Consider the following 144179-nt stretch of genomic DNA (forward strand, 5'->3'; position numbering starts at 1 on the left):
TTGAAGCTAAGAGTTTGAGATCAGCCTGGGCAACATAGAGAGACCATGTCTTTACAAAATAATAATAATAATAATAATAATAATAATAATAATAATAATAATCTGGATGTGGTGACAGGTGCATGTAGTCCCAGCTACACGGAAGGCTGAGGAAGGGGGATAGCTGAAGCTCAGGAATTCAAAGCTGCAGTGAGTTATGTTAACACCACCGTGATCATAGCTGTTGCCCAGGTAGACGTTTAAGCTGTCTTAAACCTCAGCTTCCTCTAACCTGGGCTACAGAAGGAGACACTGTCTTAAAAAAAAAAAAAAAAAAAAAAAAAAAAAGGACAAAAAAAGGACAGCCTTGTAAACTGTAGTTGGGGCAGACAATTACTGAGTGATTGCTTCAGTCATCATAAGGGAAGCAAAAATGTTTGATTTGGATTGGGCTAAGAAAGAAAGAATTCTGTGCCTGTCTCTGTCTCTTTCACTTTGCTTAGGTAGCGTATATTTGTCCTCAAAGCCTCAGGAAGGGGAGACCACCTGTTTCTTGCTCCCAGCGGATGGTCATGGTCGACAAGGCTGTTGATCCTGGTGACGGCGGTGATGCTGCCCTGAGTGGTAGTCGGGTAGTGCTGGAAGGATTTTAAAACCCAAAGATTACTTTCACATACTTGTAGAACAGATTTGAGGCCAGTGTAGCCAGAGAGAAAGAAGTGGTTCCCACAAAACAATTCAGATGGTGTTCCATAGCCCTGAAAAGTCTTCCTCAGATTTACCCTCTATCAAAAGCAGAAGTTGAATTTGAAAATATCTGTTTCATTCTCTATGTATGTTTCTGTGCTAACTATATAATTTACTGGAGGTGAATTATTTTATTTTGGAACACATTTTTTCTTTCTTTCTTGTTTGGAATGAAACAAAATGTCATTTCTCAAACTGCCATGTTTTTCCTTTGGGATTTTTAGATTCCACACTTACTTGCTGTGGACACTAGGGGTCAGCAAAGAATAGATGTATTTTCCACTAGCGCTCAAACTTAAGCTGCTGCTGTCTTAGCCTGTGTAAAGATTCAAAAAAGGCCGGCGCGGTGGCTCACGCCTGTAATCCCAGCACTTTGGGAGGCCGAGGCGGGCGTGATCGCCTGAGGTCAGGAGTTCGAGACAAATCTGGTCAACATGGTGAAACCCCATCTCTACATACAAAAATTAGCTGGGCGTGTTGGCGTGTGCCTGTAATCTCAGCTACTCGGGAGGCTGAGGCAGGAGAATAGCTAGAACCTGGGAGGTGGAGGTTGCAGTGAGGCAGGAGAATAGCTAGAACCTAGGAGGTGGAGGTTGCAGTGAGCCGAGGTTGCATCATTGCTCTCCAGCCTGGGAGACAAGAGCGAAATTCCATCTCAAAAAAAAAAAAAAAAAAAAAAAAAAAAATCAAAAGACAAGCCTATTATGCACTATGGATATTTAGGTATCTGTTTTCGATGGAGTCTTTTGAATGATCATTTTTATTGCTTTAACCTACATTCACTCTTTGTTCACAATGAAACGTCTTTCCTAAAAGCTTAAAAATTAAAGTTTTGAATAACATACTTTTAATACTTTTTCCAAACGTTTTCCTGATAATATCACACAATACAAATAATCTTTTGAGGAAAGTTTAAATATAAAATTCACAATCAAATGAATGATAATTAGTAATCTGCATTCTTTTAGCCTAAATAGGCAATGCACCTTTTCTTATGCTTACTGTCCCAGTTCCTTTCTCATCCCTTCTTCTCTTTTCGTATTACTTAATAATAAAAATTGTAAGTACAAGAATAGCAATGATGACTTCCTACAGTCTCAGAAAACCCTTGAAAATCAAATAAAAATAAATTATAACATGGTAGAATTAACAAAATTCTTGCTGGATTTTAGTATCCAGGTTGTGGCACACTTATCAGGATGTATTTTATGAATTGCACGTTGTTAATAAGTTTGGCTTCCTTACTTATTCCAGTGTGCCATATGCATACACACACACAGGAATAAACAAACACGGTGTTAAATTCCTCATTGTTCCATTGCTAGCCAAGGTGAGTTAATCCATTGCCAGTTAAATTAACTACTTGGAAATAGCAGCAGGAAAAATATTCAAAATAAGTAAAAGTACAAAGAAGAACAACTTTTAAAAAATGAAACTAAAGTTGAAACTATTCCAAAGAACAAATGGGGAGGTTTCATATTCCTGTGACCCCCTGTAACCAATGAGGTTAACATGGGTCAAGTTCACATGAAAAGAATTTCTCTGCAGATAAAATGTACTTCTTACCTTATAAGAAAATAACTTCAAGACTGAATAAAAAAATTAAAAGCATCTTTTTCCTTTTAAAAAGTATGTATATTTTTTCTTCATTCAATTTTATTAGTTTATACGTTTCTAGAGAGCAGTCACTAAATTGTTTTATGTTTTGCTTAACATGACACTCCACACATATAGATCCTTAAGAAGACTGCACTCCTCTAAAAGAGAGGATTAATAAAGGAAATATTCTTGAATTTCCAATTACATCTATTGCCCAGTGTAGTCAATCATTTTCACATTACAGAGTCTTTGCTTGCGGAATCATTTGATAAAGAAGTGTCAAGTCACAGTGCAGAGGGAAGATGTCCTAATGAGGTTCCTGGCGTTGAGATAGTCTGAGCCCAGGGGAGTTCTCCCTGTCAGTCATCTCCAGCTTGCTCTGACCAGGCACTTTGTGGACTGCAGCCCAGCTCACCCATTGCGGAGAGGCCATATGCTCTCACCGCCAGACAGTTCGGATCAATTGACCTGTAATGGTTTTTATTGTTTATGCTGCCTTTTAAAGTAGCCATCATCTTTTTTTAAACCTCTAGTTCTGAGGATTTTTCCAGACCTAGACAGATAGAATGCTTCTTTGTCTAGGAAAGAAAGTGAAGACTCCTCTCAGGGTTTAAGAGGTGGGGATAAAAGTCCTGGGGTGGAGAAAATCTTGGGGCTAAGAACAGGGCACACATTTCTTCCTCTTTCTTTTACTTTTTTCTTTCTTTCCTTTTTTTTTTGGAGACAGGGTTTCACTTTGTCGCCCAGGCTGGAGTGCAGTGGTGGTGTGATTTTGGCTCACTCCAACCTCTACCTCCTTAGCCCAAGCAATCCTCCCACTTCAGCCTCCCGAATTAGCAGGCCACCATGCCTGGCTAATTTTATTTTGTTGTAGAGATAAGGTCTCACTATATTGTCCAGGCTGGTTTTGAACTCCTGGGCTCAAGTAATCCTCCCAACCTCAGCCTCCCAAGTTTTGGAATTATAGGCGTGAGCCACTACACCCAGCCTTCAACCCTCTTTCTGATGCTGCTGATAGGGAAGAAAAAAACTCTTCATAATTTTGCTTTTGGACAGACCTCTGTCTTTTTTTTTTATCCTAATGGCAAGGTCATAATTCTAAAGTAAAGGAAAAAAAAAGTACGTGTGTATATGTGTGTATGTGTATATGCCAGCCAGGAACATGTTTTTTTAGCACATTCTCCATCCATACTTGTTATCCTCCCTCCTCAATATGATAACAAGTGAGGAGCTTTTATTTTACCCTTGTCCCTCAGCAGTCCCTTTACCATGACCTCTGAGTCTTGAGGGCCATTCTCTTCTCTTTAAATCCATAGGGGCCTATGGCCACTGAGCTGCAGTAAAGAAGAACTCCAGCTTGCAGGGAGGCAGAAATCAGAACAAAGTGTTCTTCTTTGCACCTTCCATAGTTAATCTTTAGCAACCTAAAATACATCAAGTGGGAATGTTCACCTCAGTGCTTTCTTTATTTTATTAAATTTTTGAGACAGAGTCTCACTCTGTTGCCCAGGCTGGAGTGCAGTGGCACGATCTCGGCTCACTGCAGTCTCGAAGTGCTGGGATTACAGGCATGAGCCACTATGCCCTGCCAGTGCTGTCTTTAATATAAGTAAATATATGACAAGGGGGAACAGCAAGTGTCATAAATTCTGATCTCATTTCTGGTCTTAAACCTCAGCTTCCCTCAGAGAAAAATGAACTGGCCGGGCGCAGTGGCTCAAGTCTGTAATTCCAGCACTTTGTGAGGCCGAGGCAGGTGGATCACCTGAGGTCAGGAGTTCGAGACCAGCCTGCCCAACATGGCGAAAGCCCGTCTCTACTAAACATACAAAAAATTAGCTGGGTGTGGCAGTGGGCGTCTGTAATCCCAGCTACTACGGAGGCTGAGGCAGGAGAATTGCTGGAACCTGGGAGGGGGAGGTTGCAGTGAGCCGAGATGTGCCACTGCACTCCAGCCTGGGCGACAAGAGTGAAACTACATCTAAAAAAACAAAAAAAAAAAAAAAAAAAAAAAGGAAAAAGAAGAATGAACTAACTTTTTCTTCCTTCCTTCCCTCCCTCCCTCCCTCCATCTCTCTCTTTCTCTTCTTTCCCTCCCTTCCTTCCTTCCTTCCTTCCTTCCTTCCTTCCTTCCTTCCTTCCTTCCTTCCTTCCTTCCTTCCTTCCTTCCTTCCTTCCTTCCTTCCTCTTTCTTCTTGATGTCTTTGCAAAGTAAAGCTAATAGCACTCAGTGTATAGGTCTGAGTGTCCCAGTGTATGAATGTCTAACATATAATATCTTCTACTCATTTCATTCTGAGGGCATACTTCATTGAAAATCTCTTTCCTTCTGTCCACTCTCCCAAATTCCCTTTTCTATTGAGCACATTTTTCATTCTGCCCCTTAGCTTAATCCTCCCTCCCCCAATTACTACCTTTGTAAGTTCTTAGAGACCCCGAAGTTATCGTTGATGCTTATTTCACTGGCCTGTCAAGTGTGGAGACTGCACATAATAAACACACCCCAGTCAGGTAGGCACCTTCAATTAAAACTTCATCTTTCATGCTAGCCAGTCCCACTTCAATAGCATCTCTTAAACAACAATCACATATCACACCTTCCAGGGCTTTCTAAAACAGGTAACAAATGCTGCTAAGACCTGGCAGGCTCCCAGAGTGTAGCTGTCAGTGGCCAAAATTTAGTTGCAAAGGTCCCGATATTCTTGGGTTCAACAAAAATGTCCCTCCAGATGCTTAGATTTTAGAAAATAAATCCCCTCTGTTCTAAATCTTTAGGTTTCTTTGCTCTCTACTATGAGGTAAAAATATGGTGGAGGTAAGCAGGCTTGGCTATTGTAGTGGGTTGAGTAGTGGTCCCCAGAAAGATATATCTAAGCCCTAACCTGCCGTCTCTATGAATGTTATCTTATTTGGAAATAGGATCTTTGAAGACGTAATTAGGTTAAGAATCTCAAGATGAGATTATCTTGGATTCAAGGTGGACTCTAAATCCAATGGCATGTATTATTATAAGAAGAGGAGCAGAAAGAAGGACACACAGGAGAGACCATGTGAAGTCAGTGGCAGAGATTGGAGTGAGGAGTCTGTAAGTCACGCTACTCAAAGGCTCACCAGAAGAAGCCAGGAGAGTATGGAGGAGATCCTCCCTTAGAGCTTCCAGAAGGAACCAAACCTGCTAACATCTGATTTTTGAGTTTTGGCCTGCAGAACTATGAGATAATCAATTTTTGTCATTTTAAACCACTTAGTTTGTGATAATGTGTTGTGGCAGCCCTAGAAAAGTAATAAAGCTATTGTAATTTCAATTAATGAGGAGATTTTCCTTCTTTTGTACCAGTTATGACCCTGACAATGGGTATAGTTGTTTCTGCAGCCCAGAGTACTAAGATTGTTATTACTAAGATTGTTATTATTAAGATTGTTATGCATTACCAATGTCCTTTCCACGCCCAGTCTGGATGGGAAGGATTGCTTTTCTCTGGGACCACTCTTCTTGAGATAGTGGTGTGACTCTTAGTGGCACATGTGTAACCAAATTCATCAGTTAAATTTGGACATGGCAAATTTTACAAACTGATCCGTACTGTTATTTGTGTGCACATTTTATTAGTGTAAATTGATTTTAGCTCTTTGAACAACAATATTACATATTTTGTCCTCCCCTGCCCTGCTTATAGGCCCTGATGTGGTGTCTTTCAGAGAGAGCCAGGGCTCAGTGGGGTGTGAGATGCCAAATGACCAAACTCTCCAGGGTTCAGCAGCATGATTATAAAGAGAAGAATGCTTTCAAAGAATTCAAAAAGGCAGGGATAGAAAAGTAAGCAAGGAGGTTAAATTTACGTCCCATGTTAAATCCCCTAGTGATCCCTTTAGGAAGGTGGAATCGAAGTTGAAAGTGAGATGTAAAGATGAGCATTGTCACTTCTGCTTTGCTGCCCCTCCCTCTGCTTCCTCAGTTTCTCTGACTTGTCTTCAGTTATCATCTCAGGCCTGGCTCCATTTCTTAGCTAGTCCTGAGACCCATCTCTTTTATCTCACTTTCCTGTCCTTATACCTCTCTGCTTCCTCCTTCAAAATCCTTACCTCCAAATTAAGTTGAGATCTAAAGCCTGATCGAGGAGTAGTCTTTTCAAGAACATGGACTTGTTCTCTCTCTGCAACAGTCACATAAGTGGGTGCACCAGCATTTACTTATGTAGGCCCAGTCTCAGCCCCCACCCCATCCTTCCAATGGTACTCATTTAGAGAAGTGGCATCTGCACAGGCCTCTGACTGGTCTCGTTTAGAGGCTCATCTTGAGTTCTTATGCACTCATTTACTGCCTTAGTTCCTTGTTCAACCCTTCAGCAGTCCTCACTTCATCCTGTTCCTACGCTCCAACCAGACTTGGATACCTAGAACCTTAGGGCAATAACACCTGTTCACCTGGGTCCCTGTCTACTGGTAGCTACTTGGTTGGAAGTCCTAAAGCTGACAAACTCTAGAAATGGAACTGGGAATCTTGGGGCCCTTTGGACACCTAGAGACTTGATCTTGTCTGCACCAGGGCCAGCCTTTAAGGCCAAGTTAGCTCTCTTCAGACTATCTCCAACTCCAAAAATGGAAGATCTGTGGAGGCCTGGGTTCCTCTTCTCTATGATAGCACTGTGTGTTTGGGCACCCTTCTTATATGTTATCAAAGCATCCCCAAGTTATCATAAGCATTCAAATATTGAAAAGGGTAAAACAGAATGATAAGACAAAGATAAAAAGTGGTTCAGGTACTGACTTATTGGGCTGTGGAACTAAGCAGGTGGTGCTTACTGTGAACATTTTGAATAATAAATAGGAAAGGTTAATCGTTAGTTAATACCCCACTGAAAATAAAAAGAAGTAAGGCTTAATAGCTGTGGTCAAATACCACTATTCAATAAGAAATGCTAAAGACAATATGGAAGTGTGATTTTAGGACATAAAAGGGGGGTGTACATTATTCTTGGCTCACTCACCCTTTGTGTGGGTGGTGTTAAAAGAAAACAATGCCAAATGAAATCCAAAGGGAATTGGCGTTATAAAGCATCACCAGGTGCACTCTACTTATCCTCACAGAAACTCTAACCAACAAGTGTATGAGGAAAGCAAGTTTGCAATGGCCTTGCAAAATAAGAACTCAGTATTAAAGTCTTCAGAGAAAGGATGCTATGAAAAGATTTATATTAATAAATCCAAGAAGATCAGTAAAAAAGTGTAGAGAAGGAAAAGCCTTCTTCAGCTCCACTATTCTAAGTTTAGGAACCAAACACAGCTGTTTGAGAGGGTCTTTGGGCTAAGGTAGGGAATAATTTTGTTGGAAAGTGAGAAGCCTTTATAATGGGAATGTCTTAACAGGGCTTAGTACTGCTTAGCATATTTACAAGACTCAAAATTGTCTGGTTTACCTTTACCAACACTATCTTCAGATATTTATGAACCTCTTGTTAAAATCATGGTTCAGTAATGGGAATTGCTTGAGGGACTAAATCCCAATGGAAGGCTGTCATACTTAAGATGGAAAATTAGCATGGAAGGTATAGTCTTGGAGATCAAGAAGTTAAAGAGATGTGAGAGAAATTACTCTGAAGAAAATAAATAGAAAACAGAATGAGACAGATTGTCTTGCAAAATGCTGGAGGGAAGGGAAATTGGTAGAAAATTTTCTAGTCAGTTATTTTGTAAAATACATAGAATCTTAAAAAAAAACCCATTTCACCTAGTAATTCTATTTTTCCCAATTCTATTTTCCCTACTATATCTATTTTTCTTAATATCATATAATTTGAACCATTATTTAACTAAAAACAATACAGCTAAATATCATCTTTCACTGTACTGTTTTAATAAAAATCACCAAAAATAAGAGGTACTAGAGGGCATAATGCTTGCACAAATAAACATTCATGGTGTTACAATAATTATGTAGGAAACAAAACTTTGGAAATGTTTAGATATTGGTTGTTGTCCCTAAGTGGTGTGTCCTTAAGTGGAGATTTGAAACATTTAGATTTGGTTCATTTTAATACTGAACAAAATTAAATCAACCAGCTAGTAAAGGATGGCCAGGTCTTGTACATTTTCTAGCTCGCAGTATTTCCATTCACAATGTGAATGGTGCCTATATCAATTAGGGTTCAACCAGAGAAATAGAACCAGTGGGAGATATATATTAACAGATTTATTGCAAACGACTGGTTTACACAATTGTGGGGTTGGATGGACAAGTCTAAAGTCTGTAGGGTAAGCCCTCAGGAAGGGCAGGCTGGACCTCTTGGGCATGAATTGAATGGCTGTCCACTGGCAGAATTTCTTCTCCTTCTGGAAAGCCTCAACTCTGCCCTGAAGGCCTTTCAAACACATTTAGTCAGCCCAACCCAAGTTTTCTACACTTGATCTTAGCTAAAAGGCTGAGAAGCAATCTACCCTGGTTTTCTAAGTCAAGTTTGCTTGCGTAAAGTCAACTGACTATGGACTTTTATCACATCTACAAAATTCTTCAGTGACAGAAACACTCTAGATTAAGTTTGATTGAATAACTAGTGATTAACACAAAAACTGTCCATCACAGTTCACTATGGGTCAATTTGGCATTTAAACACATGTCCTTAGTTTATACATAATCTCCAAATACAGACAATAACACGAACATACTTCTGCCGTCTATGGCAAAACTATCCCATATACAACCAAAAACATGCTAACCCTTTCCCCAGAAAAGGATGCAAAGTCCTCGGGTGATGTTCACTCTTCTGTAATATAAAGTTAGTTATCATTCATATGTCTTATGTTAGATAACAAGTGAATAAGAGGAAAGAAAGCAAATATAATTTAGTTCACAACAACTAAACACATATTTAATTCAAAACAAACATCCACAAAAAAATAAGGAAAATACTCATAACTATTATAGTCTTCATTTATACAACTGATTATATGGTCCTAGCTGGTGTTGATAACTATGCTATATTTTCCCACACCCATTCAATACTCCCTTTGCCCTCAACAAGCATCTTAGCTGGTCATGGTTTTGTGCCAGAGGGGGTGACTCTACCTTCATTCCTAAAGGGTTTGGGAGATTAGAAATCTTACCTAAATTGACTTTTGTACTTTTCCGTGGACATTAACTACAAGACATTCTAGTACTATGAGATTCCCTAAGGAATCTCTTGTGTTCTATAGATATTCTTCATTACCCCCATTGTGTACTAGAAGCCTATTTTTTCCTTGGTTATCATGGCCAAACTGTGATAAATATAGTAACCTCATTCTTTTACTGTTCTTTCAGAGGCATGAAGAATCCAAACTGTTTGTGTGGCAGTCTCAACTTGTAGTTCAGTGGGATCATGTTTTGTCTCCTGGTAGAACCATTTATTCCTTAAAAACTGGAATCTCTAGACCAGCAAAACTGAAGGTCTTAGAGATGTTTTAGAAAATTGCTGGTAGTAAGTAGAACCACTCCCATTTCCCTGCCTTGAATTTTGGTTATTTGAATTATGACTACGGTATTAATAGCAGTATATATTGAACACTAATTTAGAGTACATACAGCATCCTGGAGGATGCCCCAGTCCCTGCCCTAGTTTTTCAATTTATTTCCACCCAACTATTACTGTAACTGAGTCTTCACCATGTTATTTCATCATTCTATCAAGCTAGCTGCTTCAGAATGGCAGGGAATATGATGGTGGACAAGTCATTCTGTAAGCTCATAGTTTTGGCAGAAACATTGCATTCAGGAAAGGCAAATTCATATCCAGACTAATTGCCTATTTCTTTAAAAAAAACCACCACCTATATCATGGTGGAAGTGGTCCAATGTAATTAAGTTGCTACTAGGTTACATGGATGATTACCTTAACAAATGGGTCCATATAAAGCACTCAGGATTGGTCTCTCCTGATGGTAGACTGGGCACTCCACAGTGGCCATAGCAAGGCTGGCCTTAGTGAGCAGACATATTGCTGAGCCCATGCATAGGTAAGCCCATGTATAACTGTCACCAATGGGTAATGAAAAGAATGGCTGGGAAATGAAGCTGACTGGTATTGACGAGATAGATCATTCTATTCACTTGATTAATAAAACCCTCCTGTAGTGAAGCAACCCGTGATGAGTCTTCACATAAGACATAGATATCTTCAGATTTGGTGCCCACTAGAGGGTCTCCATCCACATACTTCAGCAATTTCCCAACCATGTTTTTTCCAAGCCCCTGATCTTTCAGCCAACCCATTGGCTATTGCCTATGAATTAATGTAGTCTTAAACTTCTGGCTATTTCTCCTTCTAAGTAAATACACAACTGGGTACACTGGTCAAATTTCTGCCCACTGGGATGGTTTTCCTTTTCCATTGTCCTTCAGGAATGTCCCAGAATGGGCTATAGTGCTGCAGCCATCCACTTTTGGGTAGTGTCTGCATATTGTGCAGAACCATCTCTAAACCAAGCTCAAGTTTTGTCTTCCTCAGTCAACTAGTTGTAGGGAACTTGTTATGAGGCCATATGTGCAGACTGGGAGACAGAGTAAGTAATGCAGCAAGAATTGGGGTCGTGAACATTTGGTTCACTTTCTGATGAAACTTACTTGTGCCTCCAGGGCCTGCTGAAGCCCAATTTTATATATAGGACTTCCACATACGATAATGGAATATTTTTGTGCATGCCCAACTTTATGGCTTGTAGAACAGACAACATCCAATATGTGATAGAAAGCTCTGGTCATATGGTTACTTGGTTGGACATAGCTAAGTGTTCAGATTTTATTTAGGCTTAGGAGCAAGCCAAAAACTGTTTCTCAAAAGGAGAGCAGTAATACACAGAGGATTTCAGGGCTTTGTTCCAAAATATGAGGCATCCACTGTATTTCACCCATAAGTGTGTGCAAAAGTCTTCAAACAGCATCTCTTTCTGCTGCTGACACATCAAACACCATTGCATCTACTGAATCATATGATCCAAGTTGCAGAGCAGTTTGCACAGCTAACTGGACCTGTTTCAGAGCCTTTTCTTTTTCTACACCTCAGTTAAAACTAGCAGTTTTTCAAGTCACTCAGTAAATGCTGGTGTACCATACCCAAATAAAGAATATGTTGTCTCCAAAATTTAAAGAGGCCTTATAAGCACTGTGCTTCTTTGTAGCTTGTAGACTTGTGCTCATGCAGACTTGTAGGAGAAACCAGATGAAACAACTTATCCTTCACCTTAGAAGGGATATCCTGACATGCTCTACACCACTGGACCCCTAGAAATTTCACTGAGGTAGAAGGCTGTGGCATTTTTCTAGATTTATTTTTCATCCTTGGACGTGCAATTGTCTTACAAATATGCCTAGAGTAGTTGCTATTTCCTGCTTCGCAGGTCCAATCACCATAATTACTTGTCTGTAATAGGCCAATGTGATATCTTGTAGAAGGGAAAGGGAATCAAAGTCCCTGTGGACTACATTTTAGCTGAATTAATTTATATGGATGAAATATAAGTCTGGAGGGTTAATATACCCTAGAGGCAGAATAGTGCAGGTTTATTGGTGGACTTGCCAGCTAAACAAACTGCTTCTTCTTGTCTATATTATCAGATATCAAGAGAAAAGCATTTGACAGATCGATGACTGCACACCAGGTACCAAGGGATGTGTTAATTTGCTCAAGCAATTAAATCACATCTGAAACAGCAACTGCAATTTAAGTCTACTTGATTCTGTTTCTGGATAATCTACTGTTATTCTCCAAGATCCATCTGTTTTCCACATAGGCAAATAGGCAGGTTGAGTGAGGGTGCGGTGGGAATTATTACCTCTGCATCTTGATGATGGCATTAATGTTTGCAGTCCATCCAGAAATATGGTATTGGTTTTAATTTGCTATTTTTCAAAGTAGAGGCAGTTCTATTGGCTTCCTCTTGGTATTTTCTTACTATAATAGCTCTCACTTTAGAGGTCAGTAAACCAATGTGGGAATTCTGCCAGTTGCTGACTATTTCTATTCAGTTATTTGAGAAGTAACTGCAGGATGAGTTTGCTGACCCACTGGGTCACTATAAGATGGATCTAAGCTAAAACTCCATTGATCACCTGACCTCCATAAGTTCTTACACTGACTGGTGGACAAACCCATGTTTTGTTTCCAGAAATTAGTATTAATTCACAGCTGGTGTTCAGCAACTCTCCAAAAGTTTCATCATTTTCTTTTCCTCATTGCACAGTCATCTTGATAACAGGTCATGAGTTCCTTTGTGGAAGACTGAGAGAGAAAGATTAACAATAGAAAGTTTTAACTGTGTAGCGGGCGTTCTCCTCAGAAGGACCCAGCCTCCCTTTCATTCAAGGAGTTCTGGGTCTATAAACTGGCTCAAGTTGGGAAACTTGTTGAGGAACTTAGTCTGTCTGTTTTGGTGATTCATGCTAGACTTCTGTTCACTAGATACAGATCTCTTCTGCTAATATAGATACTAATTTACAGACTGCCCATGTATTCCTTTTCTTTTCCTTTTTTTTTTTTTTTTTTTTTGGTGAGATGAAGTCCAGGCTGTAGTGCAGTGATGCTGCCCTGGATCACTGCAACTGTCACCTTCCAGGTTCAAGCTATTCTCCTGCCTCAGTCTCCTGAGTAACTGGAATTACAGGTGCCCACCACTATGCCTGGAAAATTTTTATATTTTTAGTAGAGATGGGGTTTCGCCATGTTGGCCAGGCTGGTCTCAAACTCCTGACCTCAAGTGATCTGCCCACCTCACCTCCCAAAGTGCTGATATTACATGTGTGAACCACTGCGCCAGCCTGAGATCCCATTTTGATGATGTCAATTCCCACTGTACTTTCTGACCTGAAGAGAGACAAGAGAGGTCTTCAAGGAGGCTGGGACATCCTTCAAAAATCTATTTCTCAAAGTTGTGGTGAAAATTGTGTCTTATGGACCCTATCAAGTTAGTTGAGCAGATCTTTCTTACATGATCTTTCAAACATTTCCACTTTTCTTAAGTCTTTGGATACCTTATTATATAGTGTTACAAGACAGTTCTAACATTCAGCATTATTTGGCATAGGCCACCTTCAGGTTCATGTTTCTGTCAACCCACCAACCAAACCAAGCCTTTTCTAACCACTCAAGCTAACCCAAATATTTGATTAGTGGTTCATATCAAGGAATTTGGCCAGATTCAACCTTATATTTCTTCCACTACAGTCTTACATTCTTACAATGCATTCCCACATGAATTCCCCGGTTTTCTGTCTGTATATATTGGAAACATCGTGCAGTTCTTTGCTCATATGGCACACCTCACAGATGACACTTTCTACCTCACCCTTGGGGACCTGTTGGGGTTGAGTCTAATTATAGGTCTAGAAGCAAAGAGGAGTACTGGCAGCCGGTCCTAAGGAGAATCAGCAGTATCTTTCAAGGTAGTTACCTCAGGGGAAGCCATTACAGTTTCTTCAGGCTAATCTCCTCAGGCAGGGGTAGAAAGGCTGCTTCTACTGACAAAGAAGACTCAGCTCCATTGTGATCTACCCATATGTCCCCCTTCAAACTTTCAGGGTCCCCTTCCTTCCCAATCGAAGCTCTCTGCTTAACAAAAGACACCCTGCAATGTTGAGAATCTAATTTGCATTTTAATTTAGCCACTCACAGGGTTAGACTCTGAATTTGGTTTTCAGAAATTCTTGCCCCTGGGCTACAGATGATAAAGGTTTCTTTCAGGGCAGACAAAGAAGCTTTCAGATTATTTATGTAGAGATTGAACTGAGAATTTGAAACTCTGAGCTTATCTTATTCTTTCCCCACGTTCTTTAGTACAATTAGGAATAACCAGCCAAACACATTGTACTCTTTGGTTTTACTAAATGTTCTAAGGTAGAAACTACATGGTAACCCACATCTCACCTTTCATAGGTATTTGATTAAGAGTATCCAGTGGCTATATTTTGTATATCTCTATTGTTACACTGTGACATGAACTACCAATGCCCTTTTTACCACTGGAATAGATCCATAGGTCTCTTTAAATCTAATTATATTAGGGAACCAATTTCAGAAACCCCTGAACCAATGCAGAAAATTCACCCATAAGGTTATAGTCCTCTAGAACCTCTTCCAGTATCAAAATCTGTATCAGTTAGGATTCTCCAGAGAAACATACATGGTAGGAGATGTATATTAACATATTCATTACCAGTAATTGGCTTATATGATTGTGGGGGCTGGCTGGTCAAGCCAATTGCATTTGTCCATTCTCATGCTGCTATCAGGACATACCCAAGATTGGGTAATTTATCAAGGAAAGTGGTTTAATTGACTCACAGTTCCCCGGGGCTGGAGAGGCCTTAGGAAACTTACAGTCATGGCAGAAGTGGAAGCAAACACTTCCTTCTTCACAAGGTGGCAGGAGAGAGAAGAATGAGAACTGAGCAAAGGGGAAAGCCCCTTATAAAACCATCAGATCTTGCGAGAACTCACTATCACGAGAACAGGATGGGGAAAACCTCCCCCATGATTCAGTTATTTTCACCTGGTCCCTCCCATGACATGTGGGGATTATTGGAACTGCAATTCAAGATGAGATTTGGGTGGGAACACAGCCAAACCATATTACCAATGTCCTCTAAAATCTGTAGGGAAAGCCACCGGGAAAGGCAGACTGGAACTGCTGGGCATTAGTTGAGCCTGTTGTCTACAGGCAGAATTTCTTGTCTGTCTGAAAGTCTCAGCACTGTTCTTAGGGCCTTTTAACACAATGAATCAGGCTACCCAGGTTTTCTAAGTCAAGCTCACTTACAGAAAGGCAAATTATTATGAACTTTCATCATGTCTATTAATTGCCTTTACAGAACATCCAGATGGGTGTTTGATTGAATAGCTGAGGTTTTAGCCTAATCAAGTTGACAAGTAAAACTTACCATAGTAGTGCTCATTAGAAATGGTGCTGCCTGAACTCATGAAAGGTGTCTGACCATCCTTCTGTCATATCCTGATAATACTGATGAGAAAACTGGGAATCTAAGAGAATGTAAGGACAGTGATGGTGACATATTGAACCTAAGGTGATACTACATGATCCCTGTTTCTGGCATTGTACTCTTATTGCACCCTCCTCTTCAGTGTATGTAGGACCTGTGACTTGTATCTAACCAATAGAATATGACAAAGGTAATAGGATTATATGATGTCATAGAAGACTCCATATTACCAGCTGACTCAGTCTAGAATCTTGGTGTGCTCACAGGCTTTGAAGAACAAGCTGCCACAAATCCTACAGCTATAAGGAAATGAACTCTACTAACCTGAGTGAGCTTAAAACTAGATCCTTCCCCAGTCAAGCCTGCAGGTGAGAATTCAATCCTGGCTGGCACCTGGATTGCAGCTTACAGAGGACCCAGCTAAGGCCATGTCTGGACTTTAAATCCACAGGAACTGTGAGGTAACCAGTGTGTGCTATTTTAAGCTATTAAGTTGTGGTGATTTGTTACACAGCAGTAGAAAGCTAATACCATGGAGTTTGAATCCTGTCCTGCCTAGTCCCATGCCTTGTCCTTTCTCTGTTAAGCTATATGGTTCCAAGTAGAGTCCAACTATACTGTACTGCTTTAGATGAAGGGACTCAGGGTCAGATGCAGGCAACCAAGGACACAGGGTTTGTTATCCGCAGAGTGCTGAACTGGAAATTATCTTCCACTGAAAATTTAAGGAAACTAACTGAGGGGTTTATGAAAAACTTGAAAGCAGGAGTTAAAGTGGTTCTGCAGAAGCAGTTGCTGTTAATGGTGTTAAAAATGACCACAAGGCAGAGAAGGCAGAGAAAGATCGAGATAAATGATCTTGTTTCACAGCATAGAGACCTTTGGAAAATGAGAAAAGGATAGTTTCTATGGCCTAAAGGGAGATAAGTTAGATTATATCAGGGAGAAAATGATGAGGTGTTCAGTTTAATGTTTATAAAAATGCAGACATTTGAAATCTTAGGAAACTGTTATTGGAGACTTAATATGGCTTTTACTTGTAAATCATATCTTTTTATAAAACAGTATATTAGAAAATATGATGGCAATTACGACTACATAAATTCTTTTCGTTTAACTGAAGCCCATGGGGATATCACACAATTGTGAAAAAGAAAGTGACCTGTTCTTCATAAGAAATCCCTAATAGACCAGAGCAAAACTTACTCTTCCTCACGTGTAAATTTCCAGGATTAGATAGGAAACAGAAGCAGCAGAGATATGGGGTTAGGGATCTGGGAACACCTGTCAGATGGGCACTGGGTCCCACAGGGGTTCTTGTCATTTAGTGCAGACACACTATCATTATTTCAGCAGTGTGGGAAGACCTGTTCTAATGTGGAGCATCCGGGAGGGGGGTGTGGAAACCACCACTCTTAGGACCAGAAAAACCAGTATCAGACTCCAAGTGAACCACTGGTACAAACTCGGAAAGTAGCCATTGAAAAAAATTGTTATCTTGATGTCAATGGCAAAATAGTGAGGGTATTTACCTTTTAAACTTTCTTCAAATAGGTAACTTTCATGTTCTTCTTGACATGGGCTAAAACTTACCCAGTGGACATTTTATTAAAAACTAACGGCAATGACCTAGGCTGGGCGTGGTGGCTCACGCCTGTAATCCCAGCACTTTGGGAGGCAGAGGAGGGTGGATCGCCTGAGGTCAGGAGTTCAAGACCCACCTGGCCAACATAGTGAAACCCCATCTCTACTAAAAAATATTAAAAAATTAGCTGGGTGTGGTGGTGGGAACCTGTAATCCCAGCTACTAGGGAGGCTGAGGCAGGAAAATCGCTTGAACTCAGGAGGTCGAGGTTGCACTGAGCCAAGATCATGTCATTGCACTCCAGCCTGGGCAACAACAGTAAAACTCCATCTAAAAATCAAACAAACAAAGAAAAAACTAACGGCCTAATCCTAATGTTTTCAAAATGGGCAGAGTTGTCTCATCAATAGAAATGGTTTATAGGATTTAAAAGTAAATGGAAAAATATTAGGTGTCAATGTGTCCAAGAATAAGAAAGGAAGGTTAATTGTACATTCAGGGGGAATCTAGTAGAAGAGAACCTAGAAAGTTTAATTGAAGCAGCCTTTTTTTTTTTTTTTTTTTTTTAAAAAAAAAAAAAAAGAAATGATAGCTTAGCCAAAGTGATGATAAACATTTAGATTTTTCTTTTGTTTTAGTTTCAGGGGTACTTGTGCAAATTTGCTATACTGAAGCAACTTTTATCCTCTAGTAACCTATGGCTATGAGTCTAGTTTTGTGAATTATTTTAAGTGCTGCATCACTGATACTGTTAATGGCACAGTGTGTGGAAAAGCACAGACATTGATAACTTTGTGTTGAAATAGGATTCTCAATAGTTGGATAGGAAATACAAAGAAGTCTTTGAAATACTTTAAACAACTTATTTCACTTATGTTTTTCTTTTTAATATATGCATAAAAGTACTATATGATAAAAGTCTATGTCTAGTTAAACTTAAATGATACATTTCAATAAATATAATTAAAGTTTCAAAATAATAAGGAAATGTTATTGTTAAATTCATAACTATTTTTCTTCTTAGTAGTACAGAATATAATGTTACCCCTGTAAATAGGTTACGTCTTCAATTTGATGATCAAATAAGTTTAGTACTTAGGATTTTTCTTAACATTAAGCAACAGAAATCTTTTTGTAGGAAGCAAACTAAGGTCCAGGAGATTTGCTTGTGTCTTCTTACAGAGAACTGTTTGATATAGGCAACCAGGACCATATGAGAGGCTGGAAAAGTATCTATCAGTACTACTTATCTATAGTAAAGACTTTTTAAAGCTCATTTTTGATTGCACAACCTAAATAACCATACATGGCTAGGCCTGGGAAAGGCAGAAAGGCAGATGAGTGAGTATTTGCCTGAACTGAGTGATATAGGGCACAGTGCACTTGTAGGAGGAGGAGGGGGATTGAATGAAAACCAGAGGGCAGTTGTTAAGGCAAGTAGAATGCTGAGGTTTATTCAGCAGCATCTCTCATAAGGTCATGATCAAATTTTATCCAACTCACTGGTCAATATCCTACTATTATAACAGGGATTCTATGGACACTTTGGGTGGTGACATCTTCATGGAATTGCTGACGTCTCACTCTAATTTTTGCAACTGGGTCACCTGGCGCTCACTTGCAGTTCCTTCCAAATGTAGACTCTAGTTCTTACCTGGTTCAGAATGCATAGGACAATGACTAGGGCTCAGAGAAAATGTCTTGCTGTCAATCCCATATAGACCTTGGTGCAATTTTATTGTTTTTGCCTGGTATTCTATTTCTTGCTTCTTAAATCTCAAGTAGATCCCTTAAGTGGGTTCCTAAGACCAAAAGACAGTGTTTTTCACCTACTACATAGATGCTGCAAATATTTTCTCCCAGTTTGCCATCACTTACATATTTCTGATATGCAAAATATATATTTAAATATCATTTAATTTTTAACATAATTATACGTAACATAGAATACATATAAGATATAAAAACCACATATTTATGTAATTAAATATATTGTTATTATCTTTTATCACATCTAGATTTGATAAATGAATAGAGCCTTTCCTTATCCCTGCTGGATTATGGAAGAACGCTTCCATGTGTTCTTCTAGTACTTACATGGTTTCATTTTTAACATTTATTTCTCAGGTCAGTTGGAATTTCTTATTTTGTATGGTGCAAGTTAAGGATCCAATTTTATCTTTTTATCAAATGTCTTTGTTTTTGCTTGTTTTAGAGTCAGGCTCTCTCTCACCCGGGCTGGTGTGCAGTAACATAATCATAGCTCACTGCAGCCTTGAACTCTGGGGGCTCAACTGACCCTCCTACCTCAGCCTCCTGAACTGTTAGGACTATAGTTGTATACCACCATGCCCAACTAACTTTTTTGTTTGTTTGTTTTTTGTAGAGATGGGGAAGGCTGTTGGCAGGGAAAGGTCTTGTTATATTGCCCAGGCTGGTCTCGAACTCCTGGGCTCAAGGGATCCTCCTGTCTAAGGCTCCCAAAATGCTGAGATTATAGACATGAAATAGTGCCCCTGTCCTCGAATGGCTGTTTTTGAATTTTTTGCCCCAGTAATGTGAGACACCATCATCATCATACATTACATTTTCATTTTGTCTTGGATCAATTCTTAGACTCTGTATTCAATTCCACTGACCTGTCAGTCTATTGAGGTGCTAGCACCACATCACCACATTGCTTTAGTTATAGAGGCTTCAAAGTCTATTTTCATATCTGGTAGGATTTCATTTCCTTATAGTTTTTCTTCTTCAATGTTGTCATAACTATTCTAGCATTTTATTTTTTTCTATTGATTTTAGTATTGACTGGTCTAGCTCCATAAAAATGCCTGTCATTTATTTATTTTTGATCATGTTAAGTTTCCAAATCAACTGAGGGAGAACTGATATTCTAACGATGGGTTGAATCATCCTATCTCAAAGAGCAAAGGATGTCTTTGTGTTTATTCAAGTCTTCTTCAGGAGTATTTTCAAGTTTTCCTTACAGAGGTTTTGCAAATTTCTTGTTAAGCTTATTCTTAAGTATTATATATTTTATTTTCTTGCCGGAAATGGGACTCTCTCCTACATCATATCTTCTGATTATTTTTTGTATTGAAGGCTACTGCTTCCTGTATGTTAATTTGACAATCTGCTTTATTACTTAAGTTTTGTTTAGTCTACTTTAATTTTGTTTGCAAATGTACTATCTTTCTATACTATTTTGAGTTAAATGAACTTTTGGAAGATAGTCTGACCTCAGAAAACACCATTGTTCTTCAGGAAAAATACATTGTGACTTCCAAACAGCCAAGCTACAAGGAAACTTTTAGAACACAACCCACACATAAAAATAATTGCTTCAATATTTTACTTATGAATATAAAGAAATTTAAAAACACCATATGTTATTTATTTATTTATTTATTTACTGGAGACAGGGTCTCGCTCTGTTGCCCAAGATGAAGTGCAATGGCACTGTCATAACTCACTACAGCCTCCCCGTCCTGGGCTCAAGTGATTCTCCCAACTCAGCCTCCTGAGTAACTGAGACCACAGGCACGCACCACCATACCTGGCTAATATTTTTGGATTTTAAAAATAGAGATGAGATCTTGCTATGTTACCCAGGCTCGTCTCAAACTCCTGACCTCATGTGATCTACGTGCCCCAGCCTCCCAAAGTGCTGGGATTATAGGTGTGAGCCACTGTGTCCAGCCTAAAAACACTATATGTCATTTTAAAAAACTATATGACATGATATGTGCCACTTAATTTATGTATTAATATTCTTTTACAGTTTGGATTTAGTGCTATTCCTTTGAATTTTTTTTTTTTTTAACGACAGTCTTGTTGTTAAATAAGAATGTGATTAGAGAAATTTGATATTTCCTTTAAGGAAAGACTTTCTTCATTTTTTTCCACATTAAATGATATATTAAATATTCTGTATATTTAAAGATTTTTCCAAGTTTGTTGCATTTTTGCAATCTGGGTAATTCCCTTTTCTAAGGCAGCAACACTTATTTAGTGCACGATAAATGCTTACCTAAAATATTTTGGGTTCGCTTTCTTCACCAACTGCTGACGTATAATCTTTTTCAACTCAGCATATTGATTTTATGGCCCCTATCATAGCATCCCAGGTTTGGGAAACACCCCAAGAAGTAACTATTCAGAATCCCTGGCTCCATAGAGAACCAAGGAACTTGACAAGAAGATATCCTGCAATTTTTTTCAGAAGCACATTTTAGTGTTTAATAACCCATAATATTCTCAGAATTTTTTTCTGTTATCTGTATTAAATAACCGAGGGTGCACAGATTTTGAATTTTAGTTCTAAATGACTGGAAAAAATGATCTTTTCTAGGAAAACAGACCTCCACATAGGATCTGAAGAAGTGTTGTAAAATAAATGGAAAATATGACCTCTCTGGTTGGAGTACGAGATTTTCAGTTAAGTGCCCATTTCCACAAAGTGTTTGTGCTGTAGTAAGCTGGGCGATTATCATCAATTGTCTTGGACTCAACCTTCTTGGACTGTCATGAGTAATATTAGCACCGGCATCCAAACTGACAGCACAAGACAGACTATGACATGGAGTCCGAAGATTGTAGTTGTGCTGTCAGGGCAATGGGCTATGCACAGAAACAGGCACTCCAGGCATGTCTCAGTAAGCACACTGGGTCTGAGCGGACAAGGACAGGCTGACTTGTGGCGTCTGTTGTGCTTGTGCTGCTTGAGCAGAAACTCCCTCCCTCCCTCAGTAGCATTGTGAGTCTCTTCCGGGGCAGGGTCCCCTGTTCTTTTGCTTATCCTCTAAATGCTGGTTTGTCTGATGTTTGACCTTGACATGTCTGATGCTATCTGATTGCAGATAGTCATGTGTTCACAGGAATAGGCAGAAACTCTAGTGACTGAATAGCATGGTGTTTAAGGGAGCAGCGCCATTCACCACCTGATTCCAACCCAACAGGAAGAATCATGGGCAACGCATGTGGACAGTGTCTGGGAGAACCTCCTGAACATGCAGCAGTCTTCCTTTTTCTTTTTAAAAATAAATATTATTGTGTATATTTGAGGTTTACAACATGAGGTTATGGGATTCATGTAGATAGTACAATGGTTACTATAGTGAAGCCATTGAACATACCTGTCATGTCATATGGTTACTTGGCATGTATGTGTGCAATAAACAAAGGCTTATTGTGCTATGCTGCTGGGATTTTTTTGGTTCTTTTTTTTTTTTTTTTTTTAAACTTTTAAGTTCAGGGGTTTAAGTGCAGGTTTGCTAGATAGGTGAACTTGTGTCATGGGGATTTGTTGTACAGATTATTTTATCACCCAGGTATAAAACCTAGTACCCATTAGTTATTTTTCCTGATCCTCTCCCTCCTCACACTATACACCTGCAAAAGGCCCCAGTGTGTGTTTTATCCATTTATGTAACCATATTGTTTCTTACCGTGGTGTGACTTTGGCTCTCCTGACCAATGTAATTTTGAATCACAACTCGAAGGTGTTGCATCTTCCGCTTTTTAAATTTAACATTATGTCAAAAGCATATGGCAATATTTTAAACTAATCACCCTTTTAAAATGAGGTAAGAGTCCCTCAAGTTGATGCATCATCATTTACTCAACTAATTCCTTATGGTCAATTATTTAGATTTCCTCCCCTTTCCCAATTCATAGAACTTCTTCAGATTAATTTTCAAGAATGAGTTACTGATTTTAATTAAATTATAAATTAACATATTTCTTCCTAATCTCAAAACAAGTAAAAATTTGAACATTTGTAGTGGGTCACGCCGAGTGGAGCCCATACACTGTGCCTAACAGATGAACTTCGCGAGGGTTGTAAATGTGCCATTGAACACAGCACAGGAGATAGGCCTATGCCAAACACCATGCTGGAGTCAGTCGTTTCACCCTCCAGGGCTGCGGCGCTAGTCTCGCTTTTTGGCCAGAGAGGCCTGCGCAGTGAGTCGTGCAGGGTCACTGGCTTCACCGCTAGGAGAGACTTCCGTAGGGCTGCAAAGACTGGAAGCTCTGAAGGATCTGATTGGCACGGGAGGAAGAGGAGGCCTTGCCGCTCCCTAGGAGAGCTCGAGGGTTCGCCCTCCCTCCTTCCCGGCCTTTCTGCATTTTCCCTTCACTCTTGCTTGCCTGGGATTGAGCTCTTCTCAAATATCTTGGCTTATGAAGTTTTGCTCAGGCTTTGTCTTCTAGGAAAGCTGGCCATACAAATTACTATAACCTTTCAGGAGAGGGAAAGAAAAGGCAGATATGTTGGATGATGATTAGGTGCTAGGGGAGACTACCTTGTATCTACTACATTTTTTCTTTTTTAACTGTAGCTCTAACAAGATATGCAATTATAAGTAGAAAGTAGAAGTAGTATATCTTACATAAACTAATGAAGAAAATATATTAAATATAAAAAACACAAATGTAATGCATTTTGCCAGTGGCTTTTAGGTTCCTTGAACAAATTGTTTGTTTATTTAAAGTTTATGGCTGAAAAGTATATCTAGGAAGAAATGAAAATCCTCTATAATGTTTGTCCTGAAAACTTAAGTCTTTTAAATCATGTGTACAATTACAGCAGGCAAAACAATTTTTGTGTTATGCCCTTGAATAGTTCTTGCTCACCAATCATTTAAATTGTGTAGCTTTAACTTCAGTCCTTGTCATGACACATTAGGATGAGGATGTGTGATGTACCTACCCAAGCGAGGCACTATAGAACATGTCTCACTGTTTTGCCACTGAGCAGATGAGAAGCTGGGTATTCGTCCACCACTGTCCGTCTGTCATTGACTGAGTGCTGTTTCCAGAATCACTCAGTCTCTTGTTTTGCATGTGAGCACAGAGTGTTCCCACATCAATATCAAGTTGGGCAATGGATTCCTATATTTCTCAAACCCTGTCATCCTATCATTTTGGTGGGTGTGCTCTGTATTTCTAAAAAAGCCCTTTCTTTCCAAGGGCCTTTTTGGGATCCTCTGGGAGCTCAGCTTCTTAGGCTGGAAGTGCCAGGGAAATACATCACCAAATTCCCCCTTCTACTTCTACTGGGGCTTCTGGTAAGTACCCTACCTCCTCCTGTAAGATACTGTAAAATTTGCAGGCAGTTGTTTATTCTAATGCTACTTAAAATATGCTTTGTTTTCTGGTGCAAACACTTCATAGTCTTGTTAAATTAAGTTTAGCCTGAAGCTGTGTCCTCATGGATTTTAAGTTCAGCCTTAACGTTACTCTGTATACAGTGAACTGTAACTTCACTAGATATGGAAACAGTCTGTAACCTACTCTTGTACCAATCAACTAGTTTCAGCCAATGAAATATGGCCAACTGTTCCAACTAGGTTCAAATAAGGCAAACACTGAGCTGTAACCAATCCAGTTGTTTTTGTACCTCACTTCTGCTTTCTGTACATCACTTTCCTTTTTCCCTTCCAAGCATGTGGCAGCACAGAGTCTCTCTGAATCTATTCCGATTCTGGGGGCTGCCCAATTTGCAAATCATTCCCCAACAGATGGTATCAGAAGTGGGACCAGAAGTGGGGCATCTAGCAACCCCCAGGAGCACTGAGTGACCAGGCATGGGACCCACCGCGGGTCCAGGGTGTCCATTGTTCTCTCGAAGCAACTGGGAATTGTGGGTAAGTTTTCTCTTAGATTCTGAAGCTCCATGTAGTTCAGTTTTGAGTTCTTCCTTTATAGGCATCCTTGGGAATAGACATGGCTATTTGCTATCCAGGATGACTGGGGAAGACAGGAAAGGTACCTGTAGTTGTAGTTTCAAAATTATTTTCAGTAATTCAAAATCTTAAAGTCATCTTACGTTAAATTAAGTAATAGATAATCATAAAATGGCTGAGTCATTTTAAATAAGTTAAAATACTGAAACATTAATTATTAAACATAAATACAGGTTAACATATGTTGTTATCTTATTTTCACATGACATAGAACAGCTACATATTAGATCTGTTAAACAAAAAATTGATAAGCATAGCTTTCAAAAAATTATAAAGTGATTTTCATCTTCAAATCGTTTTATAAAATAATTCAAAATTACTTCCTAGGGTTCCCTCAATTCTTTAAACGCCCTCGATTTTGCTGTAGAAGGTTATTTCTTGTCATTAAGAGTTTCAAAGCCAAACGTAATTTTACAAAGGGAAGCAGAGGCTGCTGTGTCATTCATTTGCTCTGTAACAAGAACCCAGTGGGAGCCCAGCTACTATGGCATCTAAAAGTAAAAGCTCTTGGCATCCTGAGCTGTGGCCAAATCCTGCCATCCCTTTGGCTTTTCAGCCATGGAAATTGATTTTAGATCCTCAGGGTTGGAATTACTCACCCCGTTCACAGTATTATAATTCTTTAAAAAATATTTTGTGTGGTTGCACTGGAGTTTGCAATGTACATTTATAACAAAGTACACTTAATACTAAAATGCTTCATAGGTAGTGCTGGTGACTTGGGCAATCCCCAGGACCCTGGGCTGTGTGCTCTGTCTGGGGAGGGTGAGGGGCAAGGCTTGTGCTGAGTTTTCCCAGTTCATCTCTTCCTTATAAAACTGCTGTCATTAATTACACATATTCATATAATATAATCATGCAATATGTTGTTTTTGTCAGCTTAAAAGAAAGAAGCCTACGCATAAAATGTAATTTGAAGAGTATACTTGAGCCACAGTGAGGACAGCTGCCTGGGACCCACTTCTAAGCGGCCTCAGGGAATGCTGTGTCACCTTTGTTACAAGCATGTTTTTAAATGCAAAAGGGAACAAGTAATGGGCTGATACAAAGTTGTTTGACAGGAAGTCTCATAAGAGAATTTATTTTTACCTTTACATATTATTTATCTTTTCTTGCTGCTTTCTTTATGTAGACTGAGTTTCTGAATATATCATTTTATGTTTCCCTGAAGAAATTTTTTTAAAGATATTTTTTAAAAGCAGTTTTAGGTTCAGAGCAAAATCAGACAACAAGGACAGAGAATTATCATATACCCTTCACTCCCACACATACACAGCCTCCCCACTACCAATATCCTGGTCCAAAGTGGTGTATTTATTACTGTCAATAAACTTTTGTTGACTTTCACTTGTCAATATCACCAAAAGTCCATAGTTTACATTAAATATCATTCTGGGGTTATATATGTTATGGGTTCTGACAAATCTGTAATGACATGTATCCACTATTATATTGTCATGGAAAATAGTTTCACTCCCCTAAATATACTCTGTCCTCTGCCTATTATCTCTCCCTTTCCCCCAGCCCCTTGCAATCACTTATATTTTTACTGTTTGCCACAGTTTTGCCTTTTCCAGAATGTCATACAGTTGAGGCCATATAGTATGTAGCATTTGTAGATTGATTTCTTTCACTTAGTAATATGCATTACCATTTCTTCTATGTCTGTTCATGGCTTAATACTCATTTCTTTTTAGCACTAAATAATATTTCATTGTCTCAATGTACCAGAGTTAACTAATTCATTCCCCTGCTAAAGGACGTTGTAGGAGCCAAAGAAAGCTTCCCCTCCACTCTCCGAAGGTTCACTGAAAAGTCAACTCACAAAAGGAGATTATTAGAAAAAATGGAATCAAATTTATTAACATGCACATAAGGGAGAACCATAGAGTGATTACCCCAAGCCCCAGTGTGGTTCAGAAACTTGTATACCATCTTGAGGTTATGGAAAGAATGGGGGCTTGGAGCATCGTGAAACAGGTTATGGTGGCAAAATAGGTTATGGGAAGGGGTGAAAAGAAGGCCTGGCTAGCAAAGGTGGACTCATTATGGAAACACAACCTCACAGGTGGCAGTCCTCAGAAAGAATAAATGGTAAATATTTCTTTCAGATGCTTAAAGATGTCAGACTCTCAGTTTATGATTCTTAGATCCAGACAAGGGAAGGCCTCAGAGAAAGCCAGGCTGCATCAATGCTGATCTCTACAAAGCAAATCTCCCGTACAAAAGAGAGCTTTTCGTCTCTTCTTGTACCTTCAACCCTTCTGAATATCTATCTTCAAGGAAATATATTTTAGGGTGAAATATTTGAATTTTCTTCAACATCTGGGTTGCTTCCCAGTTTTGGCAATTATGAATAAAATTGCTATAAACATCTATGTGCTGGTTTGGAGTTGGACATACATTTTCAGCTCCTTTGGGATCAAAATCCAAAAGCATGATTGCTTTATCTAGTACTAAAAGTAAGTTTAATTTTGTAAGAAACTGTTGAACTGCTGTTACAGTATGTTCCTAGCCAACAGGCAGAATGGACTCCCTGTGGCTAACTGAGGTGATCAAAGTTAAAACAGAATGAGGTGGCCATGTCTGGGTGAGGAAGCTGTTATGTATTCTGTGCTCATAGAAAAATGTTGTAAACATGTCACAGGACCTCCCTTTCTACAATTAAGCCAAACCAGTTCTTGTTGGCAGTGCTGAGATAGACTACAGCTGGAAATTCCCCAACTGACTTCAAACAAACCACCTGGTCCCAACTGACTGACCATCTGGAGTCAGCCAATTAAGAGAGACTGGTGAATTGGGACTTAAAGGTCCTCCAATCGAGATTCTGTTCTCACCCCCCTTACTCCTCTCTCCTACCCTGCAAGTTTTGCCTTTATCATCACTCATTCTCTAACCTCACCCCCTGGGGAAGGCTTTCATTTTTACAGTGGAGGCTGTATCTCCCCAATCCACAGATTTTTTCTTTTTTTAAAGAAAATAAAACTCTCCTTTTCTCCTCTGCAGATCCCATGGTCTTTTGTTAACACTCTCTTTCAAAGTGGCTGCACCATTTTGCATTCCCACCAGCAATGAATGAGAATCCTTATTGCTCCAAATCCTTGCCAGCATGTGGTATTCTCAGTGTCCTGGATTTTTGCCATTCTAATGGATATGTAGTACTACTTCATTGTTGCATTACCTCTCTACTTACATTACCCATTTGTCCTTGCATTTTGTCTACTTCTTCCATTAGAGTCCTTAGCATAATAATTATAATTACAGTTATCTTACATTCCCTGTTTGATAAATCCAAAATCTGGGTCCTGTCTGACTCTGGTTCTGATGCTTGCTTTGTCTCTTCAGATTTTTTTTTTTAATGCCCTTGATATGTCTTGCAACTTTTTTCTTGAAAGCCAGACATGACATATGAGGTAATGGGAACTGAGGTGAATAGGCCTTTCCTGTGAGGTTTTATGTTAATCTGTTAGGGGATGGGATGCATTTAATACTTCCTGTTGCTGCAGGTGTCAGAGATTTCAATTTTCTATAGTGTCCTTGTTTTCTGTCTCCTTTGTTTTCTTGGATTTTCCCTAAAATCTCTTTCTAAATAGTGTGTTGATGGAAACAAAAATGTTTAACCTCAAGATATACTTCTTTGACGTATTTTGAGATGACTGTTCATATGGCCTGCAAACAGACGTAGCCCTGAAAAGCTGTCTTTTATGGGGGAGATTTGCATCTGTAGAGAATCAGCATTGATGCAGCCAGGCTTTCTTTGAGGCCCTTGTTTGTCTGGCTCTAGGAAAGATTAACTGAGAGTCTGACACCTTTAAAGTTATGAAAGAAACATTTCCCATCTATTCTCTCTGAGGGCTGCTGCCTGTGAGATTTCATCAATATAAAAAGACTGCCTTTGCCAGCCAGGCCTGCTTTTTCCACTTCATAACCTGTGTGGCCACTGTATCCTAATTTACCACCGTCACCTGTTTATGGCCATGCGCTAAGCCCCCATTTCTTCTGTAATTTCAAGATGGTAAACAAGCTTCTGTACCCCATTGGGGCAATGGGATAATCACTCTGTGGTTCTCCCCATGCATGTTAATGCATTTGTATGCCATTTCTCCTATAAATCTGCCTTTTGTATGTTGATTTTTCAGTGATCCTTCCGAGGGTTAAACCCCTATAGTGTGCATCCTGTAACTTTTAAAGCTGAAATCCCCTGATATTATACTGAGGTCTTATTGATGTGGTGGTAGGGTGCAAGGGGAGGGTAAGTGTTTTACAATTCTGTGAGTAAATTCAGCCTTTCAGTGTGCCTATGTCCCTGGGCTGTATACCTTGAGAAATAAAAGTATAATTCTAAGCCCCCAGTCAAGCGAATGTGCCATCTCTTGGCCAAGGGGACCTGAAAGTAATCTTGAAAACAATTCTTGGCCATGACAGGATGGGAGGGGTCAGGCACACCTTGTTACACCTCCTCCCTAGCTAAACATGATTAGGATCAGGCTTTCTTCCCTAAGGACCTAACAGAAACCAGCTCTTTCCAAAGACTCCACCTCTGATATCAACCAACCACCTGATGATGGCCCTCCTTTTTTGCCTGATAAGAAACCATTGACCACAGAGTCATTCTGGCCATACTACAGAGATTGCACAATGAGGATTTTCACGTCCCCTGCTTCACTTTTTGATGTCAGATTCCTGAAGACACCCTTGAATCATACGAATGCCACTAGCTTTTGTAAATGGGACCCATGAAGGAGCATCAAGCTCAGCCTCACGTGTGTATGTTTCCCCTTTTATAAGTCTTCATGACTCCTACAACTTATCAAATATGTGTATTTGGAAACCTCACTCAGCATAAATTCTGTTCCCTTTGCCCCTCCCTAGAAGTATAGAGGCTATGCTTCCCAACCTGTCAGAATGGCCAAACTGCAGGCCGCAACCCTTTATGAGAAATATAGCTCCCCTTTTCAAGTTTATGAACCTTGTCATTCTTCAGTTGATAACTTCTGAAGTCTTAGTTTCTCTCCTCCTTAAGTGAGATAGAAAGGCAGGAATGTACGGGAATTGAGTTATTTCCCTTCTCTCCTCTCAGATGAGGATTTAGTAAAGTTTTTCTGTATGATTGGTCTTTGCTGTGGAGAAGGCTCTAGAAATATTCCAAAATGGTTATTTCCTTACCCTCTTCCTGCCAGAAACATTAAGGTTTTTTTCTTGGCTCTTCAGCATGAGAACACCGTGGGGTTCCTGGAGGTAAAACCCTTGAAAAAGGGGACCCCTAAGGCTCTAGATATCAGGAATCTCTCCCTCTCATACTAGTATACATTTTACTTCTAGCACTTCCTCAAGGTTATTTAAGTGTTCCTACTAGCTTGTGGCTCTGTTGACATTTGAACCAGGTAAGCTGATCTTGACTGCACTTCCCTATATGCAGCTGTCACTTTAGATTTTGGGCTGGCAGCTTTCCCTGTGACCTGAAGGAAAAAAGGAACTTCTATTTGAGGAATGCAAGTCCCTTTAATGATCAGGCCCAGGGAGAGATTAAAATGAGACAGCAATCATACCTTACTTCCCCACTTGAGTTATGTATTCATCTCTTGAAACTGCTTGTGATTGCCCCAAGTAGGTATAAATTAACCTAGTAGGCTGGGCGCAGTGGCTCACGCCTGTAATCCCAGCACTTTGGGAGGCCAAGGTGGGCGGATGACCTGAGGTGAGGAGTTTGAGACCAGCCTGACCAACATGGTGAAACCACGTCTTTAATAAAAATACAAATATTAGCCAGGTGTGGTGGTGTGCACCTGTAATCCCAGCTACTTGGGAGGTTGAGGCAGGGGAATTGCTTGAACCTGGGAGGCGGTGATTGCAGTGATCCAAGATTGTACCACTGTACTCCAGCCTGGGTGACAGAGAGAGACTCCATCTTAAAAAAAAAAAAAAAAAAAAAGAAAATAAGTTAACCTAATGCCATATAGGACACTATACACCACACCTTATTGAGAATGTATAGCCAATTACTAATCAATGTTATCTCTATAAACCAATGAGAATTCCTGGCACACAATCTTGTATTAGCCCACTCATTCTCCCTCTTTTTTCTTTTTTTTTTTTTTTGCCTTTAAAAATCCACTTGTAACTGCTGCTAATAGGAGTGTGTATTCAGGGAAACTTAAATCTATGTTCTTTGGTTGTAATTGTCAAGCTTTGCCCAAATTTCTTCTTATATTAATTTTGCCCTCAGCCTCTTCCTTTGTAAACCAAAAATGAAATTAAAAGCCCCTAACCAACTGAATGGCTCCTTCCTCTTGGCCAAATATATTCCAGTAAACCTGGAAAACTAGTTCAGGCCACGATGGCATGGACAGGTTGGACATGCCTCATTACACTCTCCTCCCTTTGGAATTCAGGCACAATTAACCAGCATTAACAGTAAAACAGAGATCTTAAACATGACAAAACAGACTCTTTGTAGCACAAAATACCAAATTCCAACCTGGCTCTAATATAGCATCATATGATAGATAGCAGGCTCTGAAAGAAATTGAAGTATTTTGCTGTAAAATATATTCCTTTGACATATTTTGAAATAGCACTGCAAAGCTGTCTCTTGTGGGGAACGTCTACATCCTATTGAGAATCCCCCTTTGTTTTCAGATCCTTTCTTGATGCAAGAGAGATTTAACTAAGAGTCTGACACCTTTTTAGGTCTGATAAGAGACATTTATCATCTATTCTCTCTGAAGCCTGCTAAGAGGAGGTTTCATTGACATAATAAAAACCATGGTCTCCACAACCCCTTATCTCAACCCAGACACTCCTTTCTATTGATTCTAGGTCTTTGGATAGTATCTTAACTCTTTCAATCAATTGCCAATCAGAAAAATCTTTGAATCCACCTATGACCTGGAGGCATGCCCCTACCCCACTTCAAGTTTTCCTGCCTTTCCTTACCAAACCGATGTACATCTTACATGAATAGATTGATACCTGCCGGTAACTTCTGCCCCCTGAAATGTGTAAAATCAAGCTGTAACCCAACCATTTTACTTCTAGCACTTCCTCAAGGAAGTACAACCTTGGGTACATGTTCTCAGGACCTCTTGAGACTGTGCCTTAGGCTTTGGTCACTCATAGTTGGGTCAGAGTAAATCCCTCCAAATATTTTACAGAGTTTTGCTCTTTTTCATCAATACTTTTTAGGTTGACATATCTGGCATAAGTCAGCAGGATTCAGAGTGACCTCCCCAATACTCCGAACGTGGCGTTTGGTACCAGCATGACCATTTGTCTTCAGAAGTGCGATCGGGTGTTGCTGGTCAGTTCTCCTGAATTTTGACCTCTCACCTTTTGGTCTTATTTGGGCTTATTTGGTCCCATTTGGACCTCTTATTTGGGCTGTTTTTCAAACTCCCTCTTTAAAACTGAGGGGTTCTGCCTCTGTCTTTAGACAGTTGATTTGAGTTAAGAGCTCTGCAGAGAGCTGCTCTTTCTCTGCCTCTGACATAGAATGAGGGTTCAGGTCAAAGTTTTTTCACTCCTGTCTCACAGCAGAGGCATGGGTAAATAAATCGCAGTTAGCTACTGGTGGTCTTGTTTTACATAGCATGCTTTTAAAAACTGCAGTGCTTTTCTATTGAAATTTGGGCTTGATTTTTCATTTGTTACCAACTCCTATTAGTTAAACACCAGTTGGTTTTGTGTACAACAGTTATGGGGCACCCTCTTTTAGATATCTAGGAAAGTGACCCATCTTTCCCAGAATGATAATAAAAAAACAATGACCAAAAGTGGGGATCTTTTGAAATACCTAAAATAATGTATTTGTGTGCACAATTGGAAAAGGTTGGTTTTAGAACAAGATCAATTTAATAGGAAACTTACTTCCAGTGGCACCTAAAAAGCTTCCAAAAGAGATTCTGAGAATATTGCTTAAATTCTCAAAGTAAACAAAAGATATGCATCACCACCACTTGAGGAAATTTACTAGGTCTTTGACCCTTTCCCTGAAACTCCCTATTGGGGCAGACTCAGAGTTGCTGTTGAAGCAGCTACATTGTCTGGTGTGTATATCTTGGGGTTAGTCATCTCATGCCAGGAAAATTTAGGATATGGAAACACAGGAGGCGTTTAGGAGTGGAGGTTTGATAGGCAGAAGAGAAGAGAAAGAGAAACAGCTCTCTCTCTCTAGAGAGAGGGGTTTCCTAGTGGAAAGGACTGGCTGGTGGCAAATTCACCGGATTTTATAGTCCCCCTTGAGGAGGTGCTCAGTTCTTGAAGAAGTGCTCAGTCTGATTTACCTAGGGCTCACAGGTTGGTTTGATTAAGTGCAATGTTTACATAATGCTTGGGGAAGGCTGGTCTCCCCACCCTGATCTTATTATACAAATGAATTCTCCTTTGCCAGTGCCATATTGTCTACTCCTTACAGTACACGTGGCTGGCAGAGAGGAGAAGATGGAGCCGCCATCTTGAGCATGTCTAGTCCCTAGTTCCTGCTGGCATTCATCAGTGCAAACTCCCAGCTTGCTTGTCTATGTCTGCTGCTCGACTTTATAGGCTGCTCTTTGTTAGAAAATTATTTGGGGCTGCTTTTCATTAAAAAGAAAAGCCTTACTGATGACTTCCCTACCCTTACTATTTGCCTAAGTAATATCTTCTTAACTCCTGTATCACTATGAACCCCTTCTGGTTCTGGGGACTGCCTGATTCTCAAACTATTCTTTGCCCAAATAAAAAGGTTACTCAAAGGACAATATGGGTCTCTACTATACAAAGGGTCTCCTTTGTTGCCTAGTTTACAATTGCTTAGGGCAATAAAACGGTAATTAAAAGATTAATAGTCTAAAAGGAGAAAATAAACAAAATTAAAACTGTTTATAAAAATGCAGATGCAACAATATTTTTTCTAAAATAGGACTAATGACTGACACTGATGTTGAAATGCTAACTTCCAGGGAATTAGCTAAGCAGCCTTCCTCCTGAGATCTGATCTAAAACAAGTCAAAATCCTTGTAAGCTCAAGCTACCTGATTTAGTTCCCTTGCAAGATTAACAGTAAAGGCTGCCCTCTCCTCATAGTCTAGTAGTAAGAATTGTATGCTTTCACCACTGTGGCCTGGGTTTGATTTCTGGTCAGGCAGTCAGTCCCTCTTGATTTGATATTTGTGTGACTTTTTACTTTTTGCGGTACCCATTTGTTACTGATCCTTTTAACTTCTATGGACAGCTTCAGGTTTCTTGTCTTCTGTCTATGAGGGAGACATGAGGCTTTTGGACCTTTGTGTGTTGATGGTAAGCTGAGACGCTGACACCTTAGAAAATATGGCCAGATAGAAATGTGGATTGTAATCCATTTGTGACTAGTGATCTTTCCTTTCTTGGAGTTGTATTTTGGGGTGATTCTGGGTCTTGTGAAGACTGCTTTAGACCTCTTTGGAAGTGTCTCATGCATTCTCAGTTAAGTCAAAACCTTGGTTAAAGCTTATTCATTTTACTTGGGAGGGTACTTTTGGTAAAAATAAAACAAAGCAAAAGCCATAAATGTAGGCTATTCAAGCTAAAATCTGATAAGAGTTTTAAAAAGATTTTTTAAGAGAGCTCTATAGTCAAAAATTGACTTAGAACTGAATTTTAGGCTATGTATATATACACATACAAACATATATGTGTGTGTGTCTGTGTGTAAAACTATATATATATATAAAACTATATGTGTGTGTGTGTGTGTGTGTATATATATATATATGCCTCTTTTCACTCTCTCTAAAACTTTTCAGTCTACTGAATTTCTGTCTTCCTAACTCCCTGTTAAACATATGCCCACATGCACTCCCTTTGTCTGTTTCTTCATTTACTTCTGTTGGTCTTTCCTTCCTCTTGCCACCCTTGATACCACATGAGGAGACCATAAACATTTCTAACAGCCTGGGAACCCTTAAGGAAGACAGAAAAGGCACCAAAGACTCTATTCTTTTTTTGAAGAAACTTCTGTTTTACCTAATGAGTTCCCAATAATTTCAAATGGACAGATTCTTTTCAAGTCTAAAGCTGTACCCACGTTTGCATTAAACTCCTTGATCTTTTTAGCTTTTAGATACATATATGTGTACATGTGTATGTTATATTTTGTGTCTACATATATATATGTATATGTGTGTGTCTACACATATACATATATATGTGTCTATACATATACTTATATATTGTCTATGCATGGTGCAGAAGTAACTTAAATTTAAATGAGTACTCATAAATTAAAAAGCCAGCCCAATACTTTATGAGTTCATGTGACTTTAGTAATTTTCGGTAAATAAAAATAAGTTTAAAATTGTTCATAAAATAAAACAAAAACATATTCAAAATGTAATTTAGATATTTTTGCTAGAGCCTATTGGTCAGACAGGTTTAGGCTGTTTCTATTTTATGTGTTAAGGTCATAAAACTATTGCTTCTGTCATACTTTTGGTACTTGCTTAATTTGTCTGAAAGTTAAAGCTGTAAGGGCTGACTCCTGGGTTCTTTGAAAGCCTTACGCACATCTTACTGTGAGCTTGTCTTTAATTTTAAACCTCCAAATTCTGGGATGTAGACAAATGACCCTGGTGAGGCCTGGGATCAACACCAAGGCCCCGTTTTCCCTGGCCCAGCTGTGTCTTGGCCATGCTCAGAGGGATTAGATGCCCCAGTATTGTCTCCACAGCTCTGTTTTTTGTCCTGGACACTGCATCTGGTATTTAACAAAAGTTTATTTCCTAGGTTTTTCACTAAAATAAAAAGTTACTAAGACTTAACATTGTATTTAATATCTAATTAAAACTGCTAGATATAAGAGAAACAAGCCTATATACAGAATGTATAAAGAAAGTAAAATGTAAAGACAGTTGAAAAGAGAGTGTAAATTTTCTTTTACATGTCAGAGAACTTTCTGTGGTCAAAATAGTAAGGGGGAAAGGAAAGGAAATTTTTGTCCTAACAGTAAAATGACAGGACAAAACTAAAGGTTTAAGGAAGTTGTGGAAGGTTTGTGGAAGATTGATTTTTGTCAAAGGAATTTTTTGTGTAATCAAGTTGGTGAAAAAAGGGAATTATTTAGTTTTCCTAAAAATTGAACATTAATATCAAAAGCACACTGACGTAGGGCCAGAGTCTGGACCCCTGTGCTGGAATAACAGAGTTTTCTTGGGGCATTAACCTGATATTTAATAGAAAAATTGTAAGATATTATAAAAGGTTTATGGAAATCTTATCTTGTGTGGTCAAAGCTGATTGAGATTGGATGAATTGATTTATAAAGTTTTATTAAATTTACCTTTAGCATTAAACATATACTTCTAGAAATAATTTTTCTCTTTTGATTAAGATTTTTATATAATACTATTAAGATAAGATTTTTGTTTACTTTTTGAGTAAACTACAAAACATAGAAGAGAGACAGATTTTGTTTGTTTTATGGTGTCTTTATTAGGTCTTATGATTCTTAGGGAAACTGTGCCTCCTCTCTATCGAAGAGGAAAATTTTTGCTTTTTAAAATCTTTAAATTATTATTTTGGCTAAATGAATCACTGTTATTTTACACTGACCTGTGATGCTGTTTTGAACTTGTGTTTTAAATGTTTGATATTTGACAAAGTTTCATATAAAAATTTTTAGTATTTTTAGTATTTTCAATCTCAAACTAACTTTTTGGATACTAGGCTTCCTGTCCAAGAGAGACATATTAGGCTTATTTGGTATGTAAACATTATACAGAAAGAATTGTCACATATGAAATGGTGTTTAACTTTTTTGGCTTATATTTGTGTACATATGTTATTAACGTATAAAATGTTATGAGTTATATAAAATTTTGGTATTTCTGAGTTTGTGTTAGAAATAATAATTATGATTATTATGTTAAGTTGTATGGCACAGAAATAATCATTTTCTTGTCAATTGTGTCTTTAACCAGGGCTATTCTATGACTTTTGTCTCTCACAGGCAATTATTTTTATACTCTGATTCTTCTCAACAAATGATTTATAATCAACTGCAGTCCAAAATTTGCTACTACCTTAAGGAAATTCATGAGAAGGACTCTGACAAGTACTGCTGAATATAGGTTTCAAATAACTTTGGAAATCATATAATTCATCCAGGAAAAAAATTCTTCTAGGCCTCTGATTAAAAAGCTGTTGTGTTCATGAGGTTTGCTCACCCAACATTAAATGTAACAAGAATTAACGGCATGAGAATAAACTAATAGTGAACTGAAATATTTTTGGGGAACTGGTTTTCTTTGAAAAATCGGTGATTTTTTTCACTTTTGTTTTCCAGAATCATTTTTTTTTTTTTTTCTTTTTGAGTCATTAATGGCTTATAGCAGTTGGGTAAAGTATACTTTTGTGAGTAAAACTAACACATTTGCCTTTCTCACTACCAGATTTCTCCACAGTTTGCAAACTGTTCATGAGTAGTCGTGTTTTATGGTGATATAGTTGTTTGCATAAGTTTAATAAGAATCTGTTTTCTTTTGTAACGGAACATAGTTAGATACACTTGTAATTTTACTGAGGCTTTAACTGGAATGGCATATTTTCAAATATGACCAGAGTGTTTTGGGGAATGCAGGTTGACTTTACAGAGCCAATAAACAACCTGTACCTTGTCTACATGGTTCCTTTACAAAATTTCTATCCTTGCAGTAGGTAAAGAATGTTATCTTCTGACAGGCCCAGGATCCTAAAGTTATTTTGGCACCTCAAGAAGATAGGAATTCACCCAATTCACACAAGTATTGCAGACAGTCTGATGAAAAGTCTTTTACTTGGTTAGCCTAAAGGGTTTTAAAAGTCTCATCTGAAATTTCTTATGAAAGACGTCCCAGCAAAGCCAACTTTAAAAGAACCTGTATGGCCATTCTGTACTCTTGTTGCACTTTATGCAAATAAGCAGGCCAAATATAATAAGAGTGAAACTTGTTTTGCAGATAAATTGGTCCTGCTAAGATTATCTTTGATGAAAATGGAGAATTGGAAAAAGAAAAAAGGTATGTTTCAGAAGAAAATTATAGTACATCTATTATTAGCTTATAGCCTTGTTATTTTTGCATTTTATTATTTGCGTACAATTTGGAGTAGATGCTGAATCACTTCTTGGCAACAACAAATCTCTATAAAAGAACCCAGTTTAATTTTCTTTATAAAATAACCCAGTTTTAGTTGACGCCCTGACTAAATAGATTTTGTTGATGTTGTTGTGGCACACAAATCCTCTTTTGATTGTGCATTATGTTTCTACTATTTAATTTTTAAATGTTATTTCTCGTTATTTTACTTCTGAAAAAGCTAAATTCATACTACTCTAATGACTAGGTATAATTCAACAACTGACAGCAGCCATAGATCAATGACTTTGACAGCACTACTCAGCAATGAATCTTCCCAGCGATGACAGACATTTTGACACTCAACTTTTCATCATCAGTTCTTTCAAGAATAAAGATTTTAGATCAAAAAAGGGAAATGAGAAAAGAAAAGAGCTTTTATCTGAGGAAGGCAAGTTCTATTAGTTATCAGGACCAGACAATAAGATGAGACAGCAATCCCATCCTACTCTCCACTTTGAGTTACCTATTCCTCTCTTCAAACTGCTTGCTATTGTTACAAGTAGCTATAGATTAACCTAATAATGCCACACAGGACACTATAACCTGTACCCTGTAGCTTAAGACTGTATAGCCAATCACTAATAAGTGTTATTTCTATAAACCAATGAGATTTCCTGACAAACAACTTTCTATCAGCCCACTCACTGTCCCCCATTTTTTTGCCTTTAAAAATCTGCTTGTAACTGCTGCTAATAGCAGTGTGTATTCAGGGCAACTTGAATCTATTCTCCCTGGTTGCATTTCTCAAGTTTGGCCCAAATAAACTCTCTACTTATATTAATTTTGCGTCAGCTTCTCTGTTTTAGGTCAACAGGCCAATTTTCTGAAGGGCCTTGGGAAATTGATTTTTCAGTGTCTTTAGCTTTTTTTTCCTTGTTGCAAGATGGGATTAATGACTTCCAAGCCTTTTATGTGTTACAACTGAAACCAGAAGCCTAACATTTTAAATATATGCAGTATTATGCAGAATATTTATTCACCTGGATTCTACATCAAACCAAAATTGAAAAGTGAACTATAATTTTTATTTTCTGTCAATCTATTTTTCTTGTATTTTCTACTGACTGAATAAAACAAAGTGTGTTTCTCCAATGAGAGTTTTCTACATAGACTGGTCTGTACAATACCATCTTTATATTTTGGCAATATTCACAAATTATTTGGATAGGCTTTTTATTTTGGAAGATTGTCTCCACTCATTCTCTACTACTGTTCCCAAGTTTGGAGTTATAGATAAAATTATTCTCTTTGGGCTTCCCATGAATGCAATGGATATCTTTATTTTGTGGAATTGGGGAACAGATAGATAGCGCCTCTATATTTCTTTTTTAAAGCACGTACTTTTCATTTAAGATGTTCAGAAATTACCACAATTAGTTCCATTGTAATGTAATTGCTTATTAAAGATTATAAGTAAGAATATGGGATATACTCATGGAAAGATATTTAGATAAAGGAAAACTAGAAAAAGAGATTGTAAGTTTATACAATAAATAATATGCAAAATAGTTTGAGAATAGTTTAATAATTTATATATAGTGTCACAGTGTTAGTCATTTCCATTCACTTAACTATTCATATGTACATTGTTGCAGATATTCTTTATTATTCCATCATCATCTCAATTAAACCTCTTGGGTATAGTGTTTGAATGCTACTGTGACCATAAATTCCAATAAAACCTAGGAAAAAATGAAACTACTAATAACTGAAAGGGTAAGCAATAAGAATAATATTTTCTAACTTCCTTGAATAAGAAGAATCTTGGTGATGATTTTTATTTATTAATTCCGGAGAGAAAGGAACAAGCTAGTGAGTCAGGAGAAAGAATTAAAGCTTATTAAGTTCACTTATTTCAATTATGAGGAATAGAAAGTTAATGAGACTGAATAGGTGAGTGGCTAATTCTTATGGAGAACAAATATTGAAATCTTTTAAATATGATTTTTTCAAAGTTAAATGGCATAAAATTTGAGAATATCAATACCTTATATGAGTACCAGCATTAATGAGTCCAGTTTACTTCCTTAAGCTTTAGCAAGTTCAGGTCATATATTTTTCAGACAGAAAGGATGTTATAAGCCCTTCCTTCTGCTGTGTTCTCATAAATCTCTCTAATGCTAGACCTAGGCCTGTATTGAGTGGAAGGCTCAATGTAGATTTCGGAGTTTCCTAAAGAGAAAAGTTCAGGACTTGGCAACCAAACCTCTAAGTTGCATTTGAGCAGGATAGTGTCAAATGCAGAAGGTGATCTTTTTCCAATCCTGAGAACAAAGGTGCTAAGTAGCCCCAGGTTCTACATTCCTAGAAGTGTCAGCTTTGGGATCAGTTACCTTCAGTTGCTGTGAGGTGACATCTCCCCCACCAAAAATAGTAACATGACTCAGAAGAAGAGGAAGTCTCATTCTTCAAGAGGCCAAGGTTCTTGGAACTGGGGAAGAGAACACTTCCCCAGACTTAAGAATGAGATGCTTTAGGGCATCCATGTGCCTACAAGAAAAAATTCCTTAGATGACTAGCTGCTTTGCTATCAGAATTGCTGATGTCTCCCCATATTGCTGAATTAGGGAAGACAACATTGGAGAAAACTTGTATAGTGGATTCTGCTCAGAAGGGAATAGTCCTCAACCACTATGTTCATTATTTATCTTAACAACCCCTGACTTCTCGCTTCTTGGTTTTTGATAGGTCAGGTGGATCCCACATATACCTGCAGTCCATGCATTGATAGTGAATAATACATGAGAGTTGAAGCTCCAGTTATGTAAATCAAAAGAATGCGACAGGAGACAAACTTATGCTTCCAGGAAAACGGAGTAGACGTACTTCTCCCAATTCTTTCTACTAAGTACAGCTAAAAGCCTGGGCATTAAATATAAAATAAATGCAAAAATACCATGAATCTTGGAGAGAAGAAAGCAGACCAAGTAGGTACTTTGGAGCAAAAAGCAACACATTGGTGAGTTCCTTAGGTTTTAGTTTTTGTCTTATATATACCAGTCTAGATGCTGGAGAAGCCAGAATTCCAGAAGTACCAACATGTTTAGATGAAGGATGTCCTAACAAAAACTCTTTCTCTCTTATGTAAGGAGTACTAGAGGGACAGCCTAATAAGAGAGAATGTTTAGAAAATAGTGACTACTTCAACCAAAAACCATGGAAAGAATTATGGTCCCACCCCACCCTTGTCAGCAAACGTGAGTGGGGAGCCTAGATTCTACTTTTTCAAGGCTGTAGCAAAGCGTCCCAACCATCCTGTTAGGGTGGTGTCAGATAAGGCTGTCTCGGCCTGGCATTAATGAGCCCCTTCCCCCTTTCCCACAGGATCAGGGTATGTGAAAAGTTCTACCTTTTCACATAGGGGGACTTCTACCCCCACCTGGCAATAATGAGGTACCCTTTCACTTTCCCAATGAGGTAGTTTCAGAAGAGGCCTACTGGAAATATTTTTGCAACTTCCCAGCAGTAAGGAAGTCACATCTCTCCCATGATGTCAGTTGTGACAAAGTATGGAGCACTAAGGAAGCACTCCAGCCCATACCAGCCAGGAAGGTGTAAGTGAAGGCTCAGTAAGACATCAGAATTTCCACTTCTACTCAGCAATAACAAAGAGTTTCCACCATCAGGTGTTAGTGAAAGTTTATAGGGAACCTGGACTTCTCTACCCAATTGGCAGTAATGAGGTGGTACCTCCTCTTCTCACCCCAGATTGGTGTCAGAGGAAGACATGGTGTCAGAGGAAGACAACCAAACCAGCAAGTGTAAATAAGATCTAAAATGTAATAAAAATGTACAAAATGTTCAGGTTTTAATGAAAAATTTACTAATCATTATCAAGAACCAGGAAAGAAATTGAATGAAAAAAGATAATAAACAGATGTCAACATTGAAAGACAGAAATATTAGATTATCTGATAGTTTAAAGCAGCCATCATAAAAATGTTTCAATGAGCATTTGCAAGCACATTTGAAAAAATGAAAAATATAGAAAGTCTCAGAAAAAAATAGAAGAGATAATAACCAAATATTTTATTTTATTTTATCTTATTTATTTATTTATTTTTTTGGAGATGGAGTTTTGCTCTTGTTGCCCAGGCTGGAATGCAATGGTGTGATCTCAGCTCACTGCAACCTCTGCCTCCTGAGTTCAAGCAAATCTCCTGCCTCAGCCTCCCGAGTAGCTGGCATTACTGGCATGTGCCACCACTTCCAGCTAATTTTGTATTTGTAGTAGACAGTGGGTTTCACCATGTTGGTCAGGCTGGTCTCAAACTCCTGACCTCAGGAGATCCACCCACCTTGGCCTCCCAAAGTGCTGGGATTACAGGTGTGAGCCACCGTGCCTGGCCATATTTTATTTTATATTATTATTTTTGAGACAGAGTCTTGCTGTGTCACCCAGGCTAGAGTATAGTGGTGCGACCATGGCTTACTGCATCCTTGATTTCCCAGGCTCAAGTGATCCTCCTATCTCAGCCTTCCAAGTAGCTGGGATCACAGGCATGCACCACCACGCTGGCTCATTTTAAAATTTTTTTGTAGAGACAGGATCTCCCTATGTTGCTCAGACTAACCTCAAACTCCTGGACTCAAGTGACCCTTTCTCCTTGACCTTCCACATGTCAGGATTGCAGGTGTAAGCCACCATTCCCAGCCCCACATAATATTCTTCAACTGAAAATCTACAATAACAGAAGTAAAAACTAAATGGACGGGCTAAACAGCAGAATAGAGAGGACAGAGGAAAAAAAAATCAATGAAATTGAGGATAGAACAATAGACATTACACAATCTGAACAATAAGGAAATTAGACTGAAAAAAAAAAAAAAGAACAGAGCCTCAGAGACCTGTAAGACTAAAACAAAAGGTATAACTTATGTATCATTGAAGTTCTGGAAGGAGAGGAGCCAAAAAGTAGAGCTGATAAAATACTTGAAGAAATAATGGCTGAAAACTTCCAAAATCTGACAAAAGCAAAGTACTGTAGATTCCAGAAGCTGAGTGCATATCAAATAAGATAAACTCAAGGAATCCACACAAACACATTAGCTTCTGAAAAATAAAAACAGAAAAAATTTTGAAATCAGCAAGAGAGAAAAAATATGGGGGAAAATGACTCAAATGGCATGAGATTTCTTATTAGAAACTGTGAAGGTCAGGAGGCTGTGACACAATATTTTTCAAGTGCTGAAAGGAAAGAACTTTCAGTCCAGAATCCAACATTAAGTGGAGCTATCCTTCAAGAATGAAGGGGACACCAATACATTCTCAGATAAAGAAAAAATTAGAAAATTTGTCATCAGGAGACCTACCCTAAAAGAATGGTTAAAGAAAATTCTCTAAACAGAAAGAAAACAATAACAAATGAAATATAAAATCAAGGAGGAAAAAGGAAATGGCAACAAAAATGGCAAAATTTAATGCACTTTCCCTTCTAAATTATACTTGTTGGTTGAAGACAAATTATAATATTTTCTGATGTAGTTCTCAATATATGTATAGGAAATATTTAAAACAATTTTAAATGGGGAGGATAAATAATTTAAAGAGGGGTAAGTTTTTAATACTTCACTCATACACCAATATACATTTGACACTAGTTTTTTATAATGTAATACCTAGTGCAACTACTAAAAATTATGTAAAAAGAAATACACTTAAAAACACTGCAGTTAAATTAAAGTAAAATTCTAAAAAGGGTGATCAAACTAAACAACTAAACACACTTCTAGCATATAACCCAGCAGCCATACTCCTTGGTATTTACCCAAATGAAATAAAAACTTATGTCCACTCAAGAACCTGCACATGGATGTTTATTTATAATTGCCCAAACTTAGAAGCAACCAAGATGTTTTCTAGAAGGTGAATGGATAAACAGCAACAAATTCATACAATAAAATATTATTCAGCATTATAAGCCATCAAGCCGTGAAAAATATGGAGAACCTTATACAGTATATTACTAAGTAAAATAAGCTAAATTGAAAAAAGTAGGTACTGTATACCTTAACTATATAATGTCTGGAAAAGGAAAAACTATTTAAGAGTGAGAAAAAAATCATTGGTTGAGAGGGATTAAGGGAGAGTGTTGTTCAAGCGTCAACTATATATAAAAAGTTTTACAACATGTCCAAGTGGGATTACTCCAGGGATGTAAGGCTTGTTAAATATTTTAAAATTATTTAACAAAATACACGATATTAACAAGCTAAAGTAGAAATATTACATGATTATATCACAATCAATGCAAAAACATTGATGAAACTCAGTACTTAGTCATGATTTTACAAACTCTTTGAAAAATAGAAATAAATGGAACTTCCTCATCTTTATAAAGGGCATCTATAAAATACTTATGGGAAACATAGTACATAGTGGTGGAAACTCAATGCTTTTTTTCTAAAATTGAGGTTTAACACCATATGGTTACTCTCATCATTCTCATTCAACATGGTGCTAGAAGTTCTAGCCAGTGCAATAAGGCAAAATCTCAGTGCATCTACATAAAAGCTCCTAGAAATAATAGGTAAATTCAGCAAGGTGACAGGATACAAGACAAATATACAAAAATCAGTTATGTTTTTAAATACTACCAATAAACAAATAGACATTGAAATTAAATATTGATTTCATTTATGCTTGCTCTAAAAATCAAATACTTAGGTGAAATTGAATAGCTCATGTAAAAGATTTTATGCTCTACAAAACACTGGTTAAGGAAATCAAGAAAGACCTAAATAAATGAGACATACTATGTTCATGGATTGAAAGACTCAACTTAGTAAGGATCTCAATTATCCTCAAATTGACATACAGAGTTAGTGCAATTGCTATCAAATCTCAGCATGTTTTTTAGATATAGACAATTATTCTACAATTTATATGGAGATATATGGGTTCTAGAATAACAAAAATCATGATAAATAATATGGCAGGAAGAATCATTTCATTCAATTTGAAGAGTAATTATACAGCTGTCTTTCTCTATAAAATACAGTGTATATACAATACGTTGTATACAATAACCATGACTGTGTGATATTGGCAGATAAGACACATTGATTAGTGGAACAAAGTAAGGACCCAGAAATAAACACACACAAACATGCCCAACTGATTTTTGACAAGGTGGAAAAACACAAAGGTGTAGAAAAGATAGCCTTTCAACAAATATAGCTGGAGCAATTGGACATCCATAGGCAGAAATATAAACTTTCAGCTATATTTCATATCATATAGAAAAATCAAGTAATGAATATCAATGTATAAATAAATATATAGTTCATATACATCTTTAGTTTAAAAATATAAAAGTTTTACAGAAAAACTTCAGAGAAAATTTTCAAGATCTAGGGGTAGGCAAAGAGTTCTAAGACTTAACACGAAAAGCATGGTCTATTAATATAAATTGGTAAAGTGTAATTAGTCAAAATTAAAAATTCTTGCTCTGCAAATACCCTTCAACAGGATGAAAAACAAGCTACAGACTGGGAGAAAACATTTGCAAATGATATTTTGCAAAAAGAATTAATATCTAGAATATATAAGGAACTTAAAAATTCAACCATAGAAACAAAATAATCTGATTAGAAAATGGGTAAAAAAAAGGAGATATTTTATAAAACAGGATATAAAAATGGTGGATACACATGAAAAGATGTACAGTGTCATGAATGAGTTAAAAAATGTACATCAAAACCACAATGAGATAACATCACATATCAGAATCATTAAAAGTAAGTGACAAAACCAAGTGCTAGTGAGCAGAGGAACTAGATTATGCCTATACTGCTTGTGGCAATATAAAAATAGTACAGCTCCTCTGATAGTGATTTTGACAGTTTCTTAAGTAACCAAACATGGAGCTACCATATGACTCAGCAATTACACTTCTTAGCATTTATCCTGGAGAAATTAAATTTTGTAATCACAGAGAAACAAAAGCTTATAGCAGCTTTATTTGTAAGAGCCCAAAATAGAAATGACTCAGATGTCCTTCAGCTTGCGAATGGTTAATCAGAGGTTTGCATGGAGTACTATTCAGTAATAAAAAGAAATGAAGTATTGATACATGCAAAATTTGGATGTAGCTCTACAGAATTATTCTGAGTAAAAAGTTATTCCTGAATTGTTACATGATATGCAATTCAATTTATATAATATTATTTTAATTAACATCTTTATACAAAATCCATAAAACACAAAATTCACCCACCTGAAGTACAGAATTCAACAGTTTTAGTATAGCACAGAGTTGTGCAACCATCACCAAAATCTAAATTTAGATTATTTTCATACCTTCATAAAGAAACTGTGGAAGGCACCAAATTGAAATTCTTTTTCACAATTTCATGGGTAGAACATTTGTTCTTATCATAGACCTTAGCAACCTCAGCTTATGATTTATTTTCTTTCCTTATTAAGTGGAGAATTTTCACCTTTTTACTTGAAGGAAGCATGTGACAGCTTCGCTTGGGCATATCAGAATTGCCAGCATCACTACTCTTGCACTTTGGGGCCATTATTAAGTGAAATAAGGATTACTTGAACACAAGCACTGCGATACTGCTACAGTCAATGTGATAACGCAGCTGGTGACTAAGTGACCGAGGATGGGGAGCTTCTACAGCGGGGAGACTCTGGAAAAAGGGAGGATTCACATCCAGTGGCATTGGGACAGGACAGAGTGAGAGTTCATCATGCTACACAGAACAGCATACAATGTAAGTCTTGTGAGTGGATTATCTCTGGAATTTTCTATTGACTACATTTGTACTACAGTTGTATGTGGGTAACAAACTGGAAAGTGAAACCTGGGATAAGGGGGAGGCTACCGCAGATAGCCCAGTATTTCTCATTTTGTGGATTTGTTTATCTTTCTGCTCACATTCTTTTCCTTCTGCATTACCATTTTAGTAAAAATAGATAGCATCTATTTGGTGTTTAGTATGTTTCTGGCACAGTCAAACATTTTACAAACATTATATCATTTAATCTGCATAAAACGTATACAGTAGGTACAACTATTATCCAGTTTTTTAGACAAAGCAAACTGGATCACAGGGAGTTTAAAACACTTCTTCCCTTGGTCAAGTTGGGTCACGTAATTGTCAAAGTTAGCAAAGACTTGGAATCAACCCAAATGTCCATCAGTGACAGACTGGATTAAGAAAATGTGGCACATATACACCATGGAATACTATGCAGCCATAAAAAAGGATGAGTTTGTGTCCTTTGTAGGGACATGGATGAAGCTGGAAACCATCATTCTCAGCAAACTATCGCAAGAACAGAAAACCAAACACCACATGTTCTCATTCATAGGTGGGAACTGAACAATGAGATTACTTGGACTCGGGAAGGGGAACATCACACACCAGGGCCTATTATGGGGAGGGGGGAGGGGGGAGGGGGAAGGGATTGCATTGGGAGTTATACCTGATGTAAAGGACGAGTTCATGGGTGCTGACGAGTTGATGGGTGCAGCACACCAACATGGCACAAGTATACATATATAACAAACCTGCACGTTATGCACATGTACCCTAGAACTTAAAGTATAATAATAACAATAAAAAAAACCAACTTATTCATTAAAAAAAAAACAAAACAAAAAACATGCCACTTAGGGGATGATTTGAAATTCTCTAATTTTTTAGAAGAATCTTTAGTTTTCCCAGGATAGAACATTTATTGATATGGTAAATATGTGGAAAGACCCACAAGCCCCACTCCAATCCTACATTCTTGCCATTAAAAAATAAACACAAAGACTGTTCTCTGTATTTTTTTTTCTTTAAAAAGTATTCTAGGAGACACAATGACATGCATTCTAACAAATATGTAGAATAAATTGAATTTGAGATATTTTATAAAATTGTAAGATATGTAACAATATGCACCTTAGTCTAGGACACAAGCCCAAAAAGGTAAAAAATAATGAAGAAAGACTACTCAGAAGCTAATCCATTTTCTTATTTTAGGAGATAGATGAAAGGGGAAAATTTTAATGTGGGGTAATCTCTATTTGATAATCACAATGTGGTTTCTGAAGAGATGTGTTGGCCTTTAGTAATGCTAAAATTACAAATGCAGATTTAAAGGCCTCTGCATTTTATCCACTTTTAAATTTACATAAAAAAACAAGTGCAAGATTATTGGAAAAGCGTCTATGATTGTTATCACAACAGCAAGGGTAGTTGGAGTGTGATACAATGATAAGAAGGGAAGAGGTTAAATTGCCACTAGTAAAGTCTATGCCCATTATTGAAGCCAATCCAATATTAACTTTGTGTTTAACAAAATGAAAATTAAGATGCTACTCTCAGAGAAACCTTGGGGAATATCTACAACATGTTCACCTCTTTAAAAATTCACTTGTCTGTATAGCTTTCTCTTAAAATCTCATTTAATGTGCTTAGGTATACAACCAGTACAACATATTATAATGGTGTAGAATTTAGTAAGGAATGTATAGTGAGTATTTCCTTACAATTCACCTGCCTTGGAGCTCAAATAAGATTTAAAATTAGGTTCTGAAATAATGCCATGGAGAAAGCTAGAACCAAGGCCATCTAGATGAACCTACAACAATTTCCACTTCTACCTAGGAGGTAGAAGCAAAAGGCATCTACCCTTGGGGAAAGTTCAAGAAAATTGTTGAGGGCCAGCATCCTACACTAACACAAAGCAGAAGTCTGCTTCTGCTGGGGTTGAAACAGAAAACACACACTTCTGTCCAAAACTCCCCATAGATATAAGGCAGAGTTTATATTCAGAACAACAAAATTAAGAACACAGTAAATGTCTTTTCAGAAACTATGTAAAGCAGAAGACAACAAAGTAACATATTTAAGGGACTAAAAATAATCCTATCAACCCAGATCTCTGAACTCAGAAAAAAATCTTTTAAATATTGAGACAAGGAAATACTTTTCTGCCTCATCAAAGCTGATAAAATTCATTGCTAGCAGACTACACAAGATTATATATTAAAGAAAGTTATTAGGTGAAAAGTAAGATATTAATGGCAAAAACGATAATAAATATAAATGACAACTTTTCTACTTTTAATGTCTTTATAAGATAACTATGTAAAGCAAAAATTAGTAACAATGTATTATGGGGTTTACAGCATATGTAGAAGTAAATATATGCCAGAAATATCACAAGTGATGGAATTGAGGAAATATAAATATAATGTTGATATGTAAATAGCAAATAAGCCATGTTGAGATGCCCAAAAGCATTTATTATTAGAAAAATACTGATTAAAACCACAATAAGATACCACAGTACACCCAGTGGAAAGGTTAAAATTGAAAAGACTGACAATGGCAAGACTGGTGAGGATGCAGAGACAGTAAAATTCATATATTGCTGATGAGATGCCAGCAACTTTGCAAACCAGTTTGCCGACTCTTATAAAGTTAAACGTACACTTAGGATATAAACCAACAATTCTGTTTCTAGGTCTTTCCCCAAGAAGAAAAAAATTTCTATGCAGAGCTCTATGTGAATCTTTACAGCAGGTTTACTCATAATCAACAACCACTAAACACCACTCAAATGTCCTTCAATTGGTGAATGAAAACCCAATTATGGTACATCCATTCAATGGAACATTACTTGCCAATAAAAAGGAACAAATTACTGATGCATTCAGCAACATGAGTAGATTTCAAAGCATTTTGCTGACTAAAATATGTCAGACACACAGGCTATATATGGTGTCATCTTGTTTACATTACTGGGAAAAAGCAAAACTCTATTGTCGGAAATATAATCAGTGGTTATCACAGGCTGGGATGGGGCAGAGGTTGACTGCATGGAAGCCCTAGAGGCATAGAAATGCTGTATCTCTTTGTTGTGGTGGTGGTTACATGACTGTATGCATGTGTCAAAACTCATCTGTACTTAGAAAGGGTGACTTTTGTTGTATATAAGTTATACCTCAATGAACCAGACTGAGAAAAAAAATAAGCCTTCAATATAATTTGGCCTATGCTCTAAGGCAGTGCCTTTTGATCCCCTAATATATGCCAGTATCATAGGTCAAAAGTTGTTCTCGTATGACCAGCTTATTTCCTCAATGACTCAACTTGGCTTCCCCAGTCTTCACCAAGTCATCCTGAACAATATGCAGTTAAAAAATTCAAGGCGTAATGAGTCGAGAATGCGCCACTGCACTCCAGCCTGGGTGACAGAGCAAGATTTCGTCTCAAAAAAAACCAAAAACCAAAAAACAGAAAACAAAAAACAAGGCATTTCTCTCAATCAGATCTGCCACACTAATTCTACCTGAATTTCAATCCTGAAAACTGACACTGACCCACTTTGACTCCTTTCCTCAGATACGGATTTTCAACAACCCCTAGTAAGATCCTCATTGCATAAACTACCATGCATGGCTCCATGGCTCCACATGTTTTCATTCTGCAAATTTGTTATTCCGTATGTTACACCCATGCCTAAGTGAAGGGATGACTCCAGCACAAGAGAAAGAAAAAGAGGCCAATACTTTTGGCTTAAAACCCGATATCGACAAAAAAATGTGGAAAGATATGTGATGAATAAAGCCAGACTGTTTTTCTCAAAATGTTAATCCCAACTTCCTATTTCAAGACTAGATACAGGTTCTTTGGGTGAAGGGAAGGATGAACCAAGAAGAAAGTGAAGAAAGCTTACAAGCAACTTGCCTAAGAAGGGGCATCCTCCCTCCATCATTAGAATCTAAGACAGAGAGGAGATCTGCGTCGCCTTCCCCTGGCTAGCACTCTAATATCCAGCAAGGTCTCAAAGATTTCCCATAGCCACAAAGTTGTAGGAAGAAAAAATATTTACATAGTATGTTTAGGGAGATTGTCCCCAAATCAGTATAGGAGCAGGGGAATATCTTCCATGGGCCCCAGAGTGGCTCAAACTTGTCATGGTGAGTCAATAGTGGTGCAGAGAGGTAATAGTCAGGATAGAAAAGTCCCAGCATGATCGAATAGCCAAAGACCAGAAGGGAGAAGGGTGTGCTGGTGACTGTCAGCCCATAGATGACACAAAAACATCAATGGATTCCATGGTATTTCCCCCACTTCCAATCTGAGGTCTTGGCATCACATAAACCCACATAACATAGTATCATCCTAGAGAAAGTGATGGGGCAGGACCCTAATTTAAGGTTAAGCTTCAATCATTCAGTTAATAAGACCTCTCAAATGCAAATTGTGTTGCTGGAGGAATGTGAGAAAAAATTTCCTTTATAGCATACATGAGTATGTAGACTGAACTTTTTACTTATACTAAATTCTTAATTAAGAGTAAGAATCTGAACTACAATGTAAGCACATACTGATTTCTTTTAATTTCAAGAATTTTCAACAGAATGTCTGAAAATTTTTCATTTATATTGAGTCTTCTTACAGGCACCCTATTTAAAAAACTTTTATAGACAGATCTGCATGATTACCATCGAGACTCAAAGAAGTTATAAAACCTCTTAACTTTTTCAGGCCCTTAAAATTAGCTTAAGACAGTGAGTCATTTCCAGTGTCTTTACTAGATCTCGTTAAGTCATTTCTAGTTTCTTTACTAGATCTCATTTTTTGATAAGCACAGTTGCCATCTCATTTTATGTGCTTTAAAAATACAGTTTAAATAAAGAAAAATCATTTAGAAGTCATATGTGTAGTTTTCTTCTCTAAAGTTTATTTCATCAAAGTTATAATTAATTTTCTGAAAGTTTATAGTGTGGAAACATCATCAAAGTTTTATGCAGAGAGGCATTGAGAGATATATAAATAATCATTATATCACCTTATTTATTGTTTGTGTGCATGTGTGTGTGTATATATATATATACACACACCCAGGCTGGAGTGTAGTGGCACGATCATATACTGCAGCTTCCAACTCCTTAGCTCAAGCAATCCTCCCGCCTCAGCCTCTTAGCTGGGGTTACAGGCATGCAACATTATGCCTAACTAATTTATTCTTTATTTTGTTTGTTTCTTTTTTTCTTTTAGAGAGGGGACTCTTATTGTGTTGCCCAGGCTGGTCTTGAAGTCCTGACCTCAAGTGACCCTCCTACCTAAGCCTCCCAAAGCAATGGGATTAATGGTACAAGCCACCTCACCTGGCTATAATTATATTTTGATTCAAATTACCACTATGTTGAACTTGATTGATTTTTAATGTTGAAGAAAATGAAAATTACTGTCATAGAAGTTCACGTTATGAGCATGTATTCACAATGGAATGTCAGTTTTGTCCCTCTCCTGGTTTTGGATATGAGAAATTTCTCATGATCTCAAAGTGTTTCTAAGTTGTTTTTTTCCTAAAGAGAAAAGAAAAAAAAGGGCAATAGTCAACTCCATTAACAAACCACCATCTCGTGACAACACTAGGGAGGCGGTCTCTGTTGTTGGTAGGTGTTTCCTATTAAGAGTGGGTATTTATCTATTATCCATCACCACTGCCACATGCATCTGCTTACATTCATTGCTGGCTAAAAACGGACTCAGTAGCCAAGATCCCCTTCTTCCTGACCCCTCAAATCTACTCACCTACCTGCTTTATGAAACCCCTACAGTGCTGGCTGATGATCTCTTTTCAGCTGTTTTCCTGGGCATTGGAGTTTCTGACTGTTTGTCCTTGCCCACCACTCAATGGTCAGCAGAGCTTCCAAACTGGTTGAGAGATCTGAACCGGTGGATCACTCACTATAGCTTTCAGGGAGGTCTCCCTTCCTAGTGATATCTTCCCTGCTTCCTCAAAACTCACCTTAGCTTCTCTGGTCCTGACTCCAGTCCTCCATTGTTTACCACTATTATTAATCAGAATATTGACCTATTCATTAAATATAGTATAAGCAAGCATTTGTATGTTATGATGATATGATAATGTAAACTCTTAATTATTTTCCAAAATTCTCAATGTTTGAATTAATAGGGGGGAAATAACTAAAAAAGCATACCATTTTAGTCAAATAATTATAAGATATTTTGGGAATAAATAGTTGAATCACTATGCAGTTAACACTAGTAATGATTGTGAACATGTTGGAAATGACTGAGCTATAAAATATTCAGTTTAGTTATTTGGAAGATTTTAATAAATGACCTGAATCAACAGTGTACTAATCTAATGAGCTATTTGCTGATTGGTTATTATGGGTAGGTAGATCGAGTCTGGAAGAGACTGCTAATGATTTCTTATAAGCTATAAAGTATTGTCAAGTATTTGTTCTGTTCTAATTTTAATTGAGTGACCACTGTATAAAATCCACTCCACAATAAGTGAGCACACAGGAATTCTATATTCATAGGATTATAGTCAATTTGAAAGGTGGATGGACCCACTGCTTGTTTTTGTAAATAAAACTTTATTAGAAAACAGCCACACTCACTTATTAGTGTATAATCTGTGGCTGTTTTCATACTATGACAAAGATGTTGAGTAGTTGTGACAGAGACCAAACGACCTGTAAAGCCTAAAATATTTAGAGATATATCTCACCCTTTACAGACACAGTGTGCTGACCCCTTGCCTATTATAATATCAAAGCATAATGGCAATACCACAGGTATATCCTTAAAGGAACTGAGAAAAAAAAAGGAGACACTTCTGGTATTAAAAAATATGCCTGTTCTAGATTAGACACTTAACAAATGTCGTTGAAGATATTGAAGCTGTCATTTGATTTGCAACATTATGTATTTGAACTTGGAGGTGGGAATTTATATCTGGAAATCCAGTCAAGTGGAACAATGCAAACCAATTTTTAAAACGTCTTCTTCGGTGACCCCTCTACATCCCACAAGTCTGCACCCACTCCCTGTACTTCACCTATCAAGACCCCTGCCCTTCTCCCTAGCACTTCACTCCGCTGCTTTGCTCACTCTCATTGGTTTCATTGAATATCTTTACTCATTTCCTTATCATTATCCGCCTATGGAATCTTACCCATCCTTCAAGATTCACATGAAATACTATTTTATTCCCACAAAACCCCATCTTCTTGTCCTCACATTTTGAAGTGTTCTTTCAGACATTTGTCTTCTTTAAGCATTAGTCACATTTTTTCTTATGTGACATTTTACACTCATATGTTTTCCCTCTATACACACAGAAAACTGCTAGACTAGACTATAAGCTCCAGGAAGGCACAGTTAATGGTTCTGTTTAGTGTTCCACACAATAGTATTTACAGGCAGTCAGTAAAGATGTAAAACGTGACTGCTGCCACCTTGTCTCTCTCTGTTTTAACTCTCTGGAGAACGTTTTTTGTTATCTGATTTTTCCTTAATGATTATTCTGTTGAAGGACTGCATCCCACCACCAGAATGTAGACATCATTTGAATAGAGATCTTGTCTGTCTTTTTCATTGCTGTGTCCCACTACCTAGAACAACCTGGGTGCTCAATCAAAATGTGGTCACTGAATGAATGAAATTATAAACCTGTAGTTTCAGAAAATGATAGCTTATTCATACACTACCAAAATAACTTTATTTTGTGGTTAATAATAACTTCGATAAATAAGATTCTCTAATGATCTGTGAGCTAGTGTTCTTATATTTAGAGTTTACTATATAATTATACAGGAAATAGTATGCAAATTCAAAGCCATTAATTCTATAAATATAAAACTCAATTTATCTGTAGGAAGGTATAGCATTCTTCAAGATTATTTTGCAATGTGGCATTTTGAAGTTCAGGAGATTGGACAACTCACTAATTATCTTTTAATGCTTCCTATTGCCTGATAAATTTTAGGAGGTTAATTACTTTTCTTTTCTTTTCTTTTCTTTTTTTTTTGAGACGGAGTCTCGCTCTGCCGCCCAGGCTGGAGTGCAGTCGCCGGATCTCAGCTCACTGCAAGCTCCGTTTAGGAGGTTAATTACTAACATGTTCCATTATTATTCTTAAGGATAAGACATGATGGACAGAAATTTCAATGCAATTATTCCATTCTGGTGAGGTTAGAAGGTGCTAGGCAGATAAAGAAATCATCTTATCAAGCAGGAATACACCATTTACTGAAGAAGGTCTGCTAAACTTTTATCATGACTGAAAATATAAAAAGACACTTTAAATGGATAAATGCAGCTATTGTACAAAATTGACATGGCTGTAGAGATGACAGAGTGAAGAAGTATTTGATCAGTCATTTGTTATAAAAGCTCAGGGAAAACAAAAATTTCTACTTAAAAATTTCTCTTTATTGCTTTCTCATTTTCTTTGACTTGCTAAATTCACAGTTAAATCACATCCATATGTTCTCAGTTTTAACTACAATCATATCTCTAACATCACCCTTTTCTCGGCTAGAAAAATGACTCCATGTCACATTCAATGCCTCCTTTTATGTTCGTGTTTGACAGAGAGTGCACACATTTAGGGTCTGTGTAGTGGGGAAAGTTTAAAATGGCAAGGCATATTTCACAGTTACTTTCCACTGGCAGATGGTGAAAGACGGAGCTATCAAATTCTAATCTCAGACAGACCTGAACTTGAATTCTTACTCAGACAACACTATCTGTGTTCACTTAAACAATTTATTTAGATTCTGGTCTATAAATTAGGGGGTAACAATAGTACCAGTTTCACTTGACTGTGGTGGGGAGGATAGAAGACAATGCATAGAGGTATAACACATGTGCTGCAAAGTGTGCCAAGCATCCAGAATGTATTATTCCACTTACTGTTCACACCAGCCCTAGAAGATCAGTACTGTTACTACCACAGATCTCAGAGGAAGATACTGAGGCACTGACTGAGACACAATCAAATCTTGGTATACAAGGAGGATTTATATGTATTACTTGACTAAAATTATACTAATAATCAATGAGCATTACATTGACCCTGGAATTAGGTTGAACACATTGCATGGATTTCTAAATTAATCTTCACCTCATCCCTGTGCAATACTACTGTCGCTCCCATTTTGCAAATGAGAAAATTGAGATTTAAAGGGATTAAGCTATATATCTGAAGTACTAGAGCTAGAAAGCACAAAAATCCAACCTACAAACCCAGGAGGTCTGATTTCAAGGACTGTAAAAGTAACCTGTAGTACTATATACTCATTCTGGCCCCTTACTTTATACACAAATGACTAAATTAGTGAAAGGGGATGGATTTGACAGAGAAGTAGGTCATGAAATAAGAAGGCAAAGAGCATCCAGAGTGACTTTAACTCAATTGAGTACACACATATTAATCTTCAAATAACACTGCACCAGGCTTTTAAGACACACAAAGTAGTCCCACATGTAGTTGACCAGGACACCTTCATTTTGTAACCTGGATGATTATTTTACTTACAACTAAGAGAGTGTTCCATATAGGGGGTGTGGCAGGAAATCCCATACTAAGCTTAGGCAACTACTACATACTTGGTGTAAGGGCAAACAAGAAATAAACCTGACAAGCAGAAAAGGACAAGAGAAGTCACCTGTCTCAATCTTGGCACTGGATGAGGGAGGGAAAACAAACCTCATCTAAAAATTTAAAGTTAGTACTCACTCATCTTTGTGTTCTGAATATACACTGTAAGTTTAATTTAAAGCGGTTTCAAATTGATAGTTTCGGACCGAAGCAAACTCATATACTCTCTACAAGAACTCACTGCAATTCAAGCCTATAATAATTTTATACTGCCATTTATTGTAAAATGTATTCTGATTTCAGAGATGTTAAAATACAAAAAAAAAAAAAAAAACAAAACCACACATCAGAATGGATGAAAGATGATATGAGATGCAGTGCCTGCCCTAAAAGAGCTTAGAAGCATCTGAGTTCATGTGATCGACAAGATAAAACACAAACAACACAAGTTATTACATAAAAGTGTAAAATTAGTTTTGAGATGTGTAGGAAAATGAGAATTCAAAATTGGTAAACTTCCGGGAAGAACAGTGAAGTGGAAAGTCTTTATGGGAAGATAAGACTTGATCTGGGCTTTGATACCTGGATTGGGTTGCAACGCAGGAGGGAAAGAGGGGATACATATACCATGTAAGGTGTGGAGTCCGATTTAATGACAATATTTTTAGATTGGAGAAAGCGAGGAGACCACTCCAGCTGAAACAAAGAGCTTGTATTGGGTAGCAACGGCAGGCAAATTTAGAAAATCCTACTGAGAAGACATAATAGAATGCCCTTAAGGAAATGCCAAGCTAAGGAATTAGGAATGGAAATCATATTCATTCAATCACTCAGTTAGCTACCTGAGCAATCTTCAGCCAACCAACAAACATTAAGCAGCTGTAAATGCCAGATGTGCTGAGACCTAAGTGTAAAATGGTGAATAACACAGCATTTTGTCCTCTAAGTTACAGTATTTTAGTTGAACAGACAAAAAAATTGCGACAAAACCACAGTAAGACCTATTAATTTAATTGCAATTTATTGAGCAACTGTTATTTTTCCAGGTAATATATAGGAAATTTATATATTACATTTCAAAACAAAAGTTTATCCATTTTAGGGATGACAGATTTTTCTCCACTCCTTAGTATCTCAGTAAAGATGGATTCTATAACTTACAATAGGTCTTTGATTACCCAAATTATGGGATGTCACAATTATAAAATATTCAAAATCCTGGAAAAAGACTTTGCAACTTTTTGAAAATAACCAAGAAACTTGTTGTATTTTGATGTTAAGACAAATACATTGAATGATGAAGTTTCAAGTCAATTAGTATCCTCAACTCTATGTAATCTCTGAGGTAGAGTTTGCTCAGTTATTTTGGAAACTTAGCTGAGACATGGAAAAGCACTGATGTAACACATTATCTGTAGCAAATCATTAGTATGTATCACCAGTGTCATTAAGTTACAGCCACATAATTATAGATGGTGAGACAAATTTACATTAATTTAGTGAAAGCTGTGGTGTGGATTCAAATTCCTTCCAGTACCATTAGAGGCAGAAATGTTCTTTCCCTCATTGCTGATGGCACAGGACTAGCAGCTCTCAGATGCATCCCTCTGAGGCTGTCATCCCATGAAAAGAGTGGCCTCACCCAAGATTATGTCACCTTCCCAGGAGCAGCTCACCTCCAGTGACTAGTCCATGAGGGCTAAGAAGACCTATCACCCTGGTCCCAATTCAGGATGGCTCTGAAGGGTCATCTTCTCTGCAAGATAATGGAATTTACTTCCAATTCTCTGTGGTAGCCAGAATCATGGCCACCCAAAGATATCCATGTCCTAATCTCTTGAACCTATGAATATATGAAGTTAAATGGAAAAGGGGAATTAAGTTTGCACATAGAATTAGGGCTGTTAATCAGCTGACTTCAAGATAGGGATATTATCCTAGATTGTCTGTGTAAACCCAATGTAATCTTAAAAGTGAGTTCTTAAAAGTGAAAGGGAATCAGAAGGGGAGATAAGAGTGATAAAACCTGAGAGAGACTCAACCTGTCATCCCTGGATTTGAAGATGGAGGAAAGGCAGAGGAGCCAAGGCCAGAAACCTCTAGAAGCTGGAAAAGGCAAAGAAAGTGATTCTCCCCTAGTTTTCAGAAAGATATTCCCTATCTGACTAATTTGGCTTCCTTCCTTCTTTCAGGAGTGTTGATTCTGAATGTATTTCCTAATCAACTTAGTGCAGTAAATCTGTGTCTCAAAGTCTTGTTCATGTGGTACATAACCTATAACAGAAACACATATTAGGCTTACATTTTTCTACTTAAATTATAGATCTCATGTTAACCTAATAATTGATAACACTGCTGAAACAAAGGCACAGTTTAGTCGCAAATTTGCAGTCTGATCCCTCAAGCTATGAGATATCATAGTCAAGCTATGAGATATCATAGTCAAGAATGTGACTGGCAAATACTGCAAGTCAGGTGAATCAGAGGCTGCTATGGTTTGAATGTTTGTGTCTTCTTCAAAATTCACGTTGAAGCAAACCCCAATGTGATAGTATTATCAGGAGTGGCTTAAGGAGATGATTAAGTCATGAGGGTGGAGCCTTCATGAAGGGGATTGGTGACTTATAAGTGAGTTGGAAGGCACTGGCCAGGCCCCTTGTGCCATTCTGTCTCTTCTGCCATGTGCCAACATTCAAGGCACCATCTTGGAAGCAGGGGTTGGTTCCTCATCAGACACCAAACCTGCTGGCACCTTGACCTTGGACTTCCCAGCCTCCAGGACTGTGAGAAATAAATTTCTTATATTCATATATTTCCTGGTCTAAGATATTTTGTTATAAGAGCATAGAAAGACTAAGACATAGACCTAGGTCAGCTATGTCAGGGAGGCACAGGCCAGCACCATAGGCCATGTCAGCTAGGGGTCATTTTGGGGAAAATCTCTAGGGCATGTCTTAGGAACCCAGTCCAAGAGATTGTAAACAGAGGATTAAGAACCAAAGAAACTGGTCAGTATGTTTCCTGTGTGAAGATACTGAAACTGGTATGTAAGAGGCAATTAGTAAATGTTAGTTCCCTATTTTTCCCCTCATGCAGATATCAGAGAGACTTCTCTACTGCTTGGGACGCTTGTTCAGGGTACAATTTCCATAGCAGCAAGAAAAGGAGTTTTTGTTTCTGGATACTTTAAAGTAAATAAAGCTATTATAGAAGGCAAAATAAAAAAATGTCAAACAATTTCTCTTTTCATTTAAAAACAAAAACAGAATAACAAGCCCCAGATGCATGTTTGAATATAAGTACCCAACAAATGTGCTCAGCATTCCACCTGCCAATGCAATGTATGGTGTGCAGTAGAAATAGGGGGTAAAAGCTCCCATTAGTGTCACTGAATCTGCACCCTAGGACCTGTGAGATGTAGGAAATGCATTAGGCACAAAATGTGTTCATTTGAGCATTTTTCTTGAGATGTCCTGAGGCTTTTTCACATTATGTACAAAGCACATAGCCTTCTGCAGTATCTTGAACAGAATCATCCCAGTACCAAATGGACTATGGTGATGACCTAACTAACTTAATCCATGTTGTGAATTGATCTTATGTTCAAATTATCCCAGTCCCTAAGAGTGGGATAGTGGCTGTGACATTTGCTCAAAGAGGTTCAGAGAAAGAGATTTCTGATGCACACTGGGCTTTCCTTCTCTGTGCTCCCTAATTACAACATTTTTAACTCTTGGTTGTGTATTGTATTTGTGATGTATATATCCATTACCTAATAGACTTAAAGCACCTTACCATGAGGGTCTGAGTCTGATTGCTTTTCAACAAAGCAATTTCCTATGTCGTCTTGCACAGCAAATGCCTATTGAGTGAAGAGGAAGAGCAATTTGGGTTGAAAGTGGTCTAAGTAAAAAGCACAATTCTGATTGTGGTCTATATATGATGCTAGGTATATTTGATGAAGCTGAGATGATATGATCACCTGCTCCTATGGGGAACTTCCTACAGGTCACCATCACCTCCTGTATCACCATTGCCTAATGGTCCTGAAAGTATACCTCACAGCTTTCTATGGGTGAGGGAGGGGAAGTGATAGCTGTTAGCTCAGATTCACATCTGTTCTAGCCCAACAACGTTTCGGGACCTCTGACTTCAGTGTTTACTCCAGAGATGTTGTAGGCATCTGATTCACCACTGGTGGAAATGTTGTAAGCCTGGCTTCCTGCAATTGATTTTTCCTAGTGCCTACACAAACCAACCTATAATGCTTTGGGAATTTAAACAATAATTTGACTTTAGTATGATATAAAAGTGATCACTAGAATAAAGGAGTCAGCAAAAATGTTAGAGTTATGGTGTACGATAAAATTCAACTTTATAGTCATTAATATCTGTATTAGTGTGCTCGAGGTACTGTAACAAAACACTATAGATTACAGGATTTAAACAATAGAAATTTATTTTCTCACAGTTCTGGAGGCTGGAAAGTCCAAGATCAAGATTCTGGCAGGGTTCAGCTCTTCTTCGAAGGGCACTCTTCTTTGCTTGAAGACTGCTTCCTTCCTGCTGTGTTCTCACACGGCTGAAAGAGACTGAGCTCTGTGGCGACCCTTTTTAGAAGGCCACTAATCCTATGGAATAAGGATGTCACTCTCATGCCTTATTCAACCTTTATTACTTTCACAGAAGCCCTATCTCTAGCTACAGCAACAATGAGGGTTACAGTTTCAGCATATGCATTTTGAAGGGACATAACATTCATTTCATAACAATATCCATTAGGTTAATTTGGAAATAATGATTTATTTATACATAAAAAGAATGTTGAATTGTGAAATATTTTATAATTTACAGAATTTCAAGAAGATTAGTAGTTATGACTAGTTGGCTATTGCTACACATACTTAAAAAATCATTTCACGGACGGGCACGGTGGCTCAAGTCTGTAATCCCAGCACTTTGGGAGGCCGAGACGGGCGGATCACGAGGTCAGGAGATTGAGACCATCCTGGCTAACACGGAGAAACCCCATCTCTACTAAAAAATACAAAAAAAAAAAAAACTAGCCGGGCAAGGTGGCGGGTGCCTATAGTCCCAGCTACTCGGGAGACTGAGGCAGGAGAATGGCATAAACCCGGGAGGCGGAGCTTGCAGTGAGCTGAGATCCGGCCACTGCACCCCAGCCTGGGCGACAGAGTCAGACTCCGTCTCAAAAAAAAAAAAAAAAAAAAAATCATTTCACATTTTTACTGTGCTTTTCAGTTTACAACACTCTTCCTTATATATTGTTATTTGAGTTTCATTGTTTTTACTCTCCTGTCTTAAGAATATGGTATGTTTTGTTTTTCACTCTACACTATGTAACACAGAGACTTGCCCAATACAGACACAAAGGAAATATATACTATAATAAACTAACATCTTTCAATAAAAATCAACACAATTAAGAATTTTAATTTTCTCCATCTATCAAAACTTTGGCACTGCAATAGTTTTAGAAATAAAAGGAGAACAGAAAGTCCCTCTTAATATGTTCTCCTAGTCAATACATGTTGAAAAGGCATTGGTGTTCAATTCACAGCAACATGGTGTTGAATCCTATGTTTATTACTAATAAGATATTTGACCTTGAGCAAGTTGTATGACCTCTTTGAGCTTAAGTTTCCTTTACTCTAACTTAAGAATCATACTATTTGCCTCACGTATGTTTAAGGAAGATAATATAGGTCAAATGTTTGACACTTTGCCAGCTGTGGGCACTCAATCAATTAGTTTTAAGTCTCTTAATGAATTAAGAAGAAAATGTTAGTAAGAAAGTCTGCTTACATGGCACATAGGAGAAAAAATAAGATTCTGCCCAACTAGTTGGCTTTGATATATAATAGGCCAAAATATACAAATATATTTCAAATTGACAGAATTTCTATACCAAAAGATTCGATTGAAGAAGATATTTATTAAAAAATGAGTTATTCAGAAAAGAATACTAGTCACAAAACAGAGATAGAGTCACTGTGGCACATTTGAGCAGTGCCTACCTGAACATTGTTCTAGAAAGAAGGTGGCCAGGCTTAGAAGATACAGGAATTTTTCTCTGAAAGTTTGATGTCGCTAAATATCTAAATCATAAAACTGGTCATCCCGTCCCAGTTCCATGTGTACAAGGAAACCTTTGGATAATAATTTCGCTCTCTTTGTAGTTTGGTTTTATGGGGAGAATGTGTTTAGAGGATGCAAGTACTTGGCCCTCTTGGCCAATAACCTTTCAATTTAAAAAAAATCAATTGGATTTCTGAATAATACATTAATGTCATACCAACTCAGCGTGAGTCAGCATTTCTTGCTTCATCCAATAGCTCTGGGGCACACAAGATCAAAGTTCTGTAAGGGAAAGAAACTAGAACAAGCAAGGTCAACACCAGCTAATTTTGCTACATAATGCCCTAGTCTCAAGAGCATAACACATTCTACCTGACACTTTTTGGCCATGAGTGGAGGATAAAAGATATTTATAAATCAAGTTCTATAAAATGAAGAAGAGTTTAGAAGATATTCTGTAAGTGTTATAATACTGCTAAAAGAAGTGAAAAGAAGGGAAAAAAAGAATTTAAGAGAATATGTATTAAAATTTCAATCGTTATCATAAAGTAACTTCGTTGATCAGTTATCCTTATCAACTAAGTTAATTTGTTTTGCATTTCAGACTTTGAAAACTAGGATATTCTAAACTCAGGTAAGATATATTTACAAAAGTTGCTTAGCAAGGATGAAAAAGAAAGAGAAAGGTTGTGTTGAGTAATTCACGTTTCTGAATGTGATGATCTAGATATTGAGTAAAATTAACTAAAATATTCTGAAAATATTAAAAAACAGATCCTTACCATAATGAGCTTCTGCCGGTCTACCTCATCATGAGGCACATTTTTTGTTGGCTGGTATTATAAGCCCTGTTTACAAAGTGATGAATGGTGAAGATAAAGTTTACATGAAACTTTTAGATGTCATTATTATTCCCTTACAATAGCAATGTGATAGAGGATGACTGGATAATTATTGGTTGCCTATGAAACTGTCTTTCCTCCATTACCCTTTCCAACAGTCCTGATTTTCTTTTGAGGATTCATGTGCTTCTGCGGAAGCTGTGCCCATCTACCATTGCTGCGGGAGTGGAGCAAGTGTTGTAGGATTTTCCAAGAAGTAGATTTTATTGCTCTGGCTACAGTGTTTACTTCAGGGTTAGACATGTGATGTAATTCAATTGAATTGAAATTAACCTCCAAACTTTTGCTTAGAATTGTGGGACATAGGCACATTACCCTTATCCCAATGACATAGTGTATAGATGTGAGGGCTGGGAGTGGTGCATCAATTTTTAGTAATAGCAACACAAATAAAAAACCCAAGAGAATTAAACAGACTTACAGCAGGGGTGTCCAATCTTTTGGCTTCCCTGGTCCACAATGGAAGAAGAAGAGTTGTCTTAGGACACACATAAAATGTACTAACACTAACGATAGCTGATGAACTAAAAATAATTGCAAAAAAATCTATAATGTTGTAAGAAAGTTTACAAATTTGTGTTGTGGCATGTCCAAGTTGTCCTAGGCTGCATGTGGCCTATGGGCTGTGGGTTGGAGAAGCTTGACCTAAAGGCAAATAGCATCAAAATTCTAATAGTCAAGCCGTGTCTAACAATAGACTTACCTCTGTACATTTCACTTATATAAGCTATACATTCTTATTTATTGTTTAAGTAAGTTGATTTTATTGTTGTGTGTGATATAAAGTATCCATGCTAATACAGAAATATACTGAGTAGTTTTCAATATGAATAGATTTTCATCACTCAGAGATGAACAGAATGTTTTAAGCCCACATCAGCTTTTAGAGTTATCATTTCACTGAGCACATGTTTTTAGAAAATATTTTAACAATTTGGACAAACTTCTACTATTGCATGTGCTTATCAGTACTATCAAGTCAATAAAATCTTGGCACTAAAATTTTAGTTTTACACAGTTTAATCCTAAACCACTTTGCAGTGCACATAAGAAAATAACAGAATGTTCTTGGTCATAAATAAGTTTCTTAAAAGTACAAAGGATCTCACGCCCTGCCCCCACACCAAAATAAGAATAAAAACCTCAGTTCACCAAGATACGTGGGATATGAGGAAGCCTAATTGTATTTTGTCTTGTTTTGGTTGAGCCCCCTACATATTTACCACACATATTCAACATTTCAAATTTTTGAGAATGAAGGCAGCATACTAAAACAGTTTATATAAAAATGAAAGTGTCAAAGAAAACATGATTATATTTCTCAGATGCTGCACGAACTCTTATACTCTCTAACACCTGTCATACCACACCTTCATTATTCACAAACTTAACTGTGAATATTCATTTTTTGAAGACTGGGCCGAATACACATTCCACTAGGATTTTGGTTACCACCTTTTCCATAAGATTTGGAATCACAATTTAGTACCACTTAGGGTTCTTTGCCACAAAAACCAGAAATGAACTCGACTTGAGCAAGAGGGATTTGCTTGTGAGAAAGCATATTGGTGTGTGTTTGTAGGGGTGTGTGTGTGTGTGTGTGTGTGTGTGATCACATATGTGGAGATTCATAGAATTAATATGAAGTAACATACCAGGTTTGAATACAGGAAGAAGCCAATAGAGAAACAGAAGGAAACATACAAGCATATAACAAGAAACAGGAAACAAGAAGCACAATAACCGTCTCTAACCATTTACAACAGCCTGGGCAGGAATCCCCACTGCCTATAAGAATGATGAAATACCTCCAACCTCCCCCTCCCACCACCTAACTTGGTTAAGATGAAAATTCCCAGGAGGTAGGGATCATTTGGTCAAATAGTGGAAATGTGTAGGGAAAGAAAAGATCAGTTTTATTTGGCTTGTGCTTCTGCAGTGAAAAGCAGACACTTAGAGTCACTCTTCCCAAAGGAAATCAGGGTAATATTAGAAAGAACCATGCACTCTATCCAGACAAAATGGCACAACTGGCAACTATATTATCTATAGTACAAGGATTCACAGTAATTTGTTGCTCTTCATATAGACATATGTTGTTAAAGGACTAAGCAGCATGATTACTATTATTTTGTTTGTTTGTAAAGCAGGTCAAAAGATTAAAATGTTTCTATAAATATACAACTTAAGTGTAAAATGCCACTACTCTTCTAGGCACAATTTTGGGAAAGAAATTTCTTGGAGATAATATTTGTGATCCTGTGTAATTCTTTGAAATATAGTAGGAGGAAAAAGCTTGAGATTGCAAGCATGTGTGCCATATTCTGCCACTTAAAAAGACTGGCTCTCATCAGTCTCATGTGAATAACAAAGAACAGCCATCCTAAGAGCAAAAGATAGACTTCTTGAATCCACCTTTGACAAGGTGTATGAAGTTAGTTTATTTATTAAAAATGCTTTTATTGGAAATATCACAGTGAGAAAAAATGAGGCAGTGTATTTATTCCAAGTCTTCATAAGGCTAGTTTTCTAGTAAGGTATGGTGGTTTATTCTTCCCATCTGCAAAATATGGCATGATAAACTTGATTGCCAAGTACCTTGCCTTTGCTGTATTGATTGTTTGAAGTTAAGCAAAGAAGAAATATTTCATCCTTAGACTAAAAGCTCATGGACAAAAGCTTTCGGGTTTGCTTCAATGGTAGCTAAGAGGCACAAAAGAGATGATAGGTTGAGAAAAGGGAAAATGCATCATTGTTCTTTGACTATGAGTGCATATCCTTAACACCACAAAGAATAGTCATAGAAGAGAGCAATCACACTTTTCTATAATGCAGCCCTTTGTAAATATAATTCATTGGTGCAATATCTAAATACTCAGTGGGTTCTGACAGTTTCATCCATCACAATACAGGCCTCACCATGTCACTGCCTCAGACTGATAAATGCAAAATGACAGTCATTCATCCGGTGGGATAGAAAAAGCCAGAGAAAATATAACGTGAAGTCACTTATGCCATTTGATATAGCTTTGCAATGTCTATCTTTTCTCTCGCCTATCTTTCGTTGTGTGTGTGTACATGCCAGCATGATTTTACTCTTTGCATAAATATATATAAGACAACACATTTCCCTAAAATAAAAAAGTATGAATTAAGAAAGATTATAGCTACATTATAATGGATTCAGATTCTGCTATGACATAAATAGAATTAGTTAAAGATTAAAGTTAGAATGTAAATGCCACTTCTTAACTTTTTCTGTTTCTTGCTATTGAGGAGCACAGTCTAAAATTTGTAGGCAGATAGAGTATAAAAGTAATGTACAATTATGGCACTTATTCTAATTTTTTTCTTTTATACAACAATTCTACAAAAATAATGACTATATGTACACATTAAAGGAAACTTTTTGTAGATTTACTGAAAAATAGGTATTAATAATATGGGTATTGACAGCTGTGTACCATTAATTTAAAAATTAAAAAAAATAAAAATAACAGTAAACTGAAACTCTCCATTCTCTCATCTTCCTTTTCCTACGTTTATTTTTAAACAAATTGTACTGCATGCATCAATATCCATTAGGGTCATGTGTTGACTTAGCAATACATTTAATTATTGGTTTAGATCTCTTAAGATGTATGGAACCTCTAATATACATATTTTTGTTTAATATGTTACTGAGGAAGACAGCTCAAGTGATAGAAATAACGGGACAGGAAGTAAGAAGACAGTTCTGGTCTCAAGTTCTTCTCTGACAGCTCACAAACTAGTTAATATGTAAGTTTGAAATATGATTTCTGTATTTTATTGCAAATTTCAAATAGATATTTATTTCCAGCTTCATTGAGGTATAACTGACAAATAAAATTATATAAATTTCAGTTGTACAATATGATGTTTTAATACATATATTATTGTGAAATGATTGCAGAAATCAAAATAATAAATATATTCTTCAGCTCACATAGTTATAATTTTCTATTTGTGGTGAGAACATGTAAGATCTATTATACTAGCAAATTTCAAGCATATAATACAATATTATTAACTATAGTCTTATTGATCAGGTAGATCAAAAACTTTGCAGCTTTTAAGCCCCAGCTCCTAGTAATCACCATTTTAATGTCAACTTTTGTGAGTTTAACTTCTTAAGATGCCGCATGTAAATGAGGTCATGCAGTTGAAGGAAATAAAAATATTTCATGCCAAAATGTCTTTCTTTAGCATATTTTGAGGTGGCTATTCAGAGGGCTTGAAAATGGAATTAGCCCTGAAATGAGTCTTTTGTGGGGCATACATTTTAAGGAAAAATCCTCCCCTATGAAAGTAAATTCAAAAATAGGGAAAACTGACTATTACACCAGATGAACAGATATCAGTGTAAAGACACAGGAAGCACAAAAAAGCAAGAAAATATGATACCTCCAAAGGAATACAATAATTTTCTAGCAATAAATCTTAATCACAAAGAAATTTTCAAAATCTAAGATAAATAAGTCAAAATATTGATTTAAAAAAAGCTTGGCCAGGCATGGTGGCTCATTCCTGTAATCTCAGCACTTTGGGAGTCCGAGGTGGGCGGATCACCTGAGGTCAGGAGCTTGAGACCACCTGGGTCAACATGGCAAAAGCCCGATTCTACTAATAATACAAAAAATAGCTGGGTGTTTGAGATTTTTTAGCCATTATTTCTTTAAAAAAGATTTCTGCTCTTTTCTTGGAATTTCTGAATACATGCGTTGGTTCCTTTGATGGTATCCCACAAACCACATAGGTTTTTATTTATACACTCTTTGATTTTTTTTTTCCATCTGACTGATTTCAAGTAACCTGTCTTTGAGTTCATAGATTTTTTTCTTTTGTTTGATTAGGGAAAGACCTACTATTGAGATGTTTGAAAGCTTCCTTTGAAGCTCTCTGCTCCATTTTGGATTTTATTCACTGTAGTCGTCAGCTCCAGAATTACTGTTCATATCCTTTTTATGATTTGTATCTATTAGTTGAATGTCTCATTTCTTCGTGTATTGTTTTTGTGATAACATTGAGTTGTCTATCTGTGTTCTCTTGGAGCTTGCTGAGCTTCCTTAAAACCATTATTTTGAATTATTTGTCAGGTAATTTGTAGATATATATTTCTTTGGGGTCAGTTATTAAAACATTATTCCATTTCTTTGGTGGTGTCATGTTAAATTTTTTGTTGTTGTTTCTTGAAATCTTGAGTTGCCTTCTTTGCATTTCAAGAAGCAATCACTTCATTCAGTTTTTACTGACTGGCTTTGAGAGTGAAAAATCTTCATCAGTCATCCCACTTAGGCATTGTGGGGGTCTCTTAGATCTTTTCTATGGATGCCCCACTCCATTTTTCTTTATCCCTTTTGGGGAGAAAGTATTGGTATCATATGCCTTATCTCCATCCCACAAAGCCAGTTGTTTCCCACGCCCCCCCCCCCCAAGGAAGTGCCCTGAAGAGTTCAAGGTCAGGTGATTTTCCTGAATTTAGTAGAGTTTGATCTAGGTGTCTGTGTATTGTGTATGATTTTTGGAGACTCACATATACTGTCTTCAGGGGAGCACAAAGAGTTCTGCTTATGAAAAGGAGGGGCATGCAGAGTGCTAGGGGCACATGTAGACCACCTGGGGTCTGTAGTTAACCTGCGTTTTGAGGGTGGTGGTCTGGACTCTTGGTGGAGTTTGCGAAGTGGTTAGTAGAAACCACAACACTTTATTGAGTTCTGTGTTCCATTGCCCTGAGTGCCTATTCAGTTTTTCTTCTCCTAGCTGCCTGCAAACTATTGAGTAATCCCAATTCTCTCAGTTTTCTGGATGGGATAAGACAGATGTTGGCCTCCTCGGTAGTGTCCCAAATGGCTAGGGAGACAGGGTGCTCATTATACTTTCACTTTCGCCTGTGAGGTAAATTAAAGGCAAAGAGGGTCTCCTGGCACAGCACTGAGCTGTGCTGCTTTGGTGGAGGGGTGATGAGGATATAGTGAAACCGTTCTCTTACCCTCTTCAATGTGTCTATTCATAGATTAGAATAGACACCTATAAGGTGCTGGCATCTCTCTACCGGCCTCCTTTTCTCCCTCAAAAGTACTCTCATCCTTGTATAGTTGTCGAAATTGGTGTTTGTTGGGAAGGAGAGCTGCAGACTTCTATTTTGCCATCTTGCCAGTTATTCCACTAGGTTTTTATTTTAGAAATTATTAAAATTTACACTATAAAATATTTAAGGATATAATTTTGTTCATTCATTAATTATTTACTCAGGTTTGGCTGATTGCAAAATATTTGGGAACATACCAAGGAAAAAGACAAACACCATGACTTCTAGAAGTTTAATTTCTAGTGAAGGAGACAAAACTGAACAAAAAAAAGAGTGATATTATTTGTGATAGATATATGTGTGATGAAGAAAAATAAAACAATGTAAGGGGAGGGAAACCCTTGTGTAATTCTTGTCAGGGCAGACTTTCTTCAGGAAAGGAAATTTGCTAGAGGAAGACTGTAAGATAATGAGGGGGAAGAGAAGAGAATTTCAGGCAAAGGGGAAAAATTCTGGAAGTCATTTCTATCTTGAAAGAACATAATTTAACAGAACTTAGAAATGTCTGTGAACTACATAAATAAATGCCACTCAACCACAATAATTGTATCACCACCCCAACTTCCCCACAGACCAGCACCTTCTCTCATGCCATCTGCCACGAGAGGAAACGCGACTAAAAGGAAGTATGAATGCAATGAAACAGAGTTCTAAATCTAACATAGTTAAAATATTGGACTCTCGAAAATTTTACAAAAGCACATGGACCTTCCCAACACCTTGAAAAGGGTCTGTGCAGCGTGGTGACCTGAAGCTTAAGCTTCATTTATTTTTGGTGAATCCTCTTTTAATCAAAGGTCAGTTTGTTCTTTTCACCTTTTTCCCAGGTGAGGAAAAAATCAGCATTTAAGTACATTGTGTGAATTAAAGGATTTTAATTCTAACAATGGGAATTCTGACCAAGAATCTCCTAATACACCAAGAAAGAGCCAGTGGGAAAAAAATGACAAATTCTATTTTGAACATGTTCATTTCCAGCTGTCTTATTAGACACCTAAATAAGGATGCCCAACTCTAGAGCTCAGGGAATAGCTGAGCTTAGAGATGCATGCTTTGGAGTCAACAGCCTATAGACAGCATTCAAAACCAAATGCTGGATAAAATCACTTTTGGGCTTGAGGGTAGTAAGAGAAGGGCAAAGGACCCAGCACTGAATTCTGTGACACTCTGACATTAAGTCATTTATTTGTCTAAGATAGGAGCAACCGTGTTGCTTTTGCATGCTCACAGAAATGCAATAAAAAGAAACAAAAAAAAAGAGATAATTTATGAAGACAGACCATGATCGTAGAAGCAATGGGCTTGGACTCGGTAACAAAATGGTATCCATTAGCAAAGTTAGGGAGCTGGCCTGAGACAAGGACAAAGGAAGTTCATCCATTATAAAAGGAGGTAAAGTGGAGTGTGTAGGTATATAGTGTCAAATATAGGGTACATACAGTATAGTGAAGTGAAGGGAATTATCCAAATAATCAGAAACTCATTCTATTTCTACTAATTGCAATTCCCTTTAGGCACATGCATGTTGCTCCACATGACTATTAAAATTCTCATACCTTTGTCTTTATCTATTGATCTATCAGGGTATCAGTCTACTTACTTCTGGTTTTCATAGTTGAATATAGAAATTCTTTGAAGGCAAGAGTTATCCATTACTGAGCATTCCTCCAAACATACACATACACATGTTTTTCAGTGCTTGGCAGATTTTACAGAAATGTAGAGGATAATAACTTCCATTATTTTATCAATATAAATAAATCAGTGTTTGGTTATCTACTAGAAGACATGCTCTATGAAGGCAGGGGCTTTGAGTGATCTGTTAACTGCTCTATCTCCAGCATGAAGAAGAGCCCAGCCCATTAAATATTACCTGTGTGTGTATACTCTTCAATCTAAAGACCGGATATGTGGACTTTTAAGACTATTGTAAACCAGGTCCACCTGAAGGGTAGAAGGAAACGATGACTCTTGTGAGGAAAGTAGTAAAGAAAAAGAATTTTAAAGGGAAAGAGAATAAAAACAGTGAAAACAGGGATTATGTTACAACTAGTTTAGGAGTGGTTGGTGTGTCTAAAAGAAATACTTATTTCAAAGAAATAGAGAAAAATGTTGTAAAACTCAGCCCTGGCTAGGGAATGGGAAAGATGAAGTCTGGAAATGCTGAGAACACTGTGGGAAATTCTGAGAACCAAGGTACATTTTACCATCTCTCATTGTGTTTTCAGCCGGTAAGGCTGAGGACCAAGGTCATGATTTGTAGAAACCACAGTGAGTAAATATGGCAGCTCAGTATGTCTGGGTAAGGAGGGGACAGTGTTAAGTGCTCTTCACCTAGTCTGGACTCTTGTGTAGCATGGAAAGGATCAGAAGTTGTTGCTTCCTTTGAGCGAAGGGATGGTTTAAGCGCTGGGGAGCTTTTAGAGGGGCTCCTGTTGGCACAAGTAAAATGACCCTGAATAGAAGGGTTGATGGACAGGTCTCTCAAGGCTCACACAATTACGTTGGTGGGTGAAATATAGTGATGAGAGTTGGAGAGAGGCCTACTTAGCCATGAAAGGTGCTGGCCTCCCAGAAACATGGCCTGGCTGAGCAAACACATCTGGAGCTACAAAAGCCAGGATTTGAGCAAGAACACAGGCAGAATGCCTTCTTTAAGACTGGATAAACCAGATTTTAACATACATATTCAACAGACAGTAAGTATCAAAGACTTGGTACAGAAGAGATGAGCCCAAGACCTCCTATGAGACCTAAGATCCCTTTCTTCATCCTGATATCAGGAGGGTAAGAAGCTTTTCCTACTGCTAACAGCCATCTGGGCAATCAAGAGGGTAAAAGGGGAGGAACAGGTCTGTTAGAGTGAGACTCTACATCAGTAAACTATTTGAAATAACCTGGGAGACTGCTAAGTTTACATCTCCCTTACCCTCTTGGTCTCAGCCTAGGGAAGTCGTGGCTGGTGAGGAGGAACTGAATCAGCTAGAGAAAATAGCTTTTGCTTGTGTGGGAGTTTTGTTGTCTTCTTTATTTCTGAAGAAGACATTCAGTCTTTCAAATTCACAAATGGGTTCTTTTGCTTGATAAATTCTGCTGTTGATGCTCTCTATTGCTTTTTAAACTTTCTGTAGTGGGATGAATTCTGAAGAATTCTGTTCTAACATCTTGCTGATGTTTATCTGACCATCTTTTGCCATCAGATGTGCCTGTCACAGTCTCCACCAGAAGGTTTATCTTACTACAGAGTCCAGATGCATTAAGGCTGTGTTTGAGCCATGATCTTCCTCTGAAGAAGAAATGAAGAAGAAATTTATATCTTTTTGGATATAGGGTTCTTAGTTGGCGGTTTAATTACTATTTTTACTTCATCATTTTGTATATATCATCACAGTTTCTCCTGGCCTATAAGATCTCTTCTGAGAAACTTTACGTTCTTCTTACTGGAATTTCATTAAATATTATTTGCATCATTTTTCTCACTGCTTTCAGGATTTTCTCTTTGTCTTTGTTTTTTGATAGCTTGACTATAACATGTCTTTGTATAGTCTTGTTCGGATTGAATTTGATTGGAGGACTTTGACCTTTCTACACCTGTACTATTTATATTCCTCTCCAAAATTTGGAAAGTTTTCTGCTCTTATTTCTTTAAATAAGGTTTCTACATTGTCTTTCTTTTCTCTTTTATATAGTCTTATTATTCTAACACTTTCCCATTTGATACTGTCCTATACATCCCATAAGCTTTCTTCATATTTTTTCATTCTATTTTTCTCCTCTAACTGTATATTTTCAATCTTTCACTTTCGCAAATTCTTTCGTTTGATCAGTTCTGCTATTGATTCTCTCTATTGCATTTTAAAATTTCATTCATTGTATTTTCCAGCTTCAGAATGTCTGTTTAGTTTTAAAAAAAAATAATTTCAATCTCTCTGTTAAATATCTTATTTTGGTCATTTATTCTTTTTCTAATTTCAGTTAATTATTTCTCTGATTTTTTTCAGGTTATTAAGCTTTCTTAAAACAATTATTTTTAGTTATCTATCAGGCAATTTGTTTATCTTCATTTCTTTTGGAGTCAATTATTGTGAGATTATTGTTCTTTTGGTGGTGCTATGTCTCCTTGGATTTTCATATTTCTTGTTGCCTTACGTTAATGTCTGCACTTTTGGAAGAAGTAGGGACTTATTTCAGTGTTTGAAGTTGAAGAGCAGCTTTGTCTGGGAAAGCCCTTTGCTAGTCAGCCTGTCCAGAGATTCTGGACAGGTTGTCTGGTATAGTCCAAAGGTGAGTTTACTGCTGGAGTCCTCAGTCAGGCTGACCTCGAGCCTGGGTCAGCAGGTAGGTGGCCTGATGTCTGAGTCTGCAGAATTGAGGCTGAAGCCTGGATCCACTAAGGTGGACCTGTTAATTGAGTGTGTGGAGATGGACCTGGACCCTGGGTTCACAGGAACTAAACTGGTGCAGGGATGGCCTTAATTCTGAGTCTGCAGGGACTGACCAAGATCTGGGATGGGCCTAGTGCCTGGGATCACTGGAATGGACCTGGGCCCTGAGTCTACACGTGCTGGCTTGGAGTCTGCTTTCACATGGGGTGGTCTTGGAGCCTCAGTCCATAGGTCCAGCCTGGCACTGAATGTACTGGGTGGGCTTGGGTCCTGGATCTCCTGGAGCAGGCCTGGCCTCTGAATCCTCTCAAGTCAGGGGGCACAGGGACTGACCTGTGGCCTGGGCTGGTCTGGTGCTGGAGCTGGCATAGAATCTGGGTCCAAATGGGCTGGTCTGTAACCTAGGATTTTAGGTGCTTGCCTGGTGTCTGGAGTGACTGGGGTTGGCCTGTAGCATGGGGTTGCGGGGATTGGCCTGGAGCTTGTGTCCATTAGTGCTGGCCTGGAGACTGGATCTGCAAATGCTGGTCTGCAGGCTAGGTCCTTAAGGGTTGGCTTGGGTCCTGGATCCTTGGGGACCAGTCTGGAATTTGGGTATACAGGGGCAGTCCTGCAGCCTGGGTCTGTGGCGAGCAATCCAATCCTGGGGTCTGCTAAGACCATCCTGAACCCTGGGTCTGCTGATGTGTGAGGCTGCAGGGGCCAATGTGGACAGTGGGGCTGTGAGGACTGGCCTAGCACTGGTCAGGCCTGGAAGCCGTGTCTGCAGGTGCCCACCTGGTATTAGAGGCCAGCAGTGTTGACTTGCTGCTAGGGTATCCTTGAGTCCTGGGGCCACAGGGGCTGGTTTTGTGCTGAATTGGCCTATTTTCTGTTTCTGCAGGGTCTGGCCTGGTGTCTGGGTCCATAGGTGCCAGCCTGTTGACTAGGGCTGTGGAAGCTGGGATCATGAGGACTAGCCCAGGGCTTGGAGTTGCCTGGAGTCCAGGACTGCTGGGACCAGCCTGGTATTGCCTAGAATGGGCCTAGAACCTTATTATGTGAGAGCTGGCCTACGGTCAACATTAAGGAGATGGAGACTGAGTCTACTAGGCAGGCCTGAAGCTTGAGGCCATGGGATCCTGCTTGGCATAAGGGCAGGCTTGGATGCTCAGTCTACAGATACTAACCTAGAGCCTGGGGCTGTGGGCGCATGCCCAGTGCTGGGTTTTACTGAGGTGGCTCCAAGTGTTGGGGTCTGAAGCAAAGGTCGGTGATAACTTATCTCTCTTTCCTTCAAATGTTGGGTATTTTCTGTCTCTTCTTATTTTCATGCTATACCTAGGTGTGTAATCTCTCACCTCATTTCCCTAGCCCTTGTGAAAATATTTTTGTGCATGGATAGTTACTCAAATGGATGTTTCTGCAGTGGGATGAATTTTGGAGAATTCTATTCTAATATCTTGCTGATGTTTATCTAACCATCATTTGCCTTCAGATGTGCATGTTATAGTCTCCACTAGGAGCTTTATCTTATCTACAGAGTCCAGATGCATTAAGGCTGTGTTCAGGCCACGATCTTTGTTATTTTCAGTTTGCCAACTCTACTAATATTACCAAATAATTGGTCTTCATTTTCCTTAGAATGATAAAAGTCTAATTTTTAATTGTATAATTCAGATGTGGATACCTCTTCACTATTTATAGACTTAATTATAGATTATAAAACTAATTATGTACTCTGTGGTTTTTCCCTCTGAAGCTGCTCCAGATAGTCTACATTCATCTTCACTACATCTTTGTGATGTGGTCATAAGATCAATTGTTTCTTTCTAATAAAAAGAAAAGGAGGAAAGTGTTTTGCCCAAGGTCACTGATAAAATTAGCACTGGAACTTGGTGGCATGAAGCTCAAGTCCCATGATTCCCACTCCTATGCTCAATCCAGAAAACCCTGTTGCCTCCCAGAGCATGATGCTGTCTCAGGAGTGGCTCCATGTAAGCTAAACAGGCATACCTCCCTGTGATGTTCAGCTACACAGAGAGGATGCAACCTACTGCATGGTCAAATCTGTTCTCACCCTTCAACCAAACAATAGTATATGCTAAAGAGATTACACAATGACCAAGAAGCAGCCCTCATCTTTATCGAGTTCAATGAACCCTGCTGGAGCACCTCAGTCTTATAAATCCCTTGTTACAATGAAGAAAAAGTAGAGATGTTATGTACCTCTCAGTTACATAAATCTTTTTCTTTTTTTAAATAGAGAGTTTAATACATGGAAGGCCCTAAGGTATTTTTCATGGATTATCCCATTTAATCCTTATAAAATATAATGAGGTACATATAATCATGCTGACACACAACAGGTAAGTGCCAGAGCAAATATCTAAACCCAAACCTGTGTAACTCCAGCCTCCCTTTGTTATAACGGACAGGAAGTAGCATGAAGGCAAAGCCTCATAAAACAGATCATTACCACTCATGGGGATGGGAGAGACATTTAAGTAAATCAGTAGGAATGGGGAGGTTAAGTGGAATGAATGGCCCTCGTATTAACTCTTGGCTGTAGTACTAATTTAATTTTGTGATCTTGGCATAGTGAAGTCCATTGTCAAAGAGATTCCACACAGATTAAAATGATTTTTAAACACAACAGATGTGAGGGGTTGGAATAATGATGAATATCCTCATAGAGGGGGGAATAAATGGAAATTGGTCTTTCAAATAGATTTGGATTCTGAATTTTTATCTATCAAGGCATCATTGCTCTTTTCTAAAAACGTTGAAGAACCACAGACATGCTCCAGCATAAATATGCAGTATATCCTGGCACTTAAAAATATGCCCATTGAAACTGGGGCAGGTTCAAATTAAAGTGTTGCCAGTAAGCAGGAAGGAGAGGAGTGAGTGAGTAATGTGTCACTTTCTAAACTGTAGAATAAGTGGTTCATAAGCAAATTGTGTGTGGTGAGTTTATCAGTTAGCAATTTTTGTGCAACAAAGTACCCCCAAACAGTCATTTATTTAGCTTGTGACCCATGGGTCAGCAGATTGGTCTGGGCTCAACTGGGTGGTTCTTTAGCTGGCTTTCTCTGAAATCTCTGATTATGTATATGTCTTCAGTAGCTGCCTGTCAGCTAGATGGTGCAGCTTCTAGGGCTTCCTGGGGCTGACTGTTCAGCTGGGGCAAAGGCGGTGATTATATCACACATTTCTGATTAACCAGCAGGCTAGCTCAGACTTCTTCATACAGACTCAAAAGCAGCAAGAGAGGAATCCCCAATGCACCTGCACTATTTCCATTATTTGCTTGCATAATATTTACTTTTATTCCATTAGCCAAAACAAGTAATAAGACCAGACCAGACCCATGGAGGTAGAGGAAGATTCAACATTTGATGTCAGAGCTACAAAGCATTGTGGATATTTTTGCCATCTACCACAGTTTACTTTCTGGCCACAGTAACTTACCTTACTCTCACTTGTAAGAAATGCTCCCCAATTTAGATTCCCCAAAAGTCCATGCTCTCAGTATGCCCTCAGATATGCATCCTTTGTATCCAGATACTAATGAATTAAGACAAGGTATATGCTCCCTACCACACACACTCTCTGTATGCGTATAGATGCTCCATACAAATCACACTGTGCCATACTCTACCATATAGTTATAACATTCCGTAATAGACACTCTCAATCAAAAAAGGCATTCACTGGTTCACAAGAAATTTGAAATCCTGCAAGACAAATATGCCAAATTCCTTGCTCTATTGGTAGCAGATGTTCCTTAATTAGAGCTTGGTTCTGCTCCCTGGGAGTGGTCTTCCAATCTGTTGCTTCCTAATCTACTGCTAATTCAAGATTGATGGCTTCCTAATCTATTGCTAATTCATGGCTGTTGGCTCCATCTCTTGGGCTTATAGTATCTTTTGGGAAATGTCATTTTCTCCTTATTAAAAAAAATGGCCCATGTTTTTAATGGGCAGCTATCTAAATCTCTTTCTTCAAGTGGAATTTTGGGATCTCAGAGATCCTTTCTGAAATATGAATAATTTCAGTCCCTTTAGGTCAAATGTAGTAGTTCTTTTGCTTGGATACATTTCTCAGAAGTCCTTTCATTTGGTTGAAAGGTATTTCTAGTACTACTCTAAATCTTTTAGAGGTCTTACAATTGGCTTTTCAGCCACATTTTTATTTTTTTAAATTTATTTATTTGAGACAGTCTCACTCTGTCACCCAAGCTGGAATGCAGTAGCATGATCTCGGCTCACTGCAACCTCCACCTCCTGAGTTCAAGTGATTCTTATATCTCAGCCTCCCAAGTAGCTGGGACTACAGGTGCCTGCCACCACGCCCTGGTAATTTTTGTATTTTTAGTAAAGAAGCGGTTTCACCACATTAGCAAGGCTAGTCTTTAACTCCTGGCCTCAAGTAATCCACCTGCATCGGCCTCTCAAAGTGCTGGGATTAGAGTCAGCCACCACACCGGCCTGCAGACACACTTTTGATTTGATATTTACCATGAAGAATGTTTTACTAGCTGAAGAGGCAGAACATGAGATTTTATTTTCTAACCCAGTAAATGCTGAGCCTTCTATATTCTTTCTAAATTCTGCGTAAAAATGAAACAATTCTTTCTTTAACTCATCTCTTTCTTCCTGCCTCTTATCATAAGAGAATTGAAATAGCACTTTCAAGATTCTGGCTGGTGGTCTCCTTAGCAAATCTGAAAACATATTGGGTGCTTGCACTTTTCAGAGTTGCTGCAGGTATAAGTTTTGCCAATTGTTTTGCTCCTGTAGAACTCCACTCACCATTTTTCAAACTTTGCAAATAATGTCCTCACTGCTTTTTCAGCTTCTGTCTGTTGCCTGTTCTCAAAGTCAGTGACATATATTTTAAGTTTTCTTTTGATAGCAGGCCACATTGGTTTCCAATTTTATTATCAGTTAGCTCTTCTAGCATAAAAGCTACTGCCAAACTTGACTGCTTAAAACAACCAACACTATTACAATTTTGTGGGTCAGCAGTTTGAGCTGTGCTCAGCCAAGTGGTTTTTTGCTGGTCTTTTGTTGCATTCACTCATGTGTCTGAGTGCATTTCAGATAAAAACTTTGCCTTTGGAGTTAACTGGCTGGACAAGTTAATTGGGGCCATTACTGGGCCATGTGTTTTTCATTACCTGGCAGTCAAGCTCAGACTTTTCTACACAGTGAGAGGGCAGGGCTCCTACGAACAGTATGGATGAAGCTCTAGCATGCAAACCTTTCAAAACTTCCACTTGTGTTACTTTTGTCACCATTTCATTGTCCTAAGACAGTCACAGCCAGTCCAGATTCAAGAGGGGTGGAGAAATATCTTCCTTCTGTTTTTTTCTATATTCTGTTTTCTGAAGCCCATGAGTTTCTCTTTTCCTTTTCCTTTTCTACTTTATCTTTTTTTTTGGACCACAGCCTTTTAAGAAACGGTGGGACTTTTGTTTGTTTATTTTTGTTGTTGTTTTACCACTCTCTTGCTTGAGAATGTCCTGTCTCACCTGATTCATAGTTTGCCTGGGTATGTAATCTGAGTAAGGGATATTTTGCCTACCAAATTTTGAAAGTATCTTTCCACAGCTATCTTTTACATTAACTTTTGAAAAATCTGAAGATATTCTAAATTTTGATCCTTTGCATTTGACCTGAATTTCTTGTAATGAAATTGTGATTCAATTTTCATCTCCTAAAAAAAGGTACAATGGTCATCCCTCAATGTTCTAGGAAGAATAACATAAGAAAGTAATGTGTGTAAAGTGCTTAGTGGAGATGTGGCAAATAGGAATTGCTCACCAAATGGTAGTGCCATTCTCCACATTCACTCACTTCTATGGGGTAACTCCACACAAGGAATAAGGGCTTGGCACACACTGAGCCACTGCTCATTCTTCCAAATAGCCCACATCTTTTAAATGTTCTCAGATATATTTTGTAAATAGATAGACTGAAAAGGTAAAAAGATGGCTTTAGAGCTTTATTTTTGTCCTAATGTTTTTGGATGAGAAATTTTACTTATCCTTCTAAAAAGCTTTTATCACTCTTGGGCAGTAATGTTGGTTCTACATATGTCTGGCAGTGTCTTTGACAAAGTTACTGGATCAAAATTGAGAGGAGAGCTTTTGGATTACATGCTAGCCAAGCTAATGCTGACTTCTGTTCAGAGAACATTTGGGTATGTATTCTTAACACTGAAGATCCCAACTTCCATTACAAAGGTGATTCAACTTAAGAAAGAAAGAGAAAGAAAGAAAGAAAGAAAGAAAGAAAGAAAGAAAGAAAGAAAGAAAGAAAGAAAGAAAGAAAGAAAAGGAAGGAAGGAAGGAAGGAAGGAAGGAAGGAAGGAAGGAAGGGATGAGATGACATTATTGAGCTGAGATGAAAATCCGAAAATTGTCGTAAATACTCATTTCAAACCTTCTACAAGAAAGACAGTTATGTGCCACTACTAATTAGTGCTGAATATTAGAGGATTAGGGAAATTGAGCCAATATGAGATTTTAAAATCTGTTCTCAATTTTATTCCTTAGTTCTCTTTCTTCAGCATTTCAGATGATGAAGAGGTGTCTTAAAATGACATAGCATCTCTTTATCATGAAAATCTGAATATAAAATGTGAATAAAATTAAATCATAAGTTGTAAGTTGAAGAAAAATAAAAACATTAAAGTTGCTCTAAAAACCCCACTTTTCCCACAGGAAATTAACCTTGTAAATGCATTTCCTTTTCCTTTCAGAAAATAATTTATTTTTTTGCAGGTGCAGATGGGAAATCAGAAAATATATTCAAAAGAATTTTAAACATATGCACTTGATTGTTTACTATAGATATTCTCTGAGTTTGAGAAAGCATAAAGGCTCAACCAAGACACTGCAAAAATACCAAGCACAAAGGTACATGGTAAAGAAAAAATATTCACCAAAAGAATGTTTTAGTTATCACTGTTAGTTCGCACATCAATTCCATATCACATTATTATTTAATGTATTAAAAATATGCAAAGAGGACTGATATTTTGTTCCATATTGACCAAGTCTGTAAATAAAAAGTAAACTGATGCCGTATCTGAGATCGCACTTCCAGTAGCTAACTTGGAAATCAATATCTACCTGCCATATGCCAGCATTTAAGGAAATCTCCACTTAATTGCCTTGTGGCCATATACATGAGTTGATGCTCATTGAATTATCCTGTAGCCTCCAAAAAATTTACTATGTTTTAAACAAAACTGACAAATAAATATAAAGACACAAATACCAGTGCCATGGTTTGAATGTATCCCCAAAAGTTCTTGTGTAGAAAACTGATTAAGTTATAATGAAATAGTGCAATGCAAGAGTTTAATGCAATGCGATACTATTGAGAGTTGGGAACTTTAAAAGGTGCTTAGGTCATGAGGGCTCTGCCCTCTTGAATGGATTAATGCCATTATCTCGGGATTGATTTTGTTATAGAAGGGTTTTGTTGTAAATGTGTTTGGCCCTCTCTTGCTTTTCCTCCCTCTCTTTGTGCGCTTCCACCATGGAATGTTGCAGCAAGAAAGCCCTTGCCAGATAATGGCCTCTCAATCTTGGACTCCTCAGTCACCATAACTGTGAGCCAATAAGTTTATGCTCATTGTAAATTACTCAGTCTTAGGTATTCTGTTATAGCAGCACAAAATGATCTAAGATAGTCTACAACTAATTGTAATAAAACATTGGGTATCATACATGCTATAACAGAAGTAAAATCACTCTATAGGTATACGGTCAGTGCCTCTGCTTTAACAAGGCTCAGACATTTGATAACATTATACAATTATTAGTCTATTAGTAATGTGTATGATGATGCATAAAAACAGATAGTGACTGGAGGCACTGGAGGCACAACGACCAATTAGAACGTTGAAAATTTTGAAAATTTTGACCAAAATATAAGCCTCTTCAGCCATCAGAAGGACACTGTCTTCTGTGGAAACTGTAGATCTAGCACCTCCTCTGGGCTGCTCCTTGTCTAGGTGGGTCAGGAATCTCAAATGAACCTTTTGTATTTAATAAAAGTTACCTATGCAACTGGTACAAAATTAGATACTTGAAAAAAACACAAATTCAGATCAAACCTATTCGTTATGATTGAGTCCTTGCAACTTTTGAAAATTAATGGACATCTGCTGTGTTCTGGAGGTGCTTTGGCACCCAGGAAGAAGTAGCCCCAGCTGCCAGGTGAGGTCCAGACCAAAAGGCTCAAAGGTAACATGCAGTCTGCGTTGGTCATTTCTGCTTCTCTAATCATTGTCCTCCCCTCATAAGTAGATAAAACAACATTTTAAGGGTTGAAGAAAGAGAATAAAGCAGTAGTGAGAATCATCCCCACTTCCTTTTTTTTTTTTTCTTTAAGACGGAGTCTTGCTCTGTTGTCCAGGCTGGAGTGCAGTGGTGTGATCTCTGCTCACTGCAACCTCTGCCTCCTGGGTTCAAGCAATTCCCCTGCCTCAGCCTCCTGAGTAACTGAGATTACAGATGCCCATCACCACGCCTGGGTAATGTTTGTATTTTTAGTAGAGACAGGGTTTCACCATATTGGCTAGGCTAGTCTCAAACTCTTGACCTCATGATCTGCCAGCCTCGGCCTCCCAAAGCGCTGGGATTATAGGCGTGAGCCACCGTGCCTGGCCAGAATCACCTCAGCTTCTGCCAGTGCCACTCCACTGACACCATCCTCACTGAGGCCATGGCGTCTCTGTAACTAAATCCAGTGGTCACTTCTCTGCCTCTGTAGCAGTTGGGAGGAACAGAAAAGGCAGGATAATAGAAAAAAACAACTGAAACTGGTGTAATCAAAGAAAGGACATTCATTCATTGGCTTACAAAATTTCAAACTCCCAGGCTTCCAGCTCTGTACCAGTTGTTCCAGCAAAATCCCTAGCATGGAGTCCCATTGGCCTCACTGACTCACAAGCCTCTCCTGCACTCAGTGTGTGGGGGATGGCTGGGGGTTCACAGGTGGATTGCTTGTACCTGGGTCACCCTAAGTCCCATTGGGTGGAGTTCATTCAAACCAAACGGAATGAACTAAAAGTAGGGGAGCCATTATTCTCCACAGGAAAGCTACATTCCCAGAAGCATGGGAATTCATACATATCTACTACAGTTTCTATTTTGTTTTACTTGACAGGAACACTAGACATACTCTTTCCTTGCTAACAGTGACATCATTTTGCTTTCTTCCACTTTTCTATCCTCTCAGTTTTCCTTACAGGATGTGCTAGACCTGCCTTCATTTTGCATTTTAGAAAATTCATTATGTAATTTTAGATATTGATTCAGCCATTTGCCCAGACTCCTAGCCAGAGAGGCCAGATGAAAGCTACATCATTTAATCATTTGCAAAACTCCAGGTCCTGCCACCAGGACTGCATCTCTCCCCAATGCCATCTGTCTCAGATCTCCCAGCATGGAAGCTTCGGGAAGCCTCCGCTGTGCCCTCTGTGGAGGGAGTACTAGAAGTTCCTACCAAGATTAGTGCTAAATACAACCACAGAATCTTCTACTTTCTTGATGGCTGCCTAGAAGGGCTGGTTAGCACAACCAAGAAATGCAGGAAAGCTAATGCACGGGGAGCTGGAGTGATCAATGAAAGGCAGCAAATAAGAGAGAGCCAGAAGAGACACTGTACACTCTTCCTCTGCCCAAGAGACTATTTCCAAGGGCAGTGGTTACACAAAATCTCTTTGGAGATGTCTTGCATAACCAATACACCACACTGTTTCCTTTGAGGCTGTGGCAAAATAGGTAACACATCACCATGTGTTTGATTTCCTGCCTTTCCTATCTCACTTTTATTTTTCTATTATTCTTACTGCCTGCTATGGCACACCCCTCAGCCCCACCACCACTCCCCATAGGAAATCTGGGCTTAGACACAGGACCATCTTTCTCTGATCATCACACATTTACAGTGCTCTGCAGGGTTATTCCAAGGTCAGTTATCTTCTGACAACACACCTTTTTCTGGGGAGATATGACTCATGCCTGAGATTTCAATCACCAACCATCATCTGATGATGCCACATCTTCATCTCCTTTGGGTTATGCTCCTGAGCTCCAGATCCACAGATCCAGCTCTTTCCGGACATCACTACTTAGAAGGCTCACAGGTATCTCCAATTCAACATGCACAAAGCTTATCCACACGCCAAACTCAAACTGCCCTTTCCTTGATGTTTTTTTTCTTAGTGACTGGCACCACCATGCACCCAGTGTCCAAATCAGACATCTGAGAATCACCTTGGTTGTTGACTCTTTCCTGCTCCTCACTCTGCACAACCTGTCTCTCTTCAGGCCTTGACAATTCTACCTCTAAATCCACCCCAGCCTTATTAACTTCATTCTATCTCCACCGCCAAACCTCTGCAAGCCATCCACTTACCTCACCTGCATTCCTCCAGTCCATCGTGCATATAGCAGTTTCTTTGAAATATCAATCCTAAAGGCTTTTTGTCCTCCTTAGGTGAACATTCTCTTATGTTATGTAGTCTGCTTTTTATGCTCCACTTATAGCTTCCACCTATATATTTTCAGGCTCATTGCTTGCCTCTCAACAATCTAATGGGTGTAGGTTCCAGCCCTATTGAACTTTGAGTTGTGGGGGCCCTATGTTCTCTCTTGCTTTCCAGGGACTATCACTTGTGCACAGGGAGCCTTGTATACACTTACAGTGCAGACATTTTCAACCATGCTTCTCTTGGAGTTTATTTTATTTTTTTGTTTGTGTGATTAGCCTAATTTAATATACCCTTAAAGATTAATTCATGTAGCATTAAATTTTTATCATGCTGTATAGTCTATGGTAGTTTAAACTTGTTGATTAAAAACATTTAAAAGAAACTTACAAACATTTCTAAAAAATACTTTTCCTCTTAAAATGAGCAAGTCCCCAGACTCTTTAAAAAACATTTGTAGTGCTATAAAATTACATATTAAAAAATTCCAACATGTAAACATTCACCATGTTGTATAACACACTGCTTAGCAGCAAGATAAATTTCACTCTAAAAATATATTAGGTTAATGTAGACCATTAATTTGCAGGGTCTAGAAAAGTTATTTAAATTTTACTAATGTAAACTGAATACCAGAGGTAAGAGAGTTGAAATACAGCATAATTCAACTCTAAAGCTGTTTTTAGATTTGGTTTCTCTAAGAATTTGTAAAATTTCTTATACCAATCTGTGATAAATTTTTGTTTCAATTTTGATCTATAACTCTATTTTTAAAATCAATAGAGGCTACATTTTGCATAAATGAAACCACAATTTGCCCTCTAGTTTCCTTAAGTGTATTTCTAAATACCTATATAAAGAAGTAGATAAATGAAGCAAATAAATTTTGGTTTTTAAAAGGAAAGGCAGGCAGGAGAAATCTCTGTTTTTTAACGATTGTCTATCTAGAATTAGTTTAAAATAGTAGATTTTCCAGGTAGGGCAAATGTTCTAAATTCTAGCAGGCATTTTTCTTAAAAGATCTTTTTACTTTCAATCTCACAGTGAAATCTAAAGTTCATTGTTAAAAAGTTGTCAGTAGGTTGTACAAATTCTAATCATACTAATATCACCCAAATTAATCTTGGGAAGGCAGCGCTAAGAGTAGAAAATGGAAGTTAATTATGAAGGCAATAAAGGAGGACTGTAAACAAAAAGATTTAAATTGTTAGAGAAATAGTCTAGTGAATCAAAAACCTAAATGAGGAAGAAAAGCTAGATCAATATTTTTACATTACCCATCTCTTTTGTTTCTTCTGAGCTGCAGCCAGCGATCACTGGTTCGTTCACAGGGATAAGCAGAGTTAGTCTAAATTGCAGACAAAACCTCAAAAACAACTGATGAGACTAGAATCTAATAACAAATGTACCATAGGTTTTGAAACATAGTTTTTCTCTCTCCAGTCCTCATTTTTATTAAAATCAAATAATGATGGAACTGATTTGTTTGCAAAATAAGCTTTAGTCTTATTTCCTTGGCCTGATTATTTGCATAAAACACAGCAAGAATAATTATTGGCCATATAGGTTCCTTTTTAAATTGGCATTAATGGAACTTTGTTCCATAAGGAATCTTAGATCAGACTTTCGTAAACCTTACAAAGAGGATAAATTCCTCCCCTCTTGGGGTCCCAAGATAACTTGGGGCTTCTGGGCCTGTCAGAAAGTGACATTCTTTACTTACCACAGGTCAAGGATCCTGTACAGGAACCGTGTAGACAAGGTATGAAGATAGGTTTCCCAAGGGACTTTTATTGACTTTGTAAGTCAAATTGGATTCCATAAAGGAAATCATACCATTCCAGTCAAAGCCTTGGTAAAATAACCAGTTTCTTGAATTGTATCCTGTTGCAAAAGAAAACAGATTGTTATTGCACTTATGCAAATAATTATATTGCCATAATTTAAGAATACTCACAAAGAGTTTCCAAATTCTGGAGACATCAGGTAGAGAGAAACAAAAATGCTTTAAGTTTTGTATATAGGAGTATACTTTACTGAATTGTTAAAAGCTGTAAATAGCTCAAAAGTGTTCTTGGCTCTGAAAAAACCCACAGAGGATCAGCAACATTTTAAACAAAAAGTCATAACATGATTATTTCAGTCTTTTATTAGTTCAGTCCATGCCATTAACTGCTGTTCTGCTTGATATTCATGAACATTTCAACTTTCCATGAGAATCCAGAAAGTTTTTCCTCTGTTCTATGTCCAAAGTTATCAGAAACCTGCAGTTAACCCTATAGCTGATTATAAAACCACCTTTTAAAGAGGGTTAAAACAAGACAACAATCACATATGGATGACATATATATATAAGGGCAGCCACAGTCAAAGACACAATTGACAAGGAAATTTGTTACCTCTCCAATACACAATAATTTAACATAACAATTGTAATTATTACTGATAATGTATACTGAGTCATATTGGAATTAAAGAAGTTTTGCAAAACTTTGGAACATATACCAATAATACATTTATACAAAAACTGTCTAAAGAAAGACAGATTTGACCTTTGCATTAGTGTACTATTGATGTCGAAGTCAGTTCTTAATAAAACCTTATAGACAAATCTTCCAATCTTAATCAGTTTGACCATAAGGTAAGATTCTCATAAGCCTTTTATAACCCTTTACAATTATCTGATAAAGAGCAGAACAAGGCTGGGCACCACGGCTCATGCCTGTAATCATAGCACTTTGGGAGGCCAGGGAAGGAGGATCACTTTATTTCAGAAGTTCAAGACCAGCCTGGCCAACATGGCAAACCCCCGACTCTACTAAAAACACAAAAATTAGCCAGGCATGGTAGTGCATGCCTATAATCCCAGCTACTCAGGAGGCTGAGGCAGGAGAATCACTTGAACCCAGTTGGCGGAGGTTGCAGTGAGCCGAGATCGCACCATTGCACTCCAGCCTAGGCGACAGAGCAAAACTCCATCTGAAGAGAGAAAAAAAAAAAAAAAAAAAGCAGAACAGGGCTCTAAGAAAACAGTGCTGTGCTTTTATTCCAATGTTCAATTCATAGAAAAACTGAATAATACCCCTTTAACTTTAGCCAATATGTTTACATACAGAATTTATCTTATAAGATTAATCTTTTATAAACCTTCCACATTTTGCTTCAAACCTTCAGTTTTATCCTACCTAACTTAAAACAATCCTTTAAACCTCTAAATTTGGCAAAAAATTCACATTCCCATGCTTTCTTAAAATCTTTTACCAAAGCACATTTTACTTTTCTTGCAAACCTTGTGTGTAAAACTGTTTTTACAGTAGGCTTAAGTACATGTTGCACTGTTAACTCTTAGTGACTTTTACTTTTGATGAAAAACCTGGTAAGTCAGCAACTCTATGTACTAGAAGTGGAGCTTAGGACACTAGACAAAAGTGCAGATGAGATTTCACTGTCCAGCATAGCTCCATGAGATTTGGATTTTTCTTGTTTCCTTTATCAGGTTGCATAAGAGAGTTAGCTGATTCTTGAAAGTGATGAATTTTTTCATTGATAGTATTAATTATTAGAAAACATCCACATATTACAAAACAGGGGTTTGCTATGCTAGGAAAAGCAAAATCTTTTCTCAACCCCCAATCCTCTCCCCAAAGATAATAGAGAAAGAGAACAGTTTTATTATTGAATAGGCATTAAACCAGAATTTGATGGGCATCACTGGCAATACAGTGGGAGATTACAAAGACAGAAAGGAACCTCACTCTTTTACATAGCCTAAGAGATGCAACCCATAGCAGACAACTCTGTATGCCTCCAGGCCTTACCTATATAGGTAAGGATATAGGCAGGCCTCTATCTTGTCTCCATGACCTTGTAGTGACTCTTGTTCAGAGCATTCTAGCAACAAAATGATTATCTCCTTTCTCAGATTCCCACTTTCCATGTTCTTTCATTAGACGAGAAGCCTGTTTTTCAGTTAACTGGTACAAGGGGCCTGAGCTTCCCTCCCTTTGAATAGGAGCTTGAAGGTCTTGATGTGCATTGAGAAGGGCATGGAAGTGGTTAGACAAATGGAGGCTACAGGAGAAAGTGAGAGGAACACTCATGGAAAACCTTCCTATGCTCACAAAAACAGCAGCCTTTGGATTCAAGACAGTAATGTCTATTTGCCCTTTGGATATAAAGTAGTAACCTCCAGAGGACTTAGAGCTTGGGGTAAGAACTCATAAATGGCAAAGGAAGAATTTTCCCCCCTCCCAAAGGGGTGGTAACTCATAAAAAGCAAGTAGATAGGGTCCTTAAAGAGTCACAGAGTGAGGCCCTATTCAGGCAGACAATCGGCTTAAAAGCCACTGAAAAACTTAGCCCTGGGGCATATCAGGGACAAAAAGTGTATGGGAAGCCATTAGGAGCTGGCAGAGCCAGGGAGAGCAGAGCCGCTGTGGCTGAGAGGAATCTATCTGAAGGTCGGTTAGTAAGCGGAAGAGCAGAAAGGGAGAAGGAAAACTACATACGGGGGTTGAACGCCTCCAGTCAAAGAAGGTGAGGCAGAGAAGGGTCTTACCTACTGTGGAATGTATCTAAATCATGTGGCACCAAAATATGCTAGCAATGGGACATATCTGAGTCACATAGTATCAAAGTATGTTAGTGGTACCAAATCCATATGGGTCTACCCTAACCTCACTTTTTGCTTCCTCAGAAGAAAGAATTTGATGGGGGGGCATAAGGCAGAATGAGAGTCTGAAGCAAATTCAAAGCAGGAGTGAAAGTGTATTTAAAATTTTAGGGCAGGAATGAAAGGAAGTTAAGTACATATAGAAGAGAGTGAAGCAGGTGACCTGAGAGTCAAGTGCACGGTTTGACCTTTTGACTTGGGGTTTTATATGTTGGCACACTTCTGGGGTCTTGCATTTACTTCTCCCCTGATTTTTCCCTTGGGGTGGGCTATCTGCATGTGCAATGGTCTGCCAGCGCTTGGGAGGGGCCGCATGCACAGTGTTCACAAAAATTGTGCACACGCTCACATGTTCCCTTACCTGTCGAGTGTTCCTAGAGTAAGGTCATATATCACTTAAATTCCACCATTTTGCCTCTTAGTGCACATGCTTGAGCCTACTTGCCCAACTCCTGAGATCTTATCGGAAAGCTCATCACCAGTTTCAGGTTTTCCATCTGTTAGGATAGGCACTGGGAAAGGCCATAGTGGCCTTTCCCAGTGCCACTATGACCAATTATTACTTTAGAGCTACAGTTCACCTGACCAAGAACTGATGTTTGCCTGACATTCTTGGTGTGTGGGGGTGCCCTTTCCTGCCCTGCTCATGTTGGCCTGACTACCTACTGTAACAATAGTCTCATGGAAATGAAAAATACTACTTAATTTATTATGAATAATACTCAATAAATATTACTCAAGTTGAAAGAACCACTTGGGAAATTCAATGCTAAAGTCCAATTATCATATTTTAAAATATTAAATATGTATATCACGAATTTATTTTGAATTTTATTACAGAATCTAGATGTCCTCAGTAAATCAAGGTATTTGACAGTAAATAATCAAACTCTGAGACAAAAACCTACTTTTTAACTTATGCACTTTTCACTGGAACATACAAGTCTATTGTTAGTAGAAAATATAAGGCAGCAAAAGCCTTTTGTCTTGAGACCACACTAAAATTATATATACAAGTGAGAAATATCTTCTATTTCCAAGAGATGATAAATAAAATATTACTATCAGGAAATTTGGTTTTATGTGCCTCATGAGATTTGCAGTTTTTTTGTTTGCTTTATTAGGTTGTATAGGAAAGTCAACTGATTCTTGAAAGTGATGATTTTTTTCATTGATAATATTAATTAGCAGAAAACATCTACATATTACAAAATAGGGTTTTGCTATGTTGGGGTAATATACCTAATTAAAAGAAAAATCTCTTGCCAACCCCCAAATCTTTTCCTTGATGGTAGTAGAGAAAGAAAACAGTTCTATTATTGAATAAGCATTAAATCAGAGTGTGATGGGCATCACAGGCAATCTAGTAAGAGATTACAAAATAGAAAGGAATCTTACTCTTTTATATAACCTATGAGATACAAACCGTAACATACATATTTTAAAGAAACACAATAGTCCTCAAATAAGAGGACTTGACTATAGCATTTATTAAATAGTTCATCTTAAATGAACCTGGAAATTGGAGTAATCATCTGTGTTAGTTGGTTTTATACAAAGGAAAATTCATTTTTCCTATCTTGATGAAAGGAGGTTTTGCAACTGGGAGTGGGGTGCATGCCTGATGTTAGGCTCCCATTCTTGCACAGAAACTGAGAAACAGGAATAAACATCTCCCTTGATATTTACATTTCAAAGAGATGGCTCTTAGGTCCTCGAGAAAAACATTTCTGGGTCAAAAGCTGGCAAGAGGCTTATTTAGCTTCCTGAAAGATTTACACCCATTTCAAAGACAAAGAAAAAATACTTAATATTACATGTTTTATAGGAAAAGAGAGGGTGAAGAAGTCTCTTCCTTTCTTAATAGATAAACCTCTTAATTTTAAATTGTTCTTACAGCTATCTCTGTTTAAATTTTTAACTAACAACTGTGGATATTTTGAGATGAAACTCATTTATATATTCTTTTAATGAATTAATATATGTTTGATGCTTTAAAACACCCCTCCTGCCCCAATATGGAATTCCTAACTTTGAAGATGTAGATTTTACTGATGCTCCCAGTATTATTCCTTCTGGAGTTAGTATTAACCTACCAACTGAGAGTGTGGGGAAAAATGAGATGGTAAATAATTTTGCCAGAATGAATGTTCCCTTACCCTTTAAGTAAAATTTAAATAAAATTATCTCCAAAGTCTTTTACAGAGCTGGGTGTCTATAGTCCTAGCTCCTTGGGAGGCTGAGGTGGGAGAATCATTTGAGTCTGGGAGTTAGGAACTAGAGGCTGCAGGGTGCTGTGATCATGCTGCTGGCAGCAGAGCAAGACACCTTCTCTAAAAACAAACAAACAAACAAAAAAACAAAAATAAAATCTTTTACATTTAATATAGTGTGATCTTGTACTGCATTGATTTAAAGCATGCTTTAAGTCTTTGAAAAATTTCTAACCTAATGGTCAGTAATCCTCAGTGTGGTTCAAGGATCCTTTGCATCAGAACTGCCCAGAGAAATAGCTCTCAAACCTTAGCAAGAATAAACCTCCCTCAGACTGCTTGCTAATACCCTGGTTTCAGCACCAGTCTCTAGAACTTTTATTAAGTCTGGCATAGAGCCGAAAGATTTGCATTTCCAATAAGTTCCCTGACGCTCTTGCTATTGCTGCTGGTTGGAACCACACTTTGAGAACCACTGACCTTGGGTATCTGGCAGACACCTGTACACCCCACACTAGAACTAGAATTTCTGAAGCTGGTGTCTCTGAGATCTTCATTTGAACAAATGCCCAGTTAAGAGTTTGAAAATCACAATTGGAGAACCAATGTGAAAATCTGTCAGATTAATTTCAATATCACTGGGCTTGTCTGATGCCATATACATGACATGTGAGGACAGAAATAATTCTAAATGACTAACCCTAAGCCTGGCATGCTGAAAAGAACATACAAGGTTTCAAGTATGAACCTTAGTTCTGCTATTCACCACCTTTGTAACACTGGGCAAGTTGCCCAAGTTATCTGATCCTCAGTCCTCATCTGTAATATGAAGTCATATCCACTTTGAGAGAAATGAAGATATTTTGCCCAACTATAATGCTTAGCATACAGTAGGCACTCAGTAAATGCTATTAATTGTTATATAAAATGCAAAAAAATTTCTTTAGTATCTGGTTGGATCAGAGTATGATTTTCAATTTAAATAAAATAGTTATACCTGAGGGCAATAGCATAATAACAAAAGCTTATATTTATTGAGTACCTACTTGTGGGCCAGATAGGGCTCTAAGAACCTTACATATGCTAGCTCATAATTATCATACACAGCCTGTGAGGTGGGTACCATTATTATCGTTAATTACAGGAGAGGAAATGGTGGCATGCAGAGCTCAAGCAAATTGCTCAAGGATGCTGCCCACATATTAACTTCCTGTATGTATGTTTAAAGATAGTTTTAGATGTTTAACAGAAACTATGTATACCTACAGTTTAAAAAGTACAAATAAATAAATTGATGTCCACATTAATGTAAAGAGTTATTAAAAAATGGAAATAAATACCAACACATTTTGGTGGAAGTTACCATCATGAAAACAATATAACAAATGTAATAGGTAAATAGTGGTGAACATTTTTAGCATGTGGAAAAAGGATTCTACCATTAGTCACTAAGATGAATATTCTTTCTCAAATGTGCCATCCAAAGTGGTCATAGTTTTGACAAGTTTTGACAAATAAATACAATTTATTCAACCATTTAAAATTAGTAATGTGGCAAACATATGAGAGATTTTTCATCTATTTAAATATCTTATAGAAAGACTGTAAATTATTCTGTTATGTCATACTTGGATGTTATTGCCAAATGCAAGGAGAATTGAAATTGCATTTTTTTTCTAGAAACTTTAGAGGATCAGTAAAATCAGATGGAAATATTTGTGAATGTATTTTGGAAGATAATTTGAATGGCTAATGAATGTTGTACTTTATTACAATTATCCATTAGCAAAACTTAATTTTCAAAGAGTAAATATCAGCAAACTTTAGACTATTATTCATAAATAATTTAGTATTTTTTTGTTATTGTATTTGTTAAAATGGAATGATACCTATAAAAATACTCAAATAGAAAGCTGGATATATTTAGTTGAATATTTGGTTTTTATGTGTCTAAGAAAAGACCTTAACAAACATTATATTTTTGATTTTTTCCTACAAAAATCAATAATTTTCATATATAGTTTAGATTGATTAGAACAAAGTTCCACTGTGATTTTCAGTTGTTTTGATTTTCTGGAAATAGCATTAATTAAGCTTAAATGTAATGTAAAAATGCATAACTTTATACTTTTTCATTTACAACTTAAAAAATTAACATTAAAGGTGGAAAACATGAAACAGTTTATAGAACAAATTTTCATATAGAAGAAAATAAACACTCAAGTCAAATAGGTACTACATTTTCACCTTCTAGTAACTAAAAGAGTTTCACCTGTAAGGATGCTAATCCTCTGTTTAGCTTTCAACTACTTCACTGAGCATTTTTATTCTTTCTATTCTTGTGTGTTTGTGGCAGTGGGGGTCGGGGGTTAAAAAAAGACATAAAAAACTTACTATCATAACCATTTTGAAGAGTACAGTTCAGTAGTGTTAACGCAGATTCACATTGTTGTACAAGAGATCTCCAGAACATTTTTATCCTGTAAATCTGAAATACTACACGCATTAAGTAATTCCCCTTTTACTTGCCCTCCAAATTCCTAGTAACAACCATCCCACTCTCTGTTTCTGTGAGTTTGATGACTTTAGATACCTCATATAAGTGGAATATATACTAGTCATATTTTTCTTACTGGCTTGATTTACTCAGCATAATGTCCTCAAAGTTTATCCAGGCTGCAGCATGTCAGAATTATCTTCCTTTTTAAGGCAAAATATTAAATGATATTCCCTTGTACATATACACCACATTTTGTTTATCTTTATCGTCATGGGCATTTGGGTTGTCAACTGAAATTATTATAAGTCTTGGCTATGTCATATACTTGATTTTTTTGTTTGTATGTTTGTTTGTTTTTGAGACAGAGTCTTAAAACTATTTGAAATTCTTTTGTATAAATTACCCAGAAGTAGAATTGCTGGATCATATAGTAGTTCTATCTCTACTTGTTTGAGAATCTTCCTTACTATTTTTCATAGCCGTTGAAGTATTTGGTCGTTTTATTTCTGATATTTATCTTAGTTTGTTTAAGTACTCAACATTTTCTCACATTTTATATAAAATTGTGTCAAAATCTTGCACTCAAACTGTTTTGTCAAATAGTTTGGCCACGGTCGATACTAAGAAGGAAGGATTTTAAAAATAACTTTAAACAAGTCATGAAAGATAGAAATAAGTTCTCACCTCTCAACGTGATGATAGTAAAAATGTGATTATGTAGTTGGAAAGTATTTCAATTAGTCAATCAAAATGTCACTTAGGAGTTTGAGAGTGGCACTGTTTAAAGAAAAGAAATGAATGCATGAATGTAAAAAACAGCGTTACATTTAGCATTTATTTGTAACTCATAATTAACAAGTAGATTTGGGACAAAACGTTTTAAAATGCATATTTATAGAAGGCTACGAATGCTTTGAATAAAGAAATATGAGTGGGTGAGAATGATGCTCTAGAGTTGGTTAAACATGTACGAAAGAGACCATAGGGACTCAGTGAATATTACTCATTCTAATAAAAGATTAACCACTATTTAAAACCAAGTATATGCCAGGTGCGGTGGCTCATGCCTGCAATCCCAGCACTTTGGGAGCCTGAGGCAGGTCAGAAGTTCGAGACCAGCCTGGCCAATATGGTGAAACCCTGTCTCTACTAAAACTACAAAAATTAGCCAGGTGTGGTGGCAGACGCCTATAATCCCAGCTGCTCAGGAGGCTGGGGCAAGAGAATTGCTTGAATCCGGGAGGCAGAGGTTGCACTGAGCCAAGATCGTGCCTCTGCACTCCAGCCTGGGTGTCACAGAGAGACTCTGTCTCAAAAACAAAACAAAACAAAACAAAACAAACAAAACAAAACAAATTTAAAAAAGAAAACAAGTATATGACATAGTCAAGACTTATAATAATTTCAAAATGTGATTTTATTAGTACATTTTAGGACACGAGGCATTCTTACTCGACCTTTTTCTGGAAGAAATACAGTCATTTATAAATAATCACATTTTTCATAAGACAAAAGCAGTGTGAGTGGAGGGGAGTTTGGCTCATTTATGTCGTATTGCAGTATAAGCTCATGTCCTGAGTTTAAAAAACAACCTACCATAAATATTTCCTTCTAGAATTTTCATTAAGGCAAATTTGTTTAGCGTCATGTGTGTTTTACTAACTTGATGCAGTGTAGTTTTAGCAAGTTTAATAGCTTTATCTTCTCAGTGTTTCTATTTCGAATAATCAGGAAAAAAAAAAAACTTCCTATACATGACCATTGTTTTAAAATGTAATAATATCTATCAATTATCTATCTATCTATCTATCTATCTATCTATCTATCTAACTAATAAAAACACACTGTAACATACTTCACTGCTCCTGCTAATGCTTTAGTTTACGGTCGCTCCTATGAAGTTTTCTAATAACGTGGAATGTTCACTTAGGAAGAATAGCTCACTGGGACCCTAGTGTTCTCTTCAAAGATGGGAAGACCTTTCCTCCCTGCAGTGTTAGTCATGCTATCTTTGTTTTCTCATATGTTTGTTTTGAGGATTTCTTAGGTCTACTTTTGGATCTTCTCTTTTGTTTGCTTTGCTTGTTTCCTTTAATAGATCCTCAGGTAAGGCAGGTTGATATCTGTATAAATAACTGTAAGGATGAAGATGATAAATGAGGTATTCTAACCCATATATAGCTGTAGCATCAACATAGTAAAAAGAAATGGCAAAATCAGAACAGCAACTGGGATCCTCTACAGAAGGATAATGGTTGTATTTCCAGTACAAAAGGTTCTAGTTGAAAATCTGTAATTAATGGCTGTTTTGGTAAAAAGGGATGAAAAGTCTCTTTTCCAGCATGATCTCTGGAATCTCCTGGTTTACACCTCTACAGTGTCCATGCATCTCCCCAGCGCCGTGTATTCAGAGAAGGACACAAGTGTGCATGTTTTTGTTTTAACCGCATCAATTAATCTCCTCGAGGCTTCTTTGATCAGTACACAACCTGCACCTCCACTCATGTAGTCCTGTTTTCTGCAGTGCTCAAATCTTTTCCCAAAGGAAATGGGTTCATCAGGGTTATAGTTTGTGAGAAGCCATTTCAAGTTGTCCAGTGTGATATATATATACATATATCATCATCTGCTTTGATGAACCAATCCAGGTATTCCAGATAATGGTCATGAGCATGCCAAAAAGCTTTATTTTCCAGGACAGTTGATTTCTGCCTTCTTTGGTGTGTAATCCCACAGTAAAGAAGTCTTTATTTTCTTTTGAGCTCATAAAGCTTTATTGCAAACCTGGAGCCATGCAGCTCTGATGCCTCTGACCCTTTTTTTCTAGATTTCGAGGTCCTGTCATAACCCAGCAAAGAATTTTCATCTTTTGATAGAGTTTGTCAGTGACACCTGTGTTCCGATATTTATGATGACTAGCATTTGCAATCAACTACATGAGTCTTTTTAGATGATTCTGCCCAGTATCATCTGAATGCCACACGTAGGAATAATTATTAATGGGCCAGGCCTGGTGGCTCACGCCTGTAATCCCAGCACTTTGGGAGGCCGAGGCAGGCGCATCACAAGGTCAGGAGATCGAGACCATCCTGGCCAACATGGTGAAACCCCGTCTCCACTAAAATACAAAAAATTAGCCCAGTGTGGTCGCGCACCTGTAGTCCCAGCTACTCGGGAGGCTGAGGCAAGGGAATTGCTTGAACCCGGGAGGCGGAGATTGCAGTGAGCCGAGATGGCGCCACTGCACTCCAGCCTGGCAACAGAGCAAAACTCCGTCAAAAAAAAAAAAAAAAAAAGAATAATTATTAATAATATTAGGCTAGCTGTCATCCTGTTCTTCCAACAAAATACTGAATAGCTAAGGAAAAAAAAAATCCAACTGGTGATCCAGAGGAAGATTAAAGGACCGTCCCCAACCGTTCAAAGCCATTTTAGAGTGTATTTCTGACAGGGGTGGTTCTCTCAGTCTCCTCTAGGAGGAGGTTGGGGCGGCGACGCGGCCAGGACCCTCGCCTTTCTCCAAAGCTGCAGGTGTTTGGGTGCCCAGGTGGTCCCTGCAGCTGCACCGCAGCGGCTCCCACGGAAATCTCCCGTCCACACTCTGCGCTCCCGTCCACACTGAGCGCTCCCGTCCACACTGAGCGCTCCCGTCCACACTCTGGCCTGCAGCATTAGTTTTAACGGTCCGTTTGTGTGCACGCATGTGTGTGAGATTCTGTCTCACTTTATGTGAACGTGTACATTATTTTCATTACATTTGTTGCTCTGTAACAGCTGTAAAAACTGTAAAGTTTATCATCTGTTGAATCGAAGTTGCTGATGGAAATTTTTAGGGTTATTAAACGTAATATGGGCTTATATCATACATGAGAATTTTAAAAATGGAGTGGGTTTCCGAAGATATCAACCTAAAAAAATATAGATAAGTATGTCAAGAATGGATTTTACAATATCTTTTAATAAATATTAGCAATGTGTAAATTAACTTTTGCCTTTCAGTTTTATGTTCAGAAAAAGCTATTACAGGTTTAACAAGAACATTTTTATGTGGAAGTATATTATCTATTAAACTGATTTTTTTTTCTTTATTGGTAGTTGGATTGGATTAAGTGTCTGAAAATTATTTCTAAGTCTTAAGTTATTTAAATGTGTGAAATGAGTTGATTATAGGGGTGGAAGAAGGGTGATCAAATTAAAGACCTTTCCTCAAAGTCGTATTTGCCACACAGTCCGTTTCTGGATGTTGTTTTCATCCATCTAGTAAGACAATGCAGAAACGTTTGTTTTTCAGAGGACTGTATGTAAGGATGACCTGCTTGCATATGCAACTATAATACTGAATGTAGATGACTGTATAAACAATTAATCATACAAAAAACTTAACTAGCCAGCAGTTATTACTGACCTATTGTGTACTTAGCAGTGTTTTAGGTGGTATAAATGATGCAATATAAAGGACTTCCAAATATACATTAATTGCTAAGTAACTATTTTGAGGAAAAATCATTAAATGCTATTTAAAATAAAAGGCAAATTGATATTTAAAAATGAATATGCAGCCATTATTCGGTATTCAGCCATAACCAAAAATCACCACTCTATTGTTTTCCTTTTCATTGATTTTACTAGGAAAATATCTGATTTATTTAATGCTACAAAGAGTCCTAAAAATCACAAACCTGACTCTGTAATAACTTTGGGGTATACCTGGGTGATATTAGTTAGAAAGACAGATGAATAGTGATATATTCTTCTGGTTGTCTAAGAGTACCACTTTGAAGGATTTGGCTATTTCAAATGCTTTCTTGAAAATAAAACAATACAAAAATGGAAAGAATAAACTAGCCCTACTCCTTAATCAGAATATGGTGATTTCAGTTCTTTTTAAAATATTAACATATGAAAGTTTGACATTTGAATCAGTCAGGATCCTAAGAGGAAAGAGGTGGAATGATCAAATTAGTGTATTTAAAGGAGGGTTTTATTTACAAAGGAAATACTTCCCAGGCTTAGGTGGGAGTGTGTGGAACCATAGTGGATGGAGAAGGAATCCAGTAGCAGTTGAGATATTCCCACTACCTGACCTGAAAGGTGATGTCTCAGATATTAACAGAAAGATAGTTGTGCAGACACACATGTGGCTGTTAATTCTGCTTCCTCCTACAGGTACTTTAAACATTTTAAAGTCATTCTTCTTAGTGCTTTCCCAGTAGTGAATTATGTCTGAGGAGTTGAAAAGGGACAAAAAGTAACCTTGATTTCTTCCAGCATTGCACTACTGCAACAGTTCTCTCCAAGGCCATTAGTGCCCCAATACTAAATCCACTAGACACTTTTCCATCCTTATAGTTATCAGGAATCTCTCAGTTACAAGTGACAGAAATCCAGCTAAGACTGGCTTTGGGAAAGAAGGAACGTTTGAATCATGCAATTGAAAAGTACAGGTTTACAGCTTTTTCCCAATTGTTCTTGCAAAAGTCACAAAATTGTGCCTCATTTACCTGGCTTGGTACATGTCCTCCCTGTGACTATGAACATGAACTTCTGATGGCTGTGTCTGGGTTATGTTCCAATCCTGGGGCCACTAGATAGATTACACTCAATCCAGAGCACATGACCCTGAGTAAAAGAAGTGTAGTTTCCCACAGGAAATGTTAACTGCCTTTGCCACAAGAAGGACCATGCATTAAAATTAACTACAGGTTTTCTCCTATTTGACTTACTGGAAATGTTTGACATAGATGACTCCTCCATGACACACTCTTTCTTTGCCTTCATTGACATTACTTAATTTTTCATCCACCCTCCAGGCCGGACTTCCTTACAAGATGTGCAATTCATAGTTCATACACTGGTACCCCGGTTTGTTTGGACAAACCTTCGTCCTTAGTCTCAGCAATGTACCCTGATCTCAGACTAGATAAGCCCAGTGGTGCCTTGCATTATCACAGCAATTGTAAAGTCCTGGCTGCCCCTGCCATTGCTTCATCTCCTGTCACCTACTCTTGTTTTTGCCTCTTCTGGGGACAAGGACCTGATTTCAGCAAAGTCTGCCTGGGGCCTGCCATGGGGGAGTGGCAGCAGTTCCAGTGCCGCATTTAACCCAGTGAACCCCTGGGAACTTGGTTTTTACATGCAGTTGCTTGATAGAACAAGGTAATGGAATGCTTGGAACTTAGAAATATGCAATGTTAACAAACAGGGACCGAACTTTGATCAGCAAGAAACCGGAAATCGGAAAAAGTGAGCAGATAAATTGTTTGCCCTTTCTTACCCTGAAACAACAACAACAACAACAACAACAACAACAACAGCCACACACCCAAAACTGTTTCATGGGCTTTGCGTGGCCTTTCTGGAGATCTATGTGAAGTAGCACTTGGCTACGTTATCCTGTGGGGCTGTGGCTAGCATGGAGGTGCATCGCCTTCCTTGACTTCTATTTCACCCTCATTGAATTCTCCCAGGCTTCCACCAGAAATATAGTGTTAGGACACAGCTTTTCCTCAAGCTCTACTTGCTGGCAAACTTGGTATATGACACAAGACTTCTCTGCCCGTCACTTGAATTTGGCATTCGGTGGGGTACTTTCCAGGTCCTCCTTTGTCCTCATGACCCATATTCTGCGGGGGAGATCTCATTGACTCTCATTATTCTCATTATTGAGGATTCCCAGATCTCCATCCTAGGCTTCTTTCCTGAGCTCCAGAACCAAGGATCCAGATCTTGGTGGACAACACTACTTGGATGCTTCACAGGTGTTTAATTGCAACATGTCTAACATTTAAGTCATGGACATTTCCACCTCTGACCCCTCCCCCAAATTGCTCATATTTTGACATTTCATATCTGTGAATGACATCATTGTGCACTAAGTTGACTGAATCGGATATCTGAGAATCAAGCCTGACTCCTCGCTCCTTCTTACTTCCCATTGTGCACATTCGATCTCTCACCAAGCCTGGCATGTCCATCTCCTAAGTCCGCCTCAGTCTCATCAACTTTATCCCATCTCCATCTCCACAACCTCTTTAAGCTGTTTTTCTATCTCTCCTGCATTTTTCTAGTATGTTCTTTAGAGAGCGATCCTTGTAAAACACACATCTCAAAGACTTTCTCTTGTCCTTAAATATTATTTAATGTCTTTACTTTGGCATATCTTTCCAACTATATTTCTTGTTTGCACAGTCTAGAATCCAGCCCTACTAAATTTTTATTTTTTCATGGCTGCAGGATCTTTCTCACCTCTTAGTCTATTTCCTCTTCTTGAAACAGTCTTCTCTTCTTCACCTTGCTAACTTCTACTCATCCTTCAGGCCTCAGCCTAAATGCCCCTCCCTCCAGGAAGCCCTTTGGATCCCTATCTGTTTCTCAGTCCAGGTCAAGGGTTCTTGGCTCCCACTGTACCTGTATGTCTGCTCTCACTGCACTATTTCATTTAATCAGAAAGGCTATTTAATTGTCCTTTTCATTTTGGTATAAGGGCAGGCCTTTATCTGCTGTGCTTAAAATTGCCTTCCCCAGAACCTCACATAGTGTGTGGGCTTACTTAAAAATATATTTAGTAAAAATACAACATTGCCACAAAACCTTCACTTAAAATCTTATTATTATTTTTTTTCCTGGATAGCAAATTCTCCAAATTTCAGAAAGTGCAGGTGCATAGTCTTGCTTTGTTTGGTTGTGTTATCAGCTCTCCTTACAAAATTATAGGAGATGGCATTTTAATGACTTTTATGACACTGGTATCTAACATAGAATATATTATCACCTGCTTTAAGAAATAAAACCACAGAGATATGAGTGTAATTGCTATTACATTTTCAGAGATTTTCTGTTTTCTGCTTGCATGCTGGATGTGACAAAATATAGAGTTTAAAACTCACTGTCTTGAAGTTCTGAAGACTTGGTTTCACAACAAGTGAGTGATGGGACATTTGGTATGGATTGCTGGCAGGGCGTGGTCTATCACTTGTGCAGATGTTGCCAGCAGACACATTGCATTCTTACACAAGTGAGTCTCTTAGTGTTAACAATCATTGCTGTGTTTGATCACAGTGCTCTCTGGGTTGTATTTCATGATTGAAATTGGCAAGGGTTAATCTCATGTTCTTTTTGAAAGGTTTTTGACTCATTATTTTTTATGTTTTTTTTTGCGCTTCTTTGTTACTTTATATGGGAACATGCATTGTTTCTATTTTATATGTTGCTACATGTATAATTTATCATCCCTTCAACAAAATTGCTTATAATGATTTGCAGGACTATAAAATAGACTGAAGGCTTACACAAAATGAAAATTTAGAAAATTTAATAGATTTTCAAAGTAATCAAAATTGATAAATATCTAAGTACGTTGAAAATGATAAATACAATGCTGTATAAGCATTATAACCATAACTGTAAACTCTAAGCATTAGAAATACACAAATTAACTTTCAGCATGGTGTTCTGCAGGAGCCTGGGTGGCACAGGGCGTGGTCTGCTCAGCAGGAACCTCCACATGTCAGTTCCAGGTTTAGAGCAAGCACTATGTACTCAGCAAAGATTTTTTAATGTCTAAACATATTGCATCATAGAATTGCTTTCTCTTTTGTGTTTAAATGTCTCAGTTGGCAATTCTGGAAGGCAATGAAAAAAAAAGGGGCCAAATTACCAAAAGACAGACACAAATCTTTATTTTTTTACACTGTTTTCTGGTTTAAAATGTAAATAAGTTTCTCATATATTATGCAAAGAGTTGGCTCAATTCTCTGAAAATCATCTTCTAAGCTTTATTTTATTAATACCTGTAAATTAATCTGGGCTTCAGAAACTAAACTGTCTAGGAGACATATGACCAAAAACCTCCTGTCAGCCAACTATTCCTGCAACTACTTTCCCCAAAGTGTAAGAAAAATGACTTTGAATTTAGGCTTTTGCAACAAAAAAAGCTCTTTTGATAGAGCAGTTGATGAAAAATAACACAAATTAGTATCTTCTTCAATCTCCGGACTTACCTGTCTCTTCTAACGCAACAACAGCTCCAACGGTTGTGCCTCCGATGAATTTGTCCCATTTCATTTCTCTAGGCAAATCTAGTTCCACAGATCTGCACCTATGGCATTTGGAAACACCTCTGTGATCAGATTTACTCGCTTCTCTCTCCCATTTGGACTGGGAGTACTTCAAGAGTAGGGGACTGCATGTGGTTTTTCTTGGTAGCCTTGGGTCTAGCACAATGCCAGCTATATTGTAGAGAATTAATGAATATATGCTGAGTGGTAGAGGACAATTAAAAAGGCCTCTCTGGAGACTACTGATTAGGAAACCAAAGACCGAGATTAGTAGGTTGCCATATTAATGTATATTTTTAAATATAAACTACAATTAAGCTATGGCTGCATTATTTTGTTCTATTGTGGTTATTTTAAATTGATTAAAATGTATTTAACTGATAAGATGTTTCATTCCGAAAAAAATCTTTCAATTCATTCTACAGCAATAATTTTCAAGAATTAATTATAAAACAAGAAAGAGCTTTGGAGAACACTAACATGTTGAGAAATGATCACGCTAATTTCTTGTGTACATGTAAATAGCTTTAGATTACATGGGAAATGTGATTTTTGAAAGTTGTTTTGGTCCAAGTCTTCACATTTAAAAATCTTAGTTACTGATGTTTTATGTCACAAAATTTGTCTTATGGTTACAAAATGGAAGTATGGAGTGAAAATTCCAATAGAACCCTAATTGTCCAAATGAAACCAGATATGACAGTAGAAATGCATTTTAAATTAGACCCTAGAATAGATCTACTAAAGAAAAGTAAATCTTTGTGCTTCAATATCAGTTTCATATTTAACAAATATTCAAATCAGTATATTCATTTACCTTCAATATGGAAAAATATTTGAAAAACTTGGATCTAAATGTGTACATATGTGTATGTGTACACATGAGTGTATTTTTTTTTTTGTGTGTGTGTGTGTGTAGGCAATATTCTTACCTGTTCATTACTTTAAGTATAGTTATCCACATTCACATTTAAATAAAGTGCCATTAAAAAAACAGGTTTCCTTTTTACTGCTACCGCCTTCTTCTCAGAAAATAACTTGACTTCATTATCAAATGTAAAAGAATAAACAGCGTCATTCACATGTTACTTGGTAGAATTTAGCTGTTTCTCTCTCCCTTAAAAGGTGCTAGATATAAAGTAATCGTTTTGGACAAACATAGGGATTTAGGTTGAGTTCTTGCTAAGTATGAAGCAAACAACATCTTCAAAAAATTGCATTGTCTGCTTTTCCAAGAAGTTATTCCTGGTCTTGTGATACTCAAGTTTATGCTGCAAAATCATTAGGGGGTGAATTGCTTTTAATAGTAGTTACTCAAGCTCTATTCCTATACTGATCAGTTTCCTTTTGTCCAACAGCTTCTAATTAGCATTGGAGACAATAAAGATTCTACGATGATTTGACTTAGATAAGTATTTCACAATCAAAAGAATAAGGTGGACTCTTTCTATGAGTAGTACTTACCACATAATTCCCCTTTGGATGTTATTTTAATCTATGTAGTGAGAAATTTTTGAAAATATGATTTTTAAAGATAATAAAGCTATGAATAGCAGTCTTCATGTACAGCTACACAGCTGTATGTAGACAACTGCATGTATAATTATGAAAATAAATCATCTGCCTATGCTTAATACTATGTTAGGTGCCATGGACAAGGCAGAATGAAGGCCTTTAAAATTTATATTGATTTCTGGGAAACTATTTTAAAATAAACATCATAAAATCATTCAGAAAGAAAAAGGCAAGATCAATATTTAGAATCAATACATAGCCATTATTTTGCTTTTAGTAGTGACCAACATTTCTGTTTTATATTTGTTTTCTGTAATCCTCTGACTTTATTAGGTGAATGTCTGATTCACTTAATCTTTCAAGAGGCTCTAAGAGCAGTAAACTCAAATATTTAGTAAGTAGAACAGAGTCAGAGAGATGACAGAAGCTTGTTTGCGGATGCCATTTTGGAGTGGACCCACCCACTTTCCAACCAAGGATACAAACACAAAACATTTTTATGTCCTACCTGAAGACCAGCAGGGCTCAGTGTTTCCTAGGAAAGACAATTATGTAAAACTTTATGATTTGTATCAGTCAAGATTCCAGGAGAAAACAGATGGCACATTGAAATTAGGATATGTTGAAGTAGTTTTCATGGACAAAAGAAATAATGAGAAAGGTAGGGAGATGGTATAAAGAACCAAACAGGTTAGTTCTGGGACATGAACAACAGCCAGGGGTTGTCATCCTTAGGTCTGAAAGAGGGAGAGTTTAGTGACACGTGGAAGGAGGGAATCCCTTAGTAAAGGTGAGACTGAGAGGAGCAGTGACCTCTAGGGGGTACTCAACTATCAGGGTGGTATTTTGCATGATCTTTCTGTATAATTTGCAAAATTTTCAAGATTTTAATGGTAAAATTGAATTACCCTTATTTTAAAAAGTTGTCTTCCTCACAGCACAGTGTGGTTGTAAGCCTGTCATGACATTGTGCCCTTATACAACCTCCCACACATAAACATGAGACTTCTGGCCACCAACAGGGAGGGAGGGCCTGCTCTGTGGCCGCCAGGCATTTCCACATATGAGTTTAAAGACATGAAGGGGATTACATTAACCTTAGAAAGACATGTCATATAGTTAAGTGAAAATTCTTTAGAATGAAGACTCTGAAGAAATGTGTCAGATTTGTAGCAAAGAGGAAAATCATATCTAAAGGTTTCTAATTATTAGTCCTACTATTTCCATGAAAATAACTTTGTGATTTCCCTGTTCAAAAGTGATCATGAATTTGTGCCTTAATCTATCCTAGAAAAGTTTCTCTGTGCCTAGGAATGTGGTTCCAGGAATAGCCTTTAAGTGACACAGATAGAATTTTCCTGAAAGACAGCTGTCCTCAGACCAATTTATCACAAGCCTGCAAACGTGGTACAAAACACTAATAGATTACTGAGAGCATTTTTGTTATTGTGATTAGATATTTCTTAGCTGCAAAGATCCATTCATGTGGACAAGTGCAGCTCCATTTTTTTTATTTTTTTATTTTTTTAAATTTTTTTTTAAACAGAGTCTTGCTCTGTCGCCCAGGCTGGAGTGCAGTGGCACATCTTGGCTCACTGAAAGCTTCGCCTCCTGGGTTCACACCATTCTCCTGCCTCAGCCTCCCAGGTAGCTGGGACTACAGGCGCCCCCCACCGCGCCTGGCTAATTTTTTTTGTATTTTTTTTAGTAGAGACGGGGTTTCACCGGGTTAGCCAGGATGGTCTCAATCTCCTGACCTCGTGATCCACCTGCCTTGGCCTCCCAAAGATGCAGCTCCTTTTAATCGGGGTCAGTTGGCCTAACAATTACTTTTAAATTAAAACTTTCTTATATCTTAGGTCAGTATTTTCCTAGCAGAAATGCAGCAGTACTATATGTTTCCACTTTATGAATGTTAATTTAAAAATCATTAAACATTTAAATATTTTTGTGAAACCTTTAGTTAGTATAATTTTATAACCTTGTTTGGTGACTTTTCTCATCTTAGGAAGATGAAAGCTATTTTTTCCCATTCCTAAGGCAAAGTCTACCATGTAGGGCTTTTTCTACCATATTGTTGAGAGTTAGAAAAGAATTTGACATACTTTCATATAATGTTCCAAGGAAGTAAACTGGAAACTGACACCCATACAGGTGCTTCTTCATGCTGCAGAAGTTTGACGGGCAAATAATATATCTAACTTGAACCTGTCCCAGGGGTCTCAGAAGGGATCCATTGGATTCCTTTGGTGACACAAGTACCTCTTGGCATAACCAAAACCCGTGCTTTGTGTATGTGCACAGGAGACATGACAATGAATTTGTATTAACGAGGGACAGGGCAAAGAGAAGAAGCACTGAGGCATTTCCTGAAGTATTTTATTCGGTGTATTCAATGCCAAATTTCACAAATGTCCATGAGAACAATATTTACTGGCCAGGACACTAAAATATGCCCTGGATATGATACTAAGAAATATCATCACCTTGTCTTTGAAGAATTTGTAATCAATTTGTGAAGACTTGATTTACACATAGAAAATGGTTATTAATAAAGTGATTTAGAAGAAGATAAAGGTCAAATTAGAGACCAAATGTAGAGGCTGCATTATTTTTAAATCACAAATTTCTGCTGAGATGCAAAGTGTAGCCCAGCAATCCTATTAAGATTCTCTAGTAATGACAACTAAGATTCCCTAGAAGGACAACCACTTTTCTCTGCTAAAAATCTCTAAATACCTGTCTCATTCTCATTTGTTGACATTGTCTTATTCATCCTCGAGAATATAAAAGCAACAAGAATAGAAACATCACTGCATCTTCCAATCACCGGATCTAATTCCGTACACCTCCTGCACACACATTCTCTTCTTCCATCTTGGTAAATGCTCCTGTGCCTGCCTAAGCTGAATCCTTCAACTTGTGCTTTAGATGGACCTCTTCTAGTCTACTCTGGAATTAGCTCCCTTCCCTTGAAAAAATGATTTTTCTCCCAAACCGATCATTTCCATTGACATACAAATGCATTTTAATTGTATTGTTTTCTATATTTTAACCAACAGAAACAAAAATCCAATGCTCCCCTGATTCTTGGTCTTCCTTCAGTTACTACTTCATTTTCCTGTTTACCTTGGCAGCAAAATGGGACCTTTTGCCAGGCTCAGTCTCCAAGGTCTCCTGGTCATTTTTCCTTCCATACAGCGTTAGGGAGCTTCTCTCCTGGCCTGTCTATTGCAGGGAGGTTTTTAAAGAACAGAGATTTCCATTCTGCCAGAACGGTCAGTTCTCCCTCTCTATCTCATTTGAATTCTTAGTAGCATCTGGCCTGGCTCACCAGGCCCCTACCTTTTGAAATGCTTTTTTTCTCTTCATGACACTGCCCTCCTGGCTTGTCTTAGGCTTCCTTGTCTCCAGCTCTTTTTCAGCTCCTTCATTGACTTCCTTTCTTAGATCAGCTTTTATGTGTTAGAATTCCCAGGGCCCAAGCCTTAATTCTTTTCTTACTTTTTTTTTTTTCTACTTTTAAGCCTCAGGTGATCTCATCTGGTCTCCTGATTTTAAATACCATCTTCATTAGGATGGTGTGAAAGTCTGACTGAGTCATTTTTCCTGCCTCTGGAGGTGACAGAATAGTGCAGAGATTTCAGCTAAGAGAGCACATTGCTGAGAATAAAGTCATTAACTTCTCCAGGGTCAATTTCTAAGCAAGCCCAGTTTTGGTACGAGAGTGCTATGTTACAGGGGGCAAGAGTGTTGGGACCACTCAACATCAAGATGGTTCAAAGGAGAACTAAGAATGAGAATGGAGTTGACTTTGGGGAAAATGCAGGGCACCCAAGTTCCTTTATATAAATTTACAGGAATCTGAACTATCCAGGCTGTACTATGTGGGGACTGATGATTGATTATCTCTATGTAAAAAGTGATTCTACTTTTGGAAAAATGACTAGATAGCATTTGATTGTGGAGTGAGGGTAGAATCAGAAGCATTTGACAAGCAGTCTGGTGCGGAACAATCAAAATTGGGCTGCCTTTTGTTACAAGCATTAACTTGGGGCAGGTTTGAGAAAAAGAAGCTACCAGAAATATTCACAGGTGTTGCCATTTTTGGCAATCAGAACTGCATTCACAGCTGCATCTAAATCGGTTATTTACCTCTAATTGGTTATTTAAGCAGCACTTAAAGCTGCTGCACTCATTCAATCTACTGCTCTGGAATTTCTCCAGGCCCTCCTGCTTGCAGATCAGAGAGTCCTCTTAGGCAACTTAGAGGATGATGCTCTGCATCAGATAAATTCTAGGTGGGAATAATTAACACATTATGACACATCTCACAGCGGTCTCCGTGTCTGCCCAACTCTATGTTTCTCTCATTTCCAGGTATCCTCCTCTCACCTTCAGTGCCCAGATGCAGGAGGTAACTCCCTGGTGAGGAAGACCTAAGTATACGGCCATAGATTCATAAGGAAAATGGAGAGAAAAGTGCTTTTAACAGTGATAAATTTGAGAAAATCTTTCAGATGAGATACTCTAAGTTTATTTGCCTGTGTTGTTTTTGTTTCTGTGTTTGGTAACATGATTCCCCTCCCTGACCCATGATTACTTTATAAAACTTAATGTGCCAGTCAGGCATGGTGGTGCATGACTGTAATTGAGTTATTCCAGAGGCTGAGTCAGGAGGATGACTTGAACCCAGTAGTTTGAGGGTGCAGTGAACTATGATTGCACCACTGCACCCCTCAGTCCATGAAGCATTATAAATGCCATCCTAAAATGACCAGAAATGTACTTATGGCATGTTTTATTCAGTCCAAAGGAAAAAAAAAAAAAAACCGCCAAGCACATTTAACTGACTACTGATGATACTAAATGTTTTTAACAGGTAAGACCACACAGAATAGTAATAAGTTCTGTCTTTTCCAAATCATGTAAAATCTCAGAAATAGGCTTTCCTCCAAATAAATCAGCCTGGAAAAACTTCGAGTGATTGACCCATATTAAATGGAGTTTAAAAAACCCCGAAACCCTTAATATGCCCATGATACCTTTTATTTTATTTTTTTCATGGTGTATTTATTTATGTATTTATTTGTTTGTTTATTTTTGAGATGGGGTCTTGCTCTGTCGCCCAGCCTGGAGTGCAGTGGTATGATCTTGGCTCACTGCAACCTCTGCCTTCCAAGTTCAAGCGATTCTCATGCCTCAGCCTCCTGAGTAGCTGGGATTACAGGCACCCACCACCATGCCCAGCTAATTTATGTATTTTTAGTAGAGACGGGGTTTCACCATGTTGGCCAGGATGGTCTCGAACTCCTGACCTCAGCTGATCCTCCTCAGCCTCCCAAAGTGCTAGGATTATGCGTACGAGCCACCATACCCAGCCTCATTCTATTTTAAATATTAAAAGTAACACAATATACCATACCTTTTTGTACATGATTCAAGGTCTTAATAAGTTTTTAAAATAGATGTTTTTTTCCTGAGGTAAATAACCAATTTACATGAAGTGTGAATAAATACCAGAATTAAAACAATGTCTGCAGAGTAGGACTAGGCAATTTTAACTGTTCCTTTTGTACCTTCTCCGTGTTTGAATGTCTATTTCTACATGTATAATAACTAACCATAATAATGCTGCCAAAAACACCTACCTCAATGTGGCCCTTTTCTTTCATAAGATTTTAGCTCCTTTTAGTATAGGTCAATCACTGGAAACTTTTCTAGACTCATTTATCTGGAGGAAAGCCTATTTCTGAGATTTTACATAATCTTGAAAAGGCAGAAATTATTACTATTCTATGTGGCGTCTTACCTTTTAAAAATATTGTAGTATTGTCAGTAGTTAGCGAAATGTACTTGGCAATTTTGGGAGGACTGAATAAAACCGGTTATAAGTACATTTCTAGGTATACTAGGACAGCATTTATAATTTCTCATGGGCTGAAGGGCCAACACAATGTGGTTAGCATATTTTATCTTGTAGAAACCTAAACTTTAGATTCTACTGTGCTTTCTTGTTCCTTATGTCCCCTTTCTGGTTCTCACCATCTTGTCCAAGACAGAAGGTTTTGGATCCCTTAAGTCCTAATGTGACTTCCCCAGTCCTTGAGGTTCACCCTCTGGGAGGCCCCTTTCTATCGTACTCTTTGTACTGTCACAACACATCCTGACTTAGAGAATGTGTTCACCATGAACTCTTGAAGTTATAGTCCCTTCGTAGGACTAGGAAGACCTGGAAGTCCATCCAGCCTCAACTAATAAGAATTCAGAGGACAAGAAAGGCGGACACAGAAAATTCCTTTTTCTGAAGCACTAAATAGAGCCCTGAAGAACACTTTCTGTGGGATCTGCCAGTCGATTGAGCTCTTTATTTCCTTTCTAGGGAGGAAACTTCAGACTTCATTTTTATTGTCCAGCAGTGACCTTATTATTATCTTCCTATTGGAGCTTTCCCGTATGGTGGGATATAGTGGAATGTGGGCAGGGATAACCCAGTCCATAAAGGCTGGCTGAGACTGGAAGCTCATTTGCATGTGTGTTCTACTATACAGCGTACCAGGCATCTCTCTAAAGCTTGCTTGTGTCATATAACAGAGAGGTGACAATTGCTAGGAAGCCTTTGAACAGCCTCAGGGATGCTCTTCAAAGATCCAGTCCATGAAAGTGGAAAATATTTGTTTTATGTCTGACTTTAACTCTACTAATTTTTGTCCTTAAGATATTCCTCACTAGAATGATAAATGTTAAACAATACTTTCTCAATAATATACTGAATTTTATTTAATTTTTTAAAAGAACTTGATTTTTGTTGGTGTATATAAAAATAAAATTTGTAAAAATGAAGAGACTTCATTACAAATCAAATTTTCTTAAAAAAATGAGAGTGTATAGTCCTGTGTTTACTCAAAACGCATCAATGAGATTTGCTAACAATTGTGTAATTTACCAACAATAATAATGATTTACTGTCATTATAATATATGAATTTAAGATTAATTAAACATACTTAGTTCTGTCATGTAGTTTTTTGTAGCAGAATTTACGCCACGGCATGGTTTCCTCCTATTTAAAAAATCAATGCACTGGAAAACTTATAAATAATGTATTTCTGTAGGACTTGTCAACCACACTTTCATAAATGCATTCTAGTGTATGAGAAAGGGCCCGGAGGAGAAAAAATGATTCAATCAGTGACAATGGAGTTACTGACGGATACCAACTGAAATACTGTCACACAGGCAACTACAATTTACATGTACTCAAATGTCTTATTAGTTTCAAAGAGAGGGTTTTATATTCAGGCTGACACATTTTTCTTAGAATTGCTGAGGATGTGACTTTTCTAAATTTCTGAGAAATTTATATTTTAAAAGCTGGTCTGTGCTACTGCACGTTTCATTTTCAAGGGTAGGAAGATATTTGTTTACTCTAGTCCTACTTGGGCAGGGAATCGTAGTAGGCAATGCAGATGTATGGTGGTACCTGTGTGTCAGGGTGTGTGCAGGGGTGTTCTTGCGTCACTGTAAAGGCTGAACTATTTAAGATCTTTGGAATTTTTGAAATACATTAAGTCCTGTATTTCTTTTTTCTTGAGATTTTCTCAAGAAACTCGCATGATGATATATTGCTATAGAATATTTGGGGGACAGATATGTCATAATTGTGAAGTAGGTACCGCATATGTGTCGACTACTAATACAATTGAAAACTTGGCATTCCCAATCACAATTTCTAACCTCCAACTTTTTGGGGCTTAAGAGGAAAACAAAATAAAAATTAAAAACCAACATTTTAAAAATCTGCAATCTAAAAACTCTGCATTGCCTTATTGATTGGGTGGATTCTTAACTTGGTACAAGCAGTGGGCTGAATGGTGCTTCCCCTCCCCAAAGATTCTCCACTCAGAGCCTGTAAATGGGACCACATTTGGAAAAAGCATCACTGCAGATGTTATTAGGTTAAGGGTCCCGAGATGAGATCATCCTGGAATAACCAGATGGGCCCTAAATCCAGTGACAAGTGCCTTTATGAGAGAAAGGCGGAAGACATTTGAGGCATAAAGACACAGAGAGGAGGCAGAGATTGACCAAGAAATGGCCGGAACTGCCAGAAGCTGGATGAGACAAGGAATGGACTCTTTTTTAGAACCTTGGGAAAGAGTGTGGCCTTGCTGACAGCTTGATTTCAGACTTTTGGCCTCCAGAACTGTGAGAGAATAAATTTCTATTGTCTTGAGCCGCCAACTTTGTGGTGATTTGTAACAGTAGCCCTAGGGAATGAATACAGGGCATATGATATGTGTAGGTAGGTCTATTTTACACTAAACTGAGGACAGGACTTCACTCACCTATTTCCTTTGGGGTGTACTTATGCACACTACCATATGATTTCTGTTGCAATTTTATCTCCAATTCATATCACTAAAAGATTAATATTGCAAATATGATAAAATTATCCTAAGACAGCTCCCAAATCTAAAACTACCCTACCTTCTTTGGATAGAGGCAAGTTCCTGTGGTCACCACCTGAGAGTACCCTAAGTCTGTGACACTGGCTTCTATATGTCAAACTTTGTATTTTGGTATCCTCAAATTTACTTCAAATGCGAAAAATTTTTTAAAACAATTTGTGCAAATCTTAGAATAAAAATTAATGTAGAATAAACTATATATAACTCTGATGACACAATGGCATAATTTCATGGTGTATAACCTACAAGTCATATAAAGTGTTAAAATATCTTTGTAAGATAGTCTCATCTTTATGGTCTTCTTTCATCTCCAGATGTAGGCCTATGGAGGATTATTTTTATCCTCCCAAGATTCCCACTTTTGAGGCAGTACAAATTCCTCCCAAACTGAACCAGGATTTTTCACCAGTTGTGTAATCTGTATCTGAATTCTGAGTTTTCTGTCTTTTAGGCTCCCTGAGTCTCCAACAAAGAACAACACCTGGGATTCCCTCCTTTGTCCTTCCTTCCACATTCCCTCTTCTCCTTTCTCTACTTTTTCCTCCTCTATCTCCTTCATTCTAATATATTTGTCATGCTGTCACAGGCCATTAGAGCAGCCCTTCGGTTCTTGCTTGTGTTTTCATTTTGCTCATCCTTTCATTTCTCTCTCTTTTTCACTCCTCCTCTGTAGGAAATTTTAAAGATGTTTGACAAAACTAAGATGTCCAGGTCTTATTTCTTCCTATCTTTGTCCCTTCCCTCTGCACTGTCCCTGGCATGTCTCCCACCATGGGTCACCTCTTTTATTTTAGAGAGAGCAAGGAAAGCACAGACAGGTAATTCCAAGTTCTTGACTTCAGTTAAGTTGAACATGGGTAGCTTAATCCATCCTACATTTTTATTTTGAGAGAAGAGGGATAAGAGTCCCAACTTCAAAAGTGAATGCAAAGCCCTCCCACCCCTCTTGCCTATATTAGTTGTGCTCTCTCAGACATAAAGGAATAGAGAAGTCGGGAGGTCACCAGGAATGATAGGTGTCTCCTAGAAGGATGCCTGCCCTCTCCATATTCTTGACTCCTCCAGGAGCTAAGCACAGGTCTGTTGGGCTTTCTCCCAGGCGGGGGTCTGCCAGTATCCCTGTGTGGCTGCCTCTGGGCTAGGCACTGAAACCTCCAAGCACGTGGCTGCCGTTGAAGGTGTCCATGGCAGAGAGCATGGCAGCTGTGCTCAAAGATGAGCTGAACTTTTGGCGGCTTCGTTCCCAAGGGGCCACAGGCATGACTGCACCAGGCATTTCATGGACTGCCCTCTGGCTCACTATTCCTCCCTGTTATGTGCAGTGTCCCTCTCTCCTGCAGCCACTGACACCTACCCAGTGAGGCAGCTGTACAGATTAGAAATAATATATTCAAGGGCCTGGCAGGCAACTAGTGACAACACTTATTACTTTGATTTCCTATCTCTTTCCACTGTAGTTAACCTTTCCAATCTGAAAAACACTTTTGCATTCTTCAATCATTCATTTACTTACATATTCTACAACTATTTACTGATCATCTACTATATATTATGCAGTGCTATGTTTTGGATATAATTTATTTGGCTCTGCCAAGTTTTGTGTTGAAATCTTGGCATCTACACAAAGAAAAGAAAAATGTATGTCAAAAAGATCTGCACACACTGGCAACCCTTTGCTTTTCACCACTTGTGGAAGCAGTCTGAGGGCTTCACCAGATGCAGGCTCCAATGTCATACTTCTTGTACAGTCTGCAGAACTGTGAACCAAATAAACCTCTTTTCTCTATAAATTACCCGGCTTCAGGTATTCCTTCAGAGCAGTGCAAATGGACTAACACATACCCTTTGCCCAGGCCCTAGGAATAAAGGTGAAAATGACAGGGTTTCTGTTCTCAAGGAATTCGCAGTTTATTCAAACTGTCCAACAGCGGAGGGAAGACGGTCCACAGCAAGGCAGGAGATGATGTAAGTGTGCACTTCATTTTTGTTGATGACAAGCAGTTCAAACATTATTATTTTGCCCATTGCAAGAAATATGGGACTTGAGAGAAGAGCCAGAACTGACATAGATTTGACTTTTTGTATGTGAAATCTCCATCTGTAAATATGACGTTCCCAATGAAGAAAGTCTAGCATTGATTAGGGAGTTCATTTCCTTGAAATAGTGAAAGGTGAAATTAGTAATATAAAAGCAGAAGAAATCATCAAAGAGATGGAGAGTAAGAAGAGTAGGAGTGTATATTCTCTGAAATGATTTTAGTATTCATTTCTAAACTATTGACAGATAAGAACCACAGAGGTTTACTATGTAATGTACTTTATCCTCAAATAATGAATTACACATTGAGGCTCAGAGATGTTAGATAACTTGCTCAGTCACCCGCTAGTAGGCAGTAGAGTGAGGACTTGGAGACAGGAGACTCAGGCGCCTAAGCTCATGCTCTTCCCTAACTGTTGGTAGCCTTCATGCCTGTAATCTGAGAAACTGTTTGGGGCCTCTTCACCTATCTGGGGATGTGATCCATCTTATATGTTGTCCAGGGGAATGTTAACTTTGATGATTGGCTTTCAACAAATAAGAGTCACTCATTTCCAACTCCACTGGAAATGAGAAAAAAAAAAAGTCACTTATTGAAAAAGAAAAAAAAATCCTTAATAGAGTCAGGGCAATGGTCTATTAATAATTTCTATTCACAAACCACTTCAGTGTTGACTTCTACCATTTTACATTTTGCCCTTGCAATTTTGAGATAAAAAATAAGAAAATAATTTATTAAAGTTTTCGTTCTTCTCCCTTTGAGAAAAAATACAGAGAAAAATGATGGAAACATTAAACTGCATAAGACAGAAGAAAATATTAGAATCACTCTTCAGAGTTACTTTATTGCTAAACAAAAAGGAAATGTTGTCTAGTTTCTCATATGGAAAACAAAGCTTCAACTTGTATTTTATGATGACTATTGGCATATGCAATCTCAGAATAAGAATTACAAGAGGAACCCTGGTTTATAAAGTTTGGACTTCCAGGAAAATGTTGAAGGGTTTAATAAATTAATGTAAACACTGAGAATACATTTAGAAATATACACTAAGTTTATTTTTTTTTTGTAAAGCACAGAGAAATTATCAACCACACAGTATATACCATTGCATTTGAATTATGAACTCTTTGTACCATAGATTCTCTTTGAGTAGCCACTGTTTTTCAGGACATCTTGAAGTTTACAATTTTTACTGGAAATGTCGCTTTATGTAGTTTCCTCTAAAATTCAAGGAAAAAGAATTTGTTTTTAACTTCAATATCAATAAAAGACATATTTAAATGGCTCATAATAACGAAAAATAGTAGATAGGATGGAAGTTTAGTTTTCAATTGTATTAGTTTTCTAGTGTGACAAAGTTACATCAAAGCAGCAGATAGGGCAGCTTAAAGCAACAGAAAACAGTCTTACAATTATGGAGTCCAAAGTCTAAAGTCAAGGTTTTAGCAGAGTTGTGCTCCCTCTGAATTCTGCAAGAAGGCAACCTTTTTCTTCTCCCTCGTTTCCAGTGGAGGCTGGCGGTCCTTGGTGTTCTTGGCTTGTAGATGCAGCACTTCAGTCTCTGCCTCCCGTGTCATGTGGTGCTCTTCCCGTGCATGCCTGCGTCTTCTCATGAAGACACCAGCCATATTGGATTAAGGCTTCACCCTATTCCAGTATGACCTCATCTTATTAACTAATTACATCTGCAAAGACACTATTTCCAAATAAGTTTACATTATGAGGTATGGGGGTTAGGGCTCAACGTGTCTTTTGGGGAGACACAATTCAATCCATATCGTCCATTGAACATTTTATTTTCTTTAAAAAAAAAAAAAAAAACCTTTTGGTATTGAAACAGTTTAGATATACATAGAAGTTACAAAGACAGTGCAGAGCATTCCCATACACCCTTCACCCAGCTTCTCCTAATGTTAGCAACTTTCATACCCATGCTACTATTAATTAAGCCAGAAACTGTATTTGTATTTCACTAATTTTTCCACTAAAGCCTATTTTTGTTTTTGTTGTTGTTGTTGTTCCAGAATTCAACCCAGAACACCAAGTTTCATTTAGTCAACTTTGTCGCATCTCCAATCTGTGACAATCTTTTGTGTTTCCCTAGTTTTCATGAACTTGGCATAGAAACTTTGAAGAATGCTGGACAGATACTCTGTAGAATGTTTTCATTTCGATTTTTTTCTGATTTTTCCTTAGATTAGACTGAGATTATGAGTTTTGGGAAAGATATTTTAGAAGGGAAATCCTCTACCTATCACGTCATATTTTGGGTACATGATCTCAACATGACTTACTCTAGATGATGCTAATCTTGATCCCCTACACAGAGCACCGTATGTCAGGTTTCTCTATGGGAAAGTTACCATTTTCCCTTTACGTGCTCTATTCTTTGGAAGCAAGTCACTAAATCCAGCAACAGGGAGAGGAAGCAGAATTAAGTTTCACCTTCTGGAAGAAGGGAATATCAAATAATCTGGGGACATGTGTAAAACCAATAGAGTAATTAATAAATATCTTGAGGAAGATACTTTGAGGCTATACAGATAACCTGTTTCTCCTTAAAGACTGACCCATTAATTTTAGCACTCATCAGTGGATCTTGCCTGCAGCAATTATTACTGCACTATTCAATGGTGATGTTTCACTTTGCTCATACCATATTCTTTAGAAGAGTAACTAAAAAATAGGAATCCTGATGCAAGATTAAAGTCACTATATCTACTGGGATGGTTTGGGACTATTAAAATGCATTCGCAGTGCTTTTGTTCTAATAATATCAGCCCTAAGAAATAAAAGCCCATGGGCATGCTTTCTTATGGATGCCAAGTGCATTTGAGCAGTGAATGATGCAAAGGTAGGTACTTAATGGTCCCGAGAGAAGGTGTGTCACCCTTCTGTGACAGGGCTCATTTGCATACACATGGTTAGCCCCAGCAGGGGTGTGCATTCAGGGGTCTCCCAGAGCAGAAACATAGACATTTTCCGCAAAAAGCAGCTCTTGGTAAACTTTATAACCTCATTCCAAACTCCAGGTGTCAGTTTACAGCTTTTTAGATTGACATCTTAAATCAAGAAAATGTCACATGTGTACAGTAACTGGCCTAATCTTTTCTGTAAATTGCTGCCTGCGGTTTTCAAAAACATAGTAAATTGCTGGCAATTGACAATGTGTCTCTTTGCATGGCTAACTTCACTTCTGCACGGTTAACAAATCAGTCTTTAATTATTCATGCACATCACACTATGTCTAGGCCTTGACTGACAGCTATTGATTTTAGGGAACTGTAATTCTCTCTTTTATAGGGAAGAAAAATATGTCACCTGATTGTTTCCATTTTATTCAGATGTAAAATTAAAACTGTAAGCAGGAAAAAATAACTATACCCTGTGTCTCAGTATTTCAGTTAAAGGTGAACATAGCTCACTACACTACACTAACTGTCCTATGCTACTATAAAGTAGGACTCGCCATTTTCTTAGGCTAACAGCTTTAATGTCCTTTAGTATTTTAAATACACAGAGGAAATTTTATCTCCATTAATCATATAATTACAGGAGACCAAAAAATGATTAATCATATGTACAAACTAAAACATCAGATGGCCCATTAAGAAATGGTACTATTACCTAACCATTGCACATTATTCTAGAAACAAAGATGAGATCATTTCTTAACCAAAGAGAATTTTTATTCCTAAAATAAGCTTTGGGATATGGTATTTGTTCTGAAAAGATTTCTTAATGCCATTTTCTTTTCTAGAAGCATACTCTTTAAAAGGGAATTTTCTGGAAGCATATTTATCCTTCCTTGAAGCACTTTTTGAATCAGCACTGGCTCTAAACTAATCTACTTGTGCCATATAGGAGTCTTGTGTTTGAAAAGTACATCTGTCCATATGTGCTTAGGAAAAATGATTTCTAGGCATCTCAAAAGGCACCCCAGGAGGAAAGCATGTTACTACTCTTCTTGTCTATAACATCAAAACTCAGTAGTTTTGTTTAGAGTGTGTTTCTGGAAGACTACCTTCTAAGGACAGTAATCTATGATAGTGTGTAATCACAAACATAAACTGCATGTAGTGGCCGGGCACGGTGGCTCACGCCTGTAATCCCAGCACTTTGGGGCACTGAGGCGGGCAGATTATGAGGTCAGGAGATCAAGACCATCCTGGTTAACATGGTAAAATCCCGTCTCTACTAAAAATATAAAACTTAGCCGGGCGTGATGGCAGGCACCTGTAGGCGGGAGAAGGGCATGAACCCGGAAGGTGGAGCTTGCAGTGAGCGGAGATCTTGCCACTGCACTCCAGCCTGGGCGACAGAGAGAGACTCCGTCTCAAAAAATTAAATTAAAAATAAACTGCATGTAGAGAAAAGAGTCTGGAGAAGGAGTGCTTGATGGTGATTGATAGATGAATGTAATTCATTGCAAGAGATAGTAAAACAAACTGCTTTTCTCCTGCGTTATTGGTCATGAACATTGTCCAAATACGTGAATATCAGCATTAAATATTAAACATTAAAACTCTATTGTCTTAAACACAGTAATGCATAAACCCATCACGTTTTCCTCAGGGAGACCTTTGCTCAACTTGATGTATTTAACGCTCCTGCTCTATGTACTCAAAGTTCTAAGGGAAGTCCTTTATCATAACATTTTAACATTCTATTATTATTATTATTACTTAAATTTAGTATTACTTATGTTTCCCATTGCGTAGAAAATTTCATGAGAACAGAGCTATCTGGTATATTCTTATGTTCCAATTGCTATGCTCATAAGTTCTAAACTAAAATTTGTGTGTCAGTTTGCATTAGGCTGGGTTATATATCACAGAAAAGCCCCAAAACAATGGTTTAAAAGATATTCTATCATATAAAATAAATTCAGTATTAGGCAGACTAGAGATAATGCAGTATCTCCACAAAGATAGAAAGTCTCAGGCTCTCCCATCTTCCTTGTCTATTATCCTAATCAATTACTTATCTGCTGAAGGTTATCTTTTGGTCCAAGTGGGTTGTGCTGCCCTCAGCCAATCTTTTTTTCCATCTTTCCTTATATAATTGGTTTGCTTTCCCCATTATCCTGCTTAACTTGCAGTCTCAGAGTTAATGCTTTTTGGGTGAGGGATCTAGAAAGCTTGTGCTAAGCTTACGGGCACTTTGTGGCACCCTGTCATGGTCATCTCAGTCAAATCACAAATCAAATGCATGGCCATTATAGTGCCTCTCATGTTCATGGTCACTCCAAAGCATTTAACCCATAATTTCCTGTGACATCAACAATAAACTTTCTCTGTGCAAGGAGAGAAGTTTTTAGATATGCCTACAAGATATATGTCATTTTTAAAAAAGGAGTTACAGAGGTAAATTTTTGTAGTAATTTAGTGGTTTTTTTTTTCCTTTATAACACTGCAGAAGGTAGTGCTGCGTAATTGTCTTGTAAGCTCCTCTGTTCTTGCAAGGCACTTCAACTAAACGTTCATTCAGATCATTTAATTGTGTAGTAGTATTCTGTTTTATTGCATAAAACTACACAGAGGCGTACATTGCTATTCAATTACAAAAACCAAAAGATGACATGCAAATAAATCTGTTTATCAGGCTTTCTTTTATCACCTATAAACCACTGCAAATCTCACCTAAAATTCTTCATCATTCAGATTTTACTCTTAATTGAATTCCTCAACTGCTGCGGGAAGTCAGGGACCCTGAACGGAGGGACCAGCTGAAGCCATGGCAGAAGAACATAAATTCTGAAGATATCATGGACATTTATTAGTTCCCCAAAATAACACTTTTATAATTTGTTATGCCTGTCTTTGCTGCAATCTCTGAACATAAATTCTGAAGACTTCATGGACACTTATCACTTCCCCAGTCAATACTCTTGTGATTTCCTATGCCTGTCTTACTTTAATCTCTTAATCTTGTCATCTTTGTAAGCTGAGGATGTATGTCACCTCAGGACCCTGTGATGATTGTGTTAACTGCACAAATTGTTTAAATAATATGAAATCTGGGCACTTTGAAAAGAGAACAGGTTAACAGCGATGTTCAGGAAACAAGGGAGATAACCATTAAATCTGGCTGCCTGAGAGCCAGGTAGTACAGAACCACATTTCTCTTCTTTCAAAACCAAATAGGAGAGATATTGCTGAATTCTTTTTCTCAGCAAGGAACATCCCTGCAAAAGAGAATGTGTTCCTAGGGGGAGGTCTCTAAAATGGCCACTCTGGGGATGTCTGTCTTTTACTGTTGTAGATAATGGATGAAATAAGCCCTGGTCTCCCTTAGAGCTCCCAGGCCTATTAGGATTAGGAAATTCACACCTAATAAATTTTGGTGAGACTGGTTGTCTGCTCTCAAACCCTGTCTCCTGATAAAATGTTATCAATGACAATGTGTGCCAGAAACTTCATTAGCAATTTTAATTTCACCCTGGTCCTGTGATCTTGCCCTGCCTCCATTTGCCTTGTAATATTTTGTTACCTTGTGAAGCATGTGATCTCTGTGACCCACACCCTATTCGTACACTCCCTCCTCTTTTGAAAATCACTAATAAAAACTTGCTGTTTTTGCGGCTTGGGGGGCATCATGGAACTTGGTGACATGTGATGTCTCCCCTGGATACCCAGCTTTAAAATTTCTCTCTTTTGTGCTCTTTCCCTTTATTTCTCAGACCAGCTGACACTTAGGGAAAATATAAAAGGACTCATGTTGAATTATTGGGGGTAGGATCACCCGATACTCAACCATGAGATTGCATCCATGAAATACATTAATTAACATCACAGCAAAAGAATTTGTGATCTATGTATTGTTCTAGAATGACCTTATGTTCAGATTGCTCCATCAGAATTACCCTAGTATATTTGAAGTTCCTTCTAAAAAGCACAGCAATACTTTTCATTAGAAGTTATTCAAGCTGTTTTCTCTGGAGCACAGAACTACTTTCATTGAAGTTTGGCAGTCATGGCCTATCTTTAATGGTTTAATGTTTGCAATCTGTGGCCCAATTAACTCTCACTTATTGGAATAGGTATAGCTTCATTGAGAAAGAAATGTTTCTATAGAAGCATATAAAAGAACTGGGCAAATTTGGAGACCATTGTATCAGCAGGGCTCCCAGGGGCACTGGAGAAGCTGAATGAGAACAGGGTCACCTCCCAGCCTCCCCCTGGCTTTTTCTGGCAGGGTGATATGACCACCACAGCCCATATCTTCCCACACTCAGGCAGTAAAGTCTGGAAGTCAATGCCTGGGAAAGATAGAAAACCTTCAAGCCACAAGTCAAAAGTGTGGTTTTCTTTGACCAGAGATGGAGACAAGAGACCAAGTTTTGAGAACTCAATTCAAACAGTTAAAGTTAGTGCAGACTTATGATGTGTTAAAGAATTAGAAAAGGGGATTTAACACAGAAAAGTTGGGGAGTGAGTTGTTGGAGAAACTAAGATTGTTTCATGTTTATACTCCAGAATTGAAACTATGAAATAAACGAATGACACAGTTAAAACATTTAATTTTCTTTAAAAATTGTTTTCTCATATTTGATTGGAGGGATAATACAGTATAGAAGAAAAAGAACAGAAACCATGTATTTCTGCATAGCTATTCACTTACTTTTGCACAAACCTTGCTCAATACAGTGACTCTAAACAAAGAGCAGTTGTTTTTTGAAAATCCAATTGCTTTTGAAAAATGACAAAAATAAAACCTATTTGCAACCTATTTGTCTGCAAAGAGAGACATATTGCTATTACACAAATTTCTGATTAACAGCTATTAATAAAACATCAGCCACATTGATTACTTAAAAATTTAGATGGTTTCTGTTTGTAACTAGATTGTATAACCCAGCAGTAAATTAAATTTTCTGAGAAAAGATTCCCAGAATCCTTATATTTGCATTAAGTATCATGATAAAATACGATACAGGCTTCAAATTTCATAGATTTCCTTCATTGTGGAAAACATGCAGAAGGAAAAATTAGGTCACCATATCAATGAGAGAATATTGGAACTTAATTTTTCAGGAATTATATTCACTTCAAACTTTAAGGTCTTTGGAATAAGAAGCATATCTCTATCTAAGATGATTTGTTCCATTTTCTGAAATATAATTGCAACCCTTGGAAAAGTTTTGTGAAGCAACGAAACATAGCCTCTACTGTCCACAGGACTTTAGATTTTTTTATGATCAAGACCCAAAGACAAATTTAATTATAGAGATCTTCCAAATGTAGACAAACATCTGTCACCATCACCTCCCTTCTTTCACTTTGCTCTCCAAGCAATGTTTGAGAATAAAAACAGAAAAGTAGAATACATACAGAATTTCATTTTCCCCTACTGATGTAAAAGTGTTTATGCATTTAAAAAATGCCCAATTGTATTATTTGTTGAATATTGACAATATGGTTAACAAACAAGTAGAGGTATTGCCTAGAGGCTTATAAACCTAAATAACCTAAGTAAATTCCCCTCATCCCCCAAAAAGTGCCTAATTGACAATGATATTAGATTGTTAAAGAGGATGTCATTCTTGTAGCTCCTAAATAAGGCATAGTCTTTGCTATGTTTTTAGAATGCTATTTCTATAAAGGCTTCCAGATCGTTTCCTTGAGACATTATTCTTGAATATAGGCAGTAGCAGCCTCCAGACCTCCAAAAATACAAAATTTACAGATTTATTTCAGTGGTTGCTCACGTAGGAAGAAAACATACACAAGAAAAGATAAAAGTAAATTATAAAAGATAAAACTAATTACTAGATTTAAGTAAGTTGTATATGTTTAAATAATAATAAAAATATACAAAGCAGGGTTGCCTAAATTTCACCATCTGAAAATAAAAAGAAACCTGTGAGGTAAAAAAAATTAAACAGTTTATTAAATATAATAGATGGATTGTAGCCACCTGGAGGAAACTGGGATTTGGGGTTTCCTACATTCCTGGCACAAAAAAGAACAAACCTTGAAGATTAAGAAAAAAAAAGTAAATCTTGAGCAAGACAAAATGTTTTCCCAGCAATGTTCTGGGAAGAATTTAAACTAGGTAATAAGAATTACTTGACAAAGAATAATTATTTCACTGACCCTGCCTGACTCCTCAGGTGAAATACACAGGTGGAATATTTCATGGGAAAAATGAGCTCTCATGGGTAGTGGTGTCAAGTCAAGATGGCTAAATAAGGTTCTATTGTTGGTACTTCAAAAAATTGCTTAATTTTCTTAAAGAATTGTAAACCAAAAATAAAATTCTAAGCCCCCAACCAACTGAATGGACTACTCCTCTTGGCCAAGGGCATTCCAGAGTTAACTCAAAACGTGAGTTCAGGTTATGATGCGAAGGGGGATCGGACATGCCGTATCATAACCTTCTTCCTTTGGAATTCAGGCACAAATGATCAGCATTAACATTAAAACAGAGATCTCAAGAGGGACAAACCTGACTCTTTGTAGCAATAAGATACGCAATAACAGATAGCAGACCCTGAAAGAAATAAAAGTATTTTACCCCCAAATATATTTCTTTAGCATATTTTGAAACGGCCCTGCAAAGCTGTCTCTTATGGGGGAAATACATTCTATGGAGAATCTCCTTTCCTTTCTAGGTCTTTTTCCTTACCCAGGAGAGGATTAACTAAGAGTCTGTCACCTTTTTAAGTCTGATAAGAAACATTTACAATCTATTCTCTCTGAAACTTGCTACCTGGAGGCTTTGCCTGCGTAATAAGAACCTTGGTCTCTACAACCTCTTATTTCAACATGAACATTTCGATTCCAGGTCTGTAGATAAAATCTTTCACCAATTGCCATCAGAATATCTTTGAATCCACCTATGACCTGGAAGCCTCTACTTCAAGTTATCCTGCCTTTCCAGACCGAACCAATGTACATTTTACATATGTTGATTGATGTCTTATGCCTCCCTAAAATGTATAAAATAAAACTGTAACCTGACCATCTTGGGCACATATTCTCAGGATCTCCAGAGGCTGTGTCATAGACATGTCCCTAACCTTGGAAAAATAAACTTCTAAACTGATTGAGATTTGTCTCAGATACTTTTTGGTTTACAGATTCAAAACACTAGCAAATCACACCACTATAGAAAAAGATCACAAAATATTGTACATAACAGAAAAAAAAAGAAACATACATACTTGAAAATCCATATTTGACAATACAGATGATTTGTGGACTAAGCTATGTGATGGATCAGGCAAAAATCTTATAGTCAAGACCTGAGATTTGTAAACTAAAAATGAAATTCTAAACCACCCAACTGACTGAATGAACCATCTCTTAGGCAAGAAGACCGCAGAAAAACCCTGAAAACTGAATTCTTGGCCATGATGGGATGAGGGAGTCAGACTACCCCCTTCGCTAACCATAATTAGACTTTCTTCCCTAAGGGCCTAATAGAAACCAGCTGTTCTGAAAAACTCCACCACTGATTTCAACCTACCACCTGATGTTACCCTTCCTTTTTTGCCTGATAAGTGACCACTGACCACTACTGTTCCGGCCAGTCTGCAGAGAATGCACAGTGAGGGTTTTCATGTCTTCTGCTTTACCTTTTGATATCAGAAGGCCAAAAACACCTTCAGATCACCACCGTTTTTTGAACATAGAGACACAGGGAGCTCCATTGTGCATGTACATGTTTCTCCTTTCATAAATATTCATGACTCCTTCTGTAGCTTACTGAAGATGTATATTTGGTCACCCCACTTAACATAATCCTGTTCCCTTTGCCCCTGCCTTGAAGTATCTGTTTTGAGTTTCTGGTCAGAGTCTATGCTTCCCAGCCTGTTAGAATGGCTGTAGGCTGCAACTCTTATTGATAAAATCTCCTCTTCTAAATTTATAAATTGTATGTTTTTAACTTGACAGAAATAAAGTCTCCTCTTCTAAATTCGTAAATTGCATTTCTTTAAATTGACAGGATAAAGTTTATTTCCCCTGTTCACTAAATGTGTCCTCTTAGCACATTACTTAGACTCTTTGAGCTATATTTCTTCATTGAATAATGAAAATAATATTCACCTACAAGGGTTGCTGTAAGAATAGAATAAAAAATATAAATGTAAAGAACATATGCAGAGTAGGCAATCAGTACCTATATGTGATGTGATAGGAAAGCCCTCTTTTTCTATCATTGCTTTTAGAAGGTTGCTAATTTAAGTTCATGATTAATGTGAGATAAATATACAGATTTCTTCACATTTACCTATTTCTATGTCTAAATTTGTTTATTTATAATCGTACATATGTTGAATACTTGGAGATTTTGAAACATTGAAAATATTCTGGAATCAGAGGAAAAGTTCCCACTTCTCTCAAGAAAAGTAAATAATAAGGAAAATTAGCCTATAATGTTAGTCATCACCAAAATAACAGAATAATGTCACACTCATTCCTTAGGAAAACAAAAGTATGATTTGGATTTTCAATATATTTCTTGGTATCTTAAATGAGCTAGATGAAAGAAGCTTTTGTATTTATGTGCTGCATGTATTATTCAGAAGGAAGATGATTCCAAGTCATGTTATTTCCAAGGAAACAACAATAACTTCACTGGACCCCTGCTGATCTTAAAGTACAGCATGAAAAACAGTCTTGGAGACCACTAGAGATGTCTGAAGTATGCCTACAGGGAGCAATAAGGATACTAGGAGAATCTGATGGTAGATGTATACTTAAAAAGCTGTTTACATGTTAAAGGATAGAATTTAATTAATACTGTTACAGCTGTGTTGAAGTTAATGTGCAGATCTGAGATTCTATCACAAGGGACCATTATATATATGTAATGCATCACTTAGTCCTCCAATTTCCCCTTTTACTTTAACGCATCACAATTAATATATACCCCAAAGTATTTGCTGGGTATTGTGACGACTGTTAATAATAACAATAATAATGACCATGAGGATAACTGTCATTTATTAAAGTCTCACAATATGCTGGACCCCTTACTAAGTACTTTTTATGCATTATCTTCTCAGCAATTCAACAAAATGGATACTATTATTTTCTCTATCTTGTAGAAAAGGAAACTAAGGCTTTAGAAGACTGAGTAATTTGCTATGGAGGGTGCTTTTGTTTAACTACCCAATTGCCACTCCTTACTGTTCCCGTATAAACTTGCAAAGAATATACATTTCTTTCAAGCATGACAATGTCTGGAGAGTCTCAGTGCTTGTCCAGTTCCAGGGTCTGACTTTAAGCAATCTCGCTCTGGTACAGTCTTTCTGTCCCCCTTGTGATTGATTGAGAGGTAAGATTGGACACATATCTCTGAAAGAACAGTTAGGGATATTTTTGCTGCATAACTTATGGGAAAATAGTCTACCTTTTTAAAAGAAACAAACAAAAGCAATACTCTGTCTTCAAGACTTTGGATGTTGTGTAGATGTAAGACCATCTGCCATCAGCATCTTGTGAAGATGAATGAACCTCAAGATGAAGCCCTCAAGCTACCCCCCAACTTCTAATTCTCTGTTCTATTTTTCGCCGTAAAACTCATTGCTTTTTAGTGTACCATATGATTTCCTTTTATTATATTTATTATTTATTATACATTATCATCTATTTATTATTTATATATTTTATAATCTATTATACTCCTTTATAGCTTTCCCCTCTGGCAACAATGCAAGTTCCACAAGAGCAGGGGTTCTGTGTCTGTTTTACTAATATTTCTTGAGCACCTAGAACTCTGCCTGCTAAAGGAGAGGATCTGCTGAATATGGAAGAATGTAAACAGTAGAAAGAACCTGGACCATTGAACCCCGGAATTATTCAACGATGTTACTTCTAGACTTCTTATTTTGTGACTAAAAAATTCCTTTTGAAATAAGAGTTATTTGTAATTGAGATCTGGTTTACTTAAGAGCCAAAAAACAATAAGTAACTCTTATCAAATTGATAACCTAGAAAATATTAGATAAGAGATTCAAATGCATGTCTGACTCAAGACCATATTCATTAACCAGCATGTTATACTGCATTATGGACATATTGCTGGGAGATGCTGTGAGATCACCTTGGAGTTGGAGAAAGAGGCAGTGATAATCATTCCACAAATTGTTGACTACTATGTGTTAGGCATTGGGATGAACAGTAGGAATGTAAGAATACACAGAACTTGCTCTTCATCCTAGTAATATACAGGGCGGTAAATAATTGACTAGGAGAAAATGTGAAGAAGTAACTCACCTGTATCAATTAGGTTGCTTTCAGCAGTAAACAACAGAAAATCCCAATAAAATTCATCTTCTCAAATAATATGGAATTTATGGTGTCATTTAATAAAAAATCTGGAGGTAAGTGACATGGGTTTGTTCAATTCTATGGTTCAATAAACACTGTTATATTAAGGATGCCTTAATACAATGCCTTCTGTTTTTTTTGTTCTGTTACCCCCAGTTGAGTGATTTTCTCAATATCTTAAGGTGGATCCAGCCATCACATCCTCATTCACATCAATGTCTAGTAGTAGGAAAAAAAAAATAATGAGATAATACTTCCTTTTATCTATTTTTATTAGCTAAGAAAATATCCCTAAAAACTTCCCTAGGCAAACTTGACATTATGTCTCATTGGCCAGATTTGGATCATATAACTATTTCTAAGCAGGAAAAGGGAATACAATGACCATAATTAATTGAGCAAAGGCAGATTCATTCCCTAAATCTGCAGTGGTTTACCAGGGATGTGCATTTTATGCAGAACAAGGTGACATAGAAAAGTTCCGATCTCTGAAAATATCAGAGTTATCTTAACAAGGAAGAAAAGGAGAATGGCTATTGAGCAGATGTCATTGGTGTTTGTGACTGGTTTAGTTCTCACCTTATATGATATCTCTAATGCTTTTGCTGGAGTTCTATGAAACAACTTTCTGTTCATTATTTCCTAATTATTGCAAAAATAAATATAATAAACACCAAACAAAATACAAGTTGGGTGCTTTGAGTATCATGGTTACATAAAAAGACACCCCAAAACTTAGTTGTTCAGAATAAGAACAATAATTATTTTTCTCTCAATCTGCAATCTGGGCAATGCTGTCTGGGTACAGCTTGTCTCTGCCCCATTTCAGTGTCAGGTAGGGAGGCATGAGAACTGGGGGCTGGTATTATTTTTTACTTGTATACCTAGTACTTGGGTTGAAAAGACCCAAACAGCAGGGCGTCTTCTCATCTTTTATGTCTCCCCATGTGATCTCTTAGCTGTGGACTCAGGGATTCCAAGATATATATGTTGAAAAAGGAGAGAGAGAGAGAGAGAGAGAGAGAGAGAGAGAGAACACCAGAAAGAAGCTTGATTGGCTTTTAAACCTAAACTCAGAAGTCATATACCACTTCCATCATAGCCATAGTCCCCCACCCCCAGATACAAGAGGAGGGAACATAAAATCCAGTTCTCTATGGAGGACTGTCAACATCACATGGAAAGGAGAGAATGTGGAATGGGATGTATAAAAGCATAGATATTTATATGTGTTTTTAGAACATAGGCAACATTATTCTAAAGGTTGTATGGAAAAGCAAATAGAAAACATAACAGAAAGTTTAGTGAAAGAAGTATATAGACAGACAAACTTTATCATATATTAAAACATTTATAAAATTAAAATAATTATAAATAATACTGTTGACATAATAGTTAAAAAAATCAATGAAATCAAATGGGTACCTAAGAAAAAGGGCTTATAAAAACTTAGTATATCATTTAAAATGCATGATAAATCAGTGGAAATATTGCTAAGTAAATATTGTTCATATGATTGTTTAACTTGTAGCAGCATCTATTTTAATCTTCATCTTACAACATGTTGTGAAATTAAACTGCCAAGAAATCAAGCAAAACTAAACAAAATACTGCATTACCAAAGGAAAAATGTTAAAAATACACAAACACTTAGCAAATATAAAAACAAAACGAGCTGTTTATTAAGTATACAGGAAGATATTCAACTATATAGGTAATCATAAAAGTACTCAGCCTTGAAAATAAAGCATTTTTTATCTACCAAAATATCAAAATTAAGAAATGACATTAGACAGTGTTAATGACAGTGTGACAATTTATATATTGCTATGATGCCATTTGTATTGATTACCTGTTGCTACCTCACAAATTATCCCAAAAGTTAGTGACTTAAAATATCAGGTAAAATTTACTACCTCAGCATTTTCTGTGGGTCAGGAAACTGGGAGCAGTTTAGTTGGTTTGGGATTGCTCATGAATTTGTAGTCAGGATTTTGTTGGGGGTGAAAACCTGCTAGAGTCGGAGGGCCTTCTGTGATGGTTCATACACTTGGCTGGTTCAGTTTCTCACCATGTGGGCTTCTTCATAAGGCTACTTGAGATTCTTCACTGTGTGGTGTCTGACCTCCCCCTGGGCCAATAATCCGAGAGAATAGAGTGAAAGCTGTAATGCTTTTTATGAGCTAAATTTGAAAGTCACACGCAGTCACTTCCAAAATATGCTATTTATTAGAAGATGTTACTAAGTGTAGTCAATATTCAAAGGAAAGTGTCAGGGACTTTGTCCACGTATTTTTAAACCATCACAATTTTTTCATTTGAAAAAAATTAGTAAAAATGTATTAGGAGCCTTATAAATGTACATATCTTTAAGTCCATAATTTCGGTTCTGCAATCGTAATAGGTAAAACAAATTTAAACAAAAAAGCTACTGATTTTCATTATTGCATTATTATTACCATGACTTTGGAAGCAACATAATTGACCAAACAAACGAGAGTTATGTATCGTATCTACATGATGACAATGTTTTAACAACTTAAAATAAAAGACTGACATTTCTGGCCATGACAGTAAACTGCTACTGGAATTGTCCTTTTGATGAAAATAAAAGTAAAATAACAAAATATATACAGCAACTTTTCAGGTATTAAACATCAGTCAGATCAGCAATCTCATCCTTGAAAGCATGATAATACAAAATGTGATACACAAAATAGATCATCCTAGCTTCTTGACCAGAGACACTTTCTTGCTTGGACCAGTGTTACTCATTGGAGGAAGATGGTTGGTTTTTTTAGTGCTCTGGTTTCAATGTGTTCTCCAAAATTTATGTGTTGGAAACTTAATCCCCATTGCCAGAGTGTTGGAAGGCGAGGTCTAATGGGAGGTGTTTAGGTCATGAGGGATCCACCTTCCTAAATGCATTAACACAAATTATAAAAGGATTTAAGGCTGCAGGTTTGATCTGTTGATCTCTCTCACCTTGACTTTTCCCTTCCACTCTTCCTACATGAGTTGACATAGCATGAAGGTCCTTGCAAGATGCCAGCACCTTGATATTAGCTTTCCCAGCCTACAAAACTGTGAGCTAATACCTTTTTATTCATTTTAAATCACCCAATCTGCGGTATTTTGTTATAGCAACACAAAATGGACTAAGACATTGGGTTTTTGACATGGTGAAAATTTATGTGACAGAGACTGGAAATAAGGGAGGGAAGGAGTAAGTAAAAGAGGACAGAAGTTTTCACAGAGATTCATAAAATTTTAGTGGCCAAGCATTACAACACACATGCACAAGATGGCTTTCTGTGAAGTGTAGCAAAGATAACCTACTCTGGGGTTGAGAGACGAAGTGTTACTAGAGCTCTAGACTGGGAGTTTAGCATTTTGGTTTATCCAGAGTTGAAAGGCTTTATTGAATACCTTGGACATTCATTTGAGAATCCAAAAAGGACATGTCTTAGAAGTAGGAAGTATGCTCTCAAGAAATGACCATGTTGTAGGACTAAGTTGAAGGCTGAAACAGATCTCTTCTAGACAAGAATAAAATCAAGACTTACAGAACAAAGGATTTTCCAATAGTTAACTGCCTGCCAAAGCACAACTCAGCACCCTGTAAAGCAAGGCAACATATCTAAACTCCCTATAATATATCATCAACACTGTTCTGCATACAATGAAAAGCTAAAAAACACACAAATAAGTGAGAAAATATGGCCTACTATGGAAAAAGTAAAATATCTCAAAATGACTCAGATGCTAACATTAATAGGCTAGCATTTGATTTATTATACTTTTTTTAGCTGGTCATCTGTTGGTGTTGTCTTTTTAAGAATTTTATTTTAAATTGAAAAATAATAGTTGTATATATTTATGGAAAGCAATACAGCATTTTGATATGTGCATATAAATTATGGAATCATTTAAATCAAGCTAGTTAACACATTCGTCACCTTACATATTTATTTTTTTGTGGTGCAAATATTTCACACCAGGATTTTAAAATGTTATATTATGAATATGTTCAAGGACTTAAAGAATAATAAAATAATAATGAGTGAAGAGATAGAGAATGTCACCAGAAAAATGGGAATCATAAAAATTATAAATTCTAACAGAAAAGTACAATATTTGAAATGACACATTAATTGGATAGGCTTAGGAAAAGATTGAAGACTACAGAAACAAGCAATGGTGACCTTGAAGACAAATTAGTAGACATTATCCAATCTAAAGAACCTAGAGACAAAAAGATGGGGAGGGGGCAGAGGGAGAGGCTAGTGCCTCAAATTCTGACATATATGCAATTAGAATCCCAGAGAGACATGTTTTTCATATTAAACTAATAATAGCAAAAAGTTCTAAAATTTAGTAAAATGCTCCAGTTTACAGATCAAAGAAGTCAAACAAATTTCCAAGCAAGATAAACATGCAGTAAACACACTTAGCTATATTATAGTTAAACTGCTGCAAAAGGAAGAAAAAGGAAATGTACCTTAATAAAATGCCCAGAGAAAAAGAAAGCATTACATACAGGTAAACTGTTAATAAGAGCAGTTGTCATGTTATCAGAAACAGTGAAGGCAAGAACACAATGGAGCAACATCTTTGAAATGTTAAAAGAAAAGAAAATTCTGCCATCTCAGAATTCTGTATTTTGTGAAATTTTCTTCAGAAATAAGGGAGAAATTAAAACATTTTTAGATAAATGAAAGTGAAAAAATTTGTTGTTAGTAGATATATACTAAAATAAATACTATACAAGATTTTTTTAAAAAGAGAAGAAAATCAGATTGAAATTTGGATCCACAAGAATGTCATTTGAAAATTTCGAACAGGAGGCTAAATGTAAAAAAGTAAAAAATAAAAGGATATCAAAACCAGACAAATGAAATAAAATGTGTGTGTGTGTGTGTATATATATATATATATATAATATATATATAAAATATATATATATATCTATATTTTAAATTTTATTTATTTATTTTTTTTTTGAGACGGAGTCTCACTCTGTCGCCCAGGCTGGAGTGTAGTGGCGCGATCTCGGCTCACTGCAAGCTCTGCCTCCTGGGTTCACGCCATTCTCCTGCCTCAGCCTCCCAAGTAGCTGGGACTACAGGTGTTCACCACCAGGCCTGGCTAATTTTTGTATTTTTAGTAGAGACGGGGTTTCACCATGTTGGCCAGGATGGTCTCCGTCTCCTGACCTTGTGATCCACCCACCTCAGCCTCCCAAAGTGCTGGGATTACAGGCGTGAGCCACCTCGCCCGGCCAATGTTTCAAAATATTAATAGCGGTTATCTTTGGATAGTTTTAGCATGAGTCAAATCATCTATGGAAGCATCTTGCATATCTGATCCCCTTAATTAGAGAGGTCTTCTGAATACAAAAAAATCATCAAGTACAATACTTCAAAATTTACTCAAATATAGTAGGAGACATAAATATATGAGTAAAATCTCTATGCAGTTGCTTCTGCCTTCTGGAGATGTGGCATAACACACCTGTAGGGTAGAATGTTCTCTGTTTTTATATGTCTTTGGTAAAGGGCAAGACTAAGAGAAAGGAAGAACTGTTCTACCAATATATAGGGGCAGAAATTTTGTTTTCCATCGTCTGGATAAGAAGAAGAGAAAAACTCAGAAATCAGGTATGTATGGAGAAATGAGGAAGGAGACCTCTGAAAAAGTAGCACATGGAAACATTTGAGGAAAAAAATGGCAAATGAAAAATTCCCTGTGGAGGAGATGGTCCAGGATCACTGATGTCTAATGCTCAAGTCACGTTCTACTCATAATGTGCTGTGGTCATCCTTTTTAATCACCAAGTCTTCAGTTAAGGTCTATAGACAAAGGCCCTGTATTTATGTGATTTTCAAGCACTAAGGAAGTGAGCTGGAAGAGGGAGAGCCTCCCTGGAAGCTGAGAGTGACAATGGGAAACCTAATCGCAGCAGAAAACAAGTTAACAGGGTGTTGATTCTACAGGGAATGCCACCTCTAGTCGAATCGATGATTGATTTCACATCACATTAAATGGAAGCAAATAAAGAAAATTCAAATTACAGCCCACGAAATGAGTTGAAGGAACACATAAAACAATGTTTATAATTATTTTCTTTATAAAATCTGGAGTTATTTTATGACTTGCATGTGATAGAAGATAGTTGGACAATTATTGAAATACTAGCACACTATTAAAGAGAAATATTAGTTTACAGGTATAGAACTTAGTGTGGGAAATTTCATGTCTGGTTCTCTTACAAATTAACTGATGTGAGAAACAGTAACAGGTTCTGACTATAAAGTGATTATAAGGTAGAATAAATAGAAACCACCTCCGGAGGTGCTAGAGAAAATCCTTGGGGATTTCTTACTGTTTGACTGAATCAAATGCCCTTTGCTACACAGTAGGCCTCTCTGGAGTCTTTGTTAGACAATTCCTTAAGAATCTTAGATAGCCAGGCACATTTTCTAAGATCTAAACCACAAGGGCAAGTAAAGGTCCTTCGTGGTACTCAGAGAGCATTGAGAGTGGCTTAACAGAGAACATTGAGAGTGACACAAAACATCAGCATACATTTGAAAACTAAAATTGCAAATGAGAAGTTTAAAAAATAGATGTGGCTTTTTATTTAATCATACTGTTTTAACTTCTTCTTTACAATAACAAATTATGCTGTGTACAAGAAAATATCTAAATCACTTAAATAAAAATTCAACACAAGCTGCTCTTCTATTTGGATGGCAATCAAAAAATGTTTCTGCAGGAATTGTAATAACAATCCTGTGCTCTTCTGACATTTGTTCTAGATAGACTGATATAACTCTTGTCTAAGAGTTCATCCTGACAATGCTATGCCATCTAATCAAGAATTAGAAAGATGAGTCACCACACTAAAACATTTAGTTGGTGGTAAATAAGTGTTCCACTTCAATATGTACGTATGCCACTCTTTGTTATAATTCATTTTCCAGAATTGCTATTCGATCTGTGATACCAATTTGCTATGTGTATTGTTGCATTAAAATTCTTAGTCAATCCCTTTTCTTGTTTTAATAACAAGCATGTTTAAAACAATTTTTTTTAGTCATTTGGAGCTGTGGTTATGCTGATGTTATTCTTTTATAAATGTATAGATTAGAAACCAAGTCCCACTTAAGCATAAAAAACCAAAATATAAGGCTATTGTCTTGAAGATTTATTATATTTACATATTTCCAAAGTCATGATTTAGCATTTAAATGGGCATTTCTTTTATCATATTATTTTCATTATTATATAAACAATAATGTGTAAGCATAATTTGTAAACATATTTCTACTTAGCAACAGTATAATAAATAGCATGATAAACTACCCATAGAAATGATACCTACTTCCAGATCAAAATAGATAATAAAAACATTCCGGGTGATGCAAAGGCAGTCCACATTGTACATAAGAAAAAAATAAAAAGAGAGAAAAATGTGGAGATCAAAGGCATGTATTGAAAACGAGTCAATAATAAATATGTCAGTAAGTTTAAATCTAGAAAAAAAGAGATAGGGAGCACCCAGAAAAGTATGTGCTTTACAATGTCTGCTAGGATCTTTAAAATTTCAAAGACCGATAGTTTCCGCCACTTGTAGTGCATGCCAATAAAATTCGATTTATTTTTAAAGTGTTTTATTGGCCTGAATATATAACTTTATTTTAAATGCTGAATTGACTACTGTTTTCTGAGTATTCTCATTTTGTTACAAATAATATTATACAAATTTTCTATCATGCCACCCATAAAATCAAAATAAATTGTGCTAGTAAACTCTCAGGACTAGAGATAGTAAATAACAACATGCCTATACCCCTAATAGTAGGCTAGTTCTAAAAACAGAGATGTGATCTTAAGTGAGTATAGTGTACTTTCTTGACTCATTTGATAAAAATAGGAAATGTGCTTTCTGTGAATCATAATATTAACTGAGGCCAAAAACATTAACTAAAAAAGCGATGACAATTTAATGAATAGAATTAGGATGAATAAATTAACAGCAGATTTCCATAATGATGGAAACCCTTCTAATCAAACTCAGCAACCTATGAATCTGTTGACACCACGGATGAAATGGTTTTTATTAATGGCTCCTTTGTATTAGAAAATGCTTTAATTACTAATTTGGTGGGGTTTTTTAAAAGGAAATCACCTTTTTATTTAAAATATTTAATTGACAAAAATGATTGCATATATTCAAAGCATACAATGTGATGACTTGATATTTGTATAAATTGTGTAATGATTATGAAAATAAAACTAATTAATATATCCATCACCTCCCATATTGTATATGTGATCCTTAAAACTTATTCATCATTGTATTATTTGACCAACATCTCCCCATTTCCCCATCCCCAGTCCATGGCAATTGGTTAGCTTTAACTTCACTGGTTAACCCCAGATGGAGATCTTAGAGTTCATCTAATCCAATCACTTTTAGATTTAGATAAATAAACTGTGCCACAGAGAACTTAACTATAGAGAAGCTTGAATTACTGAGAATGATATCTTCCTTGGGAGAACATCACCACAATTAGATACAATAGTTGTTATTTACTTTACTTTACTATACGAGTTCATAAATTCTTAATTTCCTTAATATTCATTATATATGCACACTAGTTATATTATGACTTTCTATCAGTGATGATAAGAAATGAGTTTTAAGTGAAATAAAATTATTTAAAAATTACATTTATTATATGTATTTCTGTAAGTAATTTTATAATCTACCCAGTGATAGAATTATGCAATGTGGGGGATATTTATGAATGGTTACAGTAATCATAAGTCACTCAGCAGCTCATGATAGTCACAAAATTTCATTTACATTCCCTCTGCTTTGTCATTCATGATTTTTTCTAAAAGTGTAGTCCCAGAATTGATTACATTTGATGTCATACTTCTCATCTTGACTTTGAAGTGGAAGTTTTCCTGGTATAACTTATTTTTAAAGGACCATAAAACTGCAAAAATGACCCAGAGCTCCTGACTCTGGAGATTTAGAAAAGTTGGCTAATAGAAGTAGAAATTTAAAAATAGGTTGAGGAAGCTTCTAGCTTCAGCTCCCGCATGTAAAGAAATTGGAAATCATCACTCCCATTCTTATAACAGGAAAAGCTTTACAAACTGAAAATCAATAACTTTTACTGAACCAATCAGAAAACAGAGATTCCAGGACAAACTGCCACCCTTACATTTGGAGGGGCAGGCATATCCTGAGAGATAGAGCTGAAATCTGTTTACCTGGAGAGAAGCTGCTGGAGCCATAAACTAGTAGGACATTTAATGTTGATTCTGATGAATTGCTGGATGCTGAATGTGAAGTAACCTGAGAGAGAGAAGTTCCATAGGGCCACATTCTTCAGGACTCCCATGCTTCTGTGGGCTTTTCCTACAGGAACCCCACCAAGTTCTTACATGAGACTCTGAGAAAGATCCCTTTGTGGCTCTCTTGAAAGGGGGGGAGTGGGAAGGAGTAACCATATATACCCATAGCCTTCTCCATAGCAAAGCCTACTATGGAGGAAAAAAATTGGCCAGAGCCTTATCTCATCTGAGAAAAGAGGATTCCTCCCCACTCCAACCTTCTCCAGACTTCCAGGGTCTAGCAAGGTGAAAAAACATATCCACCAAAGCTCTGTTCTTCAAGAAAATGGATTGGAAACACTGCAGCCTGGGAAAGGAACTGGGCAATATAAATGAGAGGATGGGAGGAGGGGGCATTAATACAACTGGAGAAACACTTGTGAAAGCCTGAGACACAGGCTTACTAAAAGACAGATTTAGTTGGAAGATTGTAAGACACTCCTCCTCCCTCATGCCTTGTCACCACACCAATAGCTCTCCAGCGGCAGATTTACCATCTAAAACATGTAAGCAAAAGAGTGGAATAAAATATTTAAGGTGTTAAAGAAAAAAACACCAACCTTGAATTCTATATCCAGTAAAATTGTCTTTGAAAAATGATGAAGAAATGGTTTCTCAGATCAAAAAAAAAAAAAAAAAAGAAACAAAAAACTGAAGGAAATTACTGAAAACAGACTTGCCAGGCAAGAAATGTTAAAAATACTTCTCAGACAGGAGGAAAATATCAGAAACTTAGTCTACATAAAGAAAGGAGGGCCAGGTGCAGTGGCTCACCCCTGTAATCCCAGCACTTTGGGAGGGCAAAGTGGTTAGATCACCTGAGGCCAGGAGTTCGAGACCAGCCTGAGCAACATGGTGAAACCCTGTCTCTTCTAGAAATACAAAAATGAGCCGGGCCTGGTGGTGGGCGCTTGTAATCCCAGCTACTCGAGAGGCTAAGGCAGGAGAATTGCTTGAATCCAGGAGGTTGAGGTTGCAGTGAGCCGAGATCACGTCACTGCATTTTAGCCTGGGAGACAGAATGAGACTCCATCTCAAAAAAAAGAAGAAAGAAAGATCTACACAAAAAGAAAGAATAAATGGTGGTAAACTGAGATGGAAAATTTAGAAAAATATAATTTACATACTACTATGCTTGATAAAATGATTGGCTTATGATATTCTTTGAATAATAACTTCAGGCTAGCAATAATATATTTAGTACTACATGAAGAAAATTATTTCACATTGTCTCGCTATGAGTAAATACACATGGTTTTACTTTTTTTCCAGAGAATGGCAATTTTGATTACTAGTAACGATGTATTAAAAGCAAAGATTTCCTATTACTTGCTATGGCCTAAGGGTCCTAATGAAAATTGGTAGAAAGCAGTTCCTTTGAACCCCATTTTGTTGAGAAGTAATGCTTACAGGAAAATTTCTCTTAGATGAAGTAAAATTCTTTTCAAATATTGAAATGAAAATCACAGAGCCATAAGAGTTTTCACTAAGCCTGTTTTCATTGTATATGTAACACTGCTGAACAATTGAAAAATATGCTAAAGTATGCATTTATATATATCGCATATGATGACGCAACTGAATTACATCAAGTTCAGGGGCTTACATCAAGTTCAGTGACTATCAAAAAGATTATAATCATGTAAAAAAGAACATTTTGATTATATATCTGTAATTTTTACAATCCCATCTTCTGTAGTAGGACTACATGTCATATTTCAGGCATTCCCCCTCCTCATCAAATTTACATTGATGAAGTAATATTCCAACAAAATGAACCTATGATTAGCTCTACTGATAGCAGTATGAGCCACAGGTTAGAAGTGAAAATGACACTCAAAGTATTTTGCTAGATATGCGTGGCAGGTGTTTGGCTTGAATAGCTTTAATCTCCTTTGACAAAAAGAAATGCTCTTCATCCAGCAAGCTGAATTTACCTTGGTTAAGATTCACCTTCAGTAAGCTGCAGACAAGAGAACAGAGAAAATGCCTGAAGACAACCACACCAGAAGCACATTCATTTCATAGGTGCCTCCTAATTATTGACTCGTCACCATCTCATGCATCCACAGATTGAAAGATGTGTAGAAACGTTAACAAAGCAAAATGATCAGAGTAATGTAAGTGAAAGGGCAGTCTTGCAATTCTGTTTCTCTCTGCTTGTGATTCTAATTAGTTCCCAGGAACACTACACTAAAAATGCAGCCATTTGTTTCTCCATCTATGTGTGGCACGAGGGTACAAACACAAGTATTGCGCTCAGAGAAGAAGATTCCTGAAGAGCAGCTGCAGGCAACACATTCTGAAAAGAAACAATATTTTAAAGCTATCATATAGGAAAAAATGTTAAGTAAAGTTTTCAAACAGATAAAAGCACAGTATCCTGTTCAGTCAGAAAATGCATGAGTAACATTTCATTTTATGGTGTTAAACAAAAAGTATATAATGAAAGAGACTACAAATTAATGATGCTTATTAGGAGATCTGTATTCTTTACTGAGGAAGATTATCTAGCTATCTATCTATGAATCATCTATCTATCTATCATCCATTTATCTATTCTATGAATACCCCACTATACATTTTAGGTGACTTGAAATTAGAACCCCTAAAACAATTAGCACATAAAAAGAGAACAAATGACAGAAATTGAAGGCAGGGAATTATGTCAAGAAGCAGACTAGCCAAAGAAAACCTATAATAATAGCTGCTATAAAATCTATCGAAAACACATTTGAGTGCTGCACTTTAAGAAGCAAACTATACATAACAAAAAGGAAAGAAACAAAAAACTTCTAGAATATTTAAGACCATTTATTCATGCGAATTTCCAGCAAAAGTATCTCTACTTTATAACCTGATTACATTATTTTATTACACATAGCTCTGTTAGCACAGAAGGAGGTTGAAATATATATCTGAAATAGTTCTGTAAAAGTGGTTATAATACAAAGTAGAGTTAATCAGTCAGCTTAATTTACTGTATAAAGGAACCTAAATTTATCAACTGATTATATATCAACAATGAACAAATATTGATTTCTTGTTCTATACATTTTCTGACAAGCAAATATTTCTAATAAACATATATTTCAAGCTCTGACATTGAATCATTCAAATAATATAGAATATAACAAAGTCATGGACTGAGACAAAATTTAAAAATCTATCTATATCCATCTCCCACTCTCTCTGTATATAAATATAGCCTGTGTATGTGTATATGTGTAGATAGAAACTATCTATCTATCTATCTATCTATCTATCTATCTATCTATCTATCTATCTGTCTGTCTGTCTGTCTGTCTATCTATCTATCTATCTATCTATCTATCTATCTATCTATCTATCTTCTTGCATTAAATCCTATAATCACCATCTAAGGGAAAATAAACTTCAATATTATTGAGACAAAAGGACATGAAATACAAATGTTCTCCTGACTTTCAAATACATGTATTTCTTGGGTCTTAAATTTTCTTGTGCTGGAAAGGAAAGTAAATAGTTTAAACCACAGAAAAATAATTCTGAAAATAGTAGAAATTTAAATATGTTTTTGTGCCCATAAATGCTAGAAGAATTATGAAACATTCAGGTTATTACAGATAAACTCATTTCCCCAAATCATGAGTATATTTATGCCATGAATAGATTGCAAAATTGCTTTTTCTGAAATTCAACTTCGTAAGACTTACAAGCTGACAGTAACACCAAGACTGGTATAAGTGTATTACTAAATGCTCAAGAAAAATATAATTCCCAGATTCTATCATATAAATGGAGGACTATTGATTTAAACTTCCAGATATTTTCTTTTCTTGAACCTCTGATGTACTATTGAGAATCTATTTGGATCCACAGGAGAGGAGTGAAAGTTTGTGTTTAATATTTGAGGTATACTGATTCTGGAAGCTCATTTCTGTAGGAAATTTATGCAAATTTAATAGATTACAGAACTAGTTCACAATGAGCTTAATAATTTTCTGGTTTCATGATTAGATGGTAGTTTGAAGGACAAAATGGATTTTGTCATTTATAGGCTATTACTGAGGTACCACTATTTACCCATGATATTGGTCAATGACTCCACATATCTGATAAATTGAAAGGCATAGAAAACAGGCATTTTAATTCACTAATCATGAGAGAATAAACTATAAAGACCTTCTTCAATCTTAAAAATGTGAATCAGGGTTTCTAGATTCATATTCAAGTTGATAATGTATGTTTGTAACCTTTCCTTCCATGGCCCTCTCCAAAAACTAGTGTAGGAATTGAAAAGCTATGCTATGATAACAGTGAAGAGAATGATAGGGGTGCCTATATGCACATGAGAAATTTTTTCAAATACCTTGAAAACAGAGCAGATAGAAGTAGGTTGACAGATGATTAAACTGACCAAAGGAACCCTTAAGAGTTGGAGATTCTAAATGAGAAGGACCACAGAGGCTGGCCATGAAAAACCTTTCTGCAGACAGGAGACTCAGTTAATACTCTGCACATAAAAAGTCTCTCCACACCTCACCTGTATGCAGAATCCCACAGACAGATCTCCTTTTACTACTTCTTCCACTGCTCTCTGTCTCTGTCTGTCTCTCTCTCTCTCTCTCTCTCTCTCTCTCTCTCACACACACACACACACACACACACACACACTTTATTTTGTGTTCATCACTTGATTGGCAGTTTATCTAAATACTGAATTTCATGTTGAATATAGTTTTCCCTCAGAACGCTGACCACATTGCAGAGTCAGTGTCAAAGCCCTCTGACAGTCTTGCTGAAGAGAAGTCTGGTGTTGATCTAAATGTTAGACACTCCAGGAAATTTTTTTAAAAACTGAATGCACTGTTCTGTGTACAAATAGAATGAACTGCATGATAAGAACTATAATGGGCAGTATGTCTGGTGTATGAATAGGTATCCTGGAAATAAACTTCAGGTGTTCAAATATTTAGCTCCCTCCATAGTAGTAACCAGATTCGTGCACACTCAGTCACCTATGTTGCCAGGTGTGCCAGACAACACAGCCTGCCGATGTAAGTTGACTTCCCAGTCTATCTGGCAATTGCTCCATTGTGTGGTGATGAACACTCAAGGCTTACCAGTCAATGGAGGACAGTCTAGAGAACAGCAGAAGAAAAGAGGGATCTAAGAGCAAGACCAAGTGCACAGAGATACACATAGTTCTGGGGGAAGCAGAGAGGTCATGCAAAGTCACTTTTTAGAGTGTCTGGTATCTTCAGAGAGTGCCACAAAGCTGTTTTAGCCTTATTAGAATAAAAGGGTAGTATACAAAATGGAGAGCTGGAGAATGCAAAACGACTGTTAGGCACTAGAAATATGCTGAAATAAACAATTCAGATATTTGGAAGTTAATATTGTAAAAATAATCCTGAGCACAGTAAGGGATTAAAATTTTAAGATAACTGATGAGAAACACAAAGCAATAATCAAGTACATTTTCTGCTAATAGAAATCCCCCAAATAAAAGGGAAACACAAGAAGAAATGATCAAATAATTAAAATAGATTTTCTAGGAAAGAAACAGACACTAGCTTTAGATTTAAATGTTTTACTGAGTAAAGAGCAGTCTGAATGAAAATGACCCATATGTAGACACATCCTTATTCCACAATTCCTATAGTGAGAAGAGTGCTCTAAAATTTTCCCAGACGGAAAACCAGAACAGAAATAAAGGACTGACATTTAGATCAACATCAGACTTCTCTTCAGCAAGATTGTCAGAGGGCTTTGACACTGACTCTGCAATGTGGTCAGCGTTCTGAGGGAAAACTATATTCAACGTGAAATTCAGTATTTAGATAAACTGCCAATCAAGTGATGAACACAACATAAAGATATTCCAGACTAAGGAATCAGAAAAATCACAAATGCACTTTTATTGGTTAATTATCTGATGACATAACAGTTAAGGAGTAAGTCAGGAAAAATGAAAATACAGGCTCCACAAAATAGTGGCTCTAACTCAGGAGAGCGGTCAATTTCAGCCACTGGTTAACAGTAATTAAACCAAGTAGGAAACAACCACTCTAGAGAGAGCAGAAGAAAAGAGAGATCTAAGAGGAAAGACACCACAGATTCCATGCAAATGAAAGAATAGTGTACCCAGAGGTTTTCAAACTATGGCTCATTGGCCAAATTTGTCTCATCTCTTGTTTTTGTGAATCAAGTTTTATTAGAATACAGCCACACTCAATCATTTACATACGGTCTATGGCTACTTTTGTTAACACAGCAACAGAGTTGAGTAGTAGCAACAGAGACTGAATGTCTTGCAATGGCTAAAATGATTTACTATCTGCCCTCTATACAGGAAAAGTTTGCCAACTCCTGATGATGCAGCTGAAGAATTGAAGGGCACAATAAAGTCACAGAGTTCAATAAAAAAGAGGGCAGTTAGACACTCCAGGAAATTTTTTAAAAAACTGAATGCGCAGCAATCAGTCAACATGTCTAAACAGGAGGCAGGACCTTAAAGAAGAATAATGGAATGATCCTATTTGATAGGTAGGATGCATAGTAACCAGAAGTTATTAGGGATATAATGAAAAATATATATGTCTCATTTTTTCAAGATAAAAAGATGAAATGAAGTAAATATTATTGAAAAGTGAAAGAGGAAGAAAAGAATAAATAAAGGAAACCAAGGCAAGTGTTACTTGAAAGATGTGCTTCACGTAAAAAGCATACTAACACTGTCCTAATTTAGAGTGTATGAATGTAGAGTACATGGACACATGGGTCTTGATGTTGGTACCATGGAGGGGGAATGTGAGCTTAGCTAATTTATTACCTGCTTCTGCATTGAGTATATTATGTCATTATAAAATTAATGCCACTATTGCCTTGTAACATTGA

General features: G+C 37.3%; 2 long non-coding RNA genes across 13 annotated transcripts; one reads left to right on the top strand and one right to left on the bottom strand.

Moving 5' to 3' along the window:
- Positions 1 to 8157: 8157 nt before the first annotated feature.
- LOC110743952 lies at positions 8158 to 15317 on the bottom strand. The gene is made up of 2 exons (XR_004185830.1): positions 15230 to 15317; positions 8158 to 12575 (listed from the first exon to the last, which is right to left on the bottom strand). It is a non-coding gene; the product is annotated as an uncharacterized LOC110743952 (long non-coding RNA).
- A 199-nt stretch (positions 15318 to 15516) lies between these two features.
- Positions 15517 to 109182, top strand: LOC101013960. 12 transcript variants are annotated; one of them, XR_001905570.3, is made up of 10 exons: positions 15663 to 15750; positions 23847 to 23944; positions 24398 to 24523; positions 37573 to 37632; positions 40441 to 40711; positions 46209 to 46479; positions 62844 to 62873; positions 66831 to 66921; positions 79701 to 79824; positions 80408 to 81503. It is a non-coding gene; the product is annotated as an uncharacterized LOC101013960 (long non-coding RNA). The 12 variants fall into 12 exon arrangements; XR_001905574.3 differs by lacking the exons at positions 79701 to 79824; positions 80408 to 81503 and adding an exon at positions 108469 to 109182; XR_002523824.2 differs by lacking the exon at positions 80408 to 81503 and having other exon boundaries at positions 46181 to 46479; positions 79701 to 79924.
- Positions 109183 to 144179: the final 34997 nt, after the last annotated feature.

This window comes from Papio anubis, chromosome 8 (genome assembly GCF_008728515.1).
Source record: "Papio anubis isolate 15944 chromosome 8, Panubis1.0, whole genome shotgun sequence".
Lineage (NCBI taxonomy): Eukaryota > Metazoa > Chordata > Mammalia > Primates > Cercopithecidae > Papio > Papio anubis.